This window comes from Rhipicephalus sanguineus, chromosome 5 (assembly GCF_013339695.2).
Source record: "Rhipicephalus sanguineus isolate Rsan-2018 chromosome 5, BIME_Rsan_1.4, whole genome shotgun sequence".
Classification (NCBI taxonomy): domain Eukaryota; kingdom Metazoa; phylum Arthropoda; class Arachnida; order Ixodida; family Ixodidae; genus Rhipicephalus; species Rhipicephalus sanguineus.
The window spans coordinates 157,467,004-157,611,182 of record NC_051180.1 but is presented as its reverse complement, the minus strand read 5'-3'; the positions used below and the strand labels follow the sequence as shown (position 1 = coordinate 157,611,182).

The following is a 144,179-nucleotide window of genomic DNA, read 5'->3' as shown; positions in this document are numbered from 1 at the left end:
GGTCTCTAACCTCACGTTTCTCCTCCGTCCCTCGCGCTGGCCCCACGGTCGGAGTTCGTGCGCATGCTAAGCTGGCACATGCACTGCGGCTGGCTTCGCTCGTCGTAACAAGGCTGTCGGAATTTCGCTTGGTTCGCGACGCCTGCAATGCACAGAGTGGTGTGCATAGCACTCGATCGCTGTCGGCATTTCGCGTGGCTCGTCTGGCGTGCAATGTACAGAGTGGTGTGCGTGGCACTCGAGCGCTGTAAGTTTCTGTGACAATATGTAAATAATGTTACGTTGCTACAACTCCTCATCGAGAAAACTTCAAACACAGTTGGCCTTGCCCCAACGCGAAGCTGCGCTCAGACAGAATTTATTTATAGAAAGGCAGACAGGTCGGCCCGAGCTACAGTTTGCTCTGGTTTGCTACTCTACACTGGGGAGGGGGGACAAGGGAGCGAAAGAGTGATGAATGACGATGGTAAGCTAGGGAGATGAGAATATAGTCCCGCTACGCTGGTACAAATCTAAAGACGTGCATCCAGTCCAGTGACTTGTAAGAAGGCTACGACTGCTTCTCTAACCACAATTCGCCTTAGGGAGTATCGCAATCGGCGGTGAATTTTTTTCATCGCCTGCATCAATAAATGACTTGGAGCGTGCATGCTCAGCTTGACCTTTGAAGTATTCTAAAGCTGCTGCCAAGCTTGGGGACAGGAGGTGAACAGCTCTGAAAAATTTAATTAATATATATATTATTAGGGAAAACGTGCTTCTGACTCAAACATCGGATAGGGTTTACTGTTAGACATTTCTGCATCTCGTACAGGTCTTTGATGTAGGAAACAGGAATTTCACTTTTTTGGCGATTATCATTTGACAACGGTTGCGAGCGGACATTGCATCGGAGGTGTGATTGTTCAGCGCCATAATAATGCAGAGTATGTCGTTGCTTTTACAAGTCGATCTCTAAGCAAGGCTGAAAGGAGTTATACGGTGACAGAGCAAGAATCTTTAGTGGCTGTATTCTCCATCCAGAAGTTTCGTTGTTACCTCTACGGCCATCCGTTCACGATTGTGACGGATCATCATACGATGTGTTTGCTTGTTACCCTCTGAGCCCTTCAGGCCACCTTGCACGATAAGCTTTACGACTCCAGGAGTTTGACTTCAGCGTTTCGTATAGAAGTGGAAGGTGTCATTCGGACGCTGATTGCCTTTCTCGCCTACCTATGACCACGACGGAAGATACCTTGGGAGTGCAGATACCTTGGACATCTGTTTTACTGCGGTCTCTCACACATTTCCTGACGCCAACATCTTCAAGCGGGAACAACTCAACGACTTATCTTTAGACCCTTTGTTCGCTGATGCCCCCAGTCTCAAAGGAAGTGGTCGCTTTCGCCTTCGTGACGGACTGTTGTACAAGACCAACTACTCAGCAAGAGGCGCATGTTATTTACTGGTTGTACCTGAAAGTCTTCGATGCGACGTTCTCCGTGCTATGCATGATGATCCAACGTCCCGACACCTGGGGTTCTTTCGCACCTTACATCGAGCACAGGAGCGCTTTTACTGGCCTCGAATGCGACATTCTACGCATCAATACGTCTCGAGCTGCGAGAAGCGCCAGCGTGACAAACAACCGACAAGTGCCCCGCACGGCCTTCTTCACAAAGTTGCGCAGGCTACTATGCCTTTCGAGCAGGTTGGCATCGACCTGTTGGGCCCGTTTCCGCGATCTTCGAAAAATAATCGCTGGATAATAGTATGCGTCGATCACCTTACCAGATACGCCGAAACCACTGCGATACCATCTTCCACAGCTGACGGCGTCGCTGCCTTTTTCTCCACTCTGTAGGTCTTCGCCATGGTCCACCTCGAGTAATCATCAGTGACCGTGGTCGCCAATTCATTGCGCACGCTGTGGAAGAATTGCTTCGCCTCTACCTTCGCAGTTCCGACACTCGAAACCATACCAGCCCTGGACGAACGGTCTTGTAATACGCACAAACCGCACTCTTACTAACATGCTCGCTATGTACGTCTCGTCCAATCACAAGAACTGGGATGAAATATGAACGTTTATCACCTATGCGTACAATACAGCGAAGCACGAGACCACGGACTTCACACCTTTCTACTTGCTCTACGCTCGATCACCTCGCAGCTAGCTCGATACAATGCTCCTATTTACGCTCCATGCCAGTGACTCAGTGGCCAAAACATTGTGCCGGGCTGAAGAAGCCCGACAAATTGCTCGCCTACGCACACTGGTATCACAAGATCGTTCCAAGCAGCGGCACAATCGACGCCATGATGCCATTTCATTCGAAAAAGCTGAAATTGTGTGGTTGTGGGCCCCCCAACGCAAACGCGGTTTACGCCAGAAATTTTTACCGCGTTATACTGGCCCATCGGTCATTGTATATTGCTTGAGCGACTTGACGTACGTAGTGGCACGCTTGACGACACCTCGTCGTCGGTCAAATCAGCAGCAGTTGGTGCATGTGGCTCGCCTCAAGAGGTTTCATCCCTCCCGTGACTTGGACTCGCCCAGCGGGCCTCGTCTGTGAACCGCGGATTGCTACGGAATGAGTCGGCCTGTGGTATGAGCCGGGCATGTGGAGGAGGAAGACGAAGTTGTCTGGCGCAGCTTGAGGACTCCATCTTTACATCTGATTGCCGTATCTCATTCTCAACCTGTAAATAAACAGAGTCAACCTTTACTATCTATCTATCTATCTATCTATCTATCTATCTATCTATCTATCTATCTATCTATCTATCTATCTATCTATCTATCTATCTATCTATCTATCTATCTATCTATCTATCTATCTATCTATCTATCTATCTATCTCTCGAGCAGCCTACGTCTGGATGCCCTTGTGATCGGCTCCACTGGTCGGTGTAGACTAAAATTGGAAAGGGAGGGTAAGATGGTATGACAAATATAACGTGAAATCCTGTCGCGTGCGTCATCAAACACGTTTCCTCCAGACACGTGAATCACATACCCGTATACGGTAAGCGGGTATGCGCCACAGGAGATTGACAGTTGATATCTTCCAAGGAACGGCGACAGCATATATTGGTAATATACAGTAAAACCTCGGTGATACGATCACGGCTCGTACGAATTTCGGGGTGATACGAATTTTTCTGTGGTCCCGGCCAAGGCCCATTAGCCTACATAGTATTGGAGTGCGGTTGTTGCGAACCGATTTGCACCCCGCGCCGTTTGATACGAACGTGCGCTAGTGCGCAGGTACGAACAGGTGCGGCCCGCGCTGCCGCGGAACAGGACGCGGCAGTCAGGCGCGGGTGCGGCCATGCGCGCTGCGCGACCATCAACGGCGCGTCGTTGCCTCCGAGATAGTGCGGGCGAATATTGGAGGACTTTAGGCATCTTCGCGTTTAGGTTACAGATGACGTTGACGTTGAGGCCGCGCTTTTTTTTTTCACGCGTTGACGCGTGCTCTTGTGCTCGAGGCAGCAGCGTCTTTGTACTGTGTCAACACGTGCCTGCCACGTCGATGCAAGCTATGTCCCCGCAATCAGACTTTCTATGAAACAAGACTGAAACTTGGGCTGCGGGTCCGCCATGAAGTCCCATTAAAGGTGGACGAAGACCTCAAGAGCCGAAGCGGACGGTCTTCGCGATGGAGCTTGGCCTCCAGCTATCGTGTGCAAAGCGCTTCTAAGTCACTTTCGCCGCAGTACTTTAGTGTCATGCAAAATAGCATAGTAAGATTAGGAAGGTACTACTAGCGGTCACGGGGCACAACACATCTGGTTCATTAATTACACACGCGCGCATGCACCTTATATACGAGTACATGCATGATCGTTGTCGTTTAAAAACTTTACTGGCAATCATTCAGAGCTGTTCATGACGTTGCTGCGGCCCTGAGAAACACTGAATCAAAATGTATGCCAACTTTCCCTTATTGTCGCATACTAATTTTCCATGTTTTCTAGTGATACGAATTTCGGATGATACAAATGTTTTTGGTAAGCCCGCGAGATTCGTATCACCGAGGCTTCACTGTAATTGCGAGAGCGTAAAGAAAAACTGTCATCGGCAGCGTTGACCCGAAAAATAGAAAAAAAGATACTTGGGGGAGGGGCGAAGCATGTAGGGAAAGGTGTTTCAGTTTCAATAACGCGAAACCTGTGGATCGGCGACGCATGCGGTGTGCACCGGTGTTTCCCACAGCAACATTACTGCTAATGGGCAATGAGATATAGAAGAGAGATTAGACACAGAGACCTGCAGTCTGCTTTTAGTTAACGTGCAGGCTGTGAATCTTTATTGTTGAACTACGCAGAAGAAAAATCTCTCACGGGCACTAAATTGCAGGTCTAGATCAAGTGCCTGTATATAAGGGGTCGCCGGTGAACGGTTGTGAAGCGCGAGCAGTCGTTTTTTTTAACACGAAAGTGTTTTATGCCGGGGTCCACCAAGACTTCAGTGACGTATTTCCATCAGGAAAATGACGTAGAATATATATACAAGATCAGATAGAAAAAAGTTTAGTCAACGGGCATCGAACCCACGACCGCACGGCTAACAACAACAGATGCCGGGCACGCTATCCACTGCGCCACGGTCACAGACTAGAGGCTATACAAACGCGTCTTTTATATCTGCCACTATCCCGGTCGGCGGGGTGGTGTTACCCTCTGGGAGCAGTAAAATAAATTCGTCATTACTGTGGCCTCCGCGATTAGCACCTGCAACGCGTTGCACGTCCCTCCCATTCAACGCGTTTTAATTTGACGTTCAATTTTGTCAATGCGTTAACACACCGCGAGGTAGCGACCTTAGCCAAGCGTCGTAAAAGCGTCGGCCTTGCCCATAGCTCTGCGACGCGCGCCTTCCTCATCTGGCTGTTACACCGCGTTCCCCGCCCACGCGCTCGCCCCTAGAAAAATCGCGGCCGGGCTACCGGGGCGGCACGACGCGCTTTGCGTTTCGCTCTTGTCCGGCCGTGGTGTTCAATAACAATTTAACATGCCGCGGGATGGCGACCAAGGTCTGCGTCCAATATGCGACGCTCTTCTGGCTATCACACCTAGTTCTCTGATTACGCTTTCACCGCTAACTACTACAGCTACCACAAGGGTTTGTTTATTCATTTAGCAGGGATGTTAGTCGTCAGGATGGAGATGTACCATCTATCGTCAAAGTGCGCACATCCACGTTAAGCGGTGCTATAGCTGCCAGACATCAATATACATTGTGCAAACTCTCTTATATCAATGTATTTCAAGAAACTTGCTAGCAGACGCTGCCTGCGTCGGCGTTGTCTGTAGGGGGCGAGGGCACGTTCACGTTCCTCGCGAGCTGGTAGTTCAGCGTTCATCGCAGAAAGAGCGTTTCCATAGTCCCCGCGCGCCGTTCGCTCCCTCTCGCCACACGGCCAGCGCTGAGACGGTGGCGCCCGACTTGCTTTCAAGGAAATGGACAGGACGTGACGATTCAAGCAAGCACATGGGGTGCGACAATGCACGCGGCGACAGCAGACGACAGTGCACCGCCGGCAAGCCGAGACCCCAAGCTATTTCGCCCCTAATAAAAGTCAGAATCCTAACAGGAATCGAACCCAAGCATTCTGCATGGCAATCAGGTATTTTACCACAGAGCCACACTACGTCTTGAGAGTGCTTTGGAAAAAGGCCCTATGCAGGCGTAAATCGATGAAGCGTCAAGTGTGGTTGCAGTGCTGGCTATCTCATTTTGCAACAAGGCAATAAGCACCACTTATGTAGTCCTATGATACAGGCATCATGCCAGGTTAACGTCAATTGTGGTTCCAGTGTGGGCTGTGCTTTTATAGCAGTGTAATAAACTTTACACTTGTATTGGCATGATTCAGCAAGCTGTAGTGAAGCATTGCTCGACCCCGAAAGAATACAATAACGAAAGTTATGTATGATATTCACATGATTGCACCATATAGGGCACTCAGCTTCGGAAATACTGACCTATGTACTCCAACGTGAGGGCTGACGTTACCTCGCACCATAAGTTACCCTCTAAATGCCAAAGTTGTCGACATGCCTGGTAAGCCCACGATGTCACCTTTCTGCGCCCCTACTACGCTTAGAAAAACGCGTCGATCCACCTCGTAACGCTTGGCTCAAAGCCAAATCATGCATCATAGAACCCTACTCGCTGATTGGTTCGCATGAAACCGATTCCCACAAGCGTGAGAACTGCCGAATTTTTTTCTGCATCTCACTATGGCTTTTGCTGAAACGATATCAAGGCGAGTTACGCTATCACGAACCTTTACTTCGCTAGTGTGAGGACACCCCCGGAGAACAACGAAAATCATCCTCCAAGCACTCCGTACAATAGGTTAAACAGCAAAGCTGAAGATTGAGGCTTCGGTATCTATGAATGGGTTCATCCTAATGGTTCACTAAATACATTCTCAATTAGTGGCTATGTATGTCCACAAATCTGAGTAGACGTTCGCGGCCCGTGTGTTTCCTTCATTTGAGTGTACCAGTAATGACCACTGGAATTTGCCAATTTTCTTTGGCACACATGTTTTTTAACCGCGAACGACCTCTTCATTTTAGAGGAACAGTGGTGAGCAGAGGGGCTTGCCTTATTTCTATGGCAAGTGCGCGCTAGGAGTTTTTGCTTGCGTGGGACGGACGAATTTCGGTTTCGCCTAGCCATATACAGCTTTGCTGTAAAAAGCGGCAGGTATGCTAAGAGGCATCTTGTGCAGCCAGCATTTTGCTATTCTCAAGCATTCGTCATGATGGTGGATGCGTTGCAGCAAACTAGTATCTGACACGCTTGAGTATCACAGACTGCCTGATCGCTTGTTTTGCAGGTCAGCGCACAGAATTTCATTATTTCTTAGCGAACCTCAGGCACTTCGGCAGTTTCTATCTATCTATCTATCTATCTATCTATCTATCTATCTATCTATCTATCTATCTATCTATCTATCTATCTATCTATCTATCTATCTATCTATCTATCTATCTATCTATCTATCTATCTATCTATCTATCTATCTATCTATCTATCTATCTATCTATCTATATAGCCGCCTACGTCTGGGTGCTCTCCTGGTCGTCTCCGTAATTTGTAATATACCAAAATTGGCATAGCAGGGGATCAGTGTATGACGAACATGATTTACTGGTCGTGACATCAATAACGCAAAGTACCTGTCGCTCACGTGATAAAACCCTTTCTCTCAGTCACGTGGGGCACAAACCCGCATACCAAATTTTCATGTTATGCGGGTATGTACCACAGGTGATGCAGCGTCTCAACCAATACAGTAACGGCGAACACACACTTTGACAGGCAAGGAAAGTGATAATAATAATAATAATCGTTTGGTTTTATGTCCAAAAACCACGAGATGATTATAAGAGACGCCATAGCGAAGGGCTCCGGAGGTTTTGACCATCTGGTATTCTTTAACGTGCACCGAGATTGCACAGTGCGCGGACATCTAGCAATTTGACTCCATCAAAATGCGACCGCAGCGCGCGGGACCGAACCCGCAACCTTCGGGTCAGCAGCCGAGCACCGTAACCGCTACACCACCACGGCTGACGCAAGGAAAGTGAGGGAGCTGAAGACAAAACATCCCTGGAAGACGCTCAACTACCATCCACTCGTCCACGTGGATTACAAGAAAACCGAAGTCAATGCTTTCTTACAATAAATCAGCCGAGAAAACCAGGCCTGTAATCATTACCGGTGACTTCAACATTGACTTATCAAGACCCAACAACGCCTGGTCCTTAAACTGGGCGAAAGACGGCTTGGATGTGGACAGGGCATCAAAAGACCTCGCTGCCATGGCTAGGACAGGATGCATCATGAATCATTTCATCATGAGGCATCCAGGATTGCCACCATCTGCACTTTACCTCGCATCTCATTAGACTTAGACCCATCGTAGCCGCGGTCATGAACGGATCCGATAACACGTCCGGTTCAGCTACTGGTGCGCACTGATCACGGTGATGATGACCTTCTTTGATGATCTAAATACAGCTTCGTTAAACGTGCGTGTGTTCTCCGTCATAACGGACAAATATAAGCATAACAACTGCACCTGCCACTGTAACGTACGTGCAGTGCGCATGCGCGTGCCATATACTAGACAAACTTTCATGAATGAAGCTTAGTTGCGAGTAATGCCTTTCCTGTGCATCTGTGTTTCTTCTTTGTCCTGTTCAGATTCGCGCTATCCTGTAGGTACTGAAGAATATAATCGCTACATATCAGCTTACCGCTTCTGGTGTTGGTAGCACCCATGTTGCTTATGACATCGTTACGCAACTTTAAACTACTGGTTATATAACACATGCGCGACTCTTGAACATATGAGTGTGCGTATACCACTTCCACATTTTTCTAACATCATCCCGTAATGTCTCTCTCAATGTGAAAAATTACGCCACAGTCACCATGCCGCGCATGCTTCGCACAACATCGATTCCCACGGTACGTGGGATCTGCCGAATGTTTATTATTGGTGAGTTTATTATTGACTAGGCGGGTTTGCGAGCCAGTGGTGCGAGTGGGCGAGTGGAGAGGGCAGCTGAGCGCAGCACTAAAGGATGAATGATACCTGAGCGGTGTCCCACTTGTTTCAGCGCAGTGCATGGCTGCGCCACCTATTGAACAAGGTTAAAGTATTGTCAATCGAGCAGAGGATTTGCCTCGTCCCCTGCCGAAGACAATGGAAGTTACTGCGAAAACAATATTGAAACAGGCATTTTAGATGCGAAGGCATCTCATGCTCGGGGGTATGTCCCTCGGCGTCGGCCTGGTAGTCCGCACTCACACTACGCATGCGCAACTCTTCTCCTTCCCTCTCTCCAACATCTGCACGTTACCCTCTCAACTTCTCTACCAGCACCTGCTTGCGCTTCTCCTGCGTTCTCGCTTCTGCTCGCGCGGCACGTGTGCTACTCTCCTCCTCTAGTCTCCTCTCCTTCAAGCGGTACAGCGCTGCAAGCGTTCAGTCCAGCGTAGAGCACTGCACGGGCCTGATTTTACGGCCCGGGCCCGGCCAGGGCCCGCTTTACGAAGCCCGAGCCCAACCCAGGCCCGTCGTTCCAAGCCCAGACCCGGCCGGGGCGTTAATTACTAAACTTATCCAGGGCACGCGTGTTCATAACCATGCCCGGCCCGGGCCCGCTGAGGATATTAGTTGATGATGATTATTTATGCCTTGCGCTTTGTAGCGGGCGATCTTACGGAAAATCCGGTGTTTACATGCATCGAAACATTGCTTGGCCCGCAGTGGTAGCTCAGCGGTTAAGCTGTTTCGCTGTTAAGTCCTAGGACACGGGTGCGATTCCCGCGGCCACGGCGGCCGCATTTTGATGGGGCGAGTTGTAAGCACACCCGTGTACTTATCTTTAGGTGCACGCTAGAGAACTCCAGGTGGTCGAAATTAATCCGGTCCCCACTACAGCGTACCTGATACTCATATCGTGGTTTTGGCACGTAATACCATGGAATATAAATTAAATGTACCGTATGTGTCAACCTTAATTAAAAGACCGAAATCTTGATTCCTCCCATGGGAACAACCATGATCTAGCCCATTGTTAGTGCTGTTATGTTTATGCTGGTGCAGATGTCTTTACTTTGTACGATGATTTTGTCCTATCAGGTCATCTAGCATACGTATATATATATATATATATATATATAGGGCCAAGGGTCGGCTGAAGCCCTCAGAAGGTACACCGAGGCAGAGCGAGGAAATACACCTTTACTGGGTGGAGTCCCGGGCTCGACTGCCTGCCGGCGTTCCGCCGTGAGCGCGCGAGCGCGTCCGCCCGAGCTACGTAGCGTCTTCCTTATCCAGAGCGAAGGGCAATACGAACAATATATATATATATATATATATATATATATATATATATATGTACATATATATATATATATATATATATTGTAAAGGACGAGACAGGCACAGCACCCTTTCGCTGGGCGGGCTGTTCTATTCTCTGAACCTCTTCTTCCTCTGCCTCGATCTCACTGCCCACGCGTCCGAACATCGGAGTCTTTGTCATCACACTCGGCCATGACTGCAAGCGCGCGGAGCTGCCGGCAGTGCCTCTGGTGGGCGGCTTTGGCTGCATCGCAGTGGACGGTCCCGGCCACGCTGTGACTTGGCTCGTAGACCTGCCGTAAGTGGGTCTGGTGGACGACCCTGGCTGCATCGCAGTGGTCGATCTCGGCCACGCTGCGACGTCATCTGCCCGGTAAAACATGCTTCTGGCTGCCGGGTTTCGCTTTGTTGCAGAGGTAACGGTGGACGCCGCATGCCCAGAAGAGGATGCCGGAACAGCATCCGAGGAGACCCCATGGGAGGCACTTGGGGTGGATTCCTTTCTGTTACATCCGCATGAATATCAGCATCGGAAAGACCGTCCGGACAATCGTTTCGAACATTCTGTGGCTTTGGGAGGACTGAAAAATGCTTTTCTTCAGCCAAATTTTGCACGTTAGTAACGGGGCGCTCACTCTCTTTCTTTTCATCGATGCCCAACGGCTCTGGAGGTGGTATAGGTGGCTCTTCCGGCGCTGTGCTTCTGAGTTCCCATGCTACATTTTCTGGCTCACTTAGCACAAGGTGGCGATCTGCGCACCCGGCCAATTTTTGCGCTTGAAGTTGGGGATGTGGCTCCGACGAGCTTGAAGAGACGTTGCTGATGGCCATGCACTCGCCCGCCTCCTGAATTGGTCGCGTGTGAAGCACCAGAGCAGCCGGCACATCCAAGTCTCGAAGGGAAGATGAGCTTGGGGAACGCGTTACCAACTGCTGTGGAGAGAATGTTGTCTCGACATGTTGTGGTGGTAAGCTGCACCGCGCAGTAGCAGCCTCGAGGTGGTGCCCCTTCAGAGCTCCATCCTCGGTAGCGGTGAGGTTGGACTGGGTGGTGGCAGCGAGGTGGTAGTAAATTGGTCCAAAGGCAGCTATGAGCCTGGTGCTCCACTCGGCCCAGGATTGCTGCAGCACGCCTTCGTACCTGTGCCACGCCGCGGCACCATTCCGAAGGCGGTCAATGGCCACGCACCACTTCTGCTGATCCGTCCAGCACTCACGAGCTCCGATTGCGTTTACGCTCGCCACCCAGTCGACGGCGTCGTTCTGGAAACCGTGGAACTCCGCTGTTCGCAGGCAGCCGGTGATTGTGTTACGGTAGGCGAAACTCCGGAGCATGACGACGCCAACCAGCCGAGTTGGTATGAGAGCTCTGTGAGGGTATACCGCAGCTCTCTGTGGCTCTCGGGTGAGCTCTCTTCATGGTCTTGCAAGGCGGCGGCGGTCAACGCGGCATTGAGCGAGTGCAGTGCTGGCAAGGCGGTAGGACACAGCACGGAGATTGACGCTGCCAAGGCGTTCACAGTGACTCGGAGTCGCGCGATGGAACGCTACAGCTCCGCGGCGCTGTCGGATGAGGCGCAGAAAGAGCGGGGACTCACGGCTGCGAAGTATGCGGTGGTAGCAGTACTCCCGACGGCAACATCCACCTCCAAGGAAGCCTGAACGGCGTCCCTTGGATGATCACGCGTTGGAACAGTTCTGGGCACTGGGCGCATGTCGCGGGAAGCGTATGCGACGTTCCCAGACGACAGGAACCCGTGCGGATTCTCAGACGAAGGTGGTAGCATGGTTCCTGGCAGGTCGTACGCTGGAACCACCGTAGAGGCATGGACGCCGTCCGCGGATGATTCGATGCGTGGCGGCAGCAGCGGTCGAGTCGTGGAGTCTATGATCGAGGAATAGTGGACGGCTTTCCTTGGATGGACGACCCGTGCTGCCGACGACCCTCGAGGGCAGGTGGCTTCATCTCCAAGGTTCGATTCGCGTCGTAGGCTGCGCCATTGTAAAGGACGAGACAGACACAGCACCCGTTCGCGGGGCCGGCTGTTCTATTCTCTGAACCTCTTCTTCCTCTGCCTCGATATATATATATATATACATATATATATATATATTGCCGCGCCCGCTCTAATGCAGACAACGAAGAAGTTGATGCGCGCTCGGACAGTCTCGCGGAACGGGACTCTGACCGAAGAAGAAGACGTGTTTTGTGTCTATGTTCTTGTCTATGCTGCTACATAAAACGGGCTGCCTGCTCTTCTGCTAAACGTCTTGGTTGTCGGCTTACGGTGCACCGCGACAACGGTGGAGGTGCTGGACCGCAACACTGCCTGATGCTCCACACTCCATCTGGGCGCCGTTCATCGAGTCCTGACGCGCCGTCACCTGTTACGACTCCCGTGCACCGCTTCAGTCGGCGGTTGCTAGGCCTCGCTCCTGAGCTTACCGCCCTCGAGGATTTGACTACCAGGCATTTCGTACCTCTGCCAATGGCCAACACCAGCCCACCACAGGTTGTACATGGCACTTCTTCTCCCAATACGCCACAGCTAACTCTTCTTCAGCCACTTGTACCTGATCGCTTCAGTGGTGCCCCACATGAAGATGTTGAAGATTGGCTTGACCACTATGAACGCGTTGCCGAGATCAATCAGTGGAGTGCTCAACAAAAGCTTGCCCGCGCATATTTCACCCTCGATGACAGCGATCACACGTTTCTTGAGAATCGAGAAGGCCGTATCTTGACATGGAGTGGTTTTCGACAGCAGCTCATTGACACCTTTGCTAGCGTCGATCGTCGAGAGCGTGCTCAACAGTTACTAGATTTATGAATTCAGAAACCTAACGAAACAGTGGCAATGTTTGCCGAGGACATGACACGCCTGTGTCGTAGGGCTGATCCCAACATGTCCGAGGATAAGAAGCTACGCTACCTTATGCGTGGCGTGAAAGAACAACTGTTCGCCGGACTTCTGCGCGTTGCCCCAAGTACTGTGGCTGATTTTATAAAGGAAGCCACTGCCATTGAGCGAGCTCTGCACCAAAGATCCAGGCAGTACGATCGCCTGTGCACTAGCACCCCAATCAATGCCGCCTCCATGACTCTGGACAATCAGAGCTCCCTGCGTGACCTGATCAGGGAAATTGTTCGAGAAGAACTTCAGAAGCTTTGGACTCCAGCAACGGATACACCCGTGGCGGCCTTTGCCGAAGTCGTTCGTGACGAACTTAGTCATGCCTTTTCCGCAGCTGATCCTGGTTACGACCAGTGTCAGATGACTTGCGCCGATGCTGTCCGACGTCCAGCACCCGTCACAGCTATCGCGTCGTACTACCAGCCGCCTACAGCCGCACCTTCGTCCCACCCTCAGCAAGAGGTCTTGAGACGTCCGCCCATGACTCCGATGCCATCATGCCACCAGCCATCACTTGTCGCGCCTCGGTCACCACCACAAGAGGACACCATGGGACGCCCGCAATTTCGCAAAACGGACGCTTGGCACACTGTCGATCGCCGCCCCCTCTGCTTCAACTGCGGTGGTGCTGGCCATATAGCTCGCTATTGCTGGCACCGTGACACAGCGTTTCGCCCTCCTCGGCCGTGGTATGACGGTCGCCGCGCCAACGCCGACTACATGGCTCGCCGTGACGACTCTAATTCCAAGGCCCTCCAATGACGCGGTCTCCCTATAACGAGTCGCTGCCCAACCACCAGCCCGACTTCGGCCACCAGTCACGCTCTCCATCCCCTGCACAGTCGTCATCACCGAATCGACGCACCTTTGCTGACCTTCGTGGAAGGAGGTCACCCAGCCCACGCCGGGGAAACTAAAGGCGGCGGCCTCACGGGGTAAGGTCGCAGCCCGACAACAAGAGGATAAAAAGCCCCCAGTACTGCCGCTACAGAACGACGTGACGCCGACGAACTTTAACAGCGACGAAATTGTGAGCGCCGACCTCGATGTGTTTGTTGATGGACAGCAAGTGACGACCTTAGTCGATACAGGTGCCGACTTTTCCATAATAAGTCAAGCCCTCGCCGCCCGTCTCAGGATAGTTAAAACTCCGTGGACGGGACAGCATATAAGAACTGCGGGCGGTCAATTACTGCTGCCTACTGGAAGATGCACCGCAAGAATCAGCATAGGAGATACTTCTTTCGTCGCGACTTTCATCTTTCTCCCAGCGTGCTGCAAAGATTTAATTATAGGAATGGACTTTCTCAGGGAGCACGGCGCTGTAATCAACTTCCCGGACCGCCTGTTTTCGTTCTGCAAGAGTCCTGGTCTGACTGATTCTTTATTGCCGCAACACATCTCCTTTCGCCTCAATGACGACGACATAGCTGTCCCGCCTCGGTCGTGTATACTTGTTTCAGTGGCATGTGACGTACCGTTTGACGGTGAAGGAACGGCAGACCGAATAACCTCGCTGCTTTTCACTCACAGAATTTCAGTCGCACGAGGAATAGTCCATGTCAGCGACGGGCGCACGGACTTGCTGTTGACCAATTTCAGCACAGAGCGCCGGCACCGTCCAAAGGGCACAGCTTTGGCCTATTTCGATGAGGTAGCAGATGTTCGCGACTGCTTTTCAGCACTCGAAGCAACGACTGCACCACATCTCCAAGGCCTAGCACCTATCCTTGCCGTCAGTCCAATTTTACCTCAGCAGGAGCGAGAACGTCTTCTAGCGCTGCTAGCCGAGTTCCACGACTGCTTTGCGTCGACCTCAAAAGTCGGCCTGACACCCCTGGCGAAGCATCGAATCATCACAGAGGACACAGCGAGACCAGTCCATCAAAATCCGTATCGTGTGGCTTCAAAAGAACGAGAAGCGATAGAACAACAGGTAGCCAAAATGCTTGAAGACGATGTGATTCAACCGTCAAAGAGTCCCTGGGCGTCACCTGTTGTTCTAGTCAAGAAGAAGGACGGCAGCCTGCGTTTCTGTGTGGACTATCGAAAGCTAAATCAGGTGACAAACTAAGACGTATATCCGCTTCCCCGTATAGATGATTCGCTCGACAGGCTTTGAAACGCACGTTACTTCTCGTCGATGGACTTAAAAAGTGGATATTAGCAAATTGAAGTAGACCCTAGAGATCGTGAAAAAACAGCGTTTGTGACGCCATACGGACTGTACGAATTTAAGGTCTTACCTTTCGACTTATGCTCCGCGCCTGCTACTTTTCAGCGCCTCAAGGATACCGTGCTCTCAGGGCTGAAGTGGAAGACCTGCCTAGTCTACCTTGACGACGCCATTGTGTTTTCCGCAACGTTTGGCGAACACCTTGAACGGCTGCAGGTGGTTCTGCAGGCCATACGGTCCGCCGGCCTGACGCTGAAGCCGGAGAAGTGCCACTTTTGCTTTGAAGAACTACAGTTTCTTGGCCATGTTGTTAGTTACGCAGGAGTTCGTGCGGATCCTGAGAAAGTTGCCGCCGTCGCCCAGTTCCCTATACCAACAGATAAAAAGGCTGTCAGGCGTTTTCTGGGCCTCTGCGCATACTATCGGCGGTTGTACCAGATTTTGCACGCATTGCGTCGCCGTTAACTCGCCTCACGAGGGATGACGTTGCCTTTGTTTGGGGAGACGAACAGGAAACTGCTTTCAATGACTTGCGGCAACGTCTACACACGCCTCCAGTGCTTGCCCACTTCGACGAGACAGCCCCTACAATGCTGCATACTGACGCCAGCAATGTTGGCCTTGGAGCCGTGCTTGTGCAGTGCCAGGAAGACACGGAAAGAGTGATCGCCTACGCAAGCAGAACTCTTTCACGCACAGAGGCAAACTACTCAACCACTGAAAAAGAATGCCTCGCCGTAGTATGGGCGGTTATGAAATTTCGCCCATATTTGTACGGCCGCTCTTTCAAGGTGATCAGTGACCACCATTCTCTGTGTTGGCTGACAAATCTTAAAGATCCTTCAGGGCGATTGGCACGCTGGAGCCTTAGACTACAAGAGTTCGATATGACGATTGTGCACAAGTCGGGGAAACGACACACAGACGCTGACTGCCTGTCTCGGTCACCGATAGAGTCAGCTGCTACTCTCGACGAAGACACAGTATTCCTCGCGATTCTCGACACGTCGGCTATTGCAGACCAACAACATGACGATCCCGAGCTGCTTGACCTGAATAATTATTTAGAAGGACGAACTCAGAAAGCGCCCAAGTCTTTGCAAGAGGCTTATCGGCATTTTGTTTACGAAACCAAGTCCTTTACAAAATGAACTTCTCATCAGACAGATCCACTTACCTGCTGGTTGTCCCTACCGCCCTTCGTTGTGAAGTATTGCAAGCGTGCCACAACGAGGTCACCTCTGGGCATTTAGGCTACACGCGCACACTAAGCAGAGTGCGGGAGAGGTACTACTGGCCAGGACTCGCCGCTGCCGTGAAACATCACGTTCGGACCTGCCTCGATTGCCAGCGGCGCAAGTCACCTCCGACGAAACCAGCCGTTTTGTTACACCCAGTCCAGGTCCCGCCAACGCCCTTTGGCCAGATCAGAATGGACCTTTTGGGTCCACTTCCTACTTCTAGTGCTGGTAACCGCTGGGTTATTGTGGCGACCGTCTACCTTACTCGCTACGCCGAGACAAAAGCCATCCAGACAGGCACAGCAGAAGAGGTGGCCCGCTTTTTCATAGAGAATATTGTGTTGAGACACGGCGCACCATCGATCGTTATAACAGATCGCGAAACCGCATTCACAGCAGCGCTTTTAGATCATGTGTTGGTGCTCAGTGGTACGATTCATCGTAAGTGGACAGCCTACCATCCACAAACCAACGGACTGACCCAGCGGATGCACTAAACCCTGGAAGACCTGCTTTCAATGAATGTGTACATCGAGCACAAAAATTGGGACGAGATTCTACCTTATATAACGTTTGCTTACAACACCGCTAAGCAAGAAACGACACGGATGACCCCATTCCATCTTTTTCATGGACGAGAAGTAAGGACAATGTTGGACGCGATGCTGCCGCACGAATGCGACGACGTTGAAACGAGTGCCGACGTATTTACTCAACGCGCGGAGGAAGCCAGACTGCTCGCACGTGTGCGAATATACCAACAGCAAGAGTACGACGCAGGTTGCTATAATCTGCATCATAGACCTGTAACCTACGAAACCAGCGCCAGGGTATGGGTGTGGACGCCTGTACGAAGACGGGGACTATCCGAAAAGCTGCTTAAAAAATACTTCGGGCCTTATCGAGTGCTGCGACGACTAAGTGACGTCACCTATGAGGTCGTCCCGGATAGCCCCCACTGTACAAGGCGTCGCCAGCACCGACCTGAACTTGTGCACGTAGCGCGCATAAAGCCGTACGTAAGCGAGTGACATTGCGAGCGAGTGTCACTTGTACAAAGCGCCTTTATGTACAAATGACCCGACTGTAGCATCGGGGCGATGCTCTTTTAGAGGGAGGCAAATGCCGCGCCCGCTCTAATGCAGACAACGAAGAAGATGATGCGCGCTCGGACAATCTCGCGGAACGGGACTCTGACCGAAGAAGAAGACGTGTTTTGTGTCTATGTTCTTGTCCATGCTGCGGCATAAAACGGGCTGCCTGCTCTTCTGCTAAACGTCTTGGTTGTCTGACAACCAAGACGTATATATATATATATATATATATATATATATGCAAACTCGCACACTTATTACTCTCTATTGAAGAATGATTTCTAACGTTGCGAAGAAAAGCTTACTTTTGTTAGGTCTTGTTTATTGGTGGCGTTAGCAATCAAAATGTTGTGCAATACAAAAGCAAGCCCCCAGAGATACATATCCTGCTAATGTTTCGAACTTGACCTTCGCACGCAAATATCCTAGCTTTTATTTCGATCAGCTCGGCTTACACGGATATGTCACATTATGGAATACTGGCACACACGACTGTCTGGGAGCTTCTTAGCGGCGTCATGTGTTCGTGAAAGAATCGCCTGCGTGGTAGAGGATACGAGTCCAAAGGATACTTTTCGTCTAGAAAATATTTCTAAAAAGGGCTACCGCTTGACGCTGCTCTGTCCAAATGTTATTAATAAGCATGTTGAAGTTCTCTATTCTTTGCGAATAACAAACTCGGGAAAAGCGTTTTATTTATAGAAAACGCGTCTATTGTTTCTGCTGCAGCCTGCTGATTCCGTAGAAAAATGACCTTCTGAATAACAATCGCGCATATTTTTAAAAGTAACATTTGTTGCGGGGTCCCGTGGACATCTGTTTCTGAGACAGTGCATGGCCGTGCATGGCTTGCGCAAAGTAGCAGACATGTACAGAATGGTTGCCTCTGCGCACAGCCATATGCACTGACCCTACAGAGCTACCGCTTTTGAGGAGGCCTGTCGAAGTGATTGGTGGTACACACACACACACACACACACACACACACACACACACACACACACACACACACACACACACACACACACACACACACACACACACACCAAGGGCGGCAAAAGAACTTCAGCATCGGATTCAGTCATGCGAGGTTAATTTGTTTTAAAAACTAACAGATAATTAAAATCATTTCTGTCGTGTGTAAACAAATAGTATTTTTATTATTATAGCTGTTTTTTTATTCCAATAAATTTCTGGGTTCTACAGTACCAAGACGTGACATTACCAATGCCTCCTCTATAACCTTCAGTGCCTAGCGGACGGGGCGCAGAACAATAGGCACGACAGTCGGTGCGATTAGAACAGCTCACCGACAGGCTCCGTCCCCAAACGGCGTTTCTCGGGTCTTTCGCTCGCTGCCCGCGCAACCCTTGCGCAGGCACGGCTGCCAGTTTCGTTTCGCGATTTTCCGAGTTTCCAGACTTTACGGTTTCTTGAGATGCTGGTTATAATTGGTAGAAGCAGGGCCTCCTCCCCTGCTATGATCTTGAACTCGCTCGCAAAAAAATTCGAAGTAATCAAATTCACTAAACCCGCATTTGGTGACTTGGTGCTCGGCTGCGGAGCAACTTTATACAAAACTCAATTCAAAGTCTGTTTTTTACCTTCAATTATAAATTATATCCAATTGAACTAATTGCAGCCCCTGTTCAAAGTATCATGCGAAATATGACACCACCGTGAAGAGATTAAAAGCGTGCTGGGTTCAACCTGGTGCCTAGGATTGAAGCACTAAGTGAGAAGAATAAACATCCTTAATTGGAAAAACGAAACAACTTTCTCACGGCCTTATCTATATTGGCGTGCTATTAAAATATTTACGGTCAAGAGCTATTCGGCCTATCCCACGCTTTGTGAGAATCGGTTTCGTCGAAGCAATCAGCGAGTGGTTGGCTAACTGCCTTTTTACAGCGAAAGCTGTTATGAGGTCACAAGGGCCATTTTTGGCGCCGTACTTATCCGTTGTCACCACCGCCGCCGGTGTCCGTAACCGCTATCGCGCGAAATAAGAAAAGAAAACGAAATAAGAAAAAATATCCAGAATAGAACGGAGTTTGAACCTGGGCCCTCCGCGTGGGAGCCCAGTATTCTACCTTAGTGTCATGCCGTTTTTTTTCTTTATTGCCTGGGGCAAAAGATGCCGGTGCTTGAAACGGCTTCGCAATAAGACCCTATACAGGCTTCATGTCGGGAAGGAACCACATTAACATATGTAATGTAGCGTGGTATACGGGTATAAAAACAACTCGGCGTCACACAGCGAATTCTGTAACTAGGCGTCACGCAAAGCGAATTGCGGAACGAGTGGGTTATTTAATGCTTCCGACCCATTACGAAGGGCTCTGCCATAATTCGTCTTCGTCATAAAAGACAGTATCAACAAAGTGCACATAATGCCTTATAAGTGTTTAGCGGGTACCACGGTTCTCCACAGAATAACGAATAATGTCATAGTGGCTGCTTCCCGACTTCACAAAAATAATGATGATTATTAGCGCAACTAGTTCCTCGCAACTGCACTTCTCTTGGTTTCCAAGGAAGCCCATAAGGCCCCCATGATTCATTTCTTGGGGGTCTCAATAAAGCTACCTCGCTCTCTCTCTCTCTCTTTCTCACGTTAACGTATTTTATTTATTGCGCTGGGGAAAGGAAGTAACGAACGGGCGTTACGCAAAGCGAATTACCTAACAAGTTGGTCGTGTAAAGCATCTAACCCATTACAAAGGGCTCACCATAATCCTTCATCGTCATCAGCCGTCGCATCAACGAAGTACACGTAATGCCTTAAAGATGGTACTTCGCTTCTCCGCAGAATGACGAATAATGGCGTAGTGGGTGCTTCCCAACTTCACAAAAATTATGATTTGTGGCGCAGTAGCTGCGTTGCTAGTATACTTGTATTAGTAGCCCCATGAGAATTTATAAAGGGCTCTACAAATGCCGGTCTTTCAGCTTGCGCTGTGACTATGCTGCCCTTTCCGCGCAGGCCTGGCGTTTTTTGGCTTTCAAGCAACCGCTACGAGGTGGATCGACGAGTTTTCTAAAGCGCAGTAGTTGTGTGGAGATAACACTACTGCGCTTCGACACGTCGACAACGCTGGCGTTTTAAGGGTAACGTATTATTGACGTAACGTCAGCACTCGCTTTAGAGCACAGACGTGAGTATTATCGAAAGGAAGGGCGCTTTACGGTACGATGACGTATATATCATACTAACTTTCGTTAGCCTATTCTTCCTAGTTCGACCAACACTTAAATATAGCTTGCTGAGTCATAGGAATGCAAATGTAGGGTTTATTAGACTTCTATAAAAGCGAAGCCAATACTAAAACCACAACTGAGATTAACCTAGCATGACGTCTGTAGGCGTACATATGTAATGTTTATTGCTGTGTTGTGGAATTAGACAGCCATCATTGCAAGCACAAATGACGCTGCGCCGATGTTATGCCTACAAAGGGTTGTTTTGCTAAGAAGTTTCAAGGCGTGACATGGGCTGAGTTAGAATACCTGAATTTAGGCAGAATGCTTGGGCTCGATTGCTGCTGGGATCTTGATTTTTATTGTTTGCTTTCGTCAGGTCAATGCTGCCGATGTCGGTTCTTCTTTACGCTGGGGCATTTAAATTTCTAATGTCTGTTCTCACCGTTCCTGGGAAAATACCACCTGTCAATCAGCTGTGGCGCATAACCGCTTACCATGGCCCGTGGTATACGTGTATGTATCACACGTCTCTGAACGAAAGGATTTGACGATATACGCGACAGAATATTCAAATTCACGTTATTCATGGCATGACTAGATATACTCGTAAACCCACATGCTCTCACATGCCAATTTTGGTCTACACCATATTAAGGAGGCAATCACGAGAGCGCCCAGACGTAGGCAGCTAGATAGATAGGTAGAGAGATAGACAGAAACGTTCAAAGTGTCTTGGGTTCACTAAGAAATGCTTCGCATTTAAAATAAATACGATAAATTGCACAAGAAACAACATTTTTTACACCACCCTTACGAAAATACAATTAGAAAGTCTATAGACTGTGAAAAATTGGGTTTATACAGTCTTTAGACTGTCCAAATTGATTTTTGTAAGTGCAATACATATATTGGCCTAAGATAGAAACATCTGCTGACAAAAAATTCATAAATTGCACAAGAAAGCGATATTTTTAACAGCCATACATGCATTGGTCAAAAATCAAAATATATGCTGACAAGAAAGAGATCATAAGTTGCACAAGAAGACAATATTTTTTACAGCCGAACATGCAATGGCTTCCAATGAAAAACGTTTGATGACAAAATAAATATTAAGTATACTGGACAAGGACACAAGCTTTCTTAGAGCCTTCAGTATTTCCTTGAAAGTGACGTCTTTGTAAAACATTTGCCGGCATCATGCTAGTCACTCACGTTAAACCCATTGTTCAAAAGGAGTGGCCTAAGGAAATGAATTGATATGAGGTTCATGAATTGCACCCTGTGCAATAGTGGCCACGACTCTGGAATTCAAGGAGCCTTGATGCACATAGGACTGTAACTGTGTACTTTGCAAGGTACTGAGTAATGTAAAAAAGTCGGTTTGTTCTCGAGCGCATTGTCTGCAAAAGCTAGTAAAGTATCGAGAACGAAATGGAGCTGGTCAGGTGAATACAACTAACGATTTCGGCGCAGGTGACATATCATATATAGGAACGGTTGGTTGCTGGCTGCCTGTGAAAGCAGAAACGCAGTTTTCACAGTTGACTTTTTCACTGACTACACCGGCAAGGTAGCCCCTACATACACTGTGGCCGATATTTGAAGATATGACAGGTATAGATGCAACACAGAACAGCTTAGCCTTCGCAGCACCGCAGCTGCCTTTATCAGAGAAGTCCGCGTATGCATATCTTGTGTTTGCAGTAGAGCGAAGCAGCACGGGCGAAGTAAACGGTGCCTGTGAAATTGAAGCATCGGCAGGTAGGGGCATTGATATCAATCTCGCAGCATCAGCAACATTTGATGCTTTACCAGCCTCCGCGATTCTAGTACTCACAATTTTTATAGACCCGAAAGTGCTGTAGGAATATCTCACGGGCCATTTGTGCCTGATGACATCTGCGAGGCTTCGAAGGATAACTCTGTTGGGTCACTGTTGAACCGGCGAGTAAGAACAAAGAAGTACTCATCTGGGCAAGCATCCTGTACATGCTTAAATAGGATAAGTGTCAACCAAAACAGCCTCGTATGTCACCTTTGTAAGCAATTCCCGCCGATGGTTGCAGCTCTTCTTCGACCCACCCAAATACATTAAATGGTGATTTCAAGCTACTCCAGCCTAGGACCCTCAACGTCGTCTTAATGTCAAGCGCCATGAAAATTCCAATATATGTGCTGCATAGTATTGCTTCTGTCGTAGTGCACAAACCGGCGGCAATTCTTTTGCATGAAGTTAAAGGTTAGGCCTGCGTTGAAAAATGATTTTGAGCACGTATGCCCAGCTTGACCTTTCAAGTATTGTAACGCAGCTGTCACGCTTGGGGACAGGAGCTGAACAGCAGTGTCAACATTAATTTATTTCTACATTATTAGGGAAAACGTGCCTCCACCTCAAATACCGGACAGGTTTTGCTGTAGAACTTTTCTGCATCTCGGGCAGGTCCTTGATGCAGGAAACATAAATTTCACTTTTTGGCCCAATATCATGTGACAACAGTTGCGACTAAACACTCTTATATACATCACACAGGTCGAAACTTATGAAAAGAGTTCTGTCGTGGTCACAGACATGTTCGGTCTTGTAGGTTTACAATCCATTGCCAAAAAGTTTGGTGACATTCACATTACCTTTGTAATAGTCGGTCACTAGCCGCACACTCTTAACCCCGCAGGCTTTCACTTCCTTATTTGTAAAAAAAGCAATGAACTTATGAAGAAGGTCGCCGGTAAGTCCCTTGGCAAAGTAGTAGGCCACTGGTATTCAGAATGCTCTGGTCCTTCTACTAATCACAAAATAAAGGAGTGAATTAGCTAAAACAGGGCTGCTGCCATTTTGTTACAGCTCAGCATCTAAGTGTCCAGCAATGCAATGCCTTTGCTTGGGGTACTCGAACTGCTCTTTTATCCTCATTTCGTCAAGGATCAGGGAGCAGAACCTTTATTGAGGCTTCTCCAAGTCATTAGATTCTACAGCCAGTCTGGTTGCAACCAGCTTGCTAACGCTTCCATGATTAATGCAGAACTAAAGATGAAGACAAAAGGAATACACAGTGCACAGGAGACGAGCGCTGCCCTGTGTACTTTCTATCCCTTTCGTCTTCATCTTTAGCTTTGCGTCAAAACTAGCCCAAGTTTCCATTTTATTGCTAAAGTCTATCTCACCGATGGTAGCGCCAATGTAATTCGTCAGGGCTGTTCGACTTGGAAGTTTTAGAAGCGCCACCGGTCGCATGTGCTCATATGCTTTTGCTGATAAATGTCGAAGGAACACAAACCGACGAATTGTCTTCAGATCAGGTTGGCTTTTTTAAGGGGAAGGCCTTAGATGCCTCATCAAACGCGAAAATTGACCGGCGTCCGGTGTCGGCGTCAGCGGCATTAACACGAGTGACGCAAGAGATCATCATCACGTGATGACGTCATCACGACGTCAGAGATCGCAAAAATTCGCGAAGTCATAATACGTAATTATGACGTCAACTACGATGTAGCATAATCTAACGTCACATGGTGGCATCATCACATGATATCATCGCTTGGTCAAAGGTGGGCAGATTCAGGAAGCAGTGCAAAACAAGAGAGGTACAGAGAGCTTACAATAGTTGCAGAAAGCTATCGGAGGGTGGGAGGTTCAGTACATCGGCTTGGAAGAAAAAGAAGAAAAAGATGGCTTTTGCCTTCATGTCGACCGATGCAAATGTATAAAAGACCGTGGGAGTTTTTTCTTGAAATTTGTTATTTGATCTTGTAGGAACAGCACTGCAGGTTGTTTCTTAGTGCCATTTTGTGCTATGTACGATATATCTGCCACCAGGGAACCTTTCGCAGTTTACTATTTACTATCACGATCTATCAAGGATTTGTTGCAATCTGAAGACATAGTTTCTCAAATCTTTATCTTTTGTTCACCATTTGGTTGTTCCGTGGCCTCGGTCACAAGAGGGAGCCTTAAGCGCAGCTGCATAAACATACATGACAAATTGCGCTGGTCGGTTTGGCTGACAGCATCGGTAGCGTACGTGGGCTCTGGATCATCCCATTCAGGATCTGGTGGTGTGGGTATTGCAAGTGGCAGCAGCCCAGATGTAGCGGCGCTTGTCGCATGCTCATCCCCCACTCTGAGCGGAGCCGGAGGTCTCTTTTCAATGCTTGCTATGCTTCGTTCAGCGCTTGCCTTTGGCTGCAAGTGCATGGAGTATACTTCAAGAAGTGAAGGTACTGCAGCTTTTTATCCATCGTCTCTTGCCTTCCAGAAAGTCATCGACATGAAAATTACTGCTACACACCTTAGCGTAACATGATATGGCATCTGGTGACCACCTGTCACGTCGAACTGCGGCCAGCCACTTCTCTCGTACGTTGATGACACCGGAAATCTCGTCATAGGACAGTCCAGGCATTTTCTTTCAATTTACCCAGTGACACAGCGGCACGCAGCAGTACAACGCACGTCATGCAGGCTACGTGGTCATGACAAATGATAAAAAACGTCAATCGCATTCCACTCCCTAACCCCAACCGCAAGTGTCACAGCTCAGCAAAGCAAATGGGCTCTCTCTCGTTCTGGCCGCGCTCGCACCACGCGGAACCATGTTTGCATAGCGCCACCATGTAGTGGAGGAGAGCGGGGGAGAGCGCCGGACGGCCGCGAGAGGCTGTCCTACCAAGCACTGAGGTTATAGAGGAGGCACTGACGTTACGCAAACGCGTCATCAAAGCCAGTTAACGAAGAGAGCATAAGATTAATTTATCTTCTTTGTAGACAACACAACATGTGCAGTTGAGTTTTTTAAACTTGGTTGTACGTTGTCCTGTAAACGACATCAAACCATTAGCTTATTCTTATGCCCTATGCAGGTATTACGCCCCTTTTATCTATATATCTATATATCATTGCGCGTTTGTTGAGTAGCCTTCATTTTAAATAGTGTGCCTAATTCCGTAAATCTAACACATTCTTTACATCTCCCATTGCTATCATTTTACCATGGCGCTAATATCGCAGCGTAATATGATGGTAACGCCCGTTATTTTCTCTATGCCTGATATTCAGGGCCTAATTGATGTTAATACTAGCATTACTGGGCAGCATAAGCAACCTTAAGCTCCCTGTCTGTGTGTATTCCGTTACAACCAGTTGAAGCATTTCATCAACTAGTTGAATTCCCGTCTAGTCCACAGTACATTAGACTATAGGACTGTCATGCGGAGGGAACAGGATTTGACGCGACGTGACTCGCAAAAAAAAATACATGCTCCGGTCATTATGAAATGTCCTTCAAGCGGGCTGGGACCAATAAGCTTGCGTTTCTGGACATGCGGCGCTTTTGATTAAGCCTAACTTACTATGACAAGTAAATTATTGTTCTCAATCACGCATGTACTATCGTGAGAGATATGAATGGCCTCAATGTTCACTGTTAAGCCTCACTGCTTACCTCAAATGTTTTGCCTAATGTATCTGTACTGGTAGCGTCTCATGAATGTATACATTTGTTTTCGAAACAAGTGTAAGATACCGGTCATCGTTCCTGCTGTGTCTGCTGTGTAAATCGTACATAGTTTTTTTTTATATTACCGTGACCTTTGTGTGATTAGTCTTCTATCAGCCCGTACATGCAGCGGTAAGTTTGCCTTTTTCTCCGGGTCCTTTTTGTGTGATCTGAAAAGTTCCATTTTCTGTGATCTGAAAAACTGATTTTTATATGGTTTCTGAGGTCTGAAAAAGCAAACACTTCATACTGCCTTCCTTATTGCCGGCAGGGGTGCGATTTCAGCTGTTTGCTGGTGGAAAATGACGTATGCAAGTGCTGTCGCCGTATACGAACGTTGCTACGGTGCTTGCGCGAGTTCTGTCCTCGCGTGCGCATTTTTACAACAATAATGATTTATGTGATTATACGTGCCATAATCACGATATGATTTTGAGGCACGCCGTAGTCGAGGGCTGCGGAATTTTCAAAAACATGCGATGATTTACCGTGTGCCTAAATATATGTACGCGGGCCTCTAGCGTCTTGCCTCTATCAAAATGCGACGACCCCGGCCTGGCATCGCACCTGCGGCTTTCGGGTCGGTAGCCGTAACCACAGTACCACCACAGCGGCTGCATTTCTCCAAGGTTGGGAAACGTATCTATTCCCATGGACATACCGTTGTGCTAATGTTCTCAATTTCGTTCTGAATTTTATTTTTATTATTCATCAATAAATTCATAGTTACTTATATAAAATACTTTTGTGCCTTCATGGTCAATTTGGAAATACATTAAGATAATTTTTTTGGAAAATGTTCTCAAGATAAATATGCAATAAAGATAAGATCATAAGGAGAGACATTTGTCAAAGCGTGAGAAAGCGGGACCTCGTGCAGGTGACGAATTCTAACGCTTCAAAATGCGGTCAAAGAAGCAGCGAAGAGCCGATAGTACTTCCCTATTCTTGCTGCTAAAAAAAAGGAGGAAAGCACTGCGCAGATAGTCTTGAAAAAGTTAAGCTACTGTGTTTCTGGTTTAACAAAAAACAAGGAAGGTCAGTTGAGTTTCAACTAGACACTTCTTACGCAGACTAGGAATTAGCTTCCCTTACACCGTATTTGGCTGATACACCCTCCCGAATTGTTTCAGGTAACGACGCTGAGGTTGAGGTAACGACTTTGAGGTTGAATCAAGAAATTAAAAGTAAATTGGAAGCAAGGATACTATATTTTAATGTACCACAGTTTAATTTTATTCTAAATAAGTGAAGTGACACCTGGCAACGAGCGGCAATAATGAGACCCACGAGAACAGCAGTTTATTATTCAACATTCTTTCTTTCGTAAAGCGACGTTTATGGTGTCCGCTTAGTTCATCCAGTCAAACAAAAAATTGCTGCGAGGATAAAAAAAGATTTAGACTCATAAGTCCAGCACTGGCATACAAAGACAAAAGAGCTCGCTTGAGACGTTCCAAGGATCAATTTAATGCAAAACACACTTACTTCATTGTTGCGAATCATTTCTCTTAGTGCTTACATCATGATACGTCACGGAATCTGACAAAAAAGAGTGTTCAACGCTAGCCATCTTGGCTACGAGCGGCGCTAGTTAACACTCCCACGTTTACATGCAGAGAAATAGTGATTAAAGTGGACGGGAGGATGACCGCAGGTGTACCTCAATCGGTAGAGCATCGGACGTGTTATGCAGACGTTGTAGCTGCAGCCCCTGCCGGCGGCAAGTTGACTTTCCGTCCGCTTTAATACCTTTGCATCTACATCATAGCTACAACAGCAAAGTTAAAAGAGTATAAATGAATTCCCCTATACGTATCTTAGGTTCACTATCTATTGGTTTCATTGAGCAGTTTCTAACAAAGACAACGATCTCTTGATCTATTCCATTTCTTTCGTTCGTGTCTGCAACAAAGCTTTCACCTTCTTGTGTTACACGAGTGTAACATCCGCTCAAGTTTTTCCCTTCTAACACTTGTACTCGCATACGTATTGTATTTTGTATTCCATTGCGCTATATTACATTTTAATATCATGTTCCTAATGGCTGCGAACTTGTCGCGCATTAACTTTTTTTATTTGTTCTTGTTCAAATGTTTCGTTTGGAACACCCCCTGATTAGATATTGCCCACAAGGGTCGAGACACCGGCAGCAGCCGGCAGCACCGGCAGCAGACACCGGCAGCAGCCGCGCGCTACAACGCCGACAATCTCATGGTGTCGGCTCGCGCGAGAGATGGACGGTCGCGTTTTCGTGGAGCTCCGTCGTGGGACCACCTACTCGTAGCAGCGTAAATATCTCTCCTTTTCCCCAGTCATTTTTGATTATACAGAGTTATTTAACGCGCGCCTGAGCGTTTGTTATTTTATTTTCTCTTGAACCGCGCCCAGTGCGCAGCCCTTCTTAGGGCTTCAAGGCCATCAAATGTAGATCCCCCACCATAGCCTATCTTCTATCCATCTTTCATGATGGCAGACGACCTTCCACCGGGATTTCCCCCGTGCTACTCACTGAGTGGTGATTTAAACCACTCGAAAACGTACGAGCTCCTCATGAAAGAGGCTGCCAACCTCGTACGCGAGCAAGCAACTCAGGAGCCATGGCGTCTCAGCCCTCCCCGCATCTCTCCAGTCCGCACCAACCGCACTCGCGCGCGGCAACTAAAAGATGCGGCGAGCCTCCTACGCAAGGACACCATGCCTGTGTCCCGCACACGCACCCGAAAGGCCTCCAGGACTCCGGCCGCCCCGAAGAACGCACCACAGCCAGGCAAAGCCAGGAAGGGTGAGGCGAGCGCCATGACAGCACCCCCCACTACCCCTTCATCCCTGTCAGGAAAGTCGGCCCAGCACACAACCGCGGCCATCTTCTCGCCGCCAGCCTCGTCGCAAACGCACCCAGAGAGTCAGCAACGCTCTCCCCAAAACCCGCTTCTGGAGACAATAGGTAGCAGCAACCGGGAGGAATGCTGTACACAGCATGACAAGATCACGTTCGCACCCTCACAGCAGGAGAGCGAGACAAACAGCCGCGGGTCGCCCCCGCCACAGACGCCCCCTTATTGGAAGCACACCGCGCCCCCTTCCTGCTACCCCGCCGATCCTCCTGCGGACAGCAGCTCAGAGGAAACCCGCCTGGCCGGTTCGCCTCTTCCCTCCTTTCCCGCAGCCGCTGATGTCACGAGGCCCCCTCAGAAAAAGGCAGCCTCCTCTCTCGGCACAGCCAAGACAGCGGTGGCCACCCTCGTCCCCATCCCAGCCACCACTGACACCATGGAATCAACTGTAGCAGACGAACAGGTGATCCATCCTGACGCGGCGGCCAAACAGGCGACGGAGAGCGCTGGGAAAGGGAAGCAGCCCCCCTCCCAGCACGCCGCTGGAGGAGGCAGCATTCCGAGTTGCGTCACGGGCACGCTGGCTGTAAGCGACGAGGATGATGCGTTCCCCTCGCTTCCCTCCACCGGCGCCCCTCCTGGCACACCCATCTGCGCTCCGCTTGTACCCGCACCACCACGTGGCCCACCACAAGCGAAAGCGAAACCAAACGGTCCCCCACAGCCTCCGGCCACCAACACGGCTGAGCCACGCCCCTCGCCGAAGAGGGCCCGTCCCACGTCCAGCACCAAAGGCCCTGTGGAAACGGCTCTATTCCGCCCAAGGAGCAGAAGGATGAACTTTCGAACCTCCACACAGGAGGCCATCTCTTCACTCCTTGCCGCGGTGGACGGTGTCGTGCGCGTTCGCGTAAACTTTCGCCGGAACGTTGTGGCCGCTGATGTCCTCATCGGGAGCCCGCTCGAGCCCCTCCTCGCGATCACAGACATCTGTGGTATTAGTGTCCGCGCCAGGAGGGCCTCTAACAACAACACCTGTAGCGGCATGATTTTCGGCATCGACACAGCTCTCGGGGAGGACGATATACGCAAAAACATTGCGTCCGATCTCCCTGTAACAGCGTGTTCGCGCTCAGGGAAGAACCTCATCGTTCGCTTTGAGGGCACCAAACCCCCCGCGGAGGTCTCCCTGTACAAACAGCGCCGAACCGTCAAAGCACGACGCCCGCGACCTGTTCAATGCGATTCCTGCGGTCGGTACGGACACGTCCAGACCACCTGCACGTTCGACCGGCGCTGTCTTCGCTGTGGGGCAGACCACGAACAGTCGAAATGCACAGCACCAGTGGCCAAATGCCTCTTTTGTGGTGGCAAGCACATGGCCACGGAACCGCGCTGCCCTCGCTGGCAAAAGGAACGGCAGCTCGCAGAGGCTCGCGCTCAGGCCAGGAGAGATACCGCTAGCCAGGCAGCGCAGACAGACGGCGCCGCGAAGAGCTCCTCCGAACAGGCCCGTGTTTTCCAGCCAACTAGGCAGGGGCTGCTGTACTCCTCCATCGCTGGAGGCAGCTCAAACAACGAGCTACCAGCATCCACACCCGCCGACCCCTCTGCAAGCGCTCGGCGCGATTTGGCGATCGCCGTGCTCGCAGCAGCAGCCAGTACAGCGCTGGAGTTTCTCCCGTCGAACTCTCCTGCCCACTCGCTGTGCGTCGCGGCTCTCGCCACACAACAAGCCCTAAACCAACATGGCTAGGGACCCCAGCAATCATTGCAGGCCGCGCATCCTGCAATGGAATTGTCGCTCGCTGCGCCGCCGACACGCCGAACTTGCGGAGCACAAAGCTCTGCATGAATTCGACATTCTCGCCCTGCAGGAGACGCACGCACGCGCCGAGGACCTGACGCTTCACAACTTCATCGGCTACAGCGGACCGACGACGTGCGCGCTGAGCAACTGCTCTGATGCGCCCTGCACCGACCCCGGTCATCCCCCTGGCTCGCCCCGAACTGCCCTGTATGTGCGCGCCGCCCTCGCGCACACCTGCATTCCCTGTGAACGTTTCTGTGATGACGCAGTGGAGTGCCTCGCAGTGACAGTGCGTGTGGGTGGTGTGGACACTTCGGTTGCGTGTGTTTACGTCCGCCCGAACCTCCGTTGTGATTACGCGTTTGTCCCCCGCCTCGCCGAGGCGCTGACAGTTGACTGCATCGTGTGTGGGGACTTCAACGCTCATCACAACAGCTGGGGTTGCGGACTGACTGACCTTCGCGGCCGGTGCCTGTCGGACGCGATCGCCACCACAGGTCTCTCCATTCTGAACACTGGTGAGCCAACGTTTGTGCGCCGCAACACACGCCCCTCCACGATCGATCTGGCACTGGTGTCTCAGTCCTGCTCGTACATCTGGACACGAGCCCCAGACACTGCCGGATCGGACCATTACCCCATCGCCCTCTCGCCCCAGTAAAATTCATTCCCATTGTTGCGATAAGAATAAAAGCAAAAATAAAGTCATGGGAAAAACCTGTACCTGCCGAAGCATACCAGGTATAAAGCCAATAAATATAAATGAAAAGGGGTTTTAATATAACCCAAAGCGCAAATTTAGTGGAAAAGCCAATTAAATAAAAGAAAAATGTGGGCAACGGTAACGCGTGTGGGTCCTAAGAGCGTTGGGACAACGAGCACAGAAACCGGGCATTTTTTTTTTAATGAAGAATGAGACTGAGACGATGGGGCAGAACGTGCCCAATGAAAATGAGATAAAAAAAATAAAATAAAATAACAAAAAAAACCAAACAAACAGTGGCAACAGTACAGTGACAGAATGCGGACAGGGCCGCCGTTGGGAAGGCGACGGATGGTTGCTCAACAGGACAGTCCTGAGGGAGCCAGCCTGGCAAAATGTCCTTGTACAGCCACTCGAAGTCGCGGAAAGTTCCTCTCGCCCAGCCACCCGAGTCGCGGGGCGAAGCGCGTGTACAGTGTCGTGAGGTGGCGTGTTTTTCGTGAACTTTGCGCGAAACCAACGCTCGCCAGTGACTTTTTCACTCACATAGCGGAGTGCGCGCGTTCAGCCACAACGCGCTGTGTTGTGCCTGCCGGCTCCCCGTGCCCTGACGTGAAGCTGCTGAATTTGCGCGCCGCTCGCCGACGTGCACAGCGCATTGCGACCCGCACGGACCGTGTCGAACATTGGACGGTGCACAATCGCATAGATGCGGTCTGCAGACGACAGGCACGGCGACTCAGGCGCAACAGCTGGTCCGGCGTCTGCTCGTCTCTCAGCGATCCACGTCGCCGTAATCGCGCCTGGCCCATCATGAGAGGACTTCTCAACCCAAGGGCCCCTCGCCACCCTGTGCTCGCGATTGCGGTGGCTCGCGGCATCACGGAGCTGGAACTTTCAGAGCTATTAGCAGACGCTTTTACCCCAGCCCTCCCTGCGCCTCCAAGCGTGAGTGCCGGCACTCTCGGAGGCCACCGTCCGACCTTATCGCCCTCTGCGCCGACAGACGCGGCCGTCTCGCAGCAACTCGCTTGCCTGTGCGACGCCGAGTTCACTGAGCACGAACTCGCTCGTGTGCTCAACCGCAGACGTCACCGCAGCGCGCCGGGGCCGGACGGCATAACACACAGCATGCTGCGGAACCTCAACGACGACCAGCGCCAACTCTTGCTCGTCGCCTTCAACGAGGTCTTCAACAGCGGCTCCCTCCCGGATACCTGGCGTACAGCGTTGGTCGTGCCGGTTTTGAAGCGCGGGAAGCCACCGCGCAGCCTCGCCTCATACCGGCCGATATCTCTGACATCGGTGCCGGGGAAAACCATGGAGGCAATGGCGCTTCATCGCCTCCAATGGATATCCACTGCGAGCGGCACCTTCCCTCCACAACAGTGCGGCTTTCGCGCCCTTCGCGCCACGGCTGACGCGATTGCCGCGGTTGTTGGCACCCTGGAACAAGCGCTACACGACCGGGAGACAGCCCTGCTACTTCTGCTCGACGTGCAGTCAGCTTTTGACTGTCTCCCCCACACGACGATCATCCAGGCGGTCTGTGCGCTTGGTGTGCAGGGCAAACTCCTGCGCTACATTGAAGCCTTCCTCGCGGACCGCTCACTGACTGTCCGTGTGGGGAAGGCGAACAGTACGCGCCGCCCTGTCACCACCGGAGTCCCACAAGGAAGCGTGCTGAGCCCGTTTCTTTTTTTTTACTTGGTTCTAGCACCGCTCACCGAGTGCCTTCCCAAACAAGGCGCTTTCACTGTGCACGCGGTCACCTACGCGGACGACATCACCCTGTATCTGCGCGGCCCCACCCGATGCCTCGCCAGGGTGCGTAAGTGCCTCCAGAACGCCCTAGAGGCCGTCGCCGGGTTCCTGGACAGCATAGGACTGCGCATCTCGGCCGCCAAAACAGAGGCACTCCTCGTCCGCCCGCGTGCCAGTGAACGGCGTACAACCCGCCCCATCACACTCCACGGTGTTCCGCTGCCCTGGAAAACCCACGTCCACTATCTTGGTATCACCATAGACCACAGACTAAAGTGGAACTGGGAGGTGAGCCGTGTGAGACGTGAAGCACGCCGTGTCGAGGGTGCGGTCCGACGGATTCTCGCGCGAGGAGACGGATGCCCGGCCTCCTTCACGATGAACATCTACGAGGCCATGGCAATGTCCAAAGTGCATTACGCGCTTCCTCTGTGTAGCCTTCGCCCCATCGACGCTGACCATCGACGCTGACCATCGCCGAGTTCTCCGCATGTGTCACGGACTCCCGCGCGGTTCGAGAGTGGCTGCCACGCTCGCGGAGACATGCGCCTGGCCGGCGTCACTCACAGGCGAACTGCGCGCGCTCTACCACCTCGAGCGCCTCCAACGTGCACCGGATGGGGCCGCCATCCTGTCCCAGTTGCGGGCACTGCCCAACTCGCGTGTCGGAACACTATTCGACACGTTCGACTCTATCGTCATGGACTCCGCACCCGAGATTCCCCCGTGCCCCCCCCCCCCTCACCAAAGAGTGCCGCTCCCCATCGGCTTCGAGCTCCCAGGTGTGCGCTCGAAGCGCAACACACCGGCCTGTGCTATCGCGCAGAAAGCCGCAGCCAGAATGGACCAGGACCTTGATGGAAGGACACAGTTTTTCACTGATGCCTCCGTGCTTCGGGGCCACTCTGCGGCCGCTGCCTGCGCGGCACCACAGCTGGCATTGAAGCGCCAGTGCCGGCTCGCCTACCGCGCCTCCTCCACCACGGCTGAGCTGGTAGGAATACGCCTTGCTGCCGACCTCATCCGTGAAACGCCGCAAGTCACACGCGCGACAATCTACACTGACTCGAGGTCTGCCCTCCGCCAGCTCGCCAAAGAGGAACGCGCCCCCCCACTCGCACAACGTGTGGCGTGGTCACTCCACAGTCTGCGCGAACACGGATGCGACGTGGCTCTCCAGTGGATACCGTCGCACGTTGGCATCGCAGGGAACGAGGCTGCCGATGACCTGGCAAAGACAGCACACGACCCAGCTGTTCCACTGACAACGTGCGCGGACTCCGTGGACACAGCGCGCCGAAACCTTTGGCGAGAGCTCGTGCGAAACCTCCCCGACAAGCGCACGGCCGCCGGCTCTCCACCACGCATTCTATCGGAAAACGTGCTGACCAGGAAAGAACGGTCCCTCCTCCTCGCACTGCGGACAGGTTCCGTCTGGCCTGCTGAGCGCCGGCACCGCCTCCGCGGTGCGCCCTCGCCCCTCTGCCGTGACTGCGGAGAGAGGGAAACCGTGGCGCATCTCTTCCTTTCCTGCTCCGCCCTCTCCACCCACCGCGAAGCGCTCGCTCGTGCCTTCAAGCAGATGGGATTTCCGTCTGCCACGGTAGATGACATTCTGTACCCGGTAGGATCAGCCCATCGCGTGCGCCCTGCCCTGCGCGCGGTCCTCAACTACATCGAAGCGGCGGAACTGGCCGACCGTCTTCTCTGAACCACGCCGACCAAGCCCCCAACAAACGGAACTTCCGTGTCTTTTTTTTTTCCCAGTCATGTGTTTATCGCGTGTTCCCCCCCCTTTTTTTTCTTTTTCGCCCTCTCCCCCCAGTGATGTGTTTAACTCCCCCAGGCCTCCTCCTCCACTCTAACTCTAACTTCTCCTATACTTTTCTCCCCTTTCCCCCAGGTGTCGCGGTTGTGGTGTCCTCGCCTGAGAGACAGTTACTGCGTCACTTACCCCCACTATTCACCTAATTTTCCCAAATAAAGAATCTCTTTCTCACAAGGGTCCTCCGCGTGCATGAACAAATAAAGAAATAAATAGTGAGACATCATGTCGCAGTTGAAGACCTGCATAGGGATATTTCCGCTCTTCTTGAGGAAAAACAAGGCATATGTGAAATCCCTGCAAAATTGGCTTAGCTAGTCATGTAAACTTTACGCGCGCCTTCACAAAAGAATGCCTACAAATCTGCTGGCATCTCCACCCAACTGAATTTATTTTCATAATCTGTGAATGTCAGAAAGAGGACGTAGCGGAGTAGTTTAACGGCTAGCACTGCGGAGCGAGGGGTCGCAGGTTCGAGTCCCCCGTTGCGCGCTTCAGAAAAACTTTCGTTTAAACTATTTTTCTTTTTGGGATTTATAGAATGACGCGGTGACGCCGCCGCCAGAAAAGGTTGTAACGACATTAAAAGGGCTCGTTCCGTCGAAATTCCGATGTCGCGTCGGCGTCGTTGGTTGTGAGCGAAAAGTAGGCCCTGTCCGTCAGCGAAACTCGAGAGAGACGCTAATAAATAAATAATGAATTTCATTGGATCGAGATGAAATCGAAAACAGACCTTCTGCGTGGCGTGCCGGTGCATGGATAAATGCTACAAGCGTCCCTTTAATAACGGGGTGGTGACGTGTGCCACCACGCTCGACCAAAAAAGAAACCTTCTCTTTTTTAATATGTTAGTCTAATGCCTTATCTGCTTCGATTAAATCTATCTTACTGTAGAAAAAAAAACAAATTCTGAAATCTGATATCTAACTATTGGCCTCGAGATCTTGGAGTGGCGCCCTCTCGCGTGTGACGTCAGAGCGGGGACTCCGCTCTCAACCGCGCTTCAGCAGCCGCTGCTCCTGTATGCGGATCGTCTGCTTCAGGCGGGAACTTTGTCGAACGAACAGCCTCGCGACGGTCAACTAAAGCCTGCAACGAATGTTTTCGAGTGTAATCTTGAACTTGTTTTAGTTGCGGCCCGATCGACAGGGCCAAGAAATCTCCCGGATGACCGACGAGTGCGCCGATGCCACCGACCGCATTGCTGGTAAGAAAGTGAAATTATGTGTGAGTGTTCTCGCTCGTTATCTTGTTTCCGCCGTACGATACTAATTAGTTTGAGTGTTTCTTTCGATATTTCAGTAAGCGTGCCGTTCTCCAGCATCTACAAGTATGTAGATAAAGCTTGTGAAAGGTCGCGGTGCCTCATCGAGGGCGAGGCGGTGTACGACGCAGGCCACGTTGTTGAATGCGCAGTCGAGGCCGCCAACAGAGATCGCATCCCCGTCGCAGCTCTCGTCCTGCAAACGAGTGCGCAAGTGACGCCTTGTTGCACACTCCCCTGCCGGTGCCCATGATCGCAGTTTGTCCCGTAATGTTGGTTCAGTGAGAACGATATTACGTCGTAGTGAATTTTAACACCGCGCAACGCCGTCGCATGGGTATTAGAACATAACAAATAGTTAATCGCGGATTATACCACGTACAGGACCACAGAGATTAACGTGACAAAGGCAAGCCGGGTCGAGTTTCACGCCGCGCAGCCTAACGAAAAGCTTAAAGAGCTCCGCTTTCAAAAGAGTGTCTGCACTGCCTCAGGTAAAAACTTTTAGAGAATGTGCACTAAACAGCGGCAACAGGTTTCGCTTATGAATTTATCATAAACAGTCCGCTAGGCGCGCGCTTGCCTTTATAAGTAAAATACGTATTACACCATCCAAATGCAGCCGCAGTCTCAGATATACTGCGCCGTTCAGCTGAGCTCACGATGCGCGCTTACGTGCGAGGCGATTCGGAGGCCGTGTCGTCGGCTCCTTGTCTACGGGCCTTCGCGGCAGGTTGTGGGACGGCACCACACCTGGTGTAAGTCACCTATGCTTATAGACTGCGTGCAATAAACGGCTTAAGTATTGGCGAGGCGCTTAAACGCGGTCACAAGCTTACCTAAGCGCGTACGGTGGGTAGCAGAAGTCACTGTCCGCGAAGTGCTTGCTGCACACTGTCGATGCAGGCGTGGGGCGCTTTCTCATTCTGAGCTTGACTATCCACTTCTTCTTCAGCTTTGGGTCCATAGGATAGTTGTGAAAGCTAACGGCTTTTTCACGAGCGGACGAAGTACACTGAGGCACAGAGCAGTACTTCACCATTGCGCAGCACTCGCCGCGGAGACGAGCGGCCGCAATTCTAAGAAACAAAGAGCTGTAGTTCTAAATGAACGTTAAAAGCAGAGCCGCGGTTGTTCGAACAGCGTCAGTAGCCAGCATACGCAAGATAACAAATTGAACTGCTTTTTTGTTGAGATTTACCACAACGGTAGTTTCAACACGGCGCTGGGCTTACGTAGCAGACGAAAGCGCGCGAATCCCCGTTCTGACGTCATACAGGCGCCGTTCGCAGCGCCGCCATCGGTCGCACACCAAGCCAATAGAAAAAGAAAACAAATTCACAGCCCAGTTCTCTGCCCCTTACGACAAAGTGTCCTTGTTTTTCCCGGTATCCATTTTTCTCTTTTCTTTCTGCTCTTCTGCCACCAGCACTCTAACTGTCTCTTATTTCTATCGTGGGCGTGTTCAGCTTTCCATTGTTGTCCCTAACCCCCAATGTTACATGTAGGCTCATGTCGAAACATGCACCTGGTTGGATATCTCCCCATTTATTGAGAACATGCTCCGTCGTTTAACTAGCTTTCCCACAGCATGTGCATTGTGCTCTACCACAAAGAACGCCAGTGCTTGACAGTGTGTCGAAAAGAAGAAAACCGTGTAGGAATGTCATCCATTGCAAGAAGCGTCCTTAGCGCTTGTAATTTTTTGTGGAACAAACGCATAATTGCACCAAGCGTAAAAACACGTGATTTGCGCAAAACGTGGTTCGTTTAAAGGCTCGCCTATTACAGAGCTCTCCGGAATAATTGATCATAATTATCCGCCACAGGGAACAAAAGGTGCAGCAGCGCAGATTCGCGAATTGCCTTACGCTCACGTAGTGCCTTACGTACTTCGCCAATTCGCAAAGGAAGACTCAAGGCTTTGTGGGCACTTCGCAACAGCACTGCCTGTAATCATTCTAGCATAGCTTGAAACGTCCAATGTTTCGCACTCAGACGCTCCTTTCCTTGCGGTACGGCTGAGGTAGCCCCCAAGCAGGGAAGCAATACTAGCGATTAAGAACGCGATGTGAACGTGTCCCGGTTATTCTATCGCGTTCTGCTTTTGGAGGTGACGCTCAAGCGTCCTCGAAGCTTTTTGTAGTTAAGAGATATCTCACTCACTTGATTGAACACGCGTAGGTGATCTATGGCGGTGCGCACATTTAAATGCGAAGCGTTTCTTACTATATTTCAGCCTTTATAATTCGTTCAAACTACCAAGGAACCTTAGGCTTATCAATTACCGACTTTAAAAACCACAGGGTCTTACTCAGTTAGGGAGGGGAAAATGGTGTACTCTCTGTATGTGTCCGAAATTTTACCTTTAAATTGCTAATATCATGACAATAGTTGCATGCTGTATGCTCCAAATAGCATCCAGTTCGAAGGTGGAGCAACGAATGCGATAGCAATGAATTGGAATTTTATACGAAGAAAGGCTAGCAGCTCACTCCTTTAGGAAACGCAGCCGCTGCCGCGAGCCAAGTATCGCTCGTGCTGACTAAGGCTCGAACGTAAATTTTGCGATGAGATTGTAGCACGTACGAAGGTATGAGCAATCTGCTGATCACCTCAAAAGATAATGTAATATCTGGGGTTTAGACCTCAAAAGATACGTGGGCGACCGGGGGATACCACGTCCGGTCGGGTATAGTACGCATTTGCTGCTGGAGGGGAGTTCCCCCGCCAGCTCCCATCTCTATGCGCCTTTCGTGCGACGAAAGAGGGCCGGCACGTTTACATTCCGCTTGATAAGCGCTCGTCGACTGCGCTCGCATGCTTTCAATCGCACACACAACATACAACCCGTGATATCGATTTGCACTTTATACTGAATCTCATGGTGCCGCTGACGCTAACGGTCAAATTCCCCCCAGAGTGCCCATATAATTGCTATTGCAATAAAAACTGTAGGTAAGGCATGTCTTCGCATTCTGACCTATGAAGTGGTGAGCAAGGAGGGTTCAAATGTTGGCTTCTTCTTGATAGCCACTTGAATATGGTTACAAACAAAATATGACGAAACTAATCGCATTATTTTGAGTGAGAAGTACCTTGTAGGTAGTAGCCGATTAAATTGTCACCTTCTCGATTGTTTAATTTTTGGTAATTGGGGCATAAGGTAAGTTTTGTAACATTACAGCCCTGCGCATATGCCTTCTTTGAAACAAACTATAGAATGGTTAAACCCTTGCGTGAAAAGTAATTGACGATAGAAGCAGAGGAGTATGAAGAGAGATAACTTTATTCTACAGGTAATGTGCTTGTCGGGGCTCTGAATGCGGTAAAAATCCTAGACGCATCGACTAGCCGGAATGAACAATAGCATGCCGCAAGTACAATTCAATAATTCTATTTTCTGCTGGCTTATGTCTTGCGGTGAGAGGCGTCCCGCTATTAGCGAAGAATATTGTCCTAACGCCGGCGAACATATATTTGCTACTAAATATGTAAGCAGCTATAATTCTGAAAATGTATTTCGTTAGTCACGCTTGATAGAATCTGTTGCGTATTTTCTAAATGTTGGCCCTATTAAGAAACGTGGAAGATTAACTTTCAGAAGCGAGCTGATGTATATACCTATATTACGCAATGATAATTTTAATCTAGAAGCTGTCGGTCTGAACTGTTGATATCTGAACTGAAAAAAGCCTAACTCGTATCTGTCACCACTACGGCGAATGATTTACGTCAAGCGTCTGCCACAGAGTGGGTATGTTCGTATTAGTTTATATATGTTCGCTATTCATTCAATACGTCAGCTACCCTAACTTGCATATTGAGTAATGTGCCTATTCAATGTATCCACTCCAACAGACCAAAGCTCACAGCATACTTCATGAGATTTCAATATTAAAAAGCGAAAGGGTACTTTACCTTTTCCCAGATCGCTTGCAGGAACCCGTATAAACCTTATCGCTACAATATGCACCACAGAGCTTCGCAACTTTCAAATAGCAATTCGTTTGTGCATAATCAATATACTTGTTACGCACGAACATCTCGCACTTTCCTTTTCCTGCAATAAAGAAAAGTACATGCCTAGTACACGGACACCTGCTTTGATTTCAGAAAAGAAGGCTAACATCAGAAGGAGCCTAAACGAACATTTAGTTTTCATGCTAAATGCTTGGGCGGATTACGGTGCAAGTATCTGTTCCGTGATAGGACCTTAGATAACACAGCAAATACTTACAACCATATGATCTACACATCTTCGAAACAATATGCGTATGACCGCTCGAGTGCCGAAGATACGATCTAACCGGTCATAATTGCGCAGCTCGGTCTTCATGACTTCAAAGCGACACACGGGAATACACTAAAGCATACGACAGTCTACATGACTTGACGAACCTCCCCAATTCACAGCCCGCGATAAGTTTCAACCACGTAATTATTAAGACGAAAGCCTTAGATGCGTCATCAAACACGAAAATTGACCGTCAGTGTCGGCTTCCCGCGGCGTCAGCGCCAACACGAGTGATACAAAAAGTCATCATATGACGTCATAATGACGTTGAGTTTTTCAAGACAAGGCTAAATAGTCTAAAATAGCTGCGACGCTAGGTAGCCATTAACGTGCACATGGTGCAATGCGCTGATCTCCGCATTGAAGATTTTGTAACACCAAGCTAACAGTCTGAAGAGAGTGAAGGAGGGATTTTGTCTGTACTGGCTACCCATAATCATGAAAAAAGACAATTGACTCATAGGTACCAAAACATCAACTGGTTAAACTTTGCGAAAGGCAGTTGTGCAAGTTAAACTTGCAAAACTACCTTTCTTCTGTTAGGTTCTATTCGTTTCGGTGCAGTAAATTTCAACGAAAATGTATTCAAAACTAGCCCAAACATCAGTATTTACAATGTTGTCCAGAACAATTTCAAAGCTCCTTCCCCACCCCGTGGCTACGCAAGTGTCACGCAGATATAAGTAATGTGTGTTCGGCTGCTGCACTAATGCAGTGACAGACGGCTGCCAAAGAGTAATAGCCTACGCCAGTCGAAGTCACGTGTGCGGAGGAGTAATACCGCAGTCAGAGAACAAATTCTTCCTGTGAAACTGACACCTGACCGCATCTGCCTGCCCAGCCCCCCTTCAAATCATTGAGCCCCCCCCCCCGAAAAAAATCTCTGCCTACGCCCCTGGCCCAACTTTGACCAAGCTACGATGGCATTGGATGACGCCATAGGCTTCTGCCACAGGAGTGAACGAGCGAGAGGGCTGCACCAGAATCGACGCCAGCAGGGAACACGAGCCGTGGCGTCACGTGCCACTGCGAAGCGCCGTCTCTATTTTCTTCTCTTGAGGTCGCACGCTCTCCGGTTTTGTTCGCAGCCCGAAGGAGGGCGCTACAACGGCATTAGGTGGCTTTACGCCACATTACGTCACCCAAGAATTTTCGACGTCATGATGATGTCATACGGTTAGGTCATCACGTGATGATGGTTTTTTGAACCACTCGTCCCCGACGCCGCCGGACCCGAGACGCCGTCGACGTGGGACGCCGCCGGTAAAATTTCGTGCTTAGCGGGGCGTATGAGGCTTTCGCCTTAAAAACATCACCTATCGACCAGTCGCCATAGCCAAAGATGAAAAGTGCGCGTGGGCCGATCTTCTATGTCCCGCTGAGGTAAAAGGGAAGCAACTCTGCCAGAGTGAAGTGGATTTGCTGGGGCAATGTTTCACTTATATTGGAAGTAAGATAGATTATCCGTACCAATTACCTGACTCGCTACTTTGGCGCCAGTGTGAAGCGGGGCATATAATTCGCATATATTCCCGTTCTACAAACATGTGTGTCTGGCCCGTTGCGTAACAAGCTATGCGTCTAAGCGTGGGACCCTAGATTCAGAACCCAGCGCTGCCAAAAAGTTTTTGTGTGACAGTTATTCTTCATCGCGTTTCGCCTCACGTTACAGAAAGGCGAAGACACTTTCCTCGACGATTCGGCACAAAAATAGTTACCGATTTAAAAGCTGACCTGCGACTGTTTCTTTCGATCAGCGATTTAGTACAACCCTTGCATATTGCGACATCATTAACGTGATTCTTCCAACACAGTCAATGCTCCAGCGCAGCTAGTTTGTCAAGGGGAGCACCAGCGAAGCAATAAAATCTCAATGCAGACGCCGGTTCGTGTTGAATAGTCACCTCGAAGGATGCTTAGTCAATACGGTGCACTCTGTAACAGTTGCGCTACGTTAGCAAGGCGAGCTTTTATGCATTTCCAGATGCGGTCGCTCAGACGATGCAGCTTCGATAAGGGCACGGCTTTCTGCTCTAACTGTATTTGTGAGGCAAGTGATTCTGTGCAGAGATCACGTGTTTGGTTTTGTGTTATTTCAAAAGAACCTTAATCTTTTAGTGCCTTTCTTTATCATAATAGTGAGCTTGTAATCGGTGCAGGGTTCATAAAGAGGTAGGGGGTGATAACGTAAATAGGCGCCACCAGCGAGCGGCGAAAAATCAGTTCGGATCGCTGGGAATCAACTCTCACTTGGGCATATAGTATCTGTTTAAAATAGTAGCTGCGCGATGCTCCTCGTGACGCATAGCAATGCGCATTTGTGATGCACAGAATGACAGACATCAAACACCTATTGGACAGACAAAAACACTGATCTGAGGCCAAATTCACAAACCTTCCTTACTATGAGCGCTCTTTGGCACCAGGAAACCGGCACCGTTAGTGATATGCCTGACATTCAGATTGGTTGAAGAATTTTCTTACGAACAAGTATGACATGAAGCGCTTATTTTTGGGCACACACGTTGATGTTCAAGTTTTTCTTTATGTCTAATATGAAATAAGATTATCCACATGGATCGCCGTCTTCAAAATTATGTCACGGGAAAACACCGTCCACACAGCTTTACGTTCGAGGCGACAGTACTATTGATGCGGCACAATGTGTTCATATCAGCAAAAATACATGATTTTCGAATAGGCAGCGCACAAAAGGGCAACAAATACGTACACAAAAAAGACGCAAACACAAGCGCTGTGTTTGCGTCTTTTTATGTGTACGTATTTGTTGCCCTTTTGTGAGCTGCCTATTCGTAAATCATGGCTCACCAACTAGCCCATCAGTACATATTAATAAAAAAAATACATGGTGGATCCCACTGTCAAAGGAATTGGTATAACAAGAACGTTAATTGTGTCCTCGCAGAAGTAGTTCATTTCTTATTATACATTGATATACGAGAGCTTACACAATGTCTATTCGTGTTTGGCAGCTATAGCGCCACTTGATGTGGATGCACCCAAGTTGACGCCTGGTGGCACACCTCCATCCCGGCGACTTACATCGCTGAACATGATTAAACATTTCTGGTCGCTGTAGTAGTTAACATACACCTGCACTCAACATATGATTAATCCCACACAAAGGTGGCTTCAACGTGCGCATAATAAACACTAACCCTACATGCGTTCTTTCAAAGCCTCGTCATTTGAGGAGAGAAACGGCGAGGTGTGCGCGTCCTAGTAGTCGGTGCCAGGGCAGTCGAAGCTGTAGGCGGCGGAGAAGTACTGTTAGGCGGCGGAGAAGTGGCACTACGCTGGCGAGGAGGCGTCACACGATGACGCTGAAGGAGAATCGGGTAACTGCGTTGTCACCCATTCGAATCATCATGGACGCCGCATTTCACCGACCATAGGGTTTTGTACAATTTGCAGCGAAAGCCTCCGCCGCGCTGAGACTACCGAAACGCTCGCAGTCGGTGCTCATTAGGGCCATGTTGCACTACTCGTCGCCTCCGTGATTGGCTCCAGCAACGCGCCGTTGCTAGTGCTGCTCGCCCGTTCCATTCACACGGGGAGAAGATGAAAAGTTTTCTCATTGACTAAAAGCTTTCTGGGCACGTGCATTAACTGGCCTTTGCGGCTTGCTGGGCTTGGTCAAGCATAGCCAATTGGCTCGCCCGATCCTTGCTAGCAAGTCAGGTCTCCCACTGCATTGTTCGAGATGTTGTCCTTAAAAGGGGAGAATAGATGTTCTGGGGCCGCTATTCGCATTCCCACGTAATGTGGGTGAGAGTTGGCCGTTCGCTCCACCACGGACAGGTGCGAGCGTATATTGTGGGATTTATGAGGTGTTTTTGTAAGTGGAGGGTACTTGTTGGTTTGTACTCGACGCCAACATCGCGCCTGTTCTCCGGTAAAATACGGATGGGGATGAAGCCTTTTTTGCCGTTCTCCTCCTCCGTTTTCGAACATGTCTCGCGTAGTTGTTGGGGGTTCTTCGAGGGTTGCGACTGGTTCTCGGATGCTTATCTCGCGATCAAGCCGGTCGGCGCTTTCGTTGCCCTCAAATCCCGCATGCGAGGGGCACCAAATATTGCATGCGAATTTAGGAGTTCTTTCCCTCGGATTCTCATTGCCATCCTTGGAATCACCCCAGTCTGAAACATATGGCAAGTTGAACGACGCTCGATAATCACAAGGTAGAGCCTCCCTTTTGTCGTGCGCATCTTCTTGCCATAGCAACCACCGCCGTTTTGGCCGTACTGACTGATGGGGTTCTTATCAATGCCGCTACGGTTGCAGCTCCGCTTCTTGAAACACTGGTGTAGCAATTGCCGCGCAGTCTACATGCTTCAGTGTAGAAGACGGTTGGGTTATTACCGTAACGCTTCTCTAGTGTTCGGGCTCTGGCTTGTCGTCTGCCTGGGTGACACTTCGCGCTCACATTCTTGGGGATGGGGGATGCCATAATTCCGGCCCTAGTGTTAGGTAATAAGTAAGTCTGCTCTACGGTGTGTAGAGGTACTAAGGGGTAGGCATGCTGCTTGAGTAGAGGTCTGCCTTGCTCCGTAGAATTTAATCGTTCCTTTTGCGATATCAGCACAGCGGACGCCAGTTCTTCGTTGGTGTTATAGAGGGCTATCGCCTGAACTCTTTCGCTGCTAGCGTAGGTGGGCATTCGAATCGCAACTTTGTGTGCCGTTCGCATCATTGCGTCAATCTTTGTTGATTTCGCAGTGGCTAAATTTTGGAAGGGTAGACTGAACATTATTCTGCTTATTACAAAATCCTGTACAAGGCAGTGTTTCCTGTTCCCAGAAGATTTGTCTTTTTAGCGTGACCCTATGTTGCATGCGAGCTACGTTTGTCGTCGTTTTTCTGAGTGTTTCGATTGTGTCCACAGGCCGAGGATTTTTAGCTTTTGTCCCTGTCTGTTAGGTTGCCAATGGACTTTGAGGTATGTATGGGGGCGTTTCGCGTTTCTTGAATATTTGGCTTTTATTATGAGGAATTCTGATTTTGTTTTCTTTGACATATATGATCAAGAATTTCCGACATTAGTTTTTTTTCAGGGAAGCCTTTGGAACGCAATACCGCTATGTCATCTGTGTATATTGCTTTATTTAGCTCGGGTTCCTCCTCTAACAATAGGGCAAGCTTGCGCATCCTTACATATAAATGTAGAAGGGATAAAATCAAGCCTTCCGGGGTTCCGCGGTTGGGTATTGGCGTTATCGTAGATCGGTCGAGCTGGTGCCAATTGTAGCCGTTCGGTTCGTTAAAAAAGAGGTTATGTAGTTGTACGTTTTTTTCTCCACATCCAATGTTGCGTAGATCCTCATGTATTGTTTCGTGAGATATGGAGTCGAAATCTTTTTCGATGTCCAAGACTATGATAAACGTCTCCGTGCTCCCGTTAGGTAGATTTAGCGCTTCTTCCTTGATTAGCAGGAAGACATCCTGTGCTGCCACGTGCGGCCTAAAGCCAAGCATTGAAGTTGGAAAAAGTCGATGGGCCTGAATGTAAGAATCCAATCACGTGTGAAGCACTTTTCGAATAGTTTACCCATGCACGACGTCAGAGAGATGGGTGTAAGGTTCTGTAGATTCTACGGCTTTACAGGTTTTGGTGTCAGTACTATTTCGGCTTCTTTGCCTTCGTGTGGTACTTCTCCATTGGCTCATATTTTTTCATTAAAGAAGTCTATGAGTTGGGATAGAGTTTCATTGCTCAGGTTGCGAACCATTGTATTCGTGATTTGATCTCTGGCAGGGGCTGTATTCTTTTTGAAAGATTGCGCAGCTGCGTCCACTTCGGCTACCGTTATGGGGCTGTCGAGTTCTGGGTTGGCTGAGCCGTCGTATTCGAGATATGCGTTTTCTTCGACTGGTCTCTCCTTGGAGCTTCGGTAAATTTCTATTAGCTGAGAGACTAGTGTTTCGTCGATTCCCTCGAAATAATTCTCTATTTGTTTGAATTCGTTCATGGCTGTCTGGGTATTAGTCGGATGTAACATGCTGCATAATATTGCCCACGTTTTTTCTTGTGCCAAATACCCTCAAGGGACGCAAAGAATTCAGGCCAGTAATTGTAATCTAGAGTTCGAGCATATTCCTGGCTTTCTGGGTAAGCTCTGCTACTCCTATCTTGAGTTTCCTCTTAAGTTGTAGCCTCTTCCATCGCTTAGCTAAACTGCATCAAGCTTCCCACAACATTAGCGAGCGATGGTATGCCTGGTGCCGTGGTTATTTTTGGGTAGTCTTCTCATGAATGTTTGGAATAAAGCTTGCCCATCAACTTCATTTGTTATCGACTACAGGTTTCCTTCTTTCTCGCTGAACGCGGTCCAGTCCGTCATAGTTGCCGTCCGAAGCGGTCGTTCCATTTTAGGTGAATCTAGGGACAAGCCAATTATGGTGTGATGGCTGCGTAAGTTTTCATCGAAATGAGTCAATGCGATCTTGTCTAGGTCGTTTGTAAAAGTGAGGTCTAGAAAAGTGTCTCTAGTTGCACTATTTCCGGTGCCGATTGGTTTGTCTATGGGCGTTGCGACCATAGGTTATTGTTTTCAATCGCCTCAAGCAGGTTGGGCTCTGTAGAGGAGTCTTTGGGGTACCCCCATCCCGTATGAGGCGCATGAAAGCCATCGAGAACGACCACTCTGCATCTCGTATTTGCCATTTTGCATACATATATGGTTTCCAAAATCGACGTCACGTTCTCTGGGCGGGCTGTATACGTAAGCGACGATTGTCTTAGATTTGGTCCTTTTATATGGGAAATAATATAACTAGAGAGAGAGACATCCTTCCCTACCAAAGTTCCAATTTATAAGTAATCAGGGTCAGTGTGGAGGTTGTAACCAGTCATATTGTGTAAATGTGTTCCTATTTCCTGAACACAAATTACATCAGACTGGATTGACGTCGATTGTATGTATTAGCCTAAGGTGGATATCTTGTGTAGCTTACGACAATTTCACTGTATTTCTTGTAGGGTTTATCTACAGCGCTTATAACTGCTAGCCATGATTGTTGCTCTCGCTATCCGACGTCTCAGACATTTTGGGAGGGGCTTCCGGGCTGTTGCTAGCGCGTTTTCTGAATTTTTCTGTCACGGAATTAGGAAAATGTCTACGTTTCTTATAAGTATATGTATTTCGGCGAACAGTTGTTGCATTTTTTGTGCAAGGGTAGGTAACTGGTTTTCTGTCCCATCGATTTTAGCCCCTGCCTCTTGTTGCTGTCGTGTCGGCTTAGCTTGAGACAAGTGTTTTTCAACGTGGCTGTGGGATTGTTTTAGAGCGGCAAACTTCGTTTGATTTCTGCCAAGGTGGCTTTTAATTTTTAATTTATTGTTTTCCTTTGTGATTTTTTGACATACCGGGTTTTCAGTTATTAGTGAGCTTGTAGGAGAAGCGGTTTGTGCCCATCTGACCGGCAGTCGAGCTTCCTGCTGGCCTGAAACTGCCCTGGGCTTTGGATCGGTTTCGTGAGGGGCCTTAGGTTCGGGTGGTGGTTTAGCATTCTTACTGCTGTTGGTTGGTCGAAATCTTGATCCGGATGTCGTTCTGAACCGGGATCTCGACCAGGATCTTGAGCGTGACATATGGGCTTGGTCGGCACTCTTGGAAATCAGTGATCGCTGAACTGCATCACTTGTTCTTCGGATTCAAAACAGCCTAGTCGGCGGCTGCTTTGGGTATTGTCCATTTCTTGTGGTGCATGTTGCATCGTGAGCTAAGGTTTCCTTTTCTGATACTTGCGGCAATGTTGAGCTGGCTTCAGTTGCTATCAACAGCTGCGGTCTCTGGTCAAGTGCTCTGCTTCACATGTCGCACAGCGCGGAGCGCACTCGTGTCCATCCGTTGGGTGTAAGGTTCCACATATTTTAAAAACGTAAAGTTCGGGCCTTGGGCAGACGTCCATCTTATGTCCCACTTGCTGACAGATTTTGCAGACAATTACTATGTTCTGATGTGGGTAGCAGGCCAGTTCGCCTCCTTGATAGCATACGTACTTGGGCACGAAAGTTCCGTAGAACGTGATGACAGTTGTCTTTGAGTGACCCAGCATACGAGCCTGGATGATTTCAGCGTTTTGAGTGCGGATTCGTAAGTTCGTCTTTAGGCTACCGGACGGGGCATGTGGGGGTAGGCCATGAATCACACCTCGGACGGCTCCGTCTCCTGCAGCGACGCATGCAATAATTGCATGGGATCGGCCGTTTACCGCACTCGACGTACCTTCGCGCCCTAGTTCTGCCACTTGTTGGTCAGGAGTCGACATGACTATAATATTGGAGCCTGGTTTTAGGCGTAGCATCAGTTTCTCACCATGTATTCCATTTCCGCACGCTGCGATGACTGCCTCCTCCAGTAGTGGGCTTGTGAGTGTTGGTATGGGCAGTCCTTGGTGTCGTCTCACACTCCTGTCATGTATTTGTGTATGTGCAGAATAGGGCTTCAAAAAGTCCATACCTTCTTCCGTGGGATTTTCATGGATGGTTGGACGCACATTGGCGTTCACCACGCCTGGCGCAACTGTATGGGCCGCCATCAGCGTCTGCGTTGCCCGCATCGGCGGCGTAGCTGCCAATCTCCAACCTCTTGGTAGGCTTGGCGCGGCGGCTACGCAGTGGAGGTCTGCATTTGTTCTGGTAGTGTGAAAAACGGTTCTTTGGCCAGAACATTGGGGTCGACGGGCTTCCAGTCACTTCACAAGTGCAATGGTGTCAAAATTTTGGGGTGTTTGGAGTGGAAACCACCAACAACATGAGAACTACGAGGCGCGATGCGATTGCTTGCACACTCCGCGACGCCACCGAGCGTTTTTTTCTTGCACGGCGATAGCGTAATCAGAGAAAGCGGTGTTACAGCCACAAGAGTGTCGGTTATTGGACGCTGAGTTTCATTACTGAGTGAGGAGTAAGGTCGCCATTCCTCGGAATGTTAACGAGCTAACAGGAAGATCACATCTTGGCCGGGCTAGATATGCGACGGGAAACGCGACGCGCGTTGTGTCTCCCCTCCAATATGGCCGTGATTTCTCACGGTTCGAGTGGAGAACGCGGTGTGACAGCCAGGCCAATGACTGGGAGTTGGTCAGGCGCGCGTAGCAGACCTATTTTTAATATGAATGGATGCTATGAGCGAGGCTTGGACTAAAGCCGCCAGCTCGCGGTGTAAAAGGTTGGCAAAACTGCACTTCTTTTGGAAAGGCGCCGAATGGAACGGCTATAGCAACAGTGCAATGGCGCATTGCCAGAGCTAAACGCGGAGGCTACGCATCACTTTACTGTGTGGCTACCAGCAGCCGACACTACCCCGCTAACCAAGAGCACTCTGAGAGCAAATTGTGAGAGATAAAGGGCGCGTTCGTGAGGCCTGCCGCTTGTGTGGCCGTGGCGCAGTGGTTAGAGCGTGCATCAGATATCGTCGCGGACGGAGAAGTCGTAGGTTTGACTAGCGTTTACGGAAATTTTTCATCTTCGTTTTTTTGGCTTTGCCGCCTGATTGCGCGCATTTTGTTGACGCATTTCCGTGACGGAAATATGTATGAAAGTCTTGGTGGACCCCGACATCAAACAATTTCGTGATAAAAAGTTTAAGAAGATGCTTCTTCCTAGCACGTAAGTTGATTGTTCATCACGAAAGTTCTTCGCGAAAATTCCTCTTACCTCGTTTCATAATGGCACAACCTTCATAGCGGTCCCAATAAATCATCTCGTAGCTGTCGTCTTCATGAACTAAAGCAAGGGTAATACATACGCGAAATGAGAAGGAAGTATAACTCAGCTTTCTTTAGGCTACAAAGCATGTATTTTTCCCTATACCTTTTGCCAGCCGACCCCAATAGTTTATTTATGTTATATTTTTCTAATTCATTCTTTTTGAACAGGAATGTTTGTTGAGCGTCGTCTAAAAATTGGGAAACCGGGAAGTCATTGAACAAGTTACTCGTATGCAAAATTTTGAACATCTTATTGTTGCAGTAGATCAATTTGATGCGCTGTGTCTGTTCTATTATGTGCAGGCCCTGCTGTTAAAGACTTCAGAATATCGCCTGACGATGCGCCGTTAAGAAATAATGCAAAACTGCAGACGATTTCAATTTTGCCTAATACGATATACTGGAGCGTGTTTTCCTATGATGACGTATATCTTAGAGGCACATATTTTTATTTTTTCAGTTTCAGCTGTTGGTTTTATAATTTGTTTTCTATTGCGCTAGTTTGCCCGATGGCATCAATACACATTGCACAAAGTTGTGCCACTCTGTTTCCTCCTGCAGTCATTTACTATTGTTGTTTATATGTCTTAGTTATACAGTGAAACCTCGGTGATACGAATCTCACAGGACCACCAAAAATATTCGTATCATCCAAAATTCGTATCACCAGTGAGCATGGAAAATTAGCATGCCACCAACGAAAGCTGAAGTACGTTTTCATTTATTCTCTTTCAGGGCCGCAGCAACGTCAGGAAGAACCCTGAATGATTGTCAGTCAAGGTTTTAGATGTCTGCAATCATACCGGAACTCGTAAAAATACGGTCCGTGCACGCGTATTTAATTAATGAACCAGGTGCCGTGTCACCCGCGAGAGAGTAGCCTCTTCCAAATTTTAGTACACTTTTTTGCATGACACCGGAGTACTGAATCGAAAGTAATAAAAAAAGCACTTTGATGCGATGGATCAAGTCCACGAAATTACAGAACCACGGTCCTGTGTTATGGTTTTGTTATCGCGGAGGTGTTGGGGATATTTTTGGGAGATTTACGGCCGTGCCCGCACAAGCGTAACCTCAACGGTCGCGCATGTTGACGTTGTGAGGCCTGACTCCTTCGCCAAGACCGTCCTCGCCTTCTTTCGGTCCTCGTCCACCTTTCATAGGATGTGTGATGCAGGAGACAGGCACGTCTAAACGCAGTACAAAGACATCAGCCCACGTCAGCGCGTTAGAAAAAAAAGCATGGGGCTAATGTCCTCTGTAGTCTAAACGCGAAGGATCACGGAGGCACGTAATAGCCTTAAAGATTCGCGCACACAATCTCGGAGGCCGTGACGCGTCTCTGAAACTTTATTCTGACCGTAAGAAAAGCGTTTTTCTTAAACCGTGATTCTGACGATTTGGTGGTGCGACGCACATGCCCACGCTTGCGTCGCCGCGCTCGCACGCATAGAGTTTCCCCTACAATACTTACTAGAGGGAACTCTGGCGCTAGTGTCTATGGGAGCTGCAATGCATCGCGCTTCAGCCAGCATGGGAATCATGGGTAGTACACGGATTTGACTAAACTTCGTTCTTTCGGCTCCGTTTAGCTCCGCGTCGCCTGCATCCGCTTTGTCACAAAACGAAGTTCAGCAAAAATCAGCAGTTTCACTTCACCACTTTAACTTCTTTAGGCTCACCGATTCAAATCTGGTCACGAAGTTCACAACGATCCATTCTTTTATCCGAAAGAAAACCAAAACATAGCAATAAACAGAGCCACAAGTGCGTTCGAAGCCCACAAGCACGAAGACTAGGCAAATCCGTGTACTACCCATCATTCCCATGGTGGCTGAACGATCGCAGCGCCAGAGTTCCCTCTAGGTCATTTTAGGAAACTCTATGCTCGCACGTACTTGGCGCGTCTTCCGCGACAGCGCGGACAGCACCTCTTCGCACGTGGGCGGTAGCGTAAGTTCGTATCAAACGTCGCTGGGTTAAAATCGGTTCGCAGCAACCGTATTCCATTACATTGCAGGCGAATGGCCTTGGCCGTGACCAACGAAAAATTCGTATCACCCCGAAATTCCTATGACCTCTGATCGTATCACCGAGGTTTCACTGTATTCTGGTTCGTCGGTGCAAACTACAGTTATTTAAAACTACCTATTATTTATCTTCTTTTTTTATTTACACACTTATAAACTTTTTATTTTGTATTCCGGCAGCGAAGTTTTCAGAGTAATGTAGCCAGTACCTGAAAAAGAAGAGCGTCGCGTCGCTAGAGGCGCCCGAGTCAGGATGTGTCGCTGTTCTCATTCGATCGGTTATGGCGACAGACAACGACACTCTACCCCAAAAGAAGGCCCTAATAATGACCTTCAAATAAGACCGCAATCCTAAAATCGGCGCATTGAAAACTACCATGCTCTCGTGGACATGCAGTTTAGCATTTGCGCGTGGCCTGGGAGGTATAGATTCTAACTGATCAACAATCCCAAGGCCTGATGGCACATGCGCCATAGCGAAAACGTAAGCCAGAAGTGTGGCCTCTTATTAGCCCGCCATAAACATATTGAGGCCGTTTACTGCAGAAATCGCGTAAGAAACGTCGTGATTTAGTACGCCTAAGACATAGCCATAGGTAGTTTGAGGGGGGGGGGGGTGTTCAGTATCGCCGCTTAAAATCATTTTTCATTTGTTATATTTTATGTCAAGTATATATAGCATACCCTTACACATACAAGCATACGCGCAAACATGCAATAGGTGGTCGGCTTTCCCAAGACAAAATTGTACTTACGCCACCGTAACGCGCACACACTTTCAAAACATGTTCAAGCGTGCTTTGTGATACGAAGCAAATAGAAGGAGGAAAATAATAGAAAGCTCGCTTCTTCGTTACACACAACCTAATGACCCGAACAGCGAACGAACCCGATGAAGTCATAAGGGACAATATTTGTAGTTCTAACTGTATTGCAGTAATTACGACATAAATATAAAATAATTAGAGGATGAGAAAACGACTTGCAGTCGGTGAGTAATGCCTGTCTGTCTGTCTATCTATCTATCTATCTATCTATCTATCTATCTATCTATCTATCTATCTATCTATCTATCTATCTATCTATCTATCTATCTATCTATCTATCTATCTATCTATCTATCTATCTATCTATCTATCTATCAATATATTGTAGGGTGTAGCGGCTGCGGTTAGCCCTGAACCCTTAAGGGATGAGACCGATACACAAAGGGGCACATCTTTACTGCATCGAGTCTCGCCGCAACTGCCCGCTGCCAGCGGCTGCTGAGCGCGAGCTGCGAGCGCGCCATCGTCCATCGTTCTCCTCTTCTACGGTCAGCACACTTACAGCCACCGCTCCTATACTGCCCCCTTCCCTCGGCGAAAGCGGGGGAGAAGGACGTGGGCTACTTAGCGCCAGTAGCCCGCGCAACTATCCTGGCTACTCTTGGCCACGGCGGACAGCGCGTGGCGTACACGACCACACGCCGGCACGGGTCGTCCACCACGTCACCAAGCTCCCGGAGTTGTCCGTGGCAACTGGAGACTCCGCTATCACTTTCGATTCAGCGGTCGTCGGAGCAGTCGCCTTGCTGCCACTGTCTGTGATTGGCTCATCCTGCATGTTGTTGGCCTCCGGTTCCTCCTTGTGATCGGCGTTGGCATCCTCAGAATCTTCTTGCCGTGCCTCGCCTGCATCGTCGTCGTTATTCACCTCGTCCTTCTCGTCCTTCTTCTCTATGCTGCCTGCTGACCCATCCTCGTAGACGGCTGTCGTCAAAACCTCCTCAGCAGAGGCGACTACTTCTTCCTACTCCTCCTAACTCTCTTCCTTCTTATTGCGCTTGGAGGCCGCACCCTTCATGGCCCCGCGTGCTGGCTTGGCACGCGGGGTCATGAAGGGGTCTTCCGTGCAGGCTGCCGTCCAGCGGGAGCAGCCGTGGTGCACCGTGTCTGCGAGCGTGTGCGCCTGCAGCCACTATCTGGGACGCTGCTTTCCTTGTGCCCCAGTTCCCTGAGAAGGGCCTCGCCCTCCTTGGCGGCCGCCTCCAGGCTGTGCACGCGACGCGCAACCGCTGAGTTGGTCCCACACTGGGGACGCGTCCTGGCCGGTTCAGCCTTGGCCTTCTTGGCGGGTGGAGCAGCATCCCCCTTGGTCTCTTCCTCCTCCTTGGTGTCTGCGGCAGGCTTCTCCACCTCGGCCTTCGTCTCTTCCTCAGTGCGATCTTCCCTCTCGCTGTCCGGGTTGGGTTCAGACATGTTTGCGCGAACGTGTGCCACTGCGTCCACAACGATCGCCTCGTCCACGATCGCCTTGTTCTCCTTGGCCCCCACACCACCGAGCTGTTCGTCGTGGGTTCTCTTTTTCTTCCTTTTCCGCCTCTTTTTCGTCTTCTCCGCCTTTCCATCTTTTGCTTCTCGCCCTCCAAGATCTTTTGTCGCACCGTCCAGTTCTCGCATGCTGGCGTCGTCCCGGAAATCAACCAGCACAAATCCAGAGCCCACCTTGTCTTCAGCTGGCTCGTCTCCTTCCTCGCGAAACTCCTCAGCGATCTCCTCGTCCGCCTTCGGTGCCATGTCGTGACACGCTCCTTCTGAATGGGACTCGCCATGCGGGCTCTCTTTGATGCCGACCTCGAGATTTGCTCCGTTGCACTCTCTTTCGCCGTCCTGGGAGTCCTCGCCCTCGTTCTCGGCGATCTCCTCGTCCGTCGCTGTGTACTCCTCGCCGATCACGTTCCTTTCGCCCTCGTTGGAGGACGATGCGTTGCCACCGCCTCGCTTGTCGTCCCGCGGAGCCGGCCCGCCGCACGAGCCCGCACGAGCCTCGACGCCGACCTCATCAGCGCACGCATCATCGCCGCCTTCGTCGTCGGCCCCAGGTGCCGCCTCGCCACAGCCTCCATGGCCTGCGCGGGCAGCTGGACGCCGAGGTGAGCACGGAGGTGCTCGAGGGCGATGATGGCACGCCGCTGCTCGTAGTGGGTCATTCTCCCGGAAAGGCAGAGGCGCATGAGTGTCTCGACCGGCTGATGTGTGAGGACCAAGTCGTAGACTCCGTAGGCGGCCATATCCAGGAACGCTCGTTTCAGCGCCCATAGCTCCTCGAAGGCGATATCGCCGTGCAGGGGGCCGAAGTCAGGGGCTGGTGGGATACGGCGTACGTTGATCGGGCAGAGCATAACGGGACGAGGTCCTTCCCGTTGGGCGCCAGATGTAGGGTTTTGCGGCTGCGGTTAGCCCTGAACCCTTTATGGATGAGGACGAACACAAAGGGTCGTATCTTTGCTGCATCGAGCCTCGGCCGCAACTGTCCGCTGCCAGCGGCTGCTGAGCGCGAGCTGCGAGCGCGCGATCGTCCATTGTTCTTTTCTTCTACGGTCAGCACGCTTGCAGCCGCCGCTCCCTTACTATCTATCTATCTATCTATCTATCTATCTATCTATCTATCTATCTATCTATCTATCTATCTATCTATCTATCTATCTATCTATCTATCTATCTATCTATCTATCTATCTATCTATCAACTATCTATCTATCTAATCTATCTATCTATCTATCTATCTATCTATCTATCTATCTATCTATCTATCTGTCTGCTTCTTTGTGCTTCCATGGTCGCTTTGTATCACACACTTGTAAGCTACGTCATCCAGTGGATTAAAAAAAAACGTCGTGATATCATGGTTGTCCTTCTATTACAGTGCTGAATACGAGAATGTACATCAGAAAAGTCTAGGTGCTAAATTTGCAGTTGAGAATAGACGGACACCCGCAGAACTACCTGCAACTGCGCGATGGGTGGCGAACCATGTACCGCCGCAAGACAGTGACATATGCGTGTCGGAAGGTCAGGACACTCTTTAACGCGGTAAGCACCCTAACAGTGTTGTGACTATAGGTAATGTTGCTGCTCATCTCACAGACAATGAACTATGCGTTGTACCTTCAGATAAAAAGGGAGAGTTCGCAGTTTGGTCGCGAGGTCTATTTCGAAAAAGCCCATCATGACATTTCTTCCGTCTCTCATGTGTGCGAAGGCATCAACCTGGCTGAAGTCGGACCTAGGGGAGGCATAACATTTATGTTCTGACCTAGATTTGACAGTGTGCTCGCAAAAAATTAGGAAAAGTGATACACTGGCCCTGAACATGTTCTTTTCAGCCAAGGCACACAAGGAAGGTGTGCTTTTCAGGACAGTCGTTTCAGAAAGAAGTTCCTGGTAAAATAAACTAGGGTGGTTTCTGCAAGGTTTTTCCCGGTTGATGACCCTTTCAGAATTCAAAATTCTATAGAAGACGTTGAATTTCCGAAGCAGCAGTCGGACATATAGTTGAGGGCTTTTAGACTTGATATAAAGTACCTCTATTACTTCTTTACTCACAAAGACGTGCTAAGTGCACAGTAGCTTCTACTGACATGACACTTTGGAACGTTGCCGTTTCTGAATACTCGTGTGTAACTTCTGAAGGGCTAGACCTCTTATCTTTGTACCTCACGTGAACTTTAGTAGAAGGCAACGAGAGCATATACATACAAAAAAGGTGTCTCAATGGGGTAATCAATAGCCCCCTTTCTGAGCAACCTGTTAGCAAAATGCTAAAACTTTAACGCAAAACCCGCATTTCCCCGAAGGGGAGTATGAGGAAGTGCGAAGCACGGGGTGATGCTATGAGGGGGCGCGCGCGACTAAACTGCAGAGCCGAGCGAAGGAGACGGCAGCGAGAGAGCACGCGCCAGCCGACCCACGGAGGTCTGGCCGTTTTTAAGTGCAAAGCACTTTTACTGATGATGATGATCTGTCTTCCGAACTCGTTCCAAAGAACCCGCAACGCGTTCAACTTGTTGGCGGCGTTGCGCACGCCCGAGATGGGGCTCAGGTTGTTGTCGAACCACAGTCGATCGCACACCGCGCAGCTATATCCGAAGCTGCGTCCGGCCGATCGAATTCGAGGGCCCGCGCTCGCTCACGCATCGCGCGTCCCCGCGCCAGATCGGCTTCGGGGTGCTCGGCTCGCTTCGCACGCTTTCGTTCGGCGTCTCGCCGCCGGCCTTCATCACCACAGGCAATGCGCGGGGCGCGCGCAGCCACGGAGCGGAGGGCGGAGCGCGCGCAGTCACGTGGGGCGTGACGTCGCTGCGCCGTTGCTACAGACGCTCCTCTCCGCTCCTCGCGCCGTTGCTATGGGACGGCGGATTCAGGGTCGCTTATAAAGTGCATTCGCACTTAAAAAACGAGCACGGCGGACAAAGAAACGACGAGGACAAGCGCTAACTTCGAACTGTCGTTTTTATTAAAGCAGCACCCACATATATACCTGCCACATGTGATTACACAGATATCAGTCAACGCAAAGGGAACACCTAAATAAAAAGCACCAAAACTACGCAGGACCTACACGTGTGGGTGAATTTAAGTAATCTAGTTCCTTTTTTGTTAGTGCGATGGATGGCTTGCTGATGCAGTTTTCATTAGCAATCGCTGCCGCCTCAATGATGAGCCTGGTGCTATCCTTAGAGTGAGATGCCAACACTGTTTTACTGTCAAATAAAGGCACGCATTCGCATTCCGCGCACTGAGCCGCTAGGAAACCATCTCTGCCTTTTTCTCACTTTCTGATTGTGCTCGAGCAATCTCACATTCAGGCATCTGCCTGTCTGTCCGACGTAACTTTGACCACAAGGCAAAGGTATGTGATACACTACGCCCTTCACACATTCGACAAAGTCATTTCGGTGCCTAACATTACAGCTGTTGGAAGGCCTTCCTATCCTACTGTTTCTGGCACACAACTGCGACAACTTATTAGGCGCTGAAAACACAACTGATATCCCCGCTCTTTGAGCAATCTTTTTCAGATTGTGTGATACACCATGCAGGTATTGAGTCACAGCCACCTTCTTACGAACTGTTGCCTGCGAATCGGTGCATGTGTCACTGTTCCTCAAACGCTTTCGGAGATATGAGCCTCGTGCGAAAAACCCTTTGTTGCCTTTTGCCTCTGCACACAGCAAGCTTGTCAAGCGCAGAATTGCTCGTGCCTGTCTACACAACGCTTTGACCAAGTCTTGCTACCATTCGGTGCAAGAAAGCTTCTGCGGGCAGATTGCCCGCTTGAAGGCAGCTGGTTATCCACGTCACCTGCTGGTATCTGTTTCAGAGAAGCTCCGAAAGTGTTTGAAGAACAGTGACACGTGCACCGATTCGCAGGCAACACTTCGTAGTCGTAGGAAGGTGGCTGTGATTCCATACCTGCATGGTATATCACACAATCTGAAAAAGATTTGTCAGGAGGCGGGGATATCAGTTGTGTTTTCAGCGCCTAATAAGTTGTTGCAGTGGTGTGCCAGAACCATTCCGGTAGGAAGGCCTTCCAACAGCTGTAAAGTTAGGCACCGAAATGAATTGTCGAATGTGTGAAGGGCGTAGTGTATCACATACCATTGTCTTGTGGTCAAAGTTACGTCGGACAGACAGGCAGATGCCTGAATGTCAGATTACTCGAGCACAATCTGAAAGTGAAAAAAGGCAGTGATGGTTTCTTAGCGGCTCATTGCGCGGAATGCAAATGCGTGCCTTTATGTGACAGTACAACGGTGGGGCTTTTCGATTTTTCACTTCTGGTTACCCGCGGGCTGCCAGAGCCAGGCAGAGCGCGCTCGATTTTCTCGGGTTGCTCCGACCCCCCCCCCCCCCCCCCCCCCCCCCCGGTTGGCGTTCGTTTTTCTCGGGTTGGATGGTTCTGGCCACCCGCAGGGAGCCCCAGGGTCGCCAGAAGCTTCCAGGACAATTTATTCGTGGAAGCTCTCTGGAAGGTTTCGGGCTAGCAGACGCCTAAAACAGACGATACGCGCTCGCCTCCATCTTTGTGAGGACTCGACGGATTGCAATGCGGGCGCTTGGGGGCTACACACCTTCGCTTGTGCTTACGCTCGGCGCCGTTCCTCCATGCGAGATGGCGCGATTACGAGTGGCGGCGAACATTTGAAGCTAATGTTTATTGCTTTTCTGATATGCCCCGTGAAGTTTCCTTCCGTGACCAACGCGGCGAACTATCGCGTTCTAACTAAAGTTATGTACACGTTCGTACGCACGCATGGAGACCCCTTTCGAGTTTATTTTTTCGTAGTAGTATTCGATTGTGGTCTCGTGTGTGCTTTCTGTGAACTTAGCGAAGACGATTGCGATCGAACTAGCTATTTCGCTCCGTCGTGTGTTTGCGTGCGTGAACCCCGTCAGAACATAACTATTTCAACTAGGTCTTCGATGTTTCGATGTTGATAAAATGCAATGATTGGTTAAAAGCGATCGCGACATTGTTTTTTGTGTGATGCTTCTTGGTCGCGAACGGCGTGCGATCGTACTTCGATCTACGGGCCACTATATGAGGTACGGTATTATGTTATGCTACGACGCGTCAATGTGAAAAAACGGAGATGAATTCAGATATGTATACATTCTTTTGTTGCTTATTTCACCGTCGGCTTTGTCTTTTTCCACCTCTTAGTAATAATGCCATGCAGTATGTACGCGGTAATCACCTAGTAGCTCAAATATAAGCTGAGCTACATGAGATTTTTGGAGCGCCACTTAGGACTGGAAAAAAGGCTCAGGCAACATCTGCCAAAACGAGTCGAAGACGCGTCAAACAGAAGTTTATTTTAGATATAACGCGCACTCGTGGTACCGATACCGCCGCATGTCTCAAGTTATGATAAAACGCAAGCTGGTCAACGCGTGTGTGCGACGTAGTACGCGATAGATCCTCGAGCTCTTTTGGGGACACGATCACTTTCGTGAGATTTTCGCGTCGTGTTGTGCAGCGACTGTTACATGTACTAAGCAGACGTGAGCTGGTTAAGCAGTTAGAAGCGCGGCAGCTCACCTTGCATCGCTTTCGTGGCGCCGTGCGCCAGCTGGCTGTTTTGTTCGCGGACGGGGCGAGTTGCACATGATCTTGCGAACATACGTGATCGTATCCCAAATTGGTATGCTCGAGAATATCACTTCAGCTCTTCAGCAAACCTAGCCACATATTTTCAAGCGGGCATGCAGGAAAAACCAACGCGCACGCGGCGCAAAGTTTCGTTTGCTACCACGGCGGTAGCGTTTGTTTACGTTTACGCTGGCTGTCCCAGCGTTCGATTTTCGAATCTTCGGTCAGCTTCCGGTTGTCTTGGGCTTCCCACACACGTGACTAAGACGCTGTTTCCTGTCCCGACCGGAACTAGCTAGCTGACCCTCTTGCTAGCTCTGGCTGCCGGCGAACTGCCAGAAGTCCGAAAATCGAAGATCCCCAGTGTTGGCATCTCACCCTAAGGATGACACCAGGCTCATCATTGAGGCAGCAGCGATTGCTAATGGAAACTGCATCAGCAAGCCATCCATCGTATTAACAAAAAAGGAACTAGATTACTTAAATTGACCCGCATGTGTAGATCCTGCGTATATTCTGCTTTTTATTTAGGTGTTCCCTTTTGCGTTGACTGATATCTGTGTAATCACATGTGACAGGTATAAATGTGTGTGTTGCTTTAATAAAAACGATAGTTGGAAGCTAGCGCTTGTCCTCGTCGTTTCTTTGCCCGCTGTGCTCGTTTTGCGCTAAAGTTTTAGCATTATAGAATACCAACTAGCCCGCTCCCACACCTTGCTTCTGTTAGCGAAATTGGATAGGGCGTTGAATGAACGGCTGAGAGAATTATCCGTCATAACAACTTTCAGATATGTGCGTGGTTTATAGAGCGCAGCTTTTTTTTTTTTATTGGGCGCAGCTTTTAGGCGCCCGTTCCTGCGTTGAGCGGCGTCGCTGTTGGCGTCAGCGGCGTAACCGATGGGGCGAACGAGGACTAAAAAGAGCAAACGCAGAGTCTGTCGTAATCACGATCCACTGGCCTCTAACCTCGTTTTCTGCCTCTGGCACGCGCGTTGGTCCCACATTCGCATGCAGGGCTTGCACGTGCACTGCGGCTGGCTTCGCTTGTCGTAACAGGGCTGTCGGCGTTTTGCTTATTTCTCGGCGCCTCTAATGCACAAAGTGGTGTGTGTGTAGTACTCGAGCGCTAACAGCTTCTGTGGCAATATGTAACGATTGTTGCATTGCTACAACGGCGGATAGCCAAAACTTCAAACACAGTTGACATTGCGCCAACACGAAGCTGCGCTCAGAATTCACGTTAGGCAGTATCGTAATCATCGGTGAATCGTTTTGACAAGTATAAAATGTGATTCACCAATGCTTCATCCGCAAGTCGCGCAGTTATAGAGACTTTTCGCCAGTGCCTGAGTCCGCTCGTGGTGACCTACGAGATACTGATGAGAACAACATCTGCTTCCTATGTCTTATTATTTCCTTCTCAGAGGACCACACGTGGTGGCGTTACGAGCCCCTATAGCAGAAGGCTGTTGTTCCGTTCACATTGGCTCATAGTAAATTAGGAAAGACAGCTATGGTATAGTCGAGTTTTCCAAGAACCCTGGAGAGGCCCTGCCAACACGCCTCGGAACCCGTCTCCAGGCACAGTCAAAACGCCTAGAAGAAGCAGGGCACCCACGCCCGTTGCTTGTTTCTGTAGCTGATGCAATGCACAGAAAAAGGAAACGTATTGGCATCGATGGCGACGCAGAACAAACGGCTTGTGAAAAGCGAGACAGGTTGGCCTTCATACCATAGAAGCAATCTGTGTCTCAATGTCTTAAGAAAATAGGACAACGTGGTAACCTGAAAGCTGTTCTTCGGCGCTCCCGACAAGTTGTCCTAGCTGGTAAATTTGTTCTGACCCCTAAAGAGACGCGGGGAACAATGTGTTACGAACACAGAACACAGATTGTTGAGTGTGTGCAAGGCGTTGTGTACAGGATCCCCTTGTCTTACGGGCCGTGTTACGTGTGCCAGATGGGCAGATGCCTAAACGAGCGTTTACGTGAGCGTGCGAGCAATGCACGTAATGGTAAAGGCTTCTTTGCATTGCATCTTAGCACGTATGGGTGCATTCCACCGTTCCAGTGGACCACGGTTGTCGATAAGGTGAAGGATGAGCGAGCAATCCCATAATCAGTGAGGCTGCCCAGAGGGTGCAAAAGGGGACCGGGTGCGTAAGCAAACCGTTGGTTGCGCTGTCTCACAGGAAGCTCTGTTTCTTGGAGTGATGTTGTTTGCGCAGCAGGCCACTGTGATTGTTAATACTTTTTTTGCTGCTTTCGTGTCGGTGTTCTTTTTTTTTTTCGGACTTTTTTAAGTGTTGCCGCAAATACTTCCATGGCGCATTCATGTAAATAAAATTTTAATTGAAAGCGAGCGTCGCTTCTCCTGGGAGCTTGGTTTTCGTCGCAGTGCTTTGTTGCGCTATTTAGCTTCAGTGTGAATACCCACTAGCCCAATCAGCTTTTTTAGTAACGGCATTGGGGAGGCCGCGTGTAGGGCACTGCCGAGGAGCAACACAAACATCAATACAAGTAATGACCACCGATATAGAGGAAGTGTGTGTGTGTGTGTGTCTGTGTGTGTGTTTGTGTGTGTGCTTGCTTCATTTTGTTACGATGACCGCCGCCATGACTCAAGGCAATATGTGCCTGTACCTCTCTCCAAAATTCTGTGTTACCTGTGAGTCGTGTACTACACAGCTTCGCTGGCCATCCACATTCATGGAGGGGAATTGTTCATGATTTTTATTATTGTTCCTGCGTTTTGACTTTCATCTACTTGTTGCCCAATGGCTCTCTGTACGTGATTGTGCTTTCTTGCAGCTCCGGTTAGGCATTTCATTGCAGGCTTTATTCTTTTAATCCACGAATTCAAAATTACCGCGAGAAATGATGTGAATGGTGAGGAATGATTATACACACCATTTCCTCCGTAAATCGGAGCTATTATGAAGGAGTTGCTCTAGCACGTGAGGAGGCCCAGAAGAAAATCTTCTTGTGTTACTCACCAAAAACATAGGCGTAAAACAGGGCGTGAAACATAGGCTTTAGCGAGCCTTCGCGAATCATTGTGATAAGCTGCATTGTTTAATTTAAGCCGAAAGCGAGTCTTTTTACTTCAAGCTCACCAACGCACTTGCGTCGCGTGTTAACGTCTCACCCTCTAATCGACAACCGACGGGTTCATGACTGTATCACCAAGGCAGCTTGTATAAGCGTAAAACGTCACAAGGTTCAACAGAATTTTTCGTTGTCATAGACAGGGCCATGCGATAATATTTTTATCGAACGGCCGTGTCATAGGTTATGTTCATGCTCTATTGCGTGTTTCGTTGAAAAAATGTTTACGACATCAATTACATGGTGTACAAACGAAGCTTACATGATGACCACAGTTTCAGCCTAGGCCCTCTTGTGTTATTTTTCTCTGGATAGAGGTATCCTTTAAGAGTTTCCGATTTCCTGAAAAAAAAAAAAAAACAACGGACGAAAGTCCATGTTAGCGACATAAAGGGAAAGGTGATCTTGTAGACTGATTTCTTATTGGGAGTTTTTCTTCCACTGAAAATAATTTAGAGAACCTGTTACTATGGTTGAAACGTACAAATCCTATGGCCCATAATGCCACCAGCAAAATATTTGCGAGTACCAGTGCTTTCGAGATGTCAGTGGATCATATACTGGTTAACACCTCTCATATGTCCTAAATTCTTTTGCTTATATATCTTTGCGTTAAATTCGCTAGCAAATGTAGAAATGAAATAAGTGGTTGTTAAGCTAAGTTACGTCGAACTCCTACTTAAGAGCGTTCGCTGTAGTTTTATGGCATATATTCAGGTGTATTGGATAGTATTCAAATGCTAAGTACACAACGTAACAGCTAGATTTTCGTGGAGCTTCGCTAGTGTGTTCAGGAATGCTTCATGCAGGCGTTCGAGACACAGTGCCTTCAGAAGTGCTGATATTTCCCCCGAGTCGAATATTTCTTTTCATTCCCGACAAAATCATTACGAATGGGCCGTCGCTCGAATAAAAAATATGGCCTAATTCTTGAATGACAACCTTTGGTTAAGGTGCAAGGAAAGTTTTCATTATAACAAGAACTGCGCGAAAAAACCCGGACAAGGGAGGCGCAATCGCAGATTAAGTGAACTTTTATTGCGGGAAACACAAATAAAACAACATTGTACACAGGAACACGTGAACATTTACAGGTTGATTTTTGGTTAGCCTATCTCAAGTTTGTGCAACATAACCGATGGCCCAGTATCACAGATGTCACATTACTTAAGAATAAAAAACGCCTCTTTGAGGAGAAATGCTTGAGGCCAGTGTACTTGGTTTAGGTGCACTTTAAAGAACACCAGGTTCTGAAAACATCAGAAGCCCTCCTCTACAGCATCCCCCAATGACCATATTGGGGTTTTTGGACGTAAAATGTAAACATATATTTTCCTGATACAAATGTCACTAATACTTCTCGCGCGGTCCTATATTTAAGCCTTGACAGCACTTTCGCTTGATGAGCAGCGGGCGGTAATTGAAATTTTTGCAGTGTATTCACAAAATACACTACGGCTCATCCTTCAGTGATGCCCTGTGATCCACTATTCGGTTGATTGAACACCTCCCGATTTAACCGATATTACACTTTACAGAGGACTGAAAAAATAGGTAGACAGGGCGCTTTCCACAAGCAACCAACCAGTCTCTGTGGTACACGTCACAATCACATCACTCTTTTGTTTTATCTTCAAACTTCCTATACACTTCTGCACAGACGCCACCCAAGTTCTTCCTACACGAAACAAAAAACCGCCTTAACACTAAACGGCTTCCCACCTTTTTTGATGCATTGAGACAAGGCTTGAAAATACGGGATTCAGGCGACGGGTTTATTCTTATCACCGACCTCCCTAGTGACAACAACCTTTCGTTCCTGCTCTAGCTTCGTTATTTTTCACTGCGAGAGGTATGAGGGTAATTGAGCCTCCCGTTGCGACCCGTTGCTGCGTCAAACCACGGTGCTGTCTACACATAAAGACATGATAGTACGGCAAGTATCAGAGGCGTTCTTTATTCTTAATTATGATGACATGTGCTTTTATAAGCCACCGATTTTGGTGCACAAACTTCACAGAGTTCACAAACTTGCACAGACTGTCTAATCGCCAATCTGTAAATGTACCCGTGTTCATTTGTACCATGTTGTTTATATTTGTGTTTCCCCCAATAAACCTGCAGTTAGTCAGCGCTTCATCATGTGCCATCCCCGTCTACGCTTTTTTGCCCAGTTATCGTCGTAATGGATTACCAACTCACCCAGCGCGCAGTTCTTCGGTACTGCTGCTCATTGTCTAATAGCTGTTCTAATCCGACCAGATTACAGTCGCGCAGCTTCGAGTCGCTGTGCGCATCTTGTCTCTACACTCGGTGTTATTTGTTTGCGTTGTATGTTACGTTACCGCGGCGTATGTTTGAATCAGTATAGGCCATTTTATGTGTTTCGTATGTACAGAAAGAGCGTGTTTTCTTGAGCGATGCATTTCAGCTAAATAAGAGTAATGACTCGTAGACAGACAATCCTGCAACTGCAGTGTCAGTTTTACTAGCCACGCACTCCTAGAATATGTTAATGCGCAAGACGACAAAGTGAGGAGCAATGTGGGCTTCTGACTTCTTTTAGACGCCTTTCGAAGTGACGCCGTGAGCGCCTTTTGTTTTTTTTCTCCCTGTTTAAGGTCTTTGCCGTAATCTCTTCGCTTCCGCGTCTGCTCTGCTGCATATTCGCTCTCATCCCCATTCTCACCTGATGGTGGCAGAGAAATGCGTTCATCGTCAGCACCCTTTGCTCTTTACAGGACAGGATTGTACTTTCTGTCCTAAGATAGACAACCGCGATATGTGATGTTCGCGCAGAGCCGCACATGGTTTTAGTAATGGCCCATCCACAAGGCGAAACTACAAAAATGCTCTTCTGCTCTGCTGTTACCAACGAGGAGCTCTTACCGGTCTGTAGATAGACTGGTAAGAGACTGTAGACAGTCAGAACCATGCTTGAGGAGATTCGATAAAAATGGTGAACTAACTTGGGAGCTGCTCCGCGAAGTGTAAGTAATAAACAATTTGCAACATCACAATTGAGGTGGAAGGTGCGCAGTAGGCGAGGTACTGCCAAGTTATGCCGGTGACACACTGTACGCTAACGACGCAGCCGCAGTAGTACGAGCTTCGCCGCAGCCGTCGTCTAGAGGGTTTGGCAGCTCTACAAATGAGCTCTGACGGAGTCAACCAGCCGCCGTTCGCAGAAACGTCGCCTTACCACTAGAGGGAGCCGCGGATCTTCACAGCGAAACCCGGCGATGACGTGAAACGAATGGCTCAGTCACTATCACTCAGCGAGAGACCCAATCCAGCTCATAGAGTCGTGCTAACTAGTTGTCCCATGTGAGGCAGTTTCTAGTTTTCACAGCGTTAGTGTGACTTGGTAACCACTAAGACCAACCTTGGGCCAATTGGTAAAATTAGTTAAGCAATGCTTTGAAGTTCCAGCAACGAAAAGAAACGTCGGGTGAAGGTATTCTCGCAGTGATTTAAAGTCATCGGTTAGGCTTGGAGAACGTACGTTGGAGGGATTTGGGAGGAACCGATAAGAACATATATTTAAAAGAACCTGATTATCAGTCTAGGCGACGCGACAGTTCCAGAAACTAAGGTCCTTACAATGTCGTACTAAGGTTGCCCAGTTTTCATTCTTTCCTGAAACAAGTGAACAATGGAATATGCTTACCGATGATATAGTTTCTGTACCGAACTTTTTTTTGCCATATAGAACTTTTTATAATCATAGGTAAATATTACTTCGAGTGTCTTTATAATGGGATCTCCTACGCTTTGTTTTGAGTATGTTGTGCCTTTTACCCCGATGTGTGCATATGCTAGTTCTGATGTTTTTGATACTACTGATTTGTATAATTTTATTGCATCTTTACGTGTGTAAATAACCCCATATTATAATGCCCAACTCGGGCTCTGTGGGTGCTAGTAATAAATAAATAAATAAATAAGTAGTGAAAGTGTCCAGGTATGTGGACGCCGACATTGCAGAGGATGAAAAACTGGCCCACAGTCCCAGTCTGAAAGGTATTGCCATGACTTTGATCAATTTCTGATCGGCAAGGGCAGTCTGGGACGTGTGGTTGGCTTAACTAAACACTGTTGAAACTTTGAGGCTCTTAAATCTCCTTGTATCACTTCCAAGTTTAGACGCCTGGCCAACGTCACGACGACCGCTACGGCGGATGTTTGCTAAGAGTCACTACCCACCGATCTTTTATCATATTTCGTCTCATTGTAGGCGATAAAATTCGTCCTGCTACCGTGCAACCTGGAGACTCGCAGTGTAGTACACTGTCCACAAGCATCAATGCTGCGAGTTGTGGCGAGTGCGACTACTTCAACCACTGTCCACGGCTGAGGGCTCCACTACTAACGGTTCCTTACCTCGAGGAGCCTTGTGCGTCCCGCGAGAGTTATTTATACTTTTATTTACAAAATGCCTTACTGGACTCACAGAGTCATTGTATAGGGGAGGGAAGGGGTCAGATAAAAAAATTAAAAGGCAAAGTAGGTCGACATAAAAACCAGCGGGAAGGACACAATTGTAAAAACAAACTAGGTTAATCTGAGAGCAAGGGCAAGTACAACAATATAGGGAAGAGTGCAAAGCTAATGATATCAGACGTTAGATTACAAGACATGATTGAGCAAGTGTGAACCACAAGAAATGTAATGAATAGTATATTATACGTATGGAAGGCCTACGCAGCACGCAAATTGCCGGTATTTGCTAGGACAACGGCGCATAACAATCGAACCGTAAAGGGCTTTTAAAATACTCCGAGCTCAAAGATGACAGAGCGGTTTCTTTCTCGTCTTCTATAACCTGTGAGAAGGTTTCTGAAGACGACCCCTCATCTCCATGCACAAAATGATGTAAAATCAGTTGATCACGCACGATAGTCGTGTGAGATAAGGCACAACTGGCGTGTGACTGCAGGAAAAGCACGGTATGACACAATTTATGACTGATATGCCTCGTATATGGACTAATCGAGAGCTCATTTCTTCATGACGTGACGTGAACAGACTGCTGGCGTCACGAATTGTGCCAAGAGATGGGAAACACGAAGAGAGAGCTACGCGCTTATTCTTTGTTTCCAAATGTCCTTTGGGGGACCTTTAACATCATCGTCAAAAGGCTGAATAAAAATAAACGAAATGAGGGGATGTATGAATCATAGGAACAAACAGACCAGGTAAGTAGTGTCAATGAAATGGTTGAGTAAATGCTCGCAAACATTATTGTCATTATGCTGTAGGGGAATGCTGGCTTGAAGATCGTTCCACAGGCAAATGGCGCGCGGGGGTGACGAGAAGTTATATTAATTTTGATGCCGTAAAAGCGTTCATATGTAATATATGCAATATGTGAGGGGGACGTTGTAAGTGTGCTAGCGGGGACCCAGTGGTATCGGCGTATTTTTGACATAGAGATAAAATGGCAAGGTGGCGAGGGGTTGTTAAATGATGGAATGAATGTTCAAGCTTTAGTCGGGTTAAGCAGAGCTTCTCATCAAAATTTCCCGCGATCAAACGACAATCTCGGCTTTGTATCGATTTAAACTTTCTATTAAGTATTTTTGGTGAGGTGGCCAGATTGATGATCTGGTCACCTGACCAGATTGATGATGTGACCAGATTGATTATGTGGTCGAAAAATTGTCTTGTTCGCTTGTTTAGGTACGTCAGGAGTAATGCTTTGTATGATGCGACGATCAGTCCCTATTTATATGAAAGCATGTGCAGAAAAGTTGGTTATATCATCGACCCAAAAAATGTTTCCTGCAGGGGCATTGTCAGTATGTTTTTTCGGGGGGCGGGAGGCGCCTCTTGATCTGAAGGGGTGGGGGGGGGGGGGGGCAGGCAGATGTAGTTGAGTGCCATTTCGTGGTCTGTATGCCACACAAAAAATGAAAAAAATTCGGGGTGGTGGGGGGGGGGGGGCGGTGCGCCACTCCCTGGCTACGCCACTGGTTTGCTTTGAGATGAACGCCTAGATACATCTACCATGTGGTTCTAGCCACACGGTTACAGTAGCTACAACAGCCTAGCGCCATTGTTTGTTTTCAAGTAGGAACAGTGTGCTGCGTACCCTTACTACGCCGCAACATTCACTGTGATTCGTGGACGCAACGTGTGCTACCAATGCGGTGGTCACGGACACATTGTCCGGTTTTGCCGCATGAGATGTCGCCACACACGACCTTTTCCGAGCGTTTCGCGCCGTTTGAACTTCGAAGCCAACGGCCCGATCCGTAGTGACTCGCCTGCGTCTGTGTGGAGCTTGAAACCGCTTACTACCCGTCAGCGACGGTCATCATATCCACGACCCCGTTCGCTGCTTGCATCTCCACCAACGCGAAACCAGCCTGAGTGGTTTATGGAGGCGTGGATGTTGGAAGTGCGTGCTTGCCACCAAGTGTGCCTCGAGCAGTTTAGATTGATCAGAACAAGGTATATGTGCTCCTTTATCATGTTCCCATAGTGGCTTTGGTAGATACGGGCACTACGTTTTCTTTATTGAATTTAGTTATGTATCGGAAGCATAATTAAGATTTTGTGTTCTTGTGACAAACCTACTACATTCCTGGAAGTCAACGGCGCGGCTTTATGCCCACTTGGTGTAGCACTGTGTCTTTATGTGCTGCTCGCAAGGCATTCAAGGCGGAATTCGCATTCCTTGCTCATTCCACCCAACTCGTCCCTCTCGGCATTAACATTTTGCAAGAGTACCATGCGACTGTTGACTTTTGAGCAGGTGACGTTTTCTCGCGCGCTGTCGCCGAGCAGCCTCACTGCAGGAGAGACAACCTCGTTGTTGTTAAACATGATCTCCTACGGCGTGGTCCAGTGGCCGCGTGCTAGTCAATGGGTCGGAAGCCGACTGGAGTTCGAGCTGGCATTGTGATTCAGCCGTTGCCTTTACTAGCGTGCAGATTTATTAAAAAGATATCTGCGGCATTACGTGCCAAACATTGAGAGAGAGAGAGAGATAAGATTCTTTAATGAAATGCCCGGAGAGGTTAGCCTGGTTTGTCGCCTGGCTTGCTACTCCAGGTGTCGGGTGATTATGGTATATACAATGATCACATATACACCATATACACACAAATAGTACATACAGTCACAAACACAAATAAGAAGAGTCCTTCACAGGCTTTGGTTAAGCTGAGTGTTCCTCAAAAACTCCAACAGCGCTTTTGTGCTGCGCATCGGACAACTGTTGTCTTGCCACGGGCCGAGAAGGTGCCGCAGCTCCAAGCTCGTGCCGCGTTGCAAATGAAGTGCCTCCTTCAGAATCTGTCGTTCTGCGTCGTAATGGGAACAGTCGCAGAGTGCGTGCTTTAGGTCTTCCCGAGTGTTACATGTGGTGCACGTGGGTGAGTCCGACTGCCTGGTCTTGTGCTTGAAGTATTTCGTGTAGGCAACGTCGAGTCTCAGCCGGTGAATGCAAGTTTCATCTTGTCTGGTTAATCCCTGCGGCACATGAAAGCTACACGTCGGGTCTATTCTGTGCAGCGGTCCATACTGGTTGTTCGCATCGCTCCATATTGTTCTCTGCAGATTACGCGCGAACGCAGACACCAGAATCGCTGCGTCTTTTCTTGAAAAAGGAATTTCAATTTCCTCAGATGCTGTGTCATGCGCAGCTCTGACAGCGGAGTCAGCTCGAACATCCCATTCGATGCCGCAGTGAGCGGGCAGCCACTGCAGTACTACATCGTGGTGTAGTTCATGAGCATTATTGCCTAGGCGCCTGATGTCTAGGACTAGTTGGTCTTGCGTACGTGGAGATTTCAGGGACTGCAGTGCGGCTCGTGAGTCGGAGAATATCACCCGAGTCGGGTCTCTGATCTTTAATATATGCAGGCGCCCTCCGCAATGCAGCCAGCTCAGTAGCAGCGGCGGATGTACGGTGGCTGAGAGTGGCTGTGATGGTGACATTCGCCGACGGTATCCACACGCCTATAGCAGATGATCCATCTGTGACAGACCCATCTGTATAAACGTGACGGCGGGTTCTATAGTTGGTGTTGATCTGTTCAAGAGCAAAGTATGTCAACGCTGGCCCAGGTGTGTTTCTCTTGCTCTTGAACCCCGGCACTGTCGTGGCTATCGTCCAGGAAGGAAGCTGCCATGGAGGCCCCGACAATATCGACGGCTGTTCATACGTCGGGGGGAGTAACATTCGCACCTCAGAAATGCTGACTGAAGCAAGTGGATGATCTTGTACCCTTGCCGCAAAACGCAGACAGACTCGGAGGAACTCTTGCTTCATTAGCAGGGCAGCCGAAAGACGTTTGCTTTCTGTCAAGGTCCCGACTGTCGATGTATTTTTCGGTAAACCTAGGCACACCCTCAAGGCTTTGGCTTGCATGCTCGTGAGCACCTGAATATTTGATTTGGTGAGGCCCTGTAGTGCAGGAAGACTGTACCGCAGGAGACCTTCACATAATGCTGTATACATTCGCAGCAGTGCACTCACGGAGCAGCCTTCAGCTTTACTTGACATCATGCGGAAGATGTTCGCGTATGATGCGAGCTTCTCTTTTAGTGATCGAATGTGAGGAGACCACGTCATGGATCTGTCGAAGATCACTCCCAAGAATTTGTGACTTGACACGTATGGGATGTGAGAGCCCGCAATCTTTAACTTTTAGTGCGACATATCCCGTTTGGTAAAGGCAATGCCAAACATTGATATGATAATGAGGCACACAGTAGTGCAGAGTTCCAGAAATTTCGTCCTTTTGGTGTTCTTTAACGTGCACTGACATCGCACAATGCACGGGCGTCTGGCATTTCGCCTCCATTGAAATGCGACCTCCACGGCCGGCATCAACCCCACGAACCCGGGTCAGCAGCTGAGCACCGTAACCACTATGCCACCGAGGCGGACCAACTAGTGCGCAGAAAAACATTTTAGCTGCGAAGCATCTTATAGCGGAGTTCAAACCGGTGGTGGTGGTGGTGGTGTGCGGCGTTACCACCCTTACTGCGCATGCACATACCCCCTCCACACACCTCCTTTTCACTCCCCCTCACCATTCCTCCTCTCCCTACAGCCTCTCCCCTTCCCCTCTCCACTTCATCTCCCCCTCTCTCATTGCCCCTCCCTCCTTTCCTCCTCTCCCTTCTACCTCTCCACTTTCCCTCTCCCCTTTCCCTTACCCCTCTCCACTCTTCCTCTGAAACGCGGGCTAGACATGCCGAAATTCTTTCCTGCGCAACGCCGCGATGAGCGTCAGCACATGTGCGTCCCCTCCATCTCTCTCCTCTCCTACGCTGCCCCCCTCTCGCACGCCGATCGACCGCGTTACCCGCTCGCCCTGTGACAACTAACGGCCAGGCTAGAGAGAAGAGAAGACGCGCGTAGCGTTCCTCTTCGCGTTCCACGATGCGAGGTCGGTAGCATGCCCAACGAACGCCAACGGAACGCGATTGTGCAAGTGCTCCGGCTTCTCATCGCCTCAAGGTCCACTTTAGCGGGAAGTGGTGTAATTTTTTCTACCGCGCTGGGTTGTTCCACGTACTGAGTGCAAAACTCAGTTACGGGTAGGGAACTGTTCATCTGAGTCTATTATACTCCCACAGTTTATGGCTTTGCCCTGTTTGCCCTGTTTGAAAAAGCAGTGTGATACCTGCATTACTGGTCTCAAGTCAGCGAGATGCTAACCACCGGCTTTATTGAAGTATCGTCAAGTCTCTGGGCTGCGCTTGTTGTCTTGGTGAAGAAAATAGATGAATCCTGAAGCTTCTTCATTGACTGTCGGTGTCTACACTATATAGTCAAGAAGAACGTGTACCCGCTCCTTCATGGCGCCATCAGCTGCCTGCATTCAGCGCCCTATTTTTTGTCTGTAGACTTGCGACCCGGGTATTCGCGGATACCCATGCATTCATCTGATTAAGAAAATGAGGTCTTCGTGACGCCGGGCGGTTTGCTTGAATGTATTGTATGTTGCGCCATTCGGTTTGTGCAAAAATCCCGCAACATTTGAAAGATATGTCGACACAGTCTTGCAGAGACCGTAAAGTGAAATTTTTCTGTATCACCAAGATGATGTAATCACCCTTGACAGAATATTTCAGGCACGTAATAAAAGCTAGATATGACAAACGTTAAAATGTATGACACACGTTAAAGGCGACGCACTGTTTACACTAAATTTCGAGAAGAAAGAAAGACTCAAGTCACCAGGTGGGCCAATGCTTGCGTAGAATTTAAGCGTATTAGGTTGATAGGTATTGCTCAGGGTAACATGGAACTCGAAACACAAGACACTACACGCAATGTAGATTCTATGTGACCAATAACAATTGAAATTATGGATTTGTGCTGCTCAAACAAAAGTGTTTGTAATAGTAGTACTCACCATTTTCCAGAATATTTGTAGTGTTTCTCAATGTGGTATTTGTCAATTACGACTAGGTTTGGTACAAAGTAATCACACTCGTAATCAAAAGCGTACAATATCCTGACGTAATTTCGGCATACCACCCAAATTTTATTTGCCAGTAGCATCTGAATAAGAGAGAAGAAAAAGACACCGATTATTGCGATGCTACGTAGGGCGAGGGCTAGGTTTTTCAAAGAAACCCTGCAGCACTTTTTCTAGTTATCGTCGAATGGCTTCATTAAAAGAGCTTATTGCCTCACGAATGGATTGTCGCAAAAAGTTTTAAAATTCGTCAAGTACAAGCAGAGTTACAGACAGGCGTGCGCAAGGTTCCCCTTAAGGGGGGCCAAGGTTCATGGCAACGCCACCCCACCCAACTAAGTCAATGTATGGGGCAGATTTCGCGCCCCCCCCCGTCCTAGGTGACTAAAAGGGTCAATGTACGCGGCAGATTTTTCGCCCTCCCCCTTCTTAGGTGACTAGAAGGTTCAATGTACGGGGCAGATGTTGCGCCCCCCCTCTTAGGTGAATAGAGGGGGAGGCGGCCGCCCCCCCCCTGCCCCTCTGTGCGCACGCCTATGGTTACACAGATTTGTCGCACGCTTCAAGCACTTTCTCTTTCCTTTCGTGCTAGCGAGCGCGGCGAAAGAGCATCCTACGGTGATGGCCCTGCCAAACATGCACGGTCTAGCCGGAGGGAAACTCGCGAGTCGCATTCGCTCCTAATCGGGGCAGGGCCCAATATGCTCAATAATGCATGTTGCGGGGCGAGTCGGTCGTACATCAAGAAACAAGGTGCTGCGCCAAGTAAACACGGGCAAGGATGTGAACGAAGACGGGCGCAGACTCGCGACTGAATTTTATTGAACAACAAAACGCATATTTATACGACACAAACCGCAAAATCATCTATGCGCATGCGAGGAACCTGCTTTTATTATCGTACAATGTTATGGAGGCATCACTGACGCAAATGTCTCTTTTTTTCTTGATGAAGAAAGCCTCGGCAAGCTCACGTGCCAAGTGGTTCTGACTACGCCTCAAAATTTTTGTTATTGCCAGCAAAGGCTGGCACGGTTTGCCACAGGCAGCCGACGGGCATGCGCTGCAGTGAATAGACAACTTAGAACATTGTCCGTTCTTTATCGAAAGCTGGTGCTCCCTCAGTCGTTCATTTATACACCGGCCCGTTTGGCCGATGTATACTTTCCCGCACGTCAGAGGGATATGCTCGTGGGGCTCAATGCCCGTAGGGCCCCAGTGCTCGTAGGGCTCCGGTTTTTGCGCTGATGTCGCATTTCGAAAATTTCATTGCGCGGTGCCTATACGTAGCCGCCTGGTCTGATACCTCCATATGGTCCATACAACGTCGCTATGGCTCCGACTAGGCTTTTACTTTCACATTCTTAGAAAGTTCTAAGCAGCTCCCGCAATTATTTATTGTGGTCCATATGGGATAAAGAATTTGGTAGAGATACTCAACTATGTACTGCTAAAATAGTGTAAAGCTGCGCCAAGAGAACGCGTTACGCACATTCAGGGGTAATGAGCTCTGGCACCTTCATTTATATCATTATGGCTGCTAAATATTTTTTGTTTGTAATTTATATTTTTTAATTAGTATGGGCAACCGGACCAATAATGATTAAAATAAGTGAGAGCTCAGCACAGAACCACTTCCTGTTATGTAAACCGGGTGCCTGTTGCGTATAGGTCAGCTTAATGTGTACTTGAGCACACTTATATATGTATATATGTCCATATAATCAGCATACTAAAGCACTCATCAAATCTACCGAATCTTACGCAGTACCCTAAGTGCCAGCGCATGGTGTAAACGCAGTCGCAGTTCTTACGCGAGAACAATAAAGAGCCTGTGTCACAGATCACGATGGGTGCAAATAAACTATGGGTTCAGACTGGAATCCAACCCAGGACTAAAGTCCCTGAAACTTCGTAAAGTAGCGACATACGTGCATAAAAGCGCGCCTCCTCTCTTTTCTCCCTCCTCTGCCCTCTCCGAGGCGGACGCCGCGTCGGCATTGGCCAACTGCCGTCACGTGGGACAGCGCGCCGCGTTCGTTTGTTTACAGTCGCGAGCGACTGCCATCTTTGCTCTCGAAGTGCGGGCTCGCTGGTTCTCAGCGCACGTGTTCTATGGATACGCACTTTCCATACCGCGTGCGTTGTGCTCTGTGATACCTTGCACACAAGACCGACGTCGCGGTTGGTTGCCATGGGCTTCTGCTGCGCTTTCGGATGCCAAAACAAATAAGGCGAAGGCAAAAACCGTCCGGGAAGCGCAACGAGTTGCGAAGGAAGGCTTGGTTACACCGAATCGGAAGATAGAACTTTCGACCTACGCTTTCGACGCGACTGTGCGAGGTAAGTTGCTGTCCTCCCTCTATAAGTACTCGTCGAGGTTCGCGCAAATAGCTGCGTGCTATAACGCCGTAGACAGGTGTCAGTTAATTGTGCAGTACGTCGCTATTCCTCACACGTTTTATTGCTGCTTCTGCGGGGTCTGTACTCAGTGTTTTTTTTTTCAAGAATATATGGTTAGGTTTTCTGCTTGACGTGATGCACCTACTGGTTTGAGTAGCGGTATTGGTTTGCGCGACTAGCATGGCACGCCGACTACGGAGGCACGCCGACTGACGATCGAAAATGTGATTGCGAAACTTCTTAGATTCGGCGCAGTTCTTTTGAAGAAACAAAGCCGCAGTGTGAAAACTCACATTAGGAGTGGTACTCTCTGTTTGTTTTTGTTGCGTGCTCGGTTGTTTTTGTTTTGTTTTTTTTTTCCTGGAGCAAAGAGCTTTCTCTGGCTCTTGTACGTCGACAGATCCGCCGGTGGACTTGCGATAGAAGGTAGGTAGGCAAAGCGTGCGTGCCCAACCGAGTCGCAGGGTGCGTTCATCGTTTAGGAACCTCACGTACACGTGTTATTTAGCGCGAAGGTTTACGTGCAATTTCGTGTGGAGGTTTATATCCGAGAGTGGCTTTCCGCCGGGGTGGAGCAGAGGTTATGGTGCTCGGCTGCTGACCCGAAGGTCGCGACCGACCGCGGCGGTCACATTTCGATGGAGGCGAATAGCTTGAGGCCAGTGTGCCGTGAGATGTCAATGCTCGTTAAAGAACATCAGATGGTCAAAATTTCCCGAGCCCTCCACTACGGCGTCTCTCATAATCATATCGTGGTATTGGGACGTAAAACCCCAGATGATATTATTATCCGCGAGTGGAGCTCTCGCGAAGGAAACGTTTACGGTGGCAGCTGGCTAGTTTATTCTTTCGCTTGCTCGTTCATTGAGCAGCGAGTATAGTTCGTATGTCAAGTACGTCTACGAGGCGCACTTGCGCACTATGGTTGGTGCGTCTAATCTCTTAACGAATTAACCAACGCTGTCTTGACTGGAAATGATGTACGCCTTCTGGCGCATTCTTCTTTCAATGAAGCTCCGAGCTGCTGCTTGAACTGACAGTCATTTTCTAAATAAATATTAGTCGCCACTCTTTAACTAGCATAATACCGCCAACACCCATTGCCCATGTGTTTCTTGCACTCTAAAAACTGTCCGTATCCTTTGTGGAGTCTTCTTGCCCCTCACCAACAACCGTCGTCTGGCTAGTTTGCGCTTCCTTTCTTGAAAACTCGGCGCTCGCCGCTTTCCTATCAAGGTGCTGTTTAATAACACGCACGCCATTCGTGCCTGGAAGTACGGTGCGCCCGGCGATAATGCAAGGAAAGACACGCGAGATTGATGGTTATTGTTTCGGGACAGGCATACGCCTCTTAGCACGCAGAGATTTGGCGAAAAAGAAAAAAAAAACAAGCGAGCCAAATGCTGGATATCGTTTTGTGGGAAAGAGTTGCCTCAAATACGCCCCCTTTTATACTGCAGTGTACAGTGCTACATAATACAGGCACGTATAGCGGCGTTAACTATATTTACCCAACCGATACTTCGGAACGGCTACCTCTAGTGCGTACTGGCAGCCTCAGTGCGTCATTGGTATGCACGACGAATTCGCCTCGCGAGGATGACGTATACAATGTATAAGTTTCGGAAGGCTTCATGTAGAGCGGGACATTAACGTTCAACATTACGCATGTCCTTTACAAACGCGTCCTAACATCTCCTAAACACAATATAATTTAAAAAAAAGGATACCAATAGCTAGACGGCTAGTGCGAAAGCTTAACGCGCGCCGCCTGGCAAGCGCGCGCTCTCTTTGCGAAGCGTCGTCTGCTACGCGGGAGCAAGGTAGGTGGCGCCATGCTCGAAAAGAGAGTGCGAAGGAGAGGAGAACGAGGAGGAACGCGAGCGGAGGAGGAAAGTGTCGCTACTTTACGAAGTTTCAGGGGCTTTACCCAGGACATCTTAGTGGCCCCTAGGTGTTCTACCAGAGAACCACGCCAGTGGCTGTAGCTCTTTCGGAAGGAAATCTATACAGGCGGCGTGAAGGCCAAAGAGTTGAGCTAACCCACTTAATATTGCGTCGTCGAAGCGTGGAATCGCCCCCCGGTATCACGCTACCATAATAGCCCAAGGAGTGGGTTCATTGAAGGTGTACTATGATAAAGAACTCACGCATAATTAACCTTCATCAGCACCCCGACTCCAAAAAAGTGTGCAGGTGCGAAGGTGCGCGTCTTGCCTTAGGGACACGTATTTGACACTTCGCAACTACATTTGCATTAGACACGCTTTGTAGAGAGAGAAAGGTTTATTGTGGCAGAAAAGCTGAGAGGTCGGCCTGAATCAATCTTCTGGCCTGCTACCCAGCGTTAGGAAAGGGGAGTGGGTGGGAAAGAGAGCAGAGAGAAGGTGTTGATGAGGATGAGGAGGAAGGTGGCGATGAAGCAAAACCTTGATTGTCCAGAAAGTATTTACAGTCTCTTGTCGAATTCTGTCTCGCGCGAAAACTTGTTCAGCGCTTTCAGAATATCGCACTGATGAAGCGGTGGTGGTCCCAACAGAACTTTTTCTGAAACTTGTTTCGTAGATTTTACAAGACGGTGGCCATCGGATTTCTTTTCGTGATATATCGCGCGCAGAAGCACAAGAGGTGTTCTCTAGTCTCAAGAATGCCGCATACGACGCAATTCGGGCTATCTGCACAGCCGAATCTGTGTATTAGGCTTCTACTGCACATTTTACAACGAAAGCTGTTATGAGATCATTTCACCGGCCGTTTTTGGCGCCGTAGTTGTCCGCCGCCGCCACCGCCGCCGCCACCGCCGCCGCCGCCGCTGCCGCCGCTGCCGCCGCCGCCGGTGTCCGTAACCAGTATTGCTCGAAATAAGAAAAAAAACGAAATAAGAAAAAAATTCCAGAATGGAACGAGGTTCGAACCTGGGCCCTCTGCGTGGGAGCCCAGTATTCAACCCCTGAGCCATGCCGGTGCTTGAAACTGTTTCGCAAAAAGGTCCTATACAGGCTTCATGTCGGGAAGGAACCACATTAGCATATGCAATATAGCGTGGTAGAAGAGTAAAATAAGCACCAAGTGTCGCACAACGCGAATTCTGTAACCAGGCGTCACACAATGCGAATTGCGCAACGAGTAGGTTGTTGAATGCTTCCAACCCATTACAAAGGACTCTGCCATAATTCTTCATCGTCATCAGGCACAGCGTCAACAAAGTGCGCATAATGCCTTACATGGGTTTAGCAGGTACCAACGCTCTCCGTAGAATGACGAAAAATGGCACAGTGCCGGCTGCCCTACTTCTCAAAAATTACAATGATTTATAGCGTAGTGGGTTCCTCGCAAGTCCACTTGTATTGGTTGCCAAGAAAGCCCATAAACGCATGATCCACTTCCTCGGGGTCTCAGTAAAACTACAATGATTTATAGCGTAGTGGGTTCCTCGCAAGTGCACTTGTATTGGTTGTCAAGGAAGCCCATAAACGCATGATCCATTTCCTCGGGGTCACAGTAGAGTTCTTCGCCCCCCCCCCCCCCCCGTCTCTCTCCCGCGTCAACGTATGTTATATAGCATGACGGGAGAGGGAAATAGCGACCGGGCGTCACCCAATGCAAATTACATAACTGGTGTGCCGTTTAAAGATTCCAACCCATTACAAAGGGCTGAGCCATAATTCTTCATCTTCATCAGTCGTCGCGTCAACAAAGTGCACATAATGCCTTACAGACCTGTAGCTGGTGCCTCGCTTCTCCGTAGAATGACGAATAATGGCTTAGTAGGTGCTTCCCAACTTCACAAAAATTGTCATTTATGACGTAGTGGGTACCTTTCTAGTGTACTTGTATTGTAGCCCCAAGAGAGCTTAATGGGCTCTAGAAACGCCGCTCTTCCAGCTTTCGCTGTGACTGTGCTGCGGTTTCAGCGCAGGCCTGGCGTTTTTTATGGTTGGCGGTATTCTGACGTGCATGTCTCGATCGAGTTCATTAAGTAGGCTGTGACGATGACTTGGTAAAGACCAATATGCCGGAGCATTTTTGCGGAGGAGTGTATATACAACGGTGTTTGTGTCCCGTAATGAAAATGGAATGGAGAATAGTTTTAAAGGTGCCAATGCACGACAGAAGGAGAATTGTTGGATGGGATCATTTCTTTGTTGGGCACATCTAATGAAACCAAAATATCATTAAGCCAAAGAAAGCACTGGAGACATTATTTGTTTTTTGCCATTTTTTATTGTAGCGTAATCATTTCGACCGATATTGAAACGAAACTGCACTAAAAATCACCGTTTACGTCGGTGGGAGAAGTCAAAGCAACATAAAAATCACCCTATGCCACCGACGGAAAAGGTTATTTTTAATCTACTTTAACTGCTTTCTATTTAGGCCAAAAAAATTACACTCTCAAACCATTTTGTAAGCACGCAGTGAAAAACAATGGAGAGATCGCATATGCCTGCCTTACACCTTTCTTTAAGGTCTTCCCTATGCCTTCATTGCCCTGGACGTTTACTGCCTGCGCTATTGCCTTCGTTATAAAGGACTATGATGGCTCTCGAGCCGCTGCACATTTCATCAAGTATGTTCACCTGTTGCTCGTCTGCACCTTGATTTCGTAATATCTGCATTGCTGCTCAAATTTCAACTGAATCAAATGCTTTCACGTAACACATTAACAGTGGGTCCGGCAGTGGCATGACATTAAGTTGCTGCAGCTACGTCCTTTTCATCTTGCAAATCGCCGCTATTTTCGATGGTAGCAAATTCGTCGGAGATGATGGACCTGTCTGGTGCCTGCGCAGTTTATCACCTGGTCTTCATTGCTCTTCACACGCGCCCATGGACACGTGCACATCGCTGCTATGCTTCGAGTGCCCGTCTGCATTGCGCCCCGGCCTTCTGACCTCGTCAAGTTGGTGCTCCTGCGCATTTCCTGGATCAACCGGAACCTCGACTGTCCTGCCACAGTTTAAAAGACCCTGCACAAGCGCTCTGCTCTTCAGAGGGTCCGGCATCGGCATGGCATGCGGTTGCTGCAGTTACGTCTTTTTCGTCTTGCAGGTAGGCAATGCATATGACTACAAATATTATAGAAGCGATGATCGCTTGTTGTATTGCTGCCGGACCCTGCCCGTTCCCTGTCTTTGCTGTTATGTTTTTTACACTCTTTGAGAAAACGGTTGTTTCTCGCAGGTGATATTGAGTTGAACCCCGGGCCAAACACCAAAAAACTGTTAACTGAACTGTTAGCTGTGCAGGCTCGCATTGGTGAAGACATAGCTGCCCTATCTGCCAAGGTTTCATCATTCGACGACCGCTTGACCAAATTAGTCTCTTGCTTCCACCAGCAAAGGCCCAGCCCAATGCCTGCATGAACTCGAGCAGACCGTAATTACCCTAGAGAGCACAATAGAGAAACTAGATACGAAAAATGACGACCTGGAGAACAGATCAAGAAGGAATAACTTCATCATTCATGGCCTGCTTGAACCACCACAGGATACCCCGGACACTCCACTAGCCCCTGTCACTAGCGTACTGTCAGATAAACTGCGTTTTCACTGCGAAGCTACAGAGCGCTGCCATAGACTCGGCGCTCGAAGGCAGGACAAAGGACGTCCTGCAATAATAAAATTGCTTGACTACAGGCTTAAACTAGAAATACGGAAAAATTATCGGAAACTCAAGAACACTAACATATTCATAAACGAAGATTTCTCGGCCCATGTCCGCCTCCTGTGCAGAAATCTATGGCAGCATTCGACTGACTTAAGAAATGGCGCGAAATCAGCTCAGCTGCGTTTTGATACTTTGGTTATCGATAACGTTCGCTACAAATGGAATGATTCGAAGCGCCGTATTCTGAAGGCCTCCGGATCGTCACGCACTGTTGGACTGCCTCCTGATGAGCAGCTCACAGTATTGAATGTTAACGCAAGAAGTCTGGTCAATAAGGTCGTAGACTTCAAATGGCTCGTTGAATCGCACAATCCGACTGTAATCTGCGTGACGGAAACCTGCTTACACGACGCAATACTAGACAGCGAAGCTTTGCCTAAAAATTACAGTGTACAAAAAAGGACAGAACTGGTGGTCGTGGGGGTGGCGTAGCGATTTTTTAAAGAACGGCATTGATTTCTTCCTTCTGCCCGACCTGCCAGTTACTGAGTCACTATGGTGCAAAATCATGGTCGGAACTTGTTGGGTTCGGTGTCTACTCCAAGAAATGGGCCGTTCGTCGACGTCGGGATAACGTAAGACAACAATTTATTAGTAAGAACTGTAACGTTATGGCAACAGGGGCAAAACACAATAACCAGATTACCATCAAGTTCGACGCACAACTTCCGCGCCGGTCCCGCTAACCTTGGCTGCGGCAGACCGCACGCCGCGCACACACGCACACCTCAAGCAAGTTCGTCGAGCACTTCCCCTTGACAGTTCTCCGTGCCCGCTTATGAAGGTGGTCTACACCCGGGCGCATGCGCAGTGGCCCTCGCTGCTGTGCCTTGTCACTGCTGGCGCTGACATAGGCGAGGGTGGTGATCTGGTGATTATCGAGGGTTCCCCACACATTCCCCCTCTCCAAAGAAGGCGTCGCCTCACCGCCTCTCTTGACGACGTCCTCGGTGTTGGCGGTGCCCTACGCAGCACCTCCGGTCTCGGTTTTAGGCTGTGGCTCGAGCCGGGCACCACTGGTCTCGTGCTTCGTGCGCTGGACGAAGAGCATTTGTACGCTCACTTCGGTGAGGTGCCAGCGCTGAATGTAGTTGTCCGCATCCTCGGCGGTGCTCACTGTTCGGAAGCCGAAACTGCGTGCGTTGTCGATAGTGCCGAACTTGGCGGACACCACCTTACCGCGCTTGCTAAACAGCGCCTTCACGTCGGCTGCTTGCTTGGCTTTGGCCATCCCACTGCCCCACAGGTTGCTCACGGGCTCCTCGTCTGCTGCTGCGTTGAGCCTCGCATTAGTAGACGTGCCGGCAGCCCTTGTCGCTGGCGCCGTGGTCCTTTTGGTCGTGGCATTGCCGGCTTCAGCGGCATCTTTCTTGGCCTCCAAAACAGCTGCAGCTATTTTTGTGGCCACTGTGCCACCGCCGGCATCTTCGGCTGGTGCAGACGTATCTCCGCCCTCGTTCTTCGTCGAGACGGCCAGGTCGTCCTCCGCGTCACCGCCGTCCTTGATGTTGTTCTCTGGCTTGTAATTCATCACCATTTCTTGACCGACCGGAGGCGCCGTGTCTTGACGAGAGCCTTGTTCTGGTCTGCCGTCCGGGCTCGAGTCGGAAGCAGTGACAGGTGTCGACGTCGGCACACACGACGTTGCGGCGGCTAGGTCCCCCTGCATCGTCGCGACCACGCCCGTGTTCAAGTCGACGTTGTCGTCGGCCAGCATCACCAAGGCCGGTTCGGCCTCGTCGGTGGTGTCTCCCCCCTCTGTTGCAGCCAAACGTTCTCTTCCCCGGTGGCCTTCCCGTCGTCTCTCTTTGAGTCGTACTCGCCCTGGTTCATTCCCGCGTCACCGCCGTCGGCATAGTCCTTTTTCGCGACGTCTACCCCCTCGACCTCGGGCTCCTCTTGCGCCGGTGTGCCCGGTTGCCCAAACGAGCGCAGCAGCCCTCTTCCAACGCCGATGATTGGGATCGCCACGCCCCTCGCTGCTAAGTAGCTAGCGGACTCAGCGTGTCCCCTCGCCGCGCAGCAGCATTTGAAGTGCGGCCTCCATTATCGCTGGCAGTAGACGGGGCCGATTTCACGTTGGGCACCAGTTGTTGGGTTCGGTGTCTACTCCAAGAAATGGGCTGTTCGTCGACGTCGGGATAACTTAAGAAAACAATTTATTAGTAAGAACTGTAACGTTATGGCAACAGGGGCAAAACACAATAACCGGATTAAGGTGGCGGTTCCACTACCACCATCTTGCCAATAGCTCGAAAAACTACAACAGACGACGCCACTCATCCACGTTTGCAGAAAGCGAGAAAATTGCGCGCGCACGTATGGTCAGCGTCGCCTCGCGCGTGTTTTATATGTTATATGTCGCGCTAGGTGACGGAAATCGGCCGACAAAAAGCAAGGAGCACAAACGCGGACGGCGTCTTTCACCTACAATCGGGGCCAACTGTTGGCGTCGTTTCAACGACATGACGATAAGTGCCCCAGTTTGTAAGGACAAACGCTCGCTTCCTATTGCAGTCCTTGAGAAAGGACAGCGCAGCGTCTAAATACAATCACTTGAGAACAAAAGAAAAAAAACACGCACACACACGCACACTGGTGCGTACAACAGCGTGCACTCACACACGCACACACACACGCTCTCACCCACACGCACGCGCTACGCTCTCACTAACGCACTCACTCACATAATATAATGTGCCTCAGTGAAATAGTATTGAACAAAACATCAATCAAACGCTTCGCAGCGTTTCAGTGGAATAGACCAATCTCACCAGCTAGTTTCACTACGCCACCGCTGCCGTGATGCATGCCGGTAGTTGTAGTCATCCGTCCGCGCGCCCGTGTATTCGTTGCTGCGGCGGGCCGCACCGCAGTGAGATTTATTTTAACTTTCATTTATTTTCCGAGATGGGTGGATTCACATGTTGTGTTCCTGGATGCTTCAACAACAGTTCGAAACGAAAGGGCCTCGGATTTTACGAGTTCCCGAAAGAGACGAAGCTTCGGCAGCTTTGGCTGCAGCGTATCAACAGAGCTGGACAGCGTGGCAAGTAAGTCTGTCTTTTGTTGTGTTTTTTGCTGCGTTAGGGCATTTAACTTACTCAGTTCAGATTAGCCGATCGACTTGACACAAAATAAAGTGTAGCGAGGCACGTCTAAAAGTGTATTTTCCACGGTAAGCGCAGATATCTTCATGTCACAGCCGCGATACAGTCCGGCCATGTCGGCCGGCGTCTTCCGAACTTCCTATGCTGAAAAAGCTATTTCATCGCGCGTATATTTATATAAAGAATAATCGTATCAGGTGCTGTACATTTACAAAACAGGAGAGCGCGTGCGGCGTTCGAAACGCTTGTGCGGCGTGTTTATCCGGAACGCGGGACTAATAATATTGATGCGATTATGGCATGCGCGTTTCATTGGGCATCAGTGCTATGGCAGGGGCTGTTTCAGGGTGTTGTATTGATCGCGCATATAACAGACAAAGCCTGTCAGCATGCCCATATCGCAAATGTTTCGTAATAATTTGTGACGATATTTTTTAAACTTGATTTTAGCCTACACTTGATCATTTACGATCTCTTGCGTACACTATCACCGGGATCACCTACTCGGCGCAGTGCATGTTGATGACGGTCACGTTAGGCAAATCGTGGAGCGAGTCGCTGGTCAGAAATCCGCTCCACAAACTTCCACCCACCACGCTAGTGGCGCAAATCCAGAAAAATCGTACTTTTTTTTATGGGGGGGGGGGGGGGGGGAGCTCGGTGAACAAACGTTTCAGCTTCATTCCCCAGCATGTATACCTGTTAATAGTAGATTCCCACGATTCACTCCTGGAAACTTTCTTGCATTGTAAAGGGTCATTATGTTTGGGATGACTTATTTATAATTAACATAACCATAGCCTGGCAATCAGATTCATAATTTATCATCAGCGGCTTCCGCCAAACTGTCAACATTTACTTACCGTCAACTGTTTACTTACTTTTTAATTTAAAGCCAATCATAATAAACATTTGCAACACATCAGGAGCACCCCGTAACATTTTGGAAAGTTCGTACTCTTCAGTGCTTTTTGAAAGAGAAAGCAGCTTCCACTTTTGTACTTTGTTTCTGCTCTTTGAAAGTGCTTTGGGAGGCACTTGTAAGGCATGCCCGAACACAAGGGGTGTCAGAACCCCCCATGATTTATGCCACTGCACCACCTTACCACAAAAGGACAAAAAATACGACATTTTTTGCAGGTTCTCAAAGTTCGTGCCCACAACAGGCCACAGAGTTTGCGGCGAACACTTCGAAGGAGGGAAGAAAACGTATATGGTTCGGGTACCGACAGTCTTTCCCCTTAAGCAAAAAATTATAAAGAAGCGTCGACAAATTCAAGTGAAGGTATGAAAGTCCATTTTTTATGGCAAGGCATCACTCAGCATGCACATAATTTAAACGTAGCAGCTGATAGAGTACGTTGTGACAAATAGATTATTTATTCATTACACCAGTGTGTTGACACGAATTTCTGCTACTTTTTCTATACACCTTGGAGAAGGATGATTTGCTGTGGCAGAGTTTTCCCATTAAAGGAATTTTCAAGTGCTATAGCTGTTTAAATATCTATTCATTATGTAATGAGATTTTTTCTTTACTTTCCACTGTTGCAGCGCACTCTACCTGCCAACCGTGTTGAAGTGCAACAGCCACACAGCGAGGAAACATCAAATGATGAAAACAGCACCGACTTGTGCAGTGCCACTGAGAACACTGCTTGTGATACATTCGAAGAACACTCATATACATATCATGAGCACAATGAAAATGATCTGCTAAAGAGGCAGCAAGAATCCATTCACCATCTTGAGCAGGAACTAGAAAAAGCTAAAGCAGTAATTACTGCATTGAAGAAGGAGTTAGAGGAGAAAACAAAGGCTAATGCAGATTCAGCAAGGCTGTATAACCGCCTTCAGCAAAAGAACAGATGTTTGGTGCTTGAAATATCACGTTTGAGTGGTTGCCTCAGAAAGGCCTCCAAAACAAAAAGAACAGAGTTTGAATACGATGTCTTGGCTCAGAACGAAAAGAGACTGCGCTACTATACTGGATTCGCATCACGCCTGCATTTGGAGGCATTTTGGTCGCTGTTAGAAGACGACGTGAACAGCCTGCAATTTTGGAATATGAAAGGAACTGCAAATGAAGACAGAAAGTTTCTGCTGCCGCTCAAGACACAGTTAATAATTGTGCTTATGAGGCTTCGGCTGGGACTTGACGGAGCTGACCTTGCATTCAGGTGAGCTAACCCTATTGTTGACTGTCAACCTCTCTGCTGTTATTCAAATATACATGTTCTCTAAATGAAGTGGTATTCCTTAGGTGCAAAGGAAATGCAACATGTTTTCTCATCATTGTAACTTTTGCAGTAATTTATAATACTTACAACATGCACATGTAAACTATCATGCTATAATGCAAGGATAGGACTTAACAAGGAATATTATTGGAGTTTAGTTTTTCGACAAAGTGACTTTTTCCTATAGCTGCTGCCCTGAACGACAAGTGCCTCCCATGGCACTAGTTAAAGGACTCCTAATCCACACAGAGGTTGAAATTTAGTTGTGTTGTTGCAGTTGCGCATGAGACTACAGCGAACATGTTCCTTTGAGAATGTTTTGAAGTAATGCTGTAATAGTGGAGTTAAACGTGTTTGATATCTAAATGCTGCCCTCGCTCGTTTCACTCTTTCCTTCACTACACCCCGCACATTGGCTCATCTCTTCTCTTGGCTGATGGTTCCTACTTGTTCAGCAAGGAGGATAAGCAGGGAGGACACATACTTGCAGGCAGACAAACAGGCTCTCTCTGCTGTTGACGTGACCAGGTTCTCCTGGTGACGTCGCAACCAATGCTGGGAATGGCGAATGACCCAGAGAGGAACACTGCATTGTTTATTTTTATTTTGTGGTGCACCTGCGGCACATGGTACTGCTGTGTTTGATACCGATGATTGTGACATTCCGAATTCGATGCATGCATTTACTTGAAATGTTAAAAAAATAACGGGGATAGTTTAGGGGCTCTTCAATTTTCATACAAGTGCCCGTCACTTCAACTCTCCATCTTCTAGCTGCTTCTTGCATTGTTTTAATATGATACAAGACAGAACATTGTGGAAGTCTCTCTTCATTTACAGGTTTGATGTGTCGGAGAGCACGGTGTCCCGCCTATGGGTAACCTGGCTTGACTTCCTACACAACAAGCTACGCCAGGTATGCAAAAACTCTTTTAATTTGACAGTCACATAATCATCGTTACTACGTTATTTGTATAAAAAGACGCCTATTTTCACATTGATGCGAGAAAAAGTCTAGTCCATGGTGCGGTACAACCTAACGGAATGTCTGAAGTTATTGATACTCGTAGGCACTTTCAAGATGTGTTGTGAGAATACGATAGATTTCAGCCTGCAATACAATATTGCCAACTAAACAGTGTATGTGGGCTATTTCAGCTACACAATACGTGTACACAGCAATACACTGTTAAAGGGAACACCTGAGCGTATGGCTGCTGGTTGACACCACGGTTAGCCGGTGGCTGCAACGAGTTTTGCGCGGGCACCATGATCACCATGCGTGGTGCTCTTCGAATGAAGCTTGGACTTGTTGTGCCTATACACAATGAGTGAAACTGCCTTGATCTTGGTTGTCAAATCATCCAGAGATTGGACTGGTTTTCTCAGAGAAAGAATACGAGAGTTCAAGTTGGAAGGGAAAGGTGTCATGCCTACAGAATCTAGCTCTATGGATAAGCCAGTTGCTAATTCCATAGATCCATATGTCTGATCGCATGAAGAAGGTAGGAAGAACGCCTCGATTTAGATGTATTCTTTTCAGCAGAAAATAATTTGTGTCTCATTTGCATGGCAGTGGACAGAAATATTGAAAATGTGACTTAAGAATAACATGCATGCCGTTCACAGCGGCTGGTTGGCAATTGTGGGAAGGGCGTTACTTGTGAGCTTTTGCTGTCATATTGGTTCATGTAAGTCATTATTTTTGTGCTGCGATGCAGTAGAGTATTTCTTTCCTCAATGCAAATAAGTTTAATAAATAAAAACGTGACACCGCAAACAAGTTTATGCACAACGTCAACTGAAAATAAGGATGTAATCATGCAAGTGTAATGACGTAGCAGTGTCACAAATGTACAATAATAATAATATCTGGGGTTTTACGTCCCAAAACCACGATATGGTTATGAGAGACCGTAGTAGAGGGTTCCAGAAATTTTGGCCATCTGGTGTTCTTTAACATGCACTGACATCACACAGTACACAGGCCTCAACCATTTCGCCTCCACCGAAGCGACCGTCGCGGCCGGGATCGAACTCGCGACCTTTGGGTCAGCTGCCGAGCACCATAGCCACTGTACCACCGAGGCGGACCACAAATGTATAAAGAAGGGATGACACCAGTCCTCTCTTAACTGGAGCGTTAATGAAAAATTTTACAAAATTATATACGAAATGGATATGTGCCAATATACTAATTATTTGGGAAACAAAGCTTGTTGCAAAAACGCCATAAACAATAAGCATCATTTTGTATTCAAGTATGCACAGTGAATACTTGAACCGTAAGTAACCCTGTGAGTTTATTGTACAAGTGTCGGCACTCGTGTCTTCACTTCTCTGTGCCTATTTGTTGCACTGCTTCAAAATGAAAATGTAGACTGACTTTCCGAGCTCTGTTCACAAGAGCAGCAGTTCGGGAGAGTTGCATGTTGTCGCTTCTCACATTGAGTACTTTTGATGCTTTATATTTTGCCATGGTGTTGTCCACACAAACATGGTTCTGTGGAATGAAGAAGCTTTTTTTTTTTATCGCAGGATGCAGGTGCCCACATGGATGCCACCAGATCTGTGTGACAAGTATCGCCCACAAGCCTTCCTTTCCAAGGGATTCAACACCGTGGACGGTATCCTCGACTGCACAGAGATCTTCATTGAAACGCCGTCATCTTTTCGCGTTCAAAGTGAGACGTATTCGTTGTACAAGAAGCACAATACCGCCAAGGGACTGATTGTTTGCAGCCCCAACGGATTTGTGACATTTGTCTCGGACCTCGCACCTGGCCGTTTGTCGGACAAGGCCTTGACCAATCACTGTGGAATCTTAGATAAATTCACTCCTGGGCGCAGCATCATGGCCGATAGAGGATTCACTATTGCAGATGAATGTAAGACACGTTCGTTAGGTCTCAACATTCCTCCTTTTATGGGTGGACGGCCGCAGCTGTCAGAAAAAGACGAAGAGGAAACAAGACGAATCGCAAGCGTGCGAATACACGTTGAGAGAGTCATCAGGAGGGTGAAAACCTTCAGAATACTATCACAGATTTTCCCAAACAGTATGGCTGAACAACTCAACAAAGTGTGGCAGATCTGTGCCCTGTTGTCTAACTTCATTGATTCACCTTTGCTGAAAACTACACCCAGCTGAACACTAGAAAAACTGCTTTTTGAGATGGTCAGGAAAATTTAGACATTGTCAAAAGTTAATGCCAAACTCTTGTTTCAGTGGCTGCATTGTGTGCGTCTCTGCTCCTTGATCTTCCCGTAAAAATTTGTACAGCAAAAGCTTGTTGATTCATGTCTCACAGGACCGAAAAAAATATCCGAATTAACTAAATTCTGAACTTTCGAAAGTATCAAGAAAAAAATTAAGTGTGTGTAATGTCAATACACTTCTATTTTCTTGAAGAATAAGTAAATCCTGCACTTACTTTTCATAAGAGCAGTTTAAAAGCAGTAATTTTCGCCACTTGTGACCTTGTCTACATTGTAACCGCGGCTCACGACCTTCCTGTCTTCACTAACCCGAAACGTGCTAACTCAAAATTAACTGGAAACGTTCCCATACGGTTCACGCTGATGGCAGTAGTGATGCAGATTGCACCACCTCGTTTCGGTTGCCTGCGAACACTGTTGTCGCTCCTTTGCACCACACGATTGTGGTGCTTCGTGTGGGGTGCACTTTGAGAATCGTCCGAATTAAACGGGTTGCGGCCAATTATGACCGAATTAAGGAGGGTTTGATTCCATTAAACAACACTCATGCTGGCCGGGACCAGAGAGCGCGCCTGAATTATCCGATTTTCTGAATTAATGGCTTTCAAATTAACAAGATTTTACTGTATTTATTAATATGCGAGATTAGCACTCATGTCCTAACCTCACGTTTTCAGTTAGCTAGCACTTTTTCATTCAGACATCTGAATACTTCTGCATGATCAAACAAGAGTATGCGCTAGAAGGAAAGTGATGTATGTGCTTGTTTTGTGAAAGTGATGGCACAGTGGCCAGCACTTTCAAGAGACTGTCAGCAATGATGTTCAGTGACTTTTCGTTGCCTAAGTGATGTCTTGCATTAATGTATCAATATGTCCTTGCACTGTTGATTGCAGGAAAGGTTTACACACTGTTATGCACGTTACGCACATGTGTGATAACTTTTGATATATGTTCAACCAGTGGCTGCCATATGAAAGAATTTCAGCGTACAATTAAATTATCAGTGTTCCCACACATGATCCAACAGTCTCCCTCTGTGCTCATGAGCTGCTTGAACTATGCCAGTAAAGATAACTGTGTTTACTTTGTTTCTGTCCACCTCTTGTAAATTATACGTTAATGCCCTCTGAATAATAAAGTGAATACTCTCCTATGTACAGTTTCATTGCTTTCTCCAAACGTTGCTGCTAGTGTAAGTGTCTCAACATCTTGAAACTTTAAAGAAAGACAAAACCATTCTTAGGCGCTCGAAGCGAAGACACGTTTGACCTTTAACAGTTAGGAATAAAGCTTTTTCTACGGTTTTTCTTTCAAACAAAATTACTGTTCACGTGGTTGTGTCGGTGAAGACACAAACAATCAAACCAGTACAGAATGAGTTGTTTATCGAGGTGCAATCGTGGTGAGACAATATATTATTCACAGTGCAGGCAAAAAACACTTGCAGTACAGAGATAGTGGCAAGACACATGCTTTGTGCTGAGCAGTGGTAACATGAGCAGGTCACATAAAAATAAATAATCGCATGGGCTGCAGCAGATGGCAAACTTCAGGTAGCACGCAGGAACAGTTCTTGCGTCATGCCACCAAGCATGACATCATATTCCAGTACACCAATGTGTCCACGTACATCGCAAGGTCCTAAGTACCATCACAGATGGTTCTCGCTATGTCGTATCGAGGTCCATAATCCAAACCAGTTGGTAGTCCTTGTGGCATCGTTGAAGATTGAAGCAATGAGTGTCAATCCTTTGTTGGGTCTTGATATGCAGGAGGGCAAGCAGTCTTGCTTCTTTGGCTCATTTGTAGATAAATTGCGAGATCAAGATTGGCTTTGTTGGCGACATTTGGCCACATTGCACTGAACGTCATTGGGGTATTCCTCGCATAAACCAGCTTGAACGATGCATGTTCGCAGTTTCTTGTGTTGTTACACAATGCATTTTCTATGGAGGCGAAAATGCCTGAGGCCTGTGTACTTAGATTTCGGTGCACGTTGAAGAACCCCAGGTGGCCGAAATTTCCAGAGAGCTCCACTACGGCGTGTCTCATAATCATATCGTGGTTTTGGGACGTTAAGCCCCAACACTTATTATTATTACAGATAGAGAGCTGCTATGTAGCAGCTTTGTGCCACTCCTCGGCCAGATACATGATACATGGGATATATTAGTACCGAAGATAATTTTCTGCACACATCATTAAAGTGAGATTACGCATAGTACATCATACACCAGCAGAATATAAATCATGCAGAAAGGGATGACAAAGAGGAACAGTAAATTTACACTGATTAAGAAAGCTGCCAATTTCCAGAGAAATAAGGCACCAGGTACTGGTCAGCAAAAAACTTGCAGCACTTCACCAGCTCAGTGAAGAATGCCTCATCAAAATGTACAGGAACTTGCACACACTTTTCTTCACTGTACACGAAGAGGACACAACTCTTCAGACCGGTAACCCCCATTTGTGTCTGCACCTGGGTAAAATACCTGCTGCTGGCTTTGAGGCATCCACCACGCAGTTCATTCTTGCAAAATGCATCAATTCTCATGGGGCTTTTGATCTCCAAAAGGCGTGGTGCACAACAACTGCATGTAGCGATTCCGTCTGGGCTTGCCCCAAGGAAAGGATGGCTGCGGCATAAAAAAAGACCACACTGCCTCACGTCGATGTCCACGTGCTGTTTATTTTTTTCAAGGAAGGCCTTCCTTGCGCTGTCTTTGCATAAAAGGCCCCGCTTCATGGCATAAGTAGCACGCACTTTCTTAACCATGATAGTGCTTAGCAGAGAGCGCACATCATGGGGCCCCATCTTTCTTTTGCACGTGCTATTCACCCATGTGTACACTCTATGCACCGATGATGCAGTCATAATTCCTTTCCGGTAATGATGCCACATGGGTGATCCACTCTGTAGCCTTGTGGCATTCTCCACAGCATTCACGTCATTAACTGTGTACTGGACTGCACTTCCAGCTTTTACAGCATCAAGCCATCGTTTCGGCATTGCTTTGTCTTCTTCAGCACAATTTGCTGTTTCTGCAATTCTCACGGGCAAGAAGTCGTTTGCCTCAAGAATGTCGGCAAAGCAGTCGAGGCCGCATTTCTTAAGATTGCCATGCAAGTTTATCAGGCTGGGTGTTTTCATCACCTTTCTGTCTGCTTTCAAAGATGAATACTGAATTCGCTTTTGGTGTCGTTCTGGTGCACAGCTGATCCTGTCGCAGGTGTCCTTGGAAAAGACTACATTCTCAAAATCTTCCGTGACCTTCCTGGGGTCTCTGGGGTGATACCACTGTCGTTCTGTCTCTGTGCACGAGAGAGAGTCTGGCACAGATGCCAGATCATGCTGTGCAATGTACATTAAACCATACAAGACACAGCAGATGTGCTTGCACACTGCACCTTTGCCTGCAACGCAGGTGCAGCTCCCCGAAACTACCTCACCATCACATTTATACAACTTGATGGATGCCTTGTACAGGGTCCTAGTAGTCATGGAAGCTAGCACTTCTGCACGTACAACGGTCTCTGCACCACTGCCTTCCAAAAACTGCAGCTTCTGCAAATGTCCTGAAGTGAAGAGGCGTATCCCGGCATCACGATGTTTTTGAGCACCTTTGCTTTCTATGTACCTGCATGAAATATTATAATGTCAGCATATAGTGTGCAACTTATTGAGTGCAGATGTACACCTGGAAAGATAAATAAAATGAATAATACCATTTTTATGGAATTGCAACTTATAACTGGAGTTCAAAAACTGTTCTGAAAGATTATAATTGTGTGGTAAATGACCCCTCAAGCTTCATAAAACAGTATCTCTCTCTCTCTGCCTTTTGTCACAGTGTACTGTGCTGAACAACTGAGTTAATGAATCAATCCAGCTGGTAAAGCATAAGCGATAACAAGCTACTGACCAAGGACAAGCACCTACCCGCAGCTCAACACTGCAAACACAGCTATATATCTGCAATCATAGGTCGGCAAAAAACGTGAGCTCACTCAGACTCACTCACAATTTATATATTGCGCTTAGGGCTCCCTCAGGCTGAGGCTTGCCAAAATTTTTCCTGAACTGGACTCACTCACACACGAAATTTTTTTTCCCAACCGGACTCACTCGTACTCACACTCACGAAAATTTTACTCCCCCGGACTCACTCAAACTCAGACTCACGGCTCAATCTGAGTCTGAGAGAGTTGGACTGAGCTGACTCATGAGTGAGTTTGCCGACCTATGTCTAGAATACACTAAAAGCAAACTGGGAACACAGAAGGCAAACAATTTCTGTCAGAGTGAAAGCTCAATCCTTGAGAATGTCTGAAACGTCAGCATTTGACGCAGCAGCGCTTCAGTAAATGAGAAAAGACCAGTGTGAGGATTTTTTATTATGTCACAGACTTAACTGGCTTACTCCGAACTCGCAGTGTGCTGGCAGGTTTCCACGTGCCTGTATGAACTCTATCACATTTTTGAGGAATGCTGAAGGATTAAGTGGAATCATGCGCATGTGTCAGACACTGTTTGCTGATAGTAGGCCTCCCATAGTTTGCGACACATTCTGGTACTACATGACAGGACATTACCTGGCATGTCCAGCAGATTTGGAGCACTCACTCGTTAAGCAAGCTTATTATTTTGCAGTGTGTAGGTGCAGTTTTATGTTGCACACACTGACTGTTTGCCGGATGCTTTCATGACCTGCCCCTTTTTGTAGGTTTATTATGTAGTTGTTTTTTTCTTTCTGTGCTTCCAGTTGTGTTTGTGTTCAAATCCTTCCTATTCGTCATCCCTTTTTTTTCATCTTTGTAGTAAAATATTAGATTCTTGCACTGCACTTTTTGTATACAGGTGTTTGTTACTCTGTAACCTCCCTGAAAAAATGTCCTTGTGATGCTACAACAGGTCCAAATAAATAAATAGGTAATGATATGTGTCATGCAGATGTTTATACCACTCTGTGGATGTGCTTGCTGAAAATTTAATGTCATTTAAGTCAAGCTGCTGCGTGCAAGAGCTGAAAGTTGACGAATGCTGTCTGTCTTAAAAGCCCCGTGGCATTCAAGAAGTTGGCACATACTATTTCATATTTTCGTTATTGTTCCGAAAGGCTCAGATTATTTCTACATTCATTGCCATGTCATAATTTTGCTCCTCAACATGCTCGAAGGAGAAATTTCATAGGTGTTATTTGTCAACAAACATTTTGTGGTGACATAATCACCCTAAGAAAGGTTACTTATGTGTTCTGGCAAGGGGACGCACTGAAAAACAAACTTTAACCCATGTCTCGGCTTATTTATAAATTGGTTCCACTTTAACACAATGTTGTACATACCTATAGATGTGTTCTTTTCCAAAGAATGGGTTCAGTGACTTTGTCTGACTGGTCCACTTTTCCTGGTTGTCGGTTATAGGTCTACATGCCATGATCACGATATACAGGCCTGCGACAAAACAATATTTAGCATGCTGCAACCTACCATTGCCAAGTGCTACCACACTTTTATGAGCTTGTCATATAATAAAATTTCATAAGCCAAAGGTTTATATGGCGTGATTATTCTTACTGTTTCAACCGTACTCTTAGATGACCACACTATGAGGACCAGCACACATGCAGCTAGCTCCCACAGCCATATGCTGCTTGAAGTGCTAACTTGGTCGTCTTCCACAAACAAAGCTCCACTGAAAACGTAGCTGCGTTTTGGAAAGTGCTAGCAACAAACTATCCATACACAATAACCATCAATGCAAAAGGAATGATGATGCAGCACGAACGCGGCACGAACTACGGTTCCGTAAAATTTCAAGTGCTTGGGCGAGCACGTTTTTCCGTGAGCGACGAATTTTTCTTAGCCCTTAAAGCACATGCCCATCAGTGGCTAGCTACCCATGATAACCGATGCAGCACGAACGCGGCACGAACTACAGCTCCGTAAAATTTCAAGTGCTTGGGCGAGCCACAAATTTTTCTTAGCACATGCCAGTCAGTGGCTAGCTACCCATGATGACCGATGCAGCAGAGACGGCTGCATGATAGCGAACTAGACAAATCGGCATTTCGTCACCCACTACACAGGCGTTCTCGGCTGCGCGTCACGATAATCTAATATGTAAAGCAGCCTTTCCATTTCCTATATTTCTCCTTGTTGCGTATCGCCTGGGTGGTGGTCAGAGCGACGGTACGTAGGCGCGCGTAATCGGCGGGATCAGCTGACCGCTAAGGGCGCATTACAAGAACGGCAGAATCGAGCGCGCAACACAGAGACAACATATCGGGCCTGCACTTCCGTGCGTCTTTACTGCTCGGTTTTTCAGTGCTCGGAAAGCTCCAACTGCACCACATTCGGAATGTGTTTAGCAAATGCCCGTCGCTAATGCAGCGAAATACGATCAGCGCGATGCTTCTCACTTCCGCGAAGCGGCCCATACAGCCTTTGGCAACTACCTTTACATTGCCTTACGTTGACTACACCACTTACATAATCTAAACGTTAACTGACGACCAGCTCAGGGTCACAAACCTCTCTGTTTCAGAATAAATGCACGGAAAGACCACGCCGGCTCGTCGGTTTATGCCGAGCCGATCCGGCCGCTGCAGCTGTGCAATATAGCGTGATATTTTACAAACTACGCTGTAAGAAAGAATAAGCTTCGTTGAAACACTTACCTAGAAGGTCTGAGTAGTAATGTCAAGCACATGCGATGTTGATCGAAGTCGATTTTCTTCACACGGCGCAAGTTGATCGGAGAGTCCTGCAAACCGCAGCGGCACAAGCGCTCCGAGAACTACAACTAAGATGGCGGCCGGTCAGTCGTCGTCGAGCTGGCGCATGCGCAGTATGCTCGGTGACATCGGTCTATTGCACGGCCGCTACTAAAACAATCATTTTGGTTCATTTTAGCGACCGTGCCAGTGACTTTTATAGCATCGCGCGAGCGCATGTCTTTTGTGTGAGTGTGTGAGGGGGGGGGGGTGCTTTTGCTTATTACAATTGGAGGAGAAAAAATGGACAGACAGATTTCAGCAAATTATAATTCGAGAGTTATCTGCGAAATTTCATCCTCTCAAACTGCAATAAACGGTTACCAAAATAAAGTACATCTTGATGATCAGTTGAACGCATGGCTACCACTAATTACCGGAGTTAGAACCTCCTAGAACACATGCTTCTGCCAGCGAGACGTCTGACAATGAATACGTTTGCGTGAGGAAGAAGACAATGATTTTTCCATGTGAGGCAAGATTTTTTTTCTCTTGGGAACAGTAATAAACCAAGATGGTTTGTGCGTTGGAGGGTAAGACACCCCGTTATTTTCGTCTCTTTGTTCTCATTTGTAACCTTTCGCGACGCTGTGCAGGCGCGTTCGTGGTCGTCTCGAACGAGCGTTTACAACGATGAAAGCCAGGCGCAAGACGCGCGTAGTCACACATACTGCTGACTGAACTTGTATAGCTTCCACAGCGTTGCATATATTGTATGAAACTGAGTATAGGTACATCGGCCAGCGTAGGCGTGCACACGAGGGGGCTGGGTGCCCCCCCCCCCCCCTTGGGAGGGAGAGAATAAAACATTTATTGGTAGAAATAAGTCGCTATTGGGGGTGGGCCTCCTAGTCCGGAAGACCATTGGCTCTTGCCGCCGCCCGGGCACGACGGTCGACCAGGGCTTGTTGCTGCACTGGGTCAGAGCTGGACAGGGTCGCCTTGGGGGCTTACATGACCGGTCATGTAATCCAGTTTTTATTTATGCTTGTTCTATAAAAGCATGAATACACTTATTTGTTGTGGAAAGCTGTGGTTTTCCTTTATTTTGACTTACAGGCACCATCCAAGGTCTATCCAAATAGGTCGCGAAGCTTCGGGCGAAAAGCGGTTCAGATCCTATTGTCATCGACATCAGCATGGGGAGTTATGGGAGTAGCGATTGAAGCGCGACTAGGTGTGGTGGGAACAAACACTAATAACAAAAAACCTAATTTCATTCAACAACAAAATAATATTTATATTTTATGACCGAGATTTATTTCAGAATAACATTTATTTAGATCCAGTGTACAAAGAATTCATGAAAATGTATATGCATTATCAAAAATCTTCTTATTAGCGCCCTCTAAAGAATGACACATGCCATTGCTCTGCGACGCAGTCCTTGTAGTGTTCGGAAAGGCGCGCGTAATGTTCGTCCCAAGGTCGATTCAAATAGGTCGCGAAGCTTCGGGCGAAAAACGGTTCAGAACCTATTGCCAACGACACCAGCAAGGGGAGTTATGGGTGCTGCGATTGAAGCGCGACTATGTTTGGAGGGAACAAACACTAATAGCGAAAAACCAAGTTTTATTCAAACGTAAAGCAATCTTTATGTCTTACAAATTACATTTATTTCCCCAACAATATTATGTAGGCGCAATGTGCCAAGAATGTACGACAGTGTTTAATTCTTAGGAAAAACCTTTTTCTTAGCGCCCCCTGAAGGGAGGCGCACGTCATTGTCATTCAGTGCAGCCCTTGCGGTGCATGGAAAGGTGCGCTCGTAAGTTCGTCTGCGGCGACACGCTCCCTCAGGTGTTCTGGTGTTTCGCACTTCCATGCGTTCTGTGAATTATTGTGGTGAGAATTTGATTTTGGTGTGCGCGAAGTTGCGAGGTGCGTTTCATGGTTGGTGATCGTGTTGGCTACGGTGTTCAACGGACAACGGCACGAGGCGGCTAACATTTCACGCCCAACGCTTTCTTCGGTACTCGCGGAAACGATGTGGTCTTCCAAGGATGCAATAGCAACACGCGTACGCCTGGCGAGCCCTCTCTTCTAGATAAGACACCGGGGCAACGGTTCGGAGTAGTGTACTTGCTGGATTTTCATGGATCAGCATTCCTGCTACCCGGTTTCCTTCGTGAACACGCGGTGCCTGCTATATTTCCTGTTATCGGTGAGCAGATCGCTAAGTTATCTGTCGCGCTACAATCACTACAACTCGAATGTCTTCATACGCTACACGTAAGGTTATTTTATCGGAACAAAAGGCGAAACATAGTGCACGTAGTGTACGCACTTTTTGTGCTTATGACATTTGTTGCTCATTGTGTAGGGTGTGTTAAATTGCGTTATTGTAATCATTGAATAAAACTGAAAAATCATTATTTTGGCGTGACCATGCGTCATTCCTTCTCGTCAGAACTGAAGCACACATGCAATGCGCTCTTTAAGTCCCCTGCGCATGTGCGAAGCAAATAAGCATCGCTGCAAACACAAGAAATACGCATTTGCCTACTTTATTCACGCTGTGGAAGATGACGCGAAAGCAGAATAAAAGCTCAGAGAATAAATTTCCTGGTAAGACTAAGGAGAATTCCACGACGGTACACTTAAACACCGCTGTTTAGTCACGGGTCGACATTAGTTTAGCTAGCGTTGGCTTCAAGCGCATTCGCCAAGGGCTTGCCGGCTCGCCGTAGCGCGAGTCCTTAGCGATCTCGGGCCTAAGAAAAATATTTTGAGGTCAAATTTCGCGCTAGTGCCAACAAAATGACGTCACTTTTTACCGGATATTGCGTCACATCCGCTTTATTTTTTGTTCCGCCGGAAGAGTTCCCTCCTCACACAGATGGCGCTAAGCCCCATGAGCACCTGATGAGCAGCCATTTTCTGAACGTATGGGCTTCTATGGAAGCTTCGCTACCATTTACATTTACCTTGTTCGTCCTGCGGCGACACACCCCCTCAGGTGTGCTGGTGTTTCGCACTTGCATGCGTGCTGTGAATTATTGTGGTGAGAATTTGATTTTTGTGTGCGCGAAGTTGCGATGTGCGTTTCATCATTGGTGAACGTGTTGGCTACGGTGTTCAACGGACAACGGCACGAGGCGGCTAACATTTCACGCCGAACGCTTTCCTCGGTACTAGCGGAAACGATGTGGTGTTCCAAGGATGCAATAGCAACACGCGTACGCCTGGCGAGCCCTCTCTTCTAGATAAGACACCGGGGCAACGGTTCGGAGTAGTGTGCTTGCTGGATTTTCATGGATGAGTATTCCTGCTGCCCGGTTTCCTTCGTGAACATGCGGTGCCTACTATATTTCCGGTTATCGGTGAGCAGATCGCTAAGTTATCTGTCGCGCTACGATCGCTACAATTCGCATGTCTTGATACGTTACACGTAAGGTTAATTTATCGGAACAAAAGGCAAAACATAGTGCACGTAGTGTACGCACCTTTTGTACTTATGACATTTGTTGCTCATTGTGTAGGGTGTGTTAAATTGCTTTATTGTGACCATTGAATAAAACTGAAATATCATTATTTTGGCGTGACCAGGCGTCATTTCTTCTCGTTAGAACTGAAGCACGCATGCAATGCGCTCTTTAAGTCCCCTGCGCATGTGCGAAGCAAATAAGCAACGCTGCAAATATGAGATGTACGCTGCTGCCTACGTTATTCACGCTGTGGAAGATCACACGAACGCAGAATAAAAGCTCAGAGAATAAAGTTTCCTGGTAAAACCAAGGCGAATTCCACGACGGTACACTTAAACACGGCTGTTTATTCACGGGTCGATACTAGTTTAGCTAGCGTTGGCTTCAAGCGCATTCGCCAAGGGCTTGCCGGCTCGCTGTAGCGCGAGTCCTTAGTGATCAGGGGCCTAGGAAAAATATTTTGAGGTCAAATTTCGCGCTAGTGCCAACAAAATGACGTCACTTTTTTACCGGATATTGCGTCACATCCGCTTTATTTTTGTTCCGCCGGAAGTGTTCCCTCCTCACACAGATGGCGCCAAGCCCCATGAGCAGCTGATGAGCAGCCATTTTCTGAACGTATGGGCTTCTATGGAAGCTTCGCTACCATTTACATTTACCTTGCACCATCGACAAAAGAGAGGGAGAGAGAGGTTTGTTTATAGAAAGGCAGAGAGGTCGGCCTGAGCGATATTATGCTCTAGCCTGCTACTCTACACCGGGGGTGGGAAAGGGGAGAAAAAAGAATGATGGATGACGATGGTAAGTAAGAGAGGTGAGTATGTACAGTCCCGTCTAGGTGGTGCAGTGCTATAGCCGCGCATCCAGTCCAGTGGCTTGTAGGAAAGCTGCAACCGCTCTTATGACCACCGTTGTGCTGTTGGCGTCAGGCCATGGGCCCAACACAACCTCATCAGTTAATGGCCTACTATGCACTCCTTCAGTCGAGGAAATCAGTTTCTGTCGTTCGCGTGCGTATACTGGGCAGGTACAAAATATGTGCTCAAGTGTTTCTGGCACTTGACAATGATCACAGTTGGGACCGGTGTCACTGCAGCCGATGATATGTGCATAACGTCTTGTGAAGGCCACACCAAGAAGAATTCGGTGAATCATACTTGTGTTGTGTCGTTTTAATTTACGAGGCATACAGAACCTCATTTCGGGGTCCCATTTGTGTAATCGCCGGTGTCGTCCCTCCGGTTTGGCCCAGTGCTCAAGTGTGAGGTCACGCATTACGTACCGAAGCAGGGCGTTCGTGTCTGGCCGTGAAAACGCAGTGCGCACTTCAGGGCCACTGGTCAAGGCTCCTTTAGCTTCGGCGTCTGCGTCTTCGTTTTCCATTATGCCGCAGTGGGCAGGAATCCATTGGAAGGTGATGAGGTGGCCATTTGTTGAAGCAACGTGAAGAAGCCCTATAATTTCTATGGCTAAAATATAGTATGGACCTTGTCTAATGACGCAATTAATGGTTTGCAAAGCGGGTTTCGCATCGCAGAATATTGTCCATGTACGAGGTTGCTCTCCAGAAATGAATCTTATTGCTTCCCGGATAGCAACAAGCTCTGCGGCAGTTGATGTGGCCTTGTGGTCTATTTTGTACCGTCGAGCTATAACCATTTATGGGATGACAAAGGCTGCAGCAGAGGTACATAGCGTGGTAGATCCATCGGTGTACACGTGCATGGTGCCGCCGTACGCTGTATAAATGTGATGTAGGGTCAATTGTTTGAGGCCAATTGGTGAACCTAGGGACTTCTTCGTAATCCCAGGAATCACAAGACTAACAGGCGGTTTAGGCAGGACAAGTTTTCCATTTAGGTTGCCGCAAAAGTTTTTCAACAAAATGTTCGTCAGTAGCATATGTATCGGCACTATTTTGTTCATGTGGCCACTCTCACGTGCGTCTAAATCAGGTTATTCTTCGTTGACCAGACATTGCACTGTCCGCCTTGTACTTTGCTACGAACTAGTTGTTATCCGATCATTAGTAGTAGTTCTGGCTACGCAGCAAGCCGCTTTACGACAAAGTAGCAGTGCGCAACAGCGTTATCACTAGGTAGAGTAGTCCTCCTCAGTCGAACTGTTTCCTGACACCGTAGCGCTCATTAGTGGCAAAGACAGTGATCGTCTTATCCGAACTGAGTGCGTCTTTTCACAAAGCACAATATAACTTTTCCAGGGTCCCGTACATTGAATATTCTGCCACGTTGACTAGAACGTTCTGCATCTTCAACAAAGTCTCGCTTCTGTCGCATCGTTGCAACTAGGATGTAATTACCTGATTGGGTACAACTTACCACTATTGGTCAGTGGAAGTTGTCGGCACAGTGCTCGACAGGCATACTTTGAAAATTCCGGCAATGACAAGCTTTCATACGTTCACCATCGTGTCCCCTTTGAAGCGGCGCTACATACGTATCATTCACACGGCATGTCAGCGTCCTTCCTTTCACAATTTCGAACCTCACAGGCACGAAAACACTCAAAGGAACGTGCAAAACACGAGCAGCAGAACCACAAAGAGATGCACATTACTAAAGACGTGCCGGGGAACACTGGTTCTAAGAACGCGTGACGAACGCGCAATGTTCCTGCATACCGAAACCATTTGCCGCTTGATGAGACCGCCCCACCTGCTGACGTGGGGCGAGTGGAAAGGGTTTATCACTAAGCCCTCCTCCTTTTACGGTTGGTGTTTGTTACGCGCGGCGACTAGACTTAGCTAGTGAAGCAAACTATGAGGCCTGGAGATATAATTCATGCCTGTTCTACCCGTTTTATTATGTTTAATTGCGCCACTTTTGGCGAACGCTTGAACTCGCATAAAGCAACTTGATGTTTCATTTCATAGATGGAGCTACCACCAAAAAACGCCTGTGAGACTTACGATTCATTGAAAATATTTTGTTTGAAGCACAGAGTTGTCAAGTTAGTGAGCACAAGTAGATAAAAGACACAATATGCATCTACTAATGTGCAATACTCGTTCGCAATTAGCGTCTAAAAGAAAAAAAAGCGAGTTTCTACGGGACTGGTCAGCAGGAAAATTACGTAAATTCACTGCTGTCTTGCAGGTTCCCTAATAAAGATAAAGGGATTTTCTTTTCATAGAATCATAGAAAGGGCCTTGCTTCTTCATTATGTAGAAGTTCACAGTATCAGCTTGTATAGTTTTGTCGCTTCATCGGTAATGCGTGACCAAGTACAGCCATAAACTGCCGCATTGACACAATAATAATTCATCAAGTTTTCGTCAGAACACAAAGCAACTTCGCATGGAAAATAAGTGTAATGTAGTCTACGTAGCCACTAAATATTATTGTTCTGCTTTGAAAAGTAAAAAAGATATTCTCACAAAAACTTTTAATATTTTGCCCATTTTCATTGGAGCGTAAATAAATTACTAATTATTTTATGGCAAATGTCTCTTCATAGAAACCTTAAATAGCACTTCTTCTAAAGGCACGGTAATTTTGATCTTGTTATGTTGAACAGTTTCGCCGTACTGGCAGTACAACGGAGGCTTGTACAACGAAAATACCTTTTGTTGTTCACACTATTTTCATTGCTATTAGGTAACGCTTCCGAACAGGCATTAACACCAGGTGCCATTAGAAAGCGGAGATCATAAGCTTTCTGAATTATTACAATTAATATTTATTTGTCAAGCGCAGAGAGCACAGTGCGTCCGCAAACAATGCGTAAAATGCGGAGGGGGGTTCGCCGGAGTGGGACCACCACCTTAATATCAAGTTCGACGCACAACTTCCGCGCCGGTCCCGCTAACCTTGGCCGCGGCAGGCCGCACGCCGCGCACACACGCACACCTCAAGCAAGTTCGCCGAGCACTCCCCCTGGACAGCTCTCCGTGCCCGCTTATGAAGGTGGTCTACATCCGGGCGCATGCGTAGTGGCCCTCGCTGCTGTGCCTTGTCACTGCCGGTACTGACATAGGCGAGGGTGGTGATCTGGTGATTATCGAGGGTTCCCCACAAACTTTAGCTGTTGCGTTAGGCACAATTTACGCCCCCTGATATGAATACTGACATTTTAACCTTGTAAGAAATTACATAGCACAGCACAGGTTACGCAAAGGGAAACTGGTATTAGCTGGTGATTTTAATCTCCCGCATATCGACTGGCAATCACTGAAGTCAACTGGTCTTGATAGACAGCTTTGCGAATCGATTATCGAGATGTCCTTATGTTTAGGTATGACCCAACTTGTTAACTACCTAACTCGCGAGAATATTGTCTTAGACCTTGTTTTTGTAAATGACGAGCTTGACTGTAATGAACAACAGCGCTACGTCATTTAAGGCTTGTCAGGTCACAAGGCGGTGATTGCTAGTGTGAATGTTACATGTGAAGCAAAAAATCCGGTATATAAATACGTACCAAACTTTACCAAAGCCGATGACGCGTCTATTATGAACTTGCTTGCTTCTACGTACGACGATTTTTTGCTTTGTGGTTTCCAGTGTGACGTTGACTCTCTGTTCAGCATGTTTCATGGTATTGTTCACAACTGTATCACTAGTCACAGGGCTGGGCAGAGATACTCGGAAAAGTATTCCGGAATACAGATATCGAAATACATGGACTGGAAGCCTAAAATACAGATACTGAGGTATATTTTACTTTACCGTAACGGGATATTTCAGAGATACTTTCACAATAAGACGAAAAAAGTATTCAGGAATACAGATACAGGAATAATATTACTGGAATAATTTTTTATGTCAAGGATGCTCATACTCCGCAAACGCATTTATAAGTGCAGCATAATGTTGTAAATAAAGTTCCACCGCATTGAAACTTTCATTTCATTTATTTATTTTGTAGAGAAGCATTGGAACGCTCTAATGGGTCGTCCTCTCAAGCGCCTCCTAGTGGGTCACCGTCTTTGCCCATTCCCTGAGAGCACGCCCCTCGTGCTCGTGCTCGTGAGGGTCTGCGAGTCTGCGCTCTGTCGTTGTGCATCGTCGCCATCAATCTCGCCGTCAATAAACGTCTTAACAAAGTGGTGGAGAGTGCTGTACCGTCACCACAACTTCGGTCACCATTCGATGCCCCTGGTGCTTCGATCCCGTACCGTGCCATCTACCATGCCGCAAGACGCCGCTCAGCAAACGCCGCCACCTGCTCCGACCGCTTGTCCCGGTGTCCCCCGCATCCGCGACCCTCCTATCTTCACCGGCGCGGATGGCACCGACGTGGAGGACTGGCTCGCGATTTACGAACGGGTGAGTGTTCCCAATAAATGGGACGAAGCGGGCAAGCTGAGCAACTTGGTTTTCTACCTCGCGGGTGTGGCAGGCATGTGGTACAACAACCATGCATCCGACTTCCCGACGTGGTCCGATTTCAAGACCGCCATCGTCGACGTGTTTGGCCGCCCTGCCGTCCGTAAGCTGCAAGCCGAACAGCGGTTGCGTGAACGGGCACAACAGGCTGGTGAATCGTTCACGAGCTACATTGAAGACATCCTTGACTTGTGCAAAAAAGCCGGCGCGAGCATGCCGGAGCCTGACAGAATCAGGAATCTTATGAAAGGCATCGACGACGATGCCTTCACCATGCTGCTGGCCAAAAACCCTCGCACAGTGGCAGAGGTCATCACGCTGTGCCAAAGCTACGAGGAGCTGCGCCGGCAGCGCTTGATGACCCGTCGACCGCCATCACGCGATGCTGATCTCGCGGGCTTGTCGGCCATTTCCGACCACTCCACCTTGCTCGCCGAAATCAAGTCGTTCGTGCGTAAGGAAATTGCCCGCCAGATCTCTCTACTGGCTTTCGCTCCACCGCAGCGTGTTGACCAGCTGCCCACTACCCTCCTGCCTCCTCTCCGCCAAGCGATTCAGCAGGAAATCGCATAGGTCATTCCTGAATACCACCAACCGCCTCCAGTGCATGCGCCACTAAGCTACGCGCAAGCTGTAGCCAGGCCGCCCCCAGCGATTCCTGTGGCTGCACCGCGAAGTTACGCCGAAGCCGTCGTCGGACCCCAGGCCTTCGACGCGGCTGTGCCGCCTACGTACGTCGACGTCGTCCCCAGGCGCCGACACCTGCCCACAATGCCCTCATATCAGCAGCCGTCTCGTCCGTCCCGTTCTGCGACATGGATGCGACCCGCGAACCGCTGGCGCACTTCCGACAACCGCCCCATCTGCTTCGCGTGCGGTTGCGCCGGTCACGTCGCACGCTACTGCAATCGCATGGAGCCGCCTCGGGTCGCATCAGCCCTGCCCAGTCAATCAAGCCAACCTTATTATGACCAAGCGCCGCCTATGTCACCGACGTCCCGCGCCGCAACATCTACCCGCCGGTCACCGTCTCCACGACGTCGCTCACTGTCGCCTATGCGGCCACGTCCGGTCTCACGTGACCAGGAAAACTAGTCGTCGCAGTCCACGAGGCAAGGGCTGCGACGCTATCGAACTGCGAAAGCCCTCAGCGAAGCCCATCGAACGTGATAGACGTGTTTGTGGACGGTGTTCGCGCATCTGCCCTTATCGACACTGGAGCCGCCGTATCCGTCATGGACGCCAAACTTTGCCGATTACTGCGAAAAGTGACGACGCCACTTTCTGGTCTCTCCCTCCGTACAGCCAGCGCCCAAAGTATTCACCCTACAGCGGTGTGCACCGCCCGCGTCATTATTCAGGATGCTCTGTACGCCGTCGAATTGATCATAATTCCTGCCTGCTCTCACGACGTCATACTAGGATGGGATTTTCTCTCCCTCCACGACGCCGTCATTCATTGCGCACCAGCCGAAATAGAGCTCTCACCGTTCCCTGATTGGACGCCGGCAGACAATTCATCGGCTGCGGGCAAGGTACATGTCAAAGACGACACCAAGGTGCCTGCAAACTCGTCAACGGCGGTGTCAGTCTACTGCGCAAGTCTTTCCGACACCGTTGCACTCCTCTCGCCATCGGACCGTGTTTGCACGAGGAAAGGCTTGCTGGTGCCTTTCGCGACCGTGCAAGTCACTCAGGGCAGCACCTCTATTTTTGTCATCAATCCATTCCCGTACAGTGTCACGTTGGTGCGAGGGGAATGTCTCGGTAGCGTGGAACCCCTCGAAGACGCACAAGTTATGGACGAACCAGATGAAATGCACTGCCACAGTTCCAGTACGCTCGGTGCTGTTTCCACGTCTGGTTCATCACCCGCTGATGTATTTGGTTCTTCCATTGCTGACAACCTTACGCCAGTCCAGCGTTCCCAGCTTCTGGGCCTGTTGGAAGAATTTCGCTCTTCTTTCGATGTCGCTCAAACTTCTCTCGGCCGCACGTCCGCCGTTACGCATCGCATCGACACTGGCACCCAGCCGCCACTACGGCAACGTCCATATCGCGTATCTCCCACAGAACGCCGTGTAATCAACGAGCAAGTCGACGAGATGCTTCGCCGCGATGTTATTCGACCTTCTAACAGCCCCTGGGCGTCTCCTGTCGTTCTTGTGGCGAAGAAGGACGGTTCTGTGCGGTTCTGTGTGGATTACCGACGACTTAACAAGATCACTCGCAAGGACGTGTATCCACTACCGCGAATAGACGACGCGATTGACAGCCTGCAAGGCGCAGAATTCTTTTCATCTCTTGATTTGCGCTCAGGGTACTGGCAAGTACCTATGGCTGATGACGCTCGACCGAAGACCGCCTTTGTCACGCCCGACGGCTTGTACGAATTCAACGTCATGCTGTTTGGGCTGTGTAATGCGCCCGCCACCTTTGAGCGCATGATGGATACCGTTCTGCGCAACCTGAAATGGCACACATGCTTATGCTACCTCGACGACGTCGTTGTTTTCGCTCCGGACTTCTCCACGCACCTTCAACGCCTGCGGCATGTTTTGACGCGTTTGAGTGAGGCCGGTCTGCAACTAAATCTAAAGAAGTGCCGATTTGCAGCACGGCAGCTGACAATACTCGGTTACGTCGTGTCCAAGGACGGTATTCTCCCCGATCCAGCCAAGCTTCGGGCCGTGACCGAGTTCCCCAAACCTGCGTCCGTCAAGGAACTGCGCAGTTTCGTAGGACTGTGTTCCTACTTTCGGCGCTTCATTCGAAACTTCGCGACTATCATATCGCCGCTGACGAAGCTCCTCGGAAGTAATGAGTCGCTCAATTCGTGGTCGTCAGAGTGCGACGAAGCTTTCGCGAAGCTCCGTCGTTTGTTGACGTCGCCTCCCATACTACGCCACTACGACCCTACGGCTCCTACAGAGGTACACACAGACGCCAGCGGTGTTGGCCTTGGCGCTGTCCTTGCGCAGCGCAAGCCAGGGTTCCCTGAATATGTCGTGGCATATGCAAGTCGCACGCTTACAAAAGCCGAGACCAATTACACCGTCACCGAAAAGGAATGCCTGGCGATTATCTGGGCCCTTACGAAGTTTCGACCTTATTTGTATGGTCGCCCATTTGATGTCATCACCGACCACCATGCACTATGCTGGCTGTCATCATTGAAGGATCCATCAGGCCGCCTCGCCCGCTGGGCACTTCGCCTACAGGACTACGACATCCGCGTGCTGTACCGCAACGGACGCCAGCATGCTGACGCCGACGCACTCTCGCGCTCCCCCTTGCCTGACGACAATACCCACAGCTCAATGTCTCACAATTCCGTTTCTTCCATCGACATTCACACCATCGCTACTGAACAGCGCAAGGATCAGTGGATCGCTTCACTGATAGACTTGCTCACTGATCCATCGGCAACACCATCCACTCGCGCGTTGCGTCGTCAAGCCCATCATTTCGCCATTCGCGACGACCTCCTTCACCGACGCAATTACAACGCCGACGGCCGCCAGTGGCTACTAGTAATACCCCGCAGTCTCCGTTCGGACATATGCGAATCGTTCCACGCTGATCCGCAGTGTGCGCACTCTGGGGTATCGAAAACATACCACCGCATTCGCCAACGGTACTTTTGGCGAGGGATGTACCGCTACGTGCAGAAGTTCGTTCGCTCCTGCATCGATTGTCAGCGCCGCAAAGCTTCAACACACCAGTCACCAGCAGGTCTACAGCCTTTACCTTGCCCTGACCGGCCGTTCGGGCGCGTTGGCATCGATTTGTATGGGCCACTTCCTCTGACGTCGGCTGGTAACCGCTGGGCCATCGTCGCTGTAGACCACCTTACGCGATACGCCGAAACTGCCGCCCTCCCAGCGGCTACAGCGCGCGATGTAGCCTCCTTTCTGCTCCACCGGTTCATGCTGCGCCACGGTCCACCCCAGGAGCTGCTCAGCGATCGAGGCCGTGTCTTCCTGTCGGAAGTCGTCGAAGCCATCCTCAAAGAGTGCAACGTTGTTCACCGCAAAACTACTCTTCGCGATACTCTTGTATCGCGATACTGCCCAGCCCTGACTAGTCATAATCCTAAAAAATGTGTGAAGCGCAACGGACGTCATCCGTAGTACAATCGCGAAATCATTCATCTTTCGCGCCGTGTTAAGCGTGTTCGTAAACGATGTCACAAATATAATTCCATAGTCAGTCTTCGAAGATTACTAAAGACCACATTAAAAGCCAAAGTGTATGAGGCGAAACACTTCAGCTATAACGTCACCCTATCAACTGTTCTCAAAACAATCAATCCTAACGATTCTAGCACTTCGTCATTCCTTATTGATGGCACCCCTTTTTCGGGGCCTTCCTGCATCTCCGAGGTGTTCAATAACTTTTTCAATCTGTTTTCGTCGATGACGATGGCTCCACTCCACCCTTTAACCCTCCATCCCTCCCAGCACTCCCCGACATTGTTCTTACTTATGAAGGTGTGCACAACCGTTTGTTGAATGTTAACACAACCAAAAGCAGTAGTCCTGACGAGATTCTTAATATTTTTCTTAAACGTTACTCTGAGTGGAATGCTCGCTACCTGTCATCTTAAGGAAGTTACTTGAGACGTATGCCGTTCCTTGCATATGGAAGACAGCTAACGTCATCCCAGTCTTTAAGTCCGGTAACAAACAAATAATTCCTTACTTAGGCCAATTTCATAGTTATCTACTACATGTAGGTTACTAGAACACATTTCACACAAACACATTGCTAAGTACTTAACTGAGAATACTGTGATCTCGTCCAGCCAGCACAATTTTCAACCGGGTTACTCGACAACCACGCAACTCGTCGAGTGTTTGCATGACATTGCTTCGGTACTGAATAATCAAGGTAGCTGGACGCTATATTTATAGACTACGCCAAAGCTTTTGACTTGGTCTGTCACAAAAAACTTCTTCTCAGGCTTCGTGAGGTAATAAAAAGTGACGCACTGACTTCTTGGATCGCTGATCACCTGCATCGTAGACATCAGTATGTTTGTTTTAACAAAGCAAAGTCCAATACCGTTGAAGTTAAATCCGGTGTCCCCCAAGCCTCTGTAATGGGTCCGCTTTTATTTGGTATTTATATTAATGACGTCGTGAAGGTCATTCAAAACACGCCAGTTAAACTACGTGCCTGTGCAGACGACTGCGGTCTATATTCCGTAATTTCCAAGAGTAGTGACCAGTTCCTAATAAGTGAGGTTTTTTCTAGGTTCTGTACCTTGAGCGATTCCTGGCAACTATCTACTAATCTAATGAAGACCGTCTCTATTACTTTCTCCAATAAGGTTAAGCCGTTACGTTTTTCTTATGGTTACAGTGGAACTAACCTTACACACGTAGCTGAATTTAAATACCTTGACGTGACTTTCACACACAATTTAAAATGGCAGAAACACATAGACCGCATTCACTCGAAGGCCCTTCGCAAGCCTTTCTACTTAAACCGTGCATTGAAGGATGCTACCAAGGACTGCAAACTAACTACATATAAAGCCCTAATAATGCCAATCGTGGAGTACGCGTTGGTTGTCTGGTCCCTCTACTTTCTTGTGACGTAGCCAAGCTGGAATCTTTGCAAAGGAAAGCCATAAGGTATATATAAAGCAGATACGATCGCCACTTTTCTCCTTCATCGCATTCACATGGCCTATCGCTTGAGACACTAGCGCACCGACGAAAGTGCGAACGCCTTGTCACTCTACATAAGATTGTACTTACATGATTAATACGTTATCGCGGCCCCAGCTTCATTTCTGAAGCGTCCTACTCGTGCTACTCGAAGCTATCACCCCTTTCATCTTGTCTCATTCTGCCCACGTTTAAATGACTTTAAATACTCATCCTTCCAATCCACAGTGTTACTCTGGAATGGTCTTGACGGCGCACTTCGACAGTTACCTGGCGCACAATTTGCAGAAAAAATTCATCGACATGTACCGCTCGAGTTCTAAATGTGCGGTGCGCTTTTTGTATATTTGTGTCTTTTTCTACCATCTAACAAGCGTTATTTGATGCAATGTTCATTTGTTATGCGCGCAATTGTATAACTTGCTTTTTAACAGGAAAATGTTTTATGCCGGGATCCACGCGGCGGAGGGGCAAGGCCTCTCTGTCCCGACGTAAGAGCGGCCCGCTGCGCGCTAATCGCGCGTACCGAAGGACTAAAATAAAGTTGTTCATCCATCCATCCACCAAGAACATCCGTCACGGATATGACGTTTATAAAATGGACGCCAACGGGTGAGAAAGAAAAAAACCAAGAAAAAGATCCCCCGCTGGGAATCGAACCCACGACGTTGCGGCTGCAACGACAAGTGCCCGACACCCTAAAGACTAAGCTAACTCGGCAGCTGCAAGACACGGCGCGAATGCGCCTTATGTCTTTCACACTTTATCTTTCGCACGGTGCTCTCGGTGCTCTCTGTTTGAGATGTAGGTAGGCGGGGCGGGGCGGGGCGGTGCCGCCGTCTGTGAGAGGTGAAAAGAAGCAATGGTTCACGATCGACATTTACTAGCGCTTATACGAGATTGCGTGCGATATCGGAGGTCATGGTTAAAACGTCCTTGTGTGCGTCCGCGCTGGCATCACCGAGGCACCCTTGACGCAGTTCGTTCTTTGCCTTTCGCTTCGTGTTAGCGTGCGTCGGTGCAGCTTCCACATGCACCAACGGGATTTCTCCGCAGCCGACTACTTCGATTGCGAGAGCACCGACTAACAAAACTGCTGCAATACGCGTTGCAGAAAGGACGCGATTTCGACGGGCGAATGTCGGGCCTTGGTGGAGCGAGAGCAGCGCCTGCGAGACAGAGGCCAGCGGGACGCACGCGTTTGCGGCTCAGGCTACGAACCCCAACCTCCCGTGTTGCTGAATCGCAGTGTGTAGTAGTGTATGCATGAGCGCAGGCGTCAGTCACCCATTGCTAGAAAGCGCACCCCATGCCGTTTTAAATTGACGACGCTTTTAAGACGTGCGTACCGGGTACCAGTGTTGATAATGAGATTGTTGATATCATCTTTACACGGGATTCACGATTCGCTGTATCCAAATATATGTTCACAACGTCAGCTACCACAAAGGTTTAATCATAATCATGGGCGTTAGTCGTCGCGATAGAGGCATGCCGTCAACATGGGTGCATTTACATCAAACGGTGCTATAGCGGCCAAACACGAATTGACATTGTACAAGCTCTCATATACCACTACACAATAAGCACTACTTCTGTTAAGACGCGTTTCACTTTCGTGTTATACCGATTCCTATGACGGAGGGATCAGCCATGTTTCTATGTGCTTGTTAAATCACGCAGTTTAGCGTTCATTTGTATGCTAATTTGTTTTATATTATGCCTCATTTACAAGCAACTTCGGTACACGCCCCTGCAATGTCTCGCAATGAGACGGCAGTATATCCAAATAAATAAGATATATACGGGCTGGTCATATTCCACGCATTCCTCTATCACCTTATTCATGGTGTGACTACGGTGCATTCTCGAGTAGCCAGTAAAAAATGCTCATTGGTCTTTCGGTTCATTGAATGCTAAGGTGGTCCTAGATTTGTTAGCCATTGCCTTTGTAAAAAGCTTGTTCGCAGTAGACAGTCAGTAGAAAAAAACTGAAATTTGGGCTAGCTTGTAGGAATTCATACTTGTACAAGTAGGGAAAAAGAAAAGGACTGAAGATGGAGCAGGAAGACCGGATGAGCTATCGCCTGGTTTTCCAGTTTCTTTTGGTGGCCATGTCTTTCGCGCCACTTGTTCAACACAGTAATCTGATTTTTTCAAGTCCCTAACGTGCTGTTTGAAATGAATAAAGATGACTTTAGCCTTCTTCCAAGATTGTAGTACGCTCATGATCACGAGACATTTCTCATGCACAGTGGCGAGCTTTTCTAGAACACTCAGTCCAAATACCTATCAGCTTTCAGCAGATCTGCTGCTACCTGATACCAAATAACCAGCGGCCTCTCCTGTCTGCGTTCTATGTGATGAGTTCTTTCAGTCCTCTACCGTTACTGCTGAAATGTATCATTCCTTCGAACTTCTACTTCTTCCATTATCATCCTGGTTGTCCCACCTACTGTACACGACTCTGTAGAACTGCTCAGCTACTTTAACTATCTTAACAATATTGGTAGTGGCACTAGCTTCCTGTGTCTTAGCGCATGTTGTACTCTGATTTTTCGCCTGTGCCCACTTTTGTCTTTGTTCAGAGCATGTGTAGTTCTCTCCGTATTATAGCTTCTTATGGTGGCAACTTTCCAATTGTTCATTGACTACAGCAGCTCTGCTAGTTTTATTGATTCTATTGTTTTCGAGGCTTTCGTGTTTTGACGCTTTCTAATGATGTTTTACAGTCCCCTGGGATACCTGCGAATGTTTGGTCTAACGGCCATGCTTCTGGCTTATACTGTACATTGTGTATTGATATTTGTTATGCTATAATTCATTGAGTCCACGCTAGGTCTGCTTCATCGGTTAGAGCGAGACCCCGAATTGCTGCACTTTCCTTCTTAACGCTAACTCTTTGATCGGCTTTTTGTGTACCAGTTTTTTCCGTTCCCTATTCAAGTCTAGGCGCATTCGAGACCTGATAATCCTATGGTCACTTCATCGCACTTTGCCAAGCACCTCCACGGCCTGCAAGATGCTATGTTGTGCGCACAGTATTGTCACGGCGTCGTGACGTCAACGAAGGCAGCAGTCGGTGTATCGAAGATGAAACTCTTTATTTGGCCGAACTTCTAACCGGGAAATCAAAAGTCAAATTACAGCTGTACACTGATAGCGGTGAACAGAGCGTCGGTCGTCGATAAAAACTGACCAGTGGTGAAGCGCGCCGCCATTTATACAAGTGCCGTCGAATATTTCAGCGTTATCGCTGGTTGTCGCGCAAGTTCTAGAAGAAGCTCGAGTGCTCGCGTCTTGTGCGCAATCTTAAGAAAACTATCTACAATAAACGGGAAGCTTATCGAACACTAAGGCGCGGTTTGCGCTGAGCGTTGCTGACAGTCTTTGTGGGCGAAAACCGAATAGAACAAAACTGATAATAAGAAGCGTACGTGGCAATACCCCCCACTGAAAAAGCATCGTCCCGATACTTAAAATAGAACACAGGGGGGGGGGGCGTGGCCAATGCATGCAAAAATAAATAACAAAAATTGGCCGCGTATCTGCGTTCTTCGCTGCAAATGTCGCCTGAAGACAATAGAAGAGGCGCTGCGTGAGATATGGACGCCATCTGGCAATACGCCCGGAAACATGAGTGCTGTGTTGCAGGCTGGTAGTCCCGGCGCTGCAGCAGGCGAAGACCGGCGGTGACCAAAGCGACCGGCGGGGACGCCAGCCTGTCCGAACACGCGGTTTGGCGCGAAGCGCTGAAGCAGAAGAAACGTCCGCACTCAACGAGTACTCTCCACACACTCTTTTATTTACACGTCGCCTGGGTAAAACAGGACTGCCAGAGAGGCGACCCATGGCATTCTTACAGCGCAATACAGAACCGAAACCGAAACACAACAATGAGCTCGTGCAGAGGGCACGGAGTAAGGCAAGTTTCAGCGCAGCTTAAGAAGCTAGGGTCTTTAAAATTACGTGTGTATGCATTTTCTATTAAAGGAACACACCACCTAATACTTAGTGACGTTGCGCCTCAGATATGCGTAATGTTTGCTTTTTGATCGATAATGTACACAAGTATGAACCTAGTCAGCCGTTCAAGATGGCTGGCCCTCTGGCAAGTTGTTGAACTTTGGCCGAGTGGCTGAATCGAGTGACATGCCAAAATTTCTCCGTTTAAGTATCCCAAGAAATACTATCGTCTTTAATAAAGCAAGGATGAACAATACAGAATGAGCACAAGCAAGTAAGTACAACAATAAAGAAAACTGCCGCCTTCAGATTCACTAACACGCGCAATATGGCTTGAGGCACACGACATGGCCGACTTCAGGTCGCACACGGCGCCGCTGAGAGTTCGTAATGCCGTCAAGAACAACCTCTTAGTCGAGTGCACCGAGGCGTCGAAGTACACTGTACGGTCCGAAGTATCGTCGAAGAAGCTTCTCACTGTCCCCTCGGCGTATTGGCATCCATACCCATACACGGTCACCGGGTTAGTATTCCATGAGGCGTCGTCGAAGGTTGTAGCGGCGGCTGTCAGCCGTCTGCTGGCTCTTGATCGGTAGGCGGGCGAGCTGTCGCGCTTCTTCGGCGCGCTGTAGGCAGGCGGTCACGTCGATGTTTTCCTCGTCGGTCACGTTTGGTGACATGGCGTCGAGTGTCGTTGCCGGGCTCCGTCCGTAGATCAACTTTTATGGCGTCATACAACTTCTACAGCCGTGTTGTACGCGAAGGTCATGTACGGGAGGATGGCGTCCCATGTCTTGTATTCGACGTCGACGTACATGGCCAGCATGTCGGCGATGGTCTTATTTAGACGCTCGGTAAGGCCGTTGGTCTGTGGGTGGTACGCGGTGGTCCGGCCGTGGCCTGTGTGTCTGTATTTCCAGATCGCCTGAGTTAGGTCAGCCGTAAACGCCGTACCTCTGTCGGTGATGATAACCTCTGGGGCGCCGTGTCGTAGGACGATGCTCTCAACGAAGAGCTTGGCTACCTCAGCGGCACTGCCTTTGGGCAGGGCTTTTGTTTCGGCGTAGCGGGTGAGGTAGTCGGTAGCCACGACGATCCATTTATTTCCGTAAATCGACGTTGGGAACGGCCCCAGGAGGTCCATTCCGATCTGCTGGAATGGTTGCCGAGGAGGTTTGATCGGCCTGCTGGTCTTGTGGGCGGTGTCTTCCGTCGCTGACAGTCTCGGCACTTCCTTACGTAGCGAGTGACGTCGGCAGCAAGGCGCTGCCAGTAGTACTTTTACTGTACTCTTGCGAGCGTGCTGGAAAATCTGAGGTGTCCAGCCATGAGGTCGTTGTGCAGGGCATGCAGAATATCTGGTCGCAGTCCCGAACGTACAACGATAAGGTAGCTGGCTCGGGCCGGAGAGAAGTTCTTCTTTACGAGGGCGTTGTTTTTCAAGGAAAATGATGCCAATCCTCGCCTGAATACTTTCGGGACAACGATGGTCCTGCCCTCGAGGTATTCCACTAGACCCTTCAATTCCGGGCCGGCTCGCTGTCGCTCGGCGAAGTCGTCGTCACTCATGACTCCCAAGAAGCTGTCATCATCGTGGTCGTCGGGCGGTGGTGGGTCAAGGGGGCACGACAAAAACGGTCGGCGTCGGAGTGTTTCCTTCCGAACTTGTACATGACGGTAATGTCGAATTCTTGAAGTCTTAGGCTCCACCGTGCGAGGCGACCTCAAGGGTGCTTCAAGTTAGCTAGCCAACGCAACGCGTGATCGTCGCTCACAACTTTGAAGGGCCTGCTGTAGAGGTAGGGGCGAAACTTTGACGTAGCCCAGATGAGGGCGAGGCACTCTTTTTCTGTTGTGGAATAGTTCGCCTCTGCCTTAGACAGCGACCGACTGGCATAAGTGATAACCCTTTCCAGTCCATCCGTCCGCTGCACAAGGACGGCGCCGAGGCCTACGCTGCTTGCATCGGTGTGAATCTCCGTATCGGCGTATTTGTCGAAATGCGCAAGTATCGGAGGCGTCTGCAGGTGTCGTTTCAGTTCATGGAATGCTTTCACTTGCACTGTTTGCCACATGAATACAACATCAGTTTTCGTGAGATGAGTTAGTGGCTTGGCGATCCGTGAAAATTATTTGAAAAAGCTGTCTGTAATAGGCGCACAAGCCGAGAAATCGGCGCACGGCCTTCTTGTCGGTGGGGGGCGGGAATGTGGCGATGGCAGCTGTTTTCTGTGGGTCTGGGCACACTCCAGTCTTGCTGATCACGTGACCCAAAAGCAAGAGCTCATCGTACGCGAAGCGGTACTTTTCTGGCTACAGGGTGAGCCTGGAGGTCTTCATTGCTTGTGGTAAAGATTGAAGGCGCTGGAGGTGTTCGTCGCAGTCCGAGGAAAACACAACGACGTCGTCCAAGTAAACAAGGCAAGTTTGCCACTTCAAGCCAGCTAGTACTGTATCCATGACTCTTTGGAAAGTCACAGGTGCCGAGCAAAGACCGAAGGGCATGACCTTGAACTCGAACAGGCCGGCCGTCTGGTGTTATGAAGGCAGTCTTTTCTCGGTCTCTCTCGTCGACTTCGATTTGCCAGTAGCCAGTCTTGAGATCCATCGAAGAAAAGTACTTCGCGTTGTGGAGTCGATATAGGGCTTGTGTATACGTGGGAGAGGGTACACGTCCTTTATCGTGATTTTGTTCAGGCGACGATAATCGACACAGAAACGTAGGGTCCCATCTTTCTTCTTCACTAACTCCATGGGTGACGCCTACGGACTCTTTGAAGGCTGATGATGTCGTCGCCTAGCATTTCGTCTCCTCATCATCAGCCTGTCTACGCCCACTGCAGGGCAAAGGCCTCTCCCATGTTCCGCCAATCAACCCGGTCCTGTGCATTTCGTCTACTTGTTTCTTTATGGCCTCACGTTCTCGCATCGAAACTGTATGGGCTCTGACGAAGTGGCCTGGTACTTTCTTCTGTTATGATGCGATACCTTGCGACCGGTGTCTGCAAAGTGTGGACGACGATGAAAAGCAGTCCTTGTATTGCAGGAGCAGGGTTTGGAGCTGGTCTTGCTTTACGTCAGGAAGGCTTGGGTTGACGTCGAAATCCGGTTTGGGACCTCGATTCGTCGAAGCAGCTTCGGCAGCGTCGAAGAGGGCGAAAGCATTGCTGGCGGCCACACATTCGTCGATGTAGGCGACAGTCGTACCAATGTTTAGGTGCCTATATTTGTGGCTGAAGTTTGTCAGCACTACCTTTGCTTTACCGCCACGCAGCTCGGCTATACCTCTTGCGACGCAAATTTGACGGTTCAGGAGTAGGTGCTGATGGCCCTCGATGACGCCTCCAAGGTTCACAGGTTTTTCGGTGCCGACGGAAATAATTACGCTGGAGCGCGGCGGAACGGTCACCTGCTCCTCTATCACATTCTGTACATGGTTCCCTGGCATCGCGTGGGGCGGGAGCGCTTTGTCTGAGGTTAGTGTTATTGACTCAGACCTCAGGTCGATGATAGCGCCGTGGTCACTTAGGAAGTCCATTCCAAGTATGACATCCCTGAAGCAGTTTTGTAGGATTACAAAGCTCGCAGGATAAGTCCGGTTATTGATGGTGACTCTCGCCGTGCATACTTTTTGTTATACATGACAGATGCTCTCAGCTCGTCATTCGTACGGACTCGACGCTAGATATCCACGATATACGACGAGTGTATCGGTCTACGTCACTCTCGGACAGTATTCACCATCTTGCTGCCTCCGCATCTGTGCGGATACGTGTTCAGTGGGTGCTTCGGGCCGCTTTGCCACCTTGTCAAAGCTGATCTGGCAACCCACCCACAAGTCACACCGCACCCACTACCGCATTTTCCTGAGGACGCTCAAGGACAGATGCTACGGGAAAAAGAAAGCCTCCGACGTACCACACGAGCTCTTATACCTCCGTGTGGGTCAGACCTCCCTGGTGGTTTAACCCGCCGAGAGGAGGTTACGTTGCGGAGGCTTCGTGTAGGGGTTGCGCTTACCCCATCCGTGACCACCCTGTGGGCGCAAAAGTACCGCGGCCCCTATGGTACATCGTGCCCGTTTTGCGACGCCCCAATCAGCGATTTAACTGTCACACACTTATTGTGGACATGCACGGGTCTACAATTAAGCCGTCGTCGTCACCTACGTGCAACAGGCCTCAGGCCTGGCCGACCACCCGACTTTGACCGCTGGATTAGTGGACATCACCACCGCTCGTTACTGGACTTCATACACGAAGCAAATTTATATGTGTATTTCTGAATAAATATTAGGCCTAAGGGCAGACTTTCGAAAAAAAGACACCAATCGGCGTTATCAGGTGGCGTGAAGCTGTCTAGACTTCGGGGCCTTTCCAGGCTGTCCTAACTATTCAGCTTCGTGGCAAACGGCCGACTGATGACAGAATAGTCGGCTCCGGTGTCGACGAGGGCTGTGATACTGTGGCCGTGGATAAGAACGTCGAGGACGCTGGTTAGACGCCTCGCGTTGCAGTTAGGTCATGGCGTCGGGTCACGGCTACGTCGGTTTGTTCCGCTGCTTCCCCGTTGCGTCGTCAGGTCTACTTCGGTCCGCGAAGTCTCGTTGTCAGGGCTCATTCTGGTTCGCTTCGTGTCCTGAAGGTTCGTCGTGGCGCCGTCGTCGGCGGCAGAGGATCTTCGGTATTTCGTCGTACAGCAACCGCATTTCCATCGGTTGCTGCCCTTAGTTTTCCGGATAAGTGCTAAGCGACTGGCTCTGGGTTGGGCCAGTGTACTGCCGGCGGTGCGGTGACATGTAGCGGCCGGTCGACGGCGAGCGGGAAGGTCATCGTTCGTGCCACTGTGTTCCGTTCAATTAGTCGCCGATGTCGCGAGGCTGTTCGCCTAGTTGCGGCCGTGGTCCGTTGACGGCGAATCCGCGTAGCCCCATCTGTCGGTACTGACAGCGGCGGTACGTGTGGCGGGTCTCCCCGCAGTGGTAGCAGAGCAGGCGGTTATCAGGGGCGCGCCAAACGTCGGTCTTCCTTGGCGCGTAGCGCGGGGCATAGCGCTGGGCGACAGAAGGACGGTAGGGCGTCGGTGATGGTGGTGGTGGAGGCGGCGTCTGGAGGGGGGGCGGTGAAGAGGGGAGGCGTTGCGTCGGTTTCCAGCAGCATAGCTCATTGCTTGCAGCTGCGGCGATGCCGGCCGAGGAACACCCAGTGACTGTTAGATTTCCTCGCGTACAGCGTCAGCAAGCGACATCACTTCGGGCTGTGCCAAAGGGGCGAGCTTTCGCAGCTCCTCTCGCACGATGGCTCGGATCGTTTCGCGCAAGTCGTCGGAGGCGACAGCATGAACAGCTGCGCTGTCTTGAAATGCGCGGCGATTGTACTGCCGGGTGCCCATCCCGAGCGTCTTTTCGATGGCTGTTGCCTCCAAGAGGAATTCTTGAATGGTCTTGGGTGGGTTTCTCATGAGTCCCGCGAACAGCTCCTGCCTAACTCCTCGCATGAGGAAGCGAACTTTCTTTTCCTCGGGTATGTCAGTGTCAGCATGGCGGAACAGTCGGTTCATCTCTTCCGGGAATATTGTCACCTTTACGTTCGGGAGCTGCACTCGTGTTTCCAGTAATGCGGCGGCCCGTTCCTTTCGCACGACGCTTGTGAACGTTTCCAGGAAAGCGCTGCGAAAGATGTCCCAGGTTCGAAGAGTGGATACCCGATTTTCGAACCAAGTCCTTTCCGCGCCTTCTAGGTAAAAGTACACGTGGCGCCGCTTGTCCTCGTTCTTCCCGTTGTTAAATGCTGAGACCCTTTCGAACGTCTCCAGCCAGGTTTTGGGGTCATCGCTTGGCGATCCATGGAAGGTAGGCGGCACTCTTGGCGGTTGTATCACGAGGGCTGCAGAAGACACTGCGGCTGTCATCGTGCCCGCTGTCTTCGTCGCCGTGGCACTTGGCTTGTCCGGTAGGACTCCAAATTAGGGGGTAGTCCTTTGAGTCTCCGGCTTCCTCGACTGTCCCTGATGGTGTCGCTGTCTTCTTCACGAGCGGGGCTGGGTTCACGGTTTGACGGGGGCGCCCGGAACATGAGCGTACCCAGCACCTCCACCAGATGTCACGAGGTCGCGACGTCGACGAAGGGAGCAGTCGGTGTATCGGAAAAACTCTTTATTTGGCCGCACTTGTGGCCGGGACATGAAAAGTCAAATTACAGCAGTGCGCTGATAGCGGTGAATAGAGCGTCGTTAGTCGATAAAAACTGACCAGTCGGGAAGCGCGCCGGCATTTATACATGTGCCGTCGAATATTCCAGTGTTATCGCTGGTTGTCACGGAAGTTCTAGAATAGGCTCGAGTATTCGCGTCTTGCGCGCAATCTTAACAAACGATCTACAGTAATCGCGAAGCATCTCGAACACTGAGGCGCGGTTCGCGCTGAGCGTTGCTGACACTTTTTGTGGGCGAAAACCGAATAGAGCAAAAGTGATAATAAGAAACGCACGCGACAGTAGGAAGCCTATTTTACTTCCGTACCTCCGGGAAGTTTTCGGTAGAAGGGGTTATATAAAGAGAGCAAATAGTAATAAGGTTGTCTAAAAGCACAGCTAACATGCTGACAGGCAATACATTATATAGTACAATACCCACGACGCTAGATGGTGAACTGCATCCTTGCCACAATTACAAAAAAGTCGAAATTTCGCCTCAAGGGCGAAGCAATGAATGCGATACCTAGAAATTGGAATGTCACAGGATGAACAACAAGCATCCAAGAAATTTGCGAGCCTCCAGGACGCATGCACAGAACGTAAGCCACTCTCAAACTCTAGGGCTCGCGTTGTCACATGACCCTGCAGCGCCTTTCTAAACCAGAGAGCGCGCGACCTCAAGAGAACATAATAATGGCGGCGCTTGGCAGTGGCACGTGAAGCCACGGCTAGCGTTCCCTGCGGGCATCGACTGTGGTCACAAAATAAAACTTCATTTGGTTCTATATGGTACATATTCCTGAGGCCAAAAAATAGCGCAAACGCAGCTCTTCGTTGTCATAGAAGCGCAGTATTACCGGTCGGTCGCAGTTAGGCTTCTTAAAAACGAGTCTGTGTACGCGCTCAACAGATTTCACTTCGATGCCCAACATTTCGAAAAATATCCCTCGCGTCATTAGTCCTTCCACCGCTTCTCGCGTTTGTTTGGTTTCTTTAAGACCGTAGATAACTATATTGTTTCGGCGGCTTCTATTTTCAAGGTCTTCAATTTTGTTGTGCGTTTCAGTAGATTCCCTGCGCATGGCCGGTACGGTTTCTTCGCATTTTTCGACCTTCTCCTGATATTGCTTTAATGACGTAAGCCTACACTGAAGCTGCTAAATCCTTAGCTGAACATCTTTAACCCCTTAACTGCTTTGGACGAGCAGAGCTCGTCCTGCCCAAACTGTCCCCAAACTGCTTTGGACGAGCTCTGCTCGTCCGAGCGGAATAGGTACTCCCCTCTAGCGTTCAGTACAAGAGGCGCTCTTCTGCAGCTTAGATTGCGTGTAATCCACCAGATGGCAGCATTTACGTGGCAATTTTTTTCTCCTGCGGAAAGAGCGCGGTTTTTGTATGAAAAGATGGCTTGCGGTGGCGGTCACTCATGCATAACTGGCTCGTCAACACGAAAAAGAGGCTTTTCATTTTCGTCATCTTCTTCGAGTGATGATCATACGGATACAGATGTTTATCTTGTGTCCGGAAGTGGAGACAGCGAAGGCGGTGAATTGAGCATCTCCTCCGGTGATGATGAAAACAGCTTGGAAGCGAACATTGCGAGTGCTCGCCAGTGGACTCTGCTTGATGCGGACAATCCTCCTGTGAAGCCTCCTCGCTTTCCATTCTTGGCCATTCCAGGCAAGACTTTCAACTTGTCATTGCCAGATGACCTTATGGAATATATTCAGCAGTTTCTTCAAATCTGCTTCGTTTGCTCTCGGAAGCGAGGAGAAAACGGGGAAAAATTGAGAAAGGAAACTCGATTTTGGTGCAGGAGCTGCAACAGGCCCCCTTGCGTTATTCCTTGTTTTGATTTGACTAAGTGTGTGGTACAAATATTTTTTTCAACATCGAGAAGCTGCTTTTTAGTACAATCAGATTCGAAATCAGCAATAAAAAAATAGGCACTTTCGGTTGCGAAATTTTCAAAAAAATAAAGCACTTAAGGGGTTAAGACCCGTTTCAAGAACTGACTGCGATGTCTTAATTTCAGTGACGGCTTTTAGTATTTGGTCTATTTTGTCAGGACCTGGCTTTTCCTCAAAGTCACCACTCAGTTGCAATAAAAAAATATCACGCGAGCACACTCTCGGTGGCAAAACAACATGTACTGTGGGCTTGGCAGCACAATCAGACCTACATGACTAGATTTAGTGCATTTAACAAGGGACCATTTATCCCTAACCTGTAGAACGAAGAGCACGTAATTTATCATGGTGCTCCGGACGGTGCTGCCAAGCCCAGTGAAGCGCGTGCGGATCCTCTTGGGCCTTTCATGCTGTCCCGCTGTCCCGCTGACGTGCCAGGTGTCGCTGGTGCACCGAACGGGTTCTCCTGACATGACGTGAGAGGCGTTTCACCATGATGGGGTCCGTTCTGCCATGCTGATAGCGATAGCAGAGTCGTCCCAACTTGCACGTGTTGTCGGTTACTTGATGTCGTAGGCGCTGTGACGGAATGACCACAGCAATCCAGCAGGGAAGAGCATTCAGTTCCGTGAAGTCCGAGGAATACCTGTAGAACGAAGAGCACGTAGTTTATCATGGTGCTCCGGACGGTGCTGCCAAGCCCAGTGAAGCGCGCGCGGATCCTTTTGGGCCTTTTATGCTGTCCCATTGACGTACCAGGTGTCGCTGGTGCACCGAAAGGGTTCTCCGGACATGACGTGGGAAGCGTTTCACTATGATGGGGTCCGTTCTGCCATGCTGATAGCGATAGCACCGTCGTCCCAAATTGTACGTGTTGTCGGTTACTTGATGTCGTAGGCGCTGTGACAGAATGACCACAGCAATCCAGCAGGGAAGAGAGCATTCAGTTCCGTGAAGTCCGAAGAATGCCTGTAGAACGAAGAGCACGTAGTTTATTATGGTGCTCCGGACGATGCTGCCAAGCCCTGTCGGTGTGTCGACTGTCTTCCAAGCCAAGTCGGTGTGTCGACTGTCTTGATATTGTTGCAGTCGTGTCTATTATTGTATTGTCTGCTGTTGATGCTTGTGCCGTGTTAAGGGGGGACGATGAAATCGTTTGTAACTTCGTAGTTTCTTGGCCTAGGTTGATGAAATTGGGTACACACGCTAAAACATTATCAAATTGCAAATGTGATTTTTCATAAAGGTATCTTTGCTAGATCGTATTTTATATTTATTCAAATGTTAATGGCTTGTGCAAAGCCTGGTGCAGTGATTATACATGCTAGGAGGCTGGAACTACTTTGTATCTCTGCTCACATACCGCTTGAACTTAAATACAATGTCAGATTTTTTACTGCTCTAATACCTTTCTTCTGAAGATTACATGCAAATGCCGGTGTCTCAGGTAATCGTGCCGAGTAGTAATTATGAAATAAGAAAAGAACAATGACATAAACACACATTCCAAAAATGTGTCGGACTACAGCACAGTCAATGGATTATAATAAAACAAACAGCATAAAAATGGGTCTATCCGTAGTTGTGCTATGCTTTCCACAAGCGAAGTGACAGGCGTAAAACACTCTTTTGAGAAAATGGACAACAAAAATTTGGCTGCAGTAGACCCTATGCTAAAGTGTGCCAGGACAGTAATAATTGGTATTTTTGACAGGAGGCACTCGTTTGGGCCTCTACTTCTTAATGTAGCCTGATTTAGGAAGTTTGCTACCCTCTATCACTTACCGCAGACGCTTTTGTGCAGCGCCCTGGAGCGCAAGTGCACCAAACTGCACGTAAATATTGGGCATGTCGGACTGCATCGCGACTTTTGCGGCCGCGGTCCGTGTCGCCAGGCGGCCTAAATAGCGGTGTATTAGTTTGATGAAGCTTTGAGCTGTGAACTACTAACGTCTAAAGTCATTTTCCTGTATTACGATAAAACGCACGTGAGGACATTGGACGCCCGTTTTATCGAAACGGGACCAGGAACGCGCGCGCACGAAGCTCGGGTCTCATCGGAGTGTCACGCCGCCAAGATGGCGGCCCTGGGTGGCAGGAAATACGAGATACGACGCCGTGAATTGCACCGTTTTAGCGTGATTTTGAGCTTCCATTTCACCGACCTCACTAACAAAACTATTTTTCTTTCGGGCATTAGAGTGCGTTTTCAGTGCAATCGTTTAGGTACTGCGTAAGTAAGAGACCACAGATGCGAAGACGAGTGTTTTCCAAAAATTGATTTTTTGGCTATTTTCGCGATTTGATCGTCACGTCCCCCTTAAGAAGCCGGTAATAATGAAACGAAAGTGCATGACGTAATTGTCTAAGGCAGAGAGCTGCGGAGCGAGATGTCGCAAGCTCAAATCCCCGGTCGCGCTCTTCAGATTTTTCTTGAATGATTTTTATTTGTTGCTTTTATTTATATATACATACATATACATATACGGGACATGACGGCGACGGCAAACGTCCGCCGACAGTGTGTCCATATATTTGCTATCGCAATAAAAATCACGCATGTCGGAGAGAGTTTGAACTTATGTATGTTTCAAGCCTTTCAAGTTTGAATTCGCAGCTGCTGCTCAAAAGAAATCACATGTATAAAAAGCAGACCAAACGCACGTTCATGGCGTTTGTAAAAGTTGCGCAACTCCTTTTTATACATGTGATTTTTACACATGTGATTTCGTTTGAGCAGCAGCTGCGAATTCAAACTTGAAAGGTGTGTAAGCTGTCGCACGCATTGGTTCATTGTCGAGATAAGTATACGACAATGAACGCCATGGCCGCGCGCGAGAACGTAGCCACGAGCGACACGTGGTGAAAACGGGATGCCAAGTGAGTGCATTCGACCCGCTGGTCAGGCAGACTGGAAACAGAAATTTACTAGTGAAACCGACGCGTTCCATTTATCATTAACTGCAGCAAGCATATCATTTTGAACGCTTGGCGGCGCTGACCTCAGTCCAAGCGAGCTGAGGCCACGCGTCGGAGTGTTCGAGTTAAAGGTGCTGACGGCTGTACATTTGTTTTTCCTTATAAAAAATTTTTTACGCCGCAAAAGGCGCGAAGTGCCTCGAACTGTCGAAGACGTTGCGCTTAAATAGTAGTTAACATATTGCCGCAAGTAAACGGGTCAAAATCATTTAGGTGAGCACCCTTTCAACGGCGTGTTATTCTACTCCGTTCTGAGACTTCATTACGCTTTTTGCCGAAAACTATATCATACCGTGATAAGCCATAACGAATATTTTTTCATCACAAAAAATATAAAAAAAGGAGTCGCGTGAATAAACATGCTGAGCGTGCAGTTTTCATCTTGCATGCGTTCAGCACGATGACGGATAGCGCTTTGCCTTAAGTCGATAGCCGACGCTTACCTGTTTTCATGCCTCCTATGCGAGAGCTAAATGTATATCAAGATGTAGTTTGTGCGCGTAAGTTAGTTACATAGCGCTACGAATCTTACCTCTCGCAGGTCTGAAATTGTAGCGGCGTTGACCACTAAGACGAGGTTTAACGCCAAAGCAAATGTCCAGGGAAACATGTTTGGCTTAACAGAACCTTAGAACTTGGTCTGTTGTGGGCGCGGGTGCACGCTCATATACCGAGTGCGTCATTGTTCGCTCATCTGTGCATTGTCAAACACAGCATAGCAGCTGCTTCTCAAATCGAATGGCTGTGTCGGTTGTTTGCGTAAAAGTTGTCCATAAGGAACACAGCGAATCATTGTTTTTCCTGGAAAAAAAAGAATAAAATTATACGAAGCAGCACTCTTAACAATGATGTTCAAGGTATTCTTATGTCGTATAATCAGTCTCTTCCTCGGTGTATATATTAGTGGGTCACCTTTCATTCTTGGAACTGCCCTATTGTGCTACTGCACTTTCTCTGGACAACATATGGATATGAGAAGTTTCCGGAAAAGCGGATTTAGTTACAACATTACGTGCAATGTTGTTTTGCAATACGGCACCCTACAAGGATGCTGAAACTATGCCGCACAAGCAAATGATATTGTAGGAGGGTGTCAACTTGAGCTTGTTGGCATGGCTTCATCGTCGGAAACAGCGCGAGCACACGGGACTAGAAAGACAGACAAGACAGACAGGACGCAAAGTCCTGTCTGTCTTTCTAGTCCCGTGTGCTCGCGCTGTTTCCGACGACAAATGATATTGGTTTCACCGCACAGGCGCCGGTTAAAACCGCACTCTCCGTCAGCTTTCGTCTTCCAGAAGGCGTGGTCCTCAGCCGACCTGCGCTGACCGAGTTGTGATTCCTGCTGAAACGCATTAGAAATATTTTGGTGTAGTCGTTTATCACAACCTATCTTGGCTGAAGCATGTCACTGCGCTGCGGACCACTCTCGTCAGATTTGTAGCATTATTAAGAAAACGGCGTAACAGAAAAAACGAACCCACTTTTACCACACGAACAAATCGCCAACTCAAAACTGATGCTATATATATTCGAAGGTTTTGTAGACGTGCTTCTTGTAGCTGTACTGCCATGCCCGCTTCTTATTTTATTTTCATGTATTCGAGTTAAAACAACAAAAGCAGCCCCGCCACTGGTCCGGTGGTTATGACGCTCGACTGCTCACCCCATGGTCGCGGGATCGAATCCCGGCCGCGGCGGCCGCATTTTCTATGGAGGCGAAAATGTTTGAGGCCCGTTTGCTTAGATTTACGTGCACGTTAAAAGAACCCCAGGTGGTCGAAAATTCCGGAGCCTTCCACTACGGCGTCTCTCATAATCATATGGCGGTTTTGGGATGCTGAACCCTAGATATTGTCACGGGGATGACCAATACACGAGAGAGACAGCAGCAAGTATATTTACAGTATTTCCAAGCAACTGTGCCACCGAATGGCTGCCAGCATCTCGCGCGGCATTCCAGCTTCTTCCTCGTCTCTTCGACTCCAACGGCGTGCTCGTCCACAATGCCTCGTAACATCACCCCCGGAGGATGGAGCGCCATCACGGCGCCTCCTAAGTCATTCAGCACTGGGAGTGCAGTAGCGTTTGAGGCACGACACATGAACGACATCAGTAGGTGGTGTAGGAGAAGACGAGAGCGGATGGACGGGAGTGATGAGGGAGTCAACGTCAGTGACCTTGCGGAGAACTTTGTAGGGCCCTGTGTATCGAGGGAGAAGCTTCTCGCACAAGCCTTCGCGTCGATACGGCGTCCAGAGTAGGACAACAGATTCAGGCGGGTAGTCGACGTCGCGGTGCCGGTTATCGTAGCGCGCTTTTTGCGATACCTGGGAATCACAGAGCCTGGCGTGGGCGACTCGGCGAGCCTCGCGGGCGCGAGAAGCGACGTCCTGAGCATACGCGCTTGGTACGACGGTATCAGAAGGGAGGAGCGTTTCGAAGGGCAGCGTAGGGTTGCAGCCGTACAGAAGAAAGAACGGCGAATAGCCGGTGGTGTCATGCCTCGACGAATTATAGGCAAAAGTAACATAGGGCAGGGTTGCGTCCCAGTCACGGTGGTCAGCAGAGACGTACATTGACAACATATCCGTGAGAGTTCGGTTGAGGCGCTCGGTAAGACCGTTAGTCTGCGGAGGGTAGGCCGTAGTAAGTTGATGTTCGGTAGAGCAGCTACGGAGGAGTTCGTCGATGACTCTTGCGAGGAAGCAGTGGCCCCGATCCGTAAGAAGCTAGCGCGGAGCACCGTGTCGAAGAATGACGTCATTGAGCAGAAAGTGCGCGACGTCTGTAGCGCAGCTAGTTGGCAAGGCACGTGTTATGGCATACCTGGTCGCATAGTCAGTTGCGACAGCAATCCGTTTGTTACCTGACACGGACGTAGGAAAAAGTCCGAGCAAGTCGAGACCGACGCGGAAGAATGGTTCGGATGGAACGTCAATAGGTTTAAGCAGGCTAGCCTGAGGAAGAGCATTACGTTTGCGCCGCTGACAGTGCTCGCAAGCAGCGACATATCGGTGCACAGAACGATAAAGGCCAGGCCAAAAGAACCGATGCCGCACGCGGTCATAGGTGCGTGAAACGCCCAGGTGTGCCGCAGTCGGAGCATCATGCAGATATTGAAGAATGGTTGCACGCAGGTGCCGGGGAATAACTAACAAAAGTTCTGGACCATCAGGCTTCATGCTGCGGCGATACAGAATGTCATTGCGTAGGACATATTGGCGGAGAGAAGGGTCGGAACGTCCCGAAGAGACTTGGTGGATGACCATATTGAGGGTTGCATCCCGACGCTGTTCTGCGCCGATGTCGCACAAATCAGATATGGCGAGCGCACAAGAATCATTGTCATGGTCAGCGAGGCTAGCAGGGTCCACCGGATGACGCGAGAGACAATCGGCGTCTTGGTGCAGCCTGCCTGATTCGTAAATTACGTCGAAGGGATACTCCTGCAGACGTAGAGCCCAGCGACCAAGGCGACCAGTTGGGTCCTTGAGCGATGACACCCAACAGAGGGCGTGGTGGTCGGTAATAACCTAGAACTCACGGCCATACAAGTAGGGGCGAAATGTTGCGACAGCCCAGACCAACGCAAGACATTCGCGCTCTGTGATCGAATAGTTCCGCCCAGATGTGGAGAGAAGGCGGCTGGCGTATGCAATCACACGTGTTTGCCCCCCCCCCTGGTGTTGGGCGAGGACGGCGCCGATTCCATGCCCACTGGCATCTGTGCGAACCTCCGTAGTCGCGGACGGGTCAAAGTGTACCAGTATTGGTGGTGAAGTGAGCAAGTTTATCAGCGTCGAGAATGCAGCCGCCTGGTCCTGGCCCCACGAGAAGGGGACGTCTTTCTTTAGAAGGTCAGTGAGCGGTCGGACAATGGTGGCGAAATTGCGTATAAAGCGTCGGAAGTATGAGCATAAGCCAACGAACCTCCGAACATCTTTAGTAGAAGAAGGCAGAGGGAAGTCCTTGACAGCGCTAATCTTGTCAGGGTCAGGTTGTACACCATTAGCACATACAAGATGACCAAGCATAGTGATTTGTTGCCGGCCGAAATTCCACTTTTTGGAGTTCAGCTGGAGTCCCGCTCGACGAAAAACAGCTAGAATGGTCGACAAACGAGTTATATGACTCTCAAACGTTGGGGAAAAGACAATGACATCGTCGAGGTAGCAGAGACAGATGGACCATTTATGGCCACGGAGGAGAGAGTCCATCATGCGTTCGAACGTCGCCGGGGTGTTGCACAGCGCGAAAGGCATAACCTTGAACTGATAGAGGCCGACCGGTGTGACGAAGGCAGTTTTTCTCGGTCTGAGTCGTCAACAGAAATCTGCCAGTAACCCGAGCGCAGGTCTATGGATGAGAAGTATCTCGCACCATGAAGACAGTCAAGGGCGTCGTCGATTCGTGGCAGCGGGTATACGTCTTTGCGGGTTATCTTGTTCAAGGCACGATAGTCGAGGCAAAATCTCCAGGTGCCATCCTTCTTTTTGACCAAGACGACAGGTGACGCCCATGTACTTGAGGAGGTCTCAATGACGCCTTTTGAGAGCATCTTATCGACTTCTCGTTGTATGACCTGGCCTTCGGATTGAGGCACACGATATGGCCGCCGTCTGACAGGACTAGCATCCCCGGTATGTATTTGTACGTTTTTAGCGCGACGCCATGCGTCGAAAAAAGTCGGGATGGTGGAGCCATCACCGCTAAAAACACAGGCGAACTTTGAAACACCTTAAAAAATGGACAACTTTGTCCACCTAGCGGAAAACATATGAAGCCAACGCGCCGTTTACCTCTGTTGTATCGTCCCTTCCTAATCGTTCTATGCGCTGTTAACATTTTGTGATGAAGCCAACGCCTCCTTTCTAGAGGAGGCGTTGATCAAGCAAACGGCAAACAATAGGTAATGTGCTGCCATCTCTGGGGCATTTTGAGCGATATGTCTCGACTCTAGCACATGGAAGTGTTTTAGATTGAAAACCGTTACCATTACTATAGACACATCGTGTGCGCCCGTGTGTGTGTCTGTGTGCGTGTCCGTGTATGTGTAACAACACACATTAATAAGTATGCATTTAGTGGTTGAAGTGCGCACTAGGGGCCGGATTTCGCTGTCGCGTTCAACTCTTAAATGTGAAGCTTAAGGGTCCCCGAATTTTTCTACCGTGTTCTAGTGCTCGCTTAGGCTCATTTATCCTCCCGCGCCTACCTCAATGTTCATGCGGCACTGGCTTATGATATCACTATACCCGGTGACAATCTTCTGTAGCAGCACATTCATACTCAAGTGCGCGGAGCTTCTGCACGTGTGTAATTACGCCAGGCAGTCCGTTTGCTTGCGATTACGGTTTCGATGTCGCAGGCGTGTCCAAGATGTACGTTTTCGTACGAGCACCCACGGCCTATTATGTTTTCTGGAAAACAGTGATATGAAAGGTAGGTTATATATAGCGTTAATCGAAAGTTACCACAAGCCTTGATATACTTATGAATGGATCACTGAAGGAACAAATATATGGAATCATTGTTGAGCTCTTCTGCAAATCTCATTACTTGATCTGATAATATAATGCTAATCTTTCAGCGTTTCAAGTCCGCGTGCAAAACGTGCACCATACAGTAGTGCTAAAGCTTTTTTTTGGAAAGAGATAGAATATTCTGCATTGGAATATACCTTAGGAAGCAGCATTTTTAATGGTCGGGTTTATTAAAAACTAAAGGCATAGCCAAGCACAAGTTGCGCAATTCGAAATTCTGTACGTAAAAGAACAAACCATTTTCTAAATTCCAGCGCATACAGGTCCGGTATTGACGTTTGTTCAATTTGAGATGCAATAACTTTACGGAGATGTTCACGTTATTTCCTGAGGGTAAGGCGACGGCGTAGAACGGCAGCAGAAATATTGGGCATGACTGGTCGGGAGCTGGCATCTCAAGTTTGTAATTCCAAGCGAGGTAAGCGCACACTATATCAGTGGTGGCCAAGGACGCTGTTTTTGCACGTGAAAAACACTCTGTAAGACGCATGATATACGTGGACGCGTGTGTTTCAGGCGTAGCTTTACGTAGGTAATTTTATCACCGGAAAACGCTCTGATCGCGAAGCGCCAGAAAGATGTTCCGCCGTAGACATTGACGGGCCCGATGTTACAAAGTGCGACCTTGAACGCGATTGTAAAAGTAACAGCAGGCAACGGAAATACCGACCTTGTATGCAACTAAATTTATGAAACTGGTAATTTCTTCTACGCACTTTATCCAATGGCAGTTTTGCTTTCAAACAGCTGGTCTGGCTGAAGACTACCAAGACTGTTAGGGTTAAGTGCGTAGTGATTGACAGGAGTTCTAGCGGTGCGACGCGGTAAGGATCCATGATCCTGGTCAAGCTTTCCAAACGTTCGTTCAGCGTGCACTGATAGTTCAATACCGCAGATGCAGGTAGTGCACCTGCGTGAACGGCGAAACAAACAACGCTCGAGCACGTCAGAACGACGAAACAACAGCACACTGGTAGCGTGCTCGCGAACGTCATGCGCACGTTATCTCGTGTGCGCATGACGTTCGCGAGCACGCTACCAGTGTGCTGTTGTTTCGTGCCGATGCGCCTGGAAGACTTGATGCTCCGCTTCCGATACCAGAGAGGGTAAGGAAGGAATCTAGCGAATTGCAAGTGCTTCAAGCTTGCCTTCTTGCATCATGGTGTCGCGCCGCGTCAAAATATTGGTTATGTTGTATTCTCTTGGTACAACGCTCTTTATTGTGCGCGTTACAGCTTTCAGTGTTTAACTAAAATTTGGTGTGACTTGGAAAGGGGCCTTTAAAGGGATCGCAATCGCCAAAGCAAGAACAATACGTCTTTACAGACAAATAGCAAGAGCCTTCCAGACTCTAAGAAAAAAAAGAGTATGTGTGACTCTTTTCGAAGAGTTTTGACTTTCCATGTGTACGACTAACTTTAAAGAGGCACGATGACTCTTGGTGGGTCAGAGTCGGCGCGCTCTAGGAGAGTACGCTGAACCTCTTAACAAGAGTGGAAGGACTGTTATCCGAAGGATCCAACTGCCACTTCTGAGGGAGTCAGACGAGTCTTGCAGGTAACACTCCTACGTGGGTCAAATGCCACACACCGAAGCGGCAAGCGACTGCACTACTGTATTGCCACGTGCCTTTCTTTATCACTTTTGGTGTATTCGGGTTTCGGCCACAAAGACTGTCAGCAACGCTCAGCGCGAACCGCGCCTCATTGTTCGAGAACCTTCGGGACCATTGTAGATCGTTTTGTTAAGATTGCGCGCAAGACGCGCACACTCGAGCTTACTCTAGAATTTGCACGACAGCCAGCGATAACGCTGGAATATTCGACGGCACATGTTTAAATGCCGACGCGCTTCACTGCTAGTCAGTTGATCGACGGACGACGCCCTCTTCGCCGCTATCATTGTACAGCGTGTATTGCTGTAGTTCTAGTTCTCATTTTCTGGCCACAAGTTCGGCCAAATAAACAGTTTCATCCTGCAAACGCCGACTGCTGTCTTCGTCGACGTCACGACCACGTGACATCTGGTGGAGGTGCTGCTGCTTCCATGATCCGGACGCCCCCGCGAAGCGCTGACCCAAGCCCAAGCCGCCAGGAGGACGACGGCAAAGAAAACCCGGATCGTCGAACTAGCCGCCGGCAGCTAGGACTCAAGCCAGAGTACGGACCTCTTCACGGCAACGCCAGGCAACCTAAATGAAGTTCAATAAGGTTGAGAGCTAAGCTAGTTGGTGACTGATCATTCTGCCTATAAGGTTAGGTAGCGCACTTTCGACGGGGACAAAAGAAACAGAAAGGAAGTAGCGAGTGTCGTGTCCTTTCTGTTTCTTTTGTCCCCTTCGAAAGTGCGCTACCTAACATTATAGGCAACCTAACGCCGTGACCCCGACTGTAACGATGACCGACCCAGTAGCTCCAACATCGATCCGGCTGCATCAGCCCCGGGAGCCGCCAACCTTCCACGGGTCGTCGCTCGAAGATCCAGAGAGCTGGCTGGAAAAGTACGACCGGGTCGCCGTTTTCAACAATTGGACAAGTGAAGACAAACTACGGCACGTGTATTTCGCGCTAGAAGACACCGCTCGGACATGGTTCGAGAACAGAGAAGCCACACTGACGAACTGGGACCTTTTTCGCGCCACATTTTCGGACACCTTCGTCCGCAAGGAAAAAGCAGAAACGCTGTTGGAGACCCGTGTACAGCTCCCGAATGAAAGCATCGGGATGTACACCGAAGAAATGACCCGACTGTTCCGGCACGCAGATTCGGCTATGTCCGAAGAAAAAAAAAGCCGGCAGGTCCCACGCATTGTGGGAATCGATATAATGCGAAGCAGCCAGCAAAGAGCTGCATACATCGTCTTGTATGTCGTTTAGCAAAATGCGTGTTATGGTTTTCATGTTAACTCCTATTATTTATGTTCGCACACAGTAACGTCACACAATACCAACTTCGGGGTAGATCAAGCTAGCGAAACATCCGCCAGCGCACCATGAGCCTGGCACGTAGGTCATGCTGTACATGACATGTGTGTCATGACTTTCGTGTTAACTCGTGTTATTTATGTTCGTCACACAGTCATGTCGCAGGATACCAATTTTGGTGTATATCAAGCTAGCGAAACGGGCGCCAGCGCCCCATGAGCGTGGCACGTAAGTCATGCTGTACATGACATGCGCGTCATGACTTTCGTGTTAACTCGTGTTATTAATGTTCGTCACACAGTCACGTCGCGCAATACCAATTTCGGGGTAGATCAAGCTAGCGAAACGACCACCAGCGCCCAATGAGCGTGGCACGTAAGTCATGCTGTATATGACATGCGTGTCATGATATTCATGTTAACTCGTGTTTTTATGTTCGTCACACAGCCATGACGCGCAATACCAATTTCGTGGTAGATCAAGCTAGCAAAACGGCCGCCAGCGCCCCATGAGCGTGGCACGTAAGTCATGCTGTACATGACATGCGTGTCATGATTTTCGTGTTAACTCGTGTTATTTATGTTCGTCACACAGTCACGTCGCGCAATACCAATTTCGGGGTAGATCAAGCTTGCGAAACGACCGCCAGCGCCCCATGAGCGTGGCACGTAAGTCATGCTGTACATGACATGCGTGTCATGATTTTCGTGTTAACTCGTGTTATTTATGTTCGTCACACAGTCACGTCGCGCAATACCAATTTCGGGTAGATCAAGCTAGCGAAACGGCCGCCAGCGCCCCATGAGCGTGGCACGTAAGTCATGCTGTACATGACATGTGTGTCATGATTTTCCTGTTAACTCGTGTTATTTATATTCGTCAACCGTCACGTCGCGCAATACCAATTTTGGGGTAGATCAAGCTAGCGAAACGGCCGCCAGCGCCCCATGAGCGTGGTACGTAAGTCATGCTGTACATGACATGCGTGTCATGATATTCATGCTGACTCGTGTATTTATGTTCATCACACAGTCATGACGCGCAGTACCAATTTCGGGGAAGATCAAGCTAGCGAAACGGCCGCCAGCGCCCCATGAGCGTGGCACGTAAGTCATGCTGTACATGACATGCGTGTCATGATTTTCGTGTTAACTCGTGTTATTTATGTTCTTCACACAGTCACGTCACGCAATACCAAATTCGGGGTAGATCAAGCTAGCGAAACGACCGCCAGCGCCCCATGAGCGTGGCACGTAAGTCATGCTGTACATGACATGTGTGTCATGATTTTCCTGTTAACTCGTGTTATTTATATTCGTCAACCGTCACGTCGCGCAATACCAATTTTGGGGTAGATCAAGCTAGCGTAACGGCCGCCAGCGCCCCATGAGCGTGGTACGTAAGTCATGCTGTACATGACATGCGTGTCATGATATTCATGCTGACTCGTGTATTTATGTTCATCACACAGTCATGACGCGCAGTACCAATTTCGGGGAAGATCAAGCTAGCGAAACGGCCGCCAGCGCCCCATGAGCGTGGCACGTAAGTCATGCTGTACATGACATGCGTGTCATGATTTTCGTGTTAGCTCGTGTTATTTATGTTCGTCACACAGTCACGTCGCGCAATACCAATTTCGTCGTAGATCAAGCCAGCGAAACGACCACCAGCGCCCCATGAGCGTGGCACGTAAGTCATGCTGTACATGACATGCGTGTCATGATATTCATGTTAACTCGTGTTTTTATGTTCGTCACACAGTCATGACGCGCAATACCAATTTCGGGTAGATCAAGCTAGCAAAACGGCCGCCAGCGCCCCATGAGCGTGGCACGTAAGTCATGCTGTACATGACATGCGTGTCATGATTTTCGTGTTAACTCGTGTTATTTATGTTCGTCACACAGTCACGTCGCGCAATACCAATTTCGGGGTAGATCAAGCTAGCGAAACGACCGCCAGCGCCCCATGAGCGTGGCACGTAAGTCATGCTGTACATGACATGTGTGTCATGATTTTCGTGTTAACTCGTGTTATTTATATTCGTCACACAGTCACGTCGCGCAATACCAATTTCGGGGTAGATCAAGCCTGCGAAACGACCGCCAGCGCCCCATGAGCGTGGCACGTAAGTCATGCTGTACATGACATGTGTGTCATGATTTTACTGTTAACTCGTGTTATTTATATTCGTCACACCGTCATGACGCGCAATACCAATTTCGGGTAGATCATGCTAGCAAAACGGCCGCCAGCGCCCCATGAGCGTGGCACGTGAGTCAGCCTGTACGTGACATGCGCGTCATGATTTTCGTGTTAACTCGTGTTATTTATGTTCGTCACACAGTCACGTCGCGCAATACCAATTTCGGGTAGATCAAGCTAGCGAAACGGCCGCCAGCGCCCCATGAGCGTGGCACGTAAGTCATGCTGTACATGACATACGTGTCATGATTTTTCGTGTTAACTCGTGTTATTTATGTTCTTCACACAGTCACGTCACGCAATATCAATTTCGGGGTAGATCAAGCTAGCGAAACGACCGCCAGCGCCCCATGAGCGTGGCACGTAAGTCATGCTGTACATGACATGTGTGTCATGATTTTCCTGTGAACTCGTGTTATTTATATTGGTCACACAGTCACGTCACGCAATACCAATTTTGGGGTAGATCAAGCTAGCGAAACGGCCGCCAGCGCCCCATGAGCGTGGCACGTAAGTCATGCTGTACATGACGTGTGTCATGATTTTTGTGTTAACTCGTGTTATTTATATTCGTCACACAGTCACGTCGCGCAATACCAATTTCGGGGTAGATCAAGCCTGCGAAACGACCGCCAGCGCCCCATGAGCGTGGCACGTAAGTCATGCTGTACATGACATGTGTGTCATGATTTTCCTGTTAACTCGTGTTATTTATATTCGTCACACAGTCACGTCGCGCAATACCAATTTCGGGGTAGATCAAGCTAGCGAAACGACCACCAGCGCCCCATGAGTGTGGCACGTAAGTCATGCTGTACATGACATGCGTGTCATGATATTCATGCTAACTCGTCTATTTATGTTCATCACACAGTCATGACGCGCAGTACCAATTTCGGGGAAGATCAAGCTAGCGAAACGGCCGCCAGCGCCCCATGAGCGTGGCACGTAAGTCATGCTGTACATGACATGCGTGTCATGATTTTCGTGTTAACTCGTGTTATTTATGTTCGTCACAAAGTCACGTCGCGCAATACCAATTTCGGGGTAGATCAAGCTAGCGAAACGACCGCCAGCGCCCCATGAGCGTAGCACGTAAGTCATGCTGTACATGACACGTGTGTCATGATTTTCGTGTTAACTCGTGTTATTTATGTTCGTCACACAGTCACGTCGCGCAATACCAATTTTGGTGTATATCAAGCTAGCGAAACGTCCGCCATCGCACCATGAGCGTGGCATGTAAATCATGCTGTACATGACACGTGTGTCATGATTTTCATGTTATGACTTGTCATTTATGTTCGTCATACTGTCATGTTACACCATACCATGTTTGGTGCACATTCGATTAACCAAGCGACCAGGAGAGCGCAAAGTCGTAGGCGGCTAGATAGATAGATAGATAGATAGATAGATAGATAGATAGATAGATAGATAGATAGATAGATAGATAGATAGATAGATAGATAGATAGATAGATAGATAGATAGATAGATAGATAGATACGCTCAATGTCGCAGAAGTTCGCTAAGAAATGCTTCGCATTTAAAGGCTTCGTTTCCTGATGCGGGGAATGAAGCAAGAGCTCTTTGCCGGACTTGTACGCAACCCGCCCAAGACAGTCGCGGAGTTCAGTTCGGAGGCCACAACGATTGAAAAGGCCCTAGAAATGCGTACGAGGCAATACAACCGCCGTATGCCGACGACGAACTACGGGGAAGCACATGCGCTGGGCTCCGACGACTTGCGTGAGACGATAAGGGCGGTCGTGCGCGAAGAGCTCCGAAAGATGTTTCCTGCATCGCAACCCCAAGTGCATTCGATAGCCGACGTCGTTCGCGAGGAAATTCAGCATTCGCTGGGAGTTGCTGCACCGCCGCCACCTGCGCCGGAAGCCATGAGCTATGCTGCTGTTGCACGCCATGCTGTCGCCACTCCGGGCTATCACCAACGCCCCGCGCCATCGCAGTTCAGTCGCCAGACACCGCCGCCACCTCCGACGCCATCCCACCCGCCTGCAGGCCAAAGCTACACCCCCCGAAAGACCGACGTTTGGCGCGCCCCTGACAACCGCCCGCTCTGCTACCACTGCGGAGAGGCCGGCCACACATACCGCCGCTGCCAGTACCGACAGATGGGGCTACGCGGATTCGCCGTCAACGCGCCGCGCCCGCAGACAGGCGAACGGCCTCGCGACATCGACGACTACCTGACCGGAACACAGTGGCAAGAACGACGACCTTCCCGCTCGCCGTCGCCCGGCCGCTACATATCACCGCACCGTCGGCAGCACACTGGCCCAAACCGGGGCCGGTCGCCTAGCCCTTCTCCGGGAAACTAAGGGCAGCAACCGATGGAGGTGCGGTTGCTGTACGACGAAATGCCGAAGATCCTCCGCGGCCGCCGACGACGACTACGCGACGAGACCTGCCGAACACGACGCGAAGCAGACGAAGCCCTGACGACGAAACCTCGGTCCCTGAAGACCTGTCGACGCGACGTACAAGCAGCGGGACAAGCCTACCTAGCCGTGACCCGACGCCGCGATTTAACCGCAACGCAAGACGACGGATTAGCGACCTCGACGTACTATTCGACGGCCACAATATCACCGCTCTCGTCGACACTGGAGCCGACTATTCCGTCGTCAGTGGACCATTCGCCAAAAGATTGAAGAAAGTTAGGACCGCTTGGCAAGGGCCCGAAATCCGGACCGCTGGGGGCCATCTAATAACTCCGGCTGGAGTCTGCACCGCAAGAGTCACCATCAATAACCGGACTTATCCTGCGAGCTTTGTAATCTTACAGCATTTCTCCAGGGATGTGATACTAGGGATGGACTTCCTAAGCCACCACGGCGCTGTCATCGATCTGAGATCTGATTCAATAACACTAACCTCAGAAAAAGCGCTGCCGCCACACACGACGCCAGGAAACCCCATGTTGAATGTGATAGAAGAGCACGTCACCATTCCGCCTCTCTCCGGCATCATCATTTCCGTCGGAACTCAAGAACCCACAGACCTTGAAGGTGTCATCGAGGGCGATCAGCACCTACTTCTGAACCGTCAGATTTGCGTCCCAAGAGGCATAGCCGAGCTGCGTGATGGCAAAGCTAAGGTAGTGCTGACAAACTTCAGCCACGAATGTAGGTACCTCAACATTGGTACGACGGTCGCCTACATCCACGAATTCGTGGACGCCAGCAGTTCTTTCGCCCTCTTCGATGCTACTGAACCTGCTTCGACGGATCGACGAAACCAACCCGATTTCGACGTCAACCCGAGCCTCCCGAAACACAAGCAAGACCAGCTAAAAGCCCTGCTCCTACAATTCAAGGACTGCTTCTCGTCGTCGTCAAGAATTCGACAGACCCCAGTCGCGAAACATAGCATCATAACAGAAGAAAGTGCCCGACCAATCCGTCAGAGCCCGTACCGAGTTTCGACGCCAGAACGCGAGGCCATCAAGAAACAGGTCGACGAAATGCTACGCGACGACATCATCCAGCCTTCCAAGAGTCAGTGGGCGTCACCTGTGCTGTTAGTGAGGAAGAAGGATGGAACCCTTCGTTTTTGCGTCGACTATCGTCGCCTGAACAAAGTCACGAAGAAGGACGTGTACCCTCTCCCACGGATAGGCGACGCCCTAGATCGACTCCATAACGCCAAGTACTTTTTCGTCGATGGACCTCAAGACCGGCTACTGGCAAATCGAAGTAGACGAGAGAGACCGAGAAAAGACTGCCTTCATAACACCAGACGGCCTGTTCGGGTTCAAGGTCATGCCCTTTGGTCTTTGCTCGGCACCCGCAACTTTCCAACGTGTCATGGATACAGTGCTGGATGGCTTGAAGTGGCAGACTTGCCTCGTGTACTTGGACGACGTCGTTGTGTTTGCCTCAAACTTCGACGAAAGCCTACGGCGGCTTGAAGCTGTCCTTCAAGCAATAAAGAGCTCCGGACTCACCCTGAAGCCAGAAAAGTGTCGTTTCGCGTACGAGGAACTTTTGTTCTTGGGACACGTGATAAGCAAGTCCGGAGTACGCCCTGACCCCAGAAGACAGTCGCCATCGCTACATTCCCGCCGCCTACCGACAAGAAGGCCGTCCGTCGATTTCTCGGCCTGTGCGCCTATACAGGCGGTTCGTCAAAAACTTTGCCCGCATCACCGAGCCACTTACTAACCTTACCAGGACCGACGTCGAGGTCAAGTGGGAAACGTCGCAGCGGGAAGCATTTCAAGAACTAAAACGACGCCTGCAGACGCCTCCGTTACTCGCGCATTTCGACGAATACGCCCAAACGGAAGTGCACACCGACGCAAGCAATGTAGGACTCGGCGCCGTTCTTGTGCAGAGGACTGACGGAGTGGAAAGGGAAATCAGCTATGCTAGCCGGTCGCTATCAAAGGCGGAAGCAAACTATTCTACGACAGAAAAGAAGTGCCTTGCCATAATTTGGGCTACAACAAAGTTTCGCCCCTACCTTTACGGCAGGCCCTTCAAAGTTGTGAGCGACCACCACGCCCTGTGTTGGCTAGCTAACTTGAAGGACCCTTCAGGTCGTCTCGCACGATGGAGCTTGAGACTTCAAGAATTCCACATTACCGTCGTTTACAAGTCCGGAAGAAAACACTCTGACGCCGACTGCCTGTCTCGTGCCCCCGTGGAACCGCCGCCGCAAGACGACCAGGACGACGACTACTTCTTGGGAACCATAAGTGCCGACGACTTCACTGAACAACAGCGATCCGACCCGGAACTCAGATGGCTTATGGAATACCTCGAGGGCAAGAACGCCGTCGTTCCGAAAGTGTTCAAGCGAGCACTGGCGTCGTTTTTCTTAGGCAACGGCGTTCTCCGAAAGAAGAACTTCTCACCGAATCGAGCCAAGTATCTTCTCGTGGTGCCTTCAGGATTGCGGCCAGAAGACCTCCAGGCCCTGCACGACGACCCGACAGCAGGACACCTCGGTGTTTCCTGAACGCTGGCAAGAATACAGGAAAAGTACTACTGGCCGCGCCTTGCCGCCGACGTCACTCACTACGTAAGGACATGCCGAGACTGTCAGCGCCCCCGCAGGGGCGTCTGCGCAAGCAGGCGTTTGGTGTGTAGCGACACCACGGACCCGAGCTAACGGGGGGGTTTCGACCCCCTCCCACGCCTAGCCGTGCGTGGCTTTGCCGTGTCCGGGGAAAAGGGGATCCTGGGGGTTGAGCCGACGCTCGGTGTTTCGACCTTTAAGGCCCCCCAGCAGAGGCAACACACCTCTTTGGCCTCAGCTTCACGTAGACGGCACCCCTGGGCTGACCCACCCAGGGGAAATCGGCAGTCGCCTTTTCCTGTCCCTCTCTTCTCACACCTTCGCCTTTGTCTCTCACTTTACATCTTTCCTGTCTTCTCCTCACTTCTGTTTACTTCCGTTTTTCCTGGCGGCAAGGGTTAACCTTGTGTGGATGACCAGTCTTGGCTCACCATATATGGTTATAGCGGTGGTGTACGACTGGCGCTGGCAGACCTGTCTTCGCACATCTCCTGTCGCGTGCCCTTGTTGGCTCGGTGGTGGGCGGTTGGCACCGTCGCCGAAACATAAAGCATGCTATGTTAAGTTCATCTTTTTCCAAAACCGATCGTACTCTGAAAAGGGTACGCACCCAAGCACCCCTGCAACTTTTTTCTAAAACGCATGAACATTATCCAAAGTACCACGTTGTCCACAGCGAGCAGTCAGACGAAAAAGCCAGAACCATTTCACCATTTCTGGTGGCAAAAAGCCTTACGGAAAAACTAGGACCAGGTTACAAGGCGACTAAGATGGCCAGTGGCGATCTACTTCTTGAGCTGAAAGACAGAAAACAGTACGAAAATCTCTCCAACCTCACACCATTCGGAAGCATCCCTGTCACAGTCACCCCACATAGGTCCATCAACACCGTCCGTGGTGTTGTCTCAGATGAAGATCTCTTGAACCTCTCCGAACCTGAACTTCTTGATGGATGGAAACAACACAATGTCGTCAACGTTCAAAGAATCAAAATAAGAAGGGACAATGTAGAGAAACCAACCAAGCACATAATACTAACATTCGGATCGAGCGCACTACCAGAGACAATAGAAACAGGCTACACGAAACTAAGAGTGCGCCCATACATTCCCAACCCACAAAGATGTTTTAACTGCCAAAAGTACGGACACAGCTCACTAACGTGCAAAGGACAACCCACCTGTGCCAGGTGTGCCTCTAAAGATCACATGTCAGACAAATGTGAGGCTGCAGCTCACTGTGCCAACTGTGGTGATGACCACCCTGCATATTCACGGTCCTGTGTTGAATGGAAGAAAGAAAAGGACGTTATTTCTTTGAAAGTGAGAGAAAATATCTCTTTCAGAGAAGCCAGGAAGAGATGCGCACCCTTTTATGGCACAACTTATGCGGATGCGGCGCGTCAGGGGGCAGCGTCGCACCGACCTCCGCCACTCGCCCGGCCCGTCCTAAGCGGACCGTCGGCTGTGGCACCTGCCCCCAAGGCGGCACTAGTTCAAGCTACTCCGCCAACTCGCGAGCAGGGACCGGCGACTCCAGGGCCGTCGGGTCTCAAGGCTTCGTCTCACCAGGCGAGGCCCGAAACTCGAGCCACTAGCCCGCCCGTGCGGGCATCCAGTGCCTCCGAGGAGGCAATGGACACGACATCGGCACCTCGGGTGCCGAAACACCGGCGCAGTTCTCTGGACTGTGCCAAGAAAACAAAAAAACCAATAACGGGGCCGGACGACCGTCCTGCATCCTGAAACAAAGTATTTCACTTGAATACTCCACACTT

The 144,179-nt window shown here is 49.1% G+C and overlaps 2 protein-coding genes across 2 annotated transcripts; both read right to left on the bottom strand.

Annotated features, from left to right (window-relative positions):
* Positions 1-27,287: 27,287 nt before the first annotated feature.
* Positions 27,288-127,342, bottom strand: LOC125758465 (uncharacterized). Its single transcript, XM_049415765.1, has 6 exons — positions 127,209-127,342; positions 73,687-73,835; positions 63,570-63,649; positions 50,198-50,266; positions 40,140-40,281; positions 27,288-27,394 (listed from the first exon to the last, which is right to left on the bottom strand). Exons 1-6 carry the CDS (start codon positions 127,284-127,286, stop codon positions 27,367-27,369), a joined length of 546 nt encoding a protein of 181 aa, XP_049271722.1. The 5' UTR covers positions 127,287-127,342; the 3' UTR covers positions 27,288-27,366.
* On the bottom strand, positions 92,088-97,169 carry LOC119394373 (uncharacterized). Its single transcript, XM_049415766.1, has 3 exons — positions 97,078-97,169; positions 95,743-95,851; positions 92,088-94,035 (listed from the first exon to the last, which is right to left on the bottom strand). Exons 2-3 carry the CDS (start codon positions 95,832-95,834, stop codon positions 92,691-92,693), a joined length of 1,437 nt encoding a protein of 478 aa, XP_049271723.1. The 5' UTR covers positions 95,835-95,851; positions 97,078-97,169; the 3' UTR covers positions 92,088-92,690.
* Positions 127,343-144,179: the final 16,837 nt, after the last annotated feature.

Coding starts and splice junctions, on each gene's coding strand:
- LOC125758465 (XM_049415765.1), bottom strand. CDS start 127,286: ATGTTTCCCTGGACATTTGCTTTGGCGTTAAACCTCGTCTTAGTGGTC. Junction 63,650..73,686: donor TACAAATATTCTGGAAAATG/GTGAGTACTACT, acceptor TTTTTTTTTCAG/GAAATCGGAAACTCTTAAAG. Junction 27,395..40,139: donor TGCAAGCGATCTGGGAAAAG/GTAAAGTACCCT, acceptor TTATCCTCGCAG/CAATTTTTTGTTTGACTGGA.
- LOC119394373 (XM_049415766.1), bottom strand. CDS start 95,834: ATGGCATGTAGACCTATAACCGACAACCAGGAAAAGTGGACCAGTCAG. Junction 94,036..95,742: donor GGAAAAGAACACATCTATAG/GTATGTACAACA, acceptor TATTTCATGCAG/GTACATAGAAAGCAAAGGTG.